Raw genomic sequence first — 110,700 nt, 5'->3', positions numbered from 1 at the left:
CCGAGAAACTCAACAAGAATGACACATTTTTTGGCTTTGAAGAAAGAAACTAAACATAAACACGCTCGGTATTTTCGTAAAAAACTAATTTAATTTACAGTAATAATCATACTATTACAGAGCAGTGAATATATGCTTCTGAAAAGACTAAAATTATATTTAAATAAATACTGAACCATCATTGTATTGTATGTTAACCGGGGACCTAGAAACGACGGAGAGGCTCCGTCCCCGCCGCAGCCCCAGTGGTCCACAACCCCACGACGACTACTGCAGTCCACTTCACCCCCACGCCGCCACATACCGAACACAGGGTTATTGTGCGGTTTGGCCCCCAGTGGACACCCCCGCCCCCAGGGAACGTCTCACACCAGACAAGTGTAATCACTGTCTTTGCGTGATAGAGTAATAGTGGTGTACGCGTACGTGGATAACTTGTTTGCGCAATCGCCGACATAGTGTAACTGAGGCATAATAAGGGGAACCAGGTAGCATTTGCCGAGGCAGATGGGAAACCACCTAAAAACCATCCACAGACTGGCTGGTTCACCAGACCTCGACACAAATCCTCCGTGCGGATTCGTGCCGGGGACCAGGCGCTCCTTCCTGCCCGGAAAGCCGTGCGTTACACCGCACGGCCAACCGGGCGGGCCAAACCATCATTACACGCTGTTATTATTACCAACAACAGAAGCAGAAATAGAAAAAAATTATTCGTACAAAAATCAAGGAAAAAATCCTCTGCAGGACAAGATGAGATCCCTTACTTTCTTCTACATAACTGCAGCAATCTCATAAGTAAACACTGTCCCACATAATAAACTCTTCATTCCTCAATGGCATATTTCCTAATGAACTCAAGACCGCAAAAATCATACCCATTAATAAAGAAGGCAGTAAAGATGATATCAGCAATTACAAGATGGCTCTGAGCACTATGGGACTCAACATCTGTGGTCATAAGTCCCCTAGAACTTAGAACTACTTAAACCTAACTAACCTAAAGACATCACACACATCCATGCCCGAGGCAGGATTCGAACCTGCGACCGTAGTGGTCGCGCGGTTCCGGACTGAGCGCCTAGAACCGCTAGACCACCGCGGCCAGCTATCAGCAATTACAGGCTAATAGCAGTACTCTCAGTATCCAGCAAAATATTTGAATACACTATGGCAGACAGACTAAATTCATTTCTGAAAAAAAGAAATGCCATATCACCTGCTCAGTTTGGTTTCCAAGGAGGAAAAACCACAGCTGATGCAATACAGAAACTCCCACATTACACCTTAAAACTAGTAGACAAGAAGCTTCCAGCCATAGACATTTTTCTTGACCTAAGAAAGGCATTTGATATGGTCAATCACAATATAATGCTCCAAAAAATTTATTCCCATGGAATGAGGGCACTGGCCATGACTGGTTTAAAAGCTACCTCAAAGACAGAAATCAATATGTCCAAATGAATGTAACCAATCGACCAGGAATTGCTAATACAGTACAGTCATCTACCCAAATCACAGAACATGGAGTTCCCCAAGGCTCAGTGTTGGGACCCTTATTATTCTTACTTTATGTAAATGACCTCCCCTTAAATTTACACAATAACAGAACCTTCCTCTTTGCTAATGATACCACAACTATGATATCCGACTCAAATGAACATCTTCAAGGTGCAATAAACAGGAGCACAGCACAACTAAACTCATGGCTTAATTCAAACAGACTACTCCTAAATATAAAAAAAGACAGCTGGTATTACTTTTCATACAGTCCAAAATAAAAACCCACCAGTACCAAACATATCACTGAGTGATGATAAAATCAACTATGTAAAGGAAACTAAATTTTTGGGGGTTACCATTGTGTTATGTCATATTATGTTAACCGGGGACCTAGAAATGACGGAGAGGCTCTGTCCCCACCGCAGCCACAGAGGTCCACAACCCCACAATGACTACCGAAGTCCACTTCACCCCTCCGCTGCCCCACACCGAACTCATCGTTATTGTGCGGTCTGGCCCCCCTTGGACGCCCCTCCCCCCCCACAGGGAATGTCTCACATCAGATGAGTGTAACCCCTATGTTTCCGTGGTAGAGTAATCGTAGTGTACGCGTACATGGAGAACTTGTTTGCGCAGCAATCACAGACATAGTGTAGCTGAGGCGGAATAAGGGGAACCAGCCTGCATTTGCCGAGGCAGATGGAAAACCACCTATAAACCATCCACAGACTGGCCGACTCAGCGGACCTTGACAAAATCCACCAGGCGGATTCGTGCCAGGAACCAGCACTCCTTCCCGCCTGGAAAGCCGTGCATTAGACCGCACAGCCATCATGGTGGGCGGGGTTACCATTACTGACACACTTACATGGAAAAGCCATATTGATGATATAACCTGCGCCAAACTGAGTAAAGTATGAAACTTCCTGGCAGATTAAAACTGTGTGCCGGACCGAGACTCGAACTCGGGACCTTTGCCTTTCGCGGGCAAGTGCTCCACCAACTGAGCTACCCAAGCACGACTCTCGCCCAGTCCTCACAGCTTCACTTCTGCCAGTATCTCGTCTGCTTTCCTACGAACCCTGCAGAACTAGCACTCCTGAAAGAAAGGATACTCTACCAGGAAGTTTCATATCAGCGCACACTCCGCTGCAGAGTGAAAATCTCATTCTGAGTAAAGTATGTTTCATGATTAGACAAACAAGGAATATTGTTAATACCAGCACCCTCACATCAATGTACTATGTTCTTTTCCACTCTATATTAAGCTACGGAATTATCTTTTGGGGCCACAGTGCAGAAGCAGTGAGGCTGTTTAAACTAAAAAAAAAAAAAGTAGTTAGAATAATATTATTCAAACAGAAGAAAGAATCTTGTAAAGCACTGTTCCAGAATCTGAACATATTACCCCTCCCATGTCAGTACATACTGGACCTATTATGTTTCACTAAGAAAAGTATTAGCAACTTAGATATAAACTCAAACTGGCACCAACATGATACAAGGTCAAAGAACTCTCTACGAGTGATTCCCCATTCTACAGAACTAATCAGTAAAGGTGTCAAATATATGGGAATAAAACTCTACAACCATCTCCCAATAGCAGTGAAGAACATTACACAAGTTAAGGGTTTTAAAGTAAAATGTGGTCACTCCTAATTAAACACTGCCTCTACAGCATACCAGAATTCCTCGAAAACAAACTGCTATAAGGAACTGCTCAACAAAAACATCAGATAATGGATCCCAAACTATTGACCTTATGTAACATAACTGAATGTAACTTTTATTGGTATAAATGCTAAATCTGGTACAGAATAAATATAAGACCTAAGTACAGTACACAAATGATATAAATATGTAGTCATTTTATAGATTCATAGACATAATGGATCCCAAACTATTGACCATATATAAAATAACTGAATGTAAGTTTTATTGGTATAAATGCTAAATTCTGGTGCAGAATAAATATAAGACCTAAGTACATTACACATATGATATAAATATGTAATCATTTTATTGATTCATAGACATGTACCTCTCCTTATGAATGTATCAAATGACCTGTCCTATATCATGATGCGCATTTCTGTACAATGTATGATTCAGATGATCAAAACAAATAAATAAACAAAAAAGAATAAAACATAAAATATTGCTGAAACATATTAATAGCACTTTGTTTAATAAGTGAAATAGCTAATTTAAGTTTACTTTGAATAAGGCTCAGGGTTCATTAAATAAAAACAATATCTCAAAGTTAATGCTTTAATTCAGTTAATTCAGCGTGCCTAATATTTCAGTCAAAAAGTGTGTAAATAGCGGGTTTTAATTGGGTCTTACACCCTAACAATATTTAAGTATTTAAAAATAACTAATACAGTAATATAGTAATACAGTACTAAACTAGTACTAACATTTTGAAATTGAAAATTTAACATATGTATGTATTTAATTCTCTATTTTATAAAGAATTTTAATATTGACCAAAATGCCATTATTAGGGCTAGAGTGTCTTAAGAAAGGTGTAAATGTCGACCATCTGACTGGATTACTGAATATGAAGTCGTGGATGACTGGTCGGATATCCAATTCATCCAAAACATCTCGGTGGGGATGAAGAACACCCAAGTTGTTCAATCACTTCTGTCCCATTGCTGATCGGAGATATGACTTCATACATCTAAGGGTGCTAAATGACCATTTTGCTGTTGCTGTTGTGATTGGAACTACTTGGAGAAGCTTAATACATCACTACTTCACATAACATTTCTCTAACTTCAGGCTTTTGTGTAATATACTTTCTAACATCACACATGTTTTTTAAGACCAGTTGTTTTTTATTAGTGATATCGGCTAACATATTCAAGTGTAAGCACAATCTCTCAATGTCTGAGTCATTTTTGAAAAACTCAGTTGATTTTTCCAAATTTGTTTCACCTCTGTTTACTAAAAGCAAGCACTCTTGTTCAACTGCAGTGACCTGTGTGAGTCCAGTTGAAGCAAACTGCTCAGTAATGCAAGATTGCACCATTTCACAAACTTCAATGTAAATAGCTTTGTAGTATTCCTTTGGGATTTTGAAAGTGTGTGGTGTGCTGGCTTCTTTGCTTTCATACTTCTTTGGCGTACCTCAATTCTGAGGAAGCAAAGTATCATCAACTTGTCAAGGTTTTTCTTTTAAACACAATTCCCAAAAGTGTTCAAAACTACCACGTCTTACATTCAATATACAAATCAAGCCCTCATATGTTTTTTTTTTTCCAGATCAGCAACAGCAGCCAGATTAGATGAGGGCATTGAATTTTTTTCATTGACATCCTCTACTGGCTTCATTGCATGGCAATAAAGACATAAATAAGTCTTTAATTGTAACATTGACTTAAGACAGCCTGCACATTTGTACCTTGCCTCTGTTTTGTCCTCTGCAGAAAATGTTTCAAAAACCTCTAGAAGTTCTTCAAAGTTTTTCAATATTCTCAAGATACTAGAAGCTCGCATAGTCCATCGAGTCGTGCAAAGGGGTCGTAGGCCAACTTGGTCATTGGTGCTCTCACAGCTTATGCTTCTGAAAAGTACCATCCTTTTGTTGGATTCCCTTACGGTGTTTATTACGTCCTCGTCTAAAGCCATAATATCCCTCATAGACACAAGATGGAGGAGACCATCTACAACTGCCAAATCTAAACTGTGACCAGTGCAGTGCACATGACGTGCTTTTGGTTATATATCCAAAACTAACTTTTTTAGTCCTTTGAACTTACCTCTCATATTTGAGGCACCATCATAGCACTGTCCCCTTAAGTTATCCATTGACAAATCAAGACGAGCAAAAACGTATTTTAAAATACTAAACAGAGTTTGTGATTCAGTGTTGGGGGTCTCATATAAGCCAACAAAGTCTTTGTTGATGATTAAGGAATCATTGACAGTACGAATACAAAATGACACTTGTTCGTGGATGGAAGAATCATTTGCTTCATCAACAATAATAGAAAAATGTTCAGTCTTCTTGATTAAAGCCAATACTTTTCTCAACATAGACTTTCCTAGTAGATCAATGATCTCGTTTTGAACATTGTGGGACATCCACTTATACCCCAAACTCAGGTATGTCATTCTTTCGGAGTTCCAACAACTGAAAAATAATTGAGTTTACACCTTTGTGCCCTCTAATTGCTAGACCTTGTCGGCACAGAAATTGCACGGTAGAAAAATTGTCTCAAGAGCTAAACGGCCTTTCTTCATATCACTATCTAACTGTTCATTCAATCGGGAGGCCACACTTTGGTTAGTGACAGAATTTAGTTTCAGAACACCTTCTTTATACGTAAACATATTTTTACGAAGACAGAAATTTTCCAGAGCCTTTTTCCAGCTAGAAAACCCTACAGAAGTATATGCTTCTTCTTTTTTTTTTTTTTTTTTTTTTGAAGAAAATTGTAATAGATTATTAGCATCTGCCTCTTTGCAGGTTTTGCAAAACATATGCTTCATATTCTAGCCATGTATATTTGATCAACCAAGACTTCTGAAATAACCTTTCCTTACCAGATTGTCCAGGTTTCAGCTGTCAACGGTTCTCGCCTAAAGACAATCGAGCAATTGACGACACAATAATTGTTGGAGGTTGACTTGCAGTATCATCAGCTTCCAAGCGCACCTTTTTGGTAACAAATTAACTATTGCAAACTTAATTCACAATACACTAAGAGACTAAAGTAAACGAATAAAATATACTCATATAAAATAGTACACTAGACACTAAAGTTGGAACAGTAAACACGTCTGCAGCATGCACTGAACGAGACTATCCACTCTGAATGACTGCAACAGCAGGGTGGGCTTTATATAGCCGCGGCATCGTAATGTCTCGAAGCGTCAAGGCGAAGCAAGGCGGTGGGTTCCAGGCACTTCTGCTCCAGTCCCTTTGATGTCACCATGGCCGCAGTGCTGGACACCGGCACTAGACTTTACCTGAAGTTCCGCACACCAGGACAAATTCTAAGTGTGTTTGCAGCACCGTAACTCTATCATGATTCACACCACTCATTTTCAGGTATCCTGCTTACTACCATATTAATTATTGGTTTTAACTCATTACTGAATGTATTTTAAAAGATAACTATCGTCAAACAAGGAAAAAAAAATACCAACATAATTCTGTGATTTTACAAAGCATAATGTAACTAATAATTTTCTTAAATTATTGGGGGGCTGAGGGGCTCTGCCCCCCCCCCCCCCTCCCTCCCTCCAAACGAATTTATGAGGGGGCTCAGACTCCCTCAGGTCCCATGGAGTTGTCGCCTGTGGGTATCAGTCAAAACTAGAAGGAAAATTCCAATAATAGTATGTCTGCAAACCAATGTCTGTTGAGTTATGCACTGGTTCCTCTTTTGTTTTTCTTCGTACTATAAGCAAAAAGGCTGCTACAGCCAACGCATCGTCCTCCAAGCTCAACATATAACTGGTACAAAATGATGCTTGATAGGTTTTGGTTGGAAGTTATTTCTAGTTGATTAAATGTATATTCAGCTATGTTTGTGACGGTGACTGACGTTTCAGAAAAGAATTGGGTAAAAAATGTGTTCCGTTTTAACTCCTTGTTGACGATTCCAAAGAGTTCTGTTCGTTTCTAAGAATTTTCAGAATGTTTTATTCGACTAAAGTAATGAAAGCCATCAATCAGCCTACAAAGCCCAGAAATGTTTTGGCACTATTATCAGTCATTTTTGACATGTGTAAAGTGGGTATTACACGATGATCTGCCGCAAATGGTATTGGTCTACCATGACAGCCATCTAGCGGTAGAACGGGTGAAACTACAAAAATTAGCAGACACACATTATCCATGCACCAGAATCTCATTGCCATCCATACCCTCCCCCCCCCCCCCCCACCCTCCCCTCCAAAAAATAGTGTTTAGGTCTTTTGCTTTTGCTGAGATAGTACTATTCCCTAAAACCAAGTTGACACTTGGTGCGATGGCTGATAGAGTGAGTGTAAATGGGAAACGCCATTCAGGTCACTCCCATGAGCTATAACGCTGGGTATCAGCTTAGTTTGTGGGAATAATAATTAGTCTCGTTACTATCGCACCAACTCTTCCAAAGCCACTTGGCAATGTACTTCCATGCATTCATTTTAATTTGCACACCACTGCGAAATTACGCATCATCTACGTAGCATAATTTCAGTTAAGCCTTCTTTATACCCGAGCAAATGAGCATTCACAGGTAATTCACCTTTGTTCATGTATAGTACCTGTGAAGATGCATTTACTGTGGAGGGAAATGAAACACAAGAGAACGAGCATAGTTTACCAATAATCCGAACACTGTTTTTGTTTTGTGCTAATAATTGCCACTTAAGTTTCATTTGATACAGCACTAGTTATAGTCAAGACGCAAAACTGTGGCATTCACCACTGGCCGCTGTGGCTGAGCGGTTCTATGCACTTCAGTCCAGAACCGCGCTGCTGCTACGGTCACAGGTTCGAATCTTGCCTCAGGCATGGATGAATGTGATGTCCTTAGGTTAGTTAGGTTTAAGTAGTTTTAGGTGTAGGGGACTGATGACCTCAGATGTTAAGTCCCATAGTGCTTAGAGAAAATGTCCCTGCACATACTAAAGAAAAATTTTAATGTGGATGGGCTGTCATATCGAGTGCAGTTACTGAGGTGTGCTTAAAAGGAATCTCAAAATCTCTTGCCTACCTAATTAACTGCAGCCTTAGAGAAAACATTTATCCAACTGTCAACAAAATGAGCATAGAGAAACCAGTACCTGAAGGAAGATGTCTCCGACTGTAGACAAATATGGCTAATTCCTACCTTCAGTAAGATACTGCATTTCAATATTATTATCCTATCCCTGCCACATGCATTTGTAATAAAACTCAAACTGTGTGTAGATTCTCAGAAAAGAACAAAGTACAATAACAGCAGTCACACAGTTCTTCCGTGAAGTAAATGGCCTGTTGGACCAGAAGATGTGCCCCAGAAATTATGCACTTCGCAAACTGAAAAAAATGTAGTGTCCTAAGACTATAATATCAATGAGTCACTGTTGGAATCGGCCAATTGATACAAATACCTTGATGTAACACTTCGTAGGGATATGAAATGGAATTAGCACTTAAGCTCATTCATGGGTAAAGCAGGTGGTAGAATTCAGTTTATTGGTAGAATACCGGGAAAGTGCAGTCAGTCTACAAAGGAGATTGCTTACAAATCACTTGTGTGAGTGGTTGTATAAGATTGCTAAAGTGTGTGAGATTCACACCAAATCGGACTGATGGAGGATACTGAATGTATACAGAGAAGGGCAGCATGAATGTTTACAGGTTTGTTTCATCCATGAGAGAGTGTCACAGAGACACTGAAGGAACTGGTCTGGAAGACTCTCGAAGATAGATAAAGTATTCTAAGAAAGTCTGTTAACAAAATTTCAAGAACTGGCTTCAAATGATTACTCTATGAATATAGTACAACCCACTATGTATCACTCACATAGGGATCATGAGGATAAGATTAGAATCATTACTGCATGCACAGAGGCATTCAAACAATCATTCTTCCTGTGCTCCATATGTAAATGGAACAGCAAGAAACCCTTATAACTGGTACAATGGGACGTACCCTTTGTCATGCATTTCACGGTGGTTTGCAGAGTATAAATGCAGATGCAGACTGCAGGCAATTATATTTTTAGACCTCACAAAAGCAATTGATATAGTAAATGATAGATTACTACTAAAAAAACTGAAGTCATATCATCGTACAAAAGAGATGATAAAATTATGAACTTTCAGTCAGCAACTGAAACAGTAATACAAGGTATACATCAGGTCTCAGTCCTTGGTCCGCTTCTATTCCTCAAATATGTTAGCAACATTACACAACCCTTTAACATCCATATAATAAGCTACCAGTATGCAGATGACACCTCAACCTTATTCTGTGGTAGAGAATGTAATGTGCTGGACCCTTTTGCTACCAGTAGCATAAAGGAAGTAACGAAACATCTATTTCAAGCTCAGAACCTCAATGTGAACATCATGAAATCTCAATTACCATTTAAAACCAACAGTTCTCACCACAACAATGTAAATAGCGTACCTGACATCTTAGTAACAGAAGCAGGGAGCTGGCAATTTCTGAGTGTGTACATTGATGATAATTTGCGGCAGACAGACCATATCGAATTTGTATGCAGAGGAGTTAGTAGTACTTTCTATCTCCTTAACCAGCTCACAAAGATCATTCTTAACCAGACATTGAAAATAGTATATTATGGAACAATTTACACCTTTCTCAATTATAGGATTGAAGTACGGGGCTGTGCAGCTGACATACACTTAAAAAGAATACTGCTGTTACATAAAAGGGCCATAAGACATACTCAAGGGAAGGGCCTCAGAGATTTATGTCATGAAGTGTCTGTGCAGCACAAATACCTCAGAATATACTCTCTGTATATATTCAAAAAAGTTACATTTTCTATGAGTCAATTAATGTAAACTGTCAAGTGCAGTGATGCACATGATCACACCACCAGGATAAAATTTAACTATTTCCAGAAAAAAATAACATTAAAATTGATAGACAGAAGCTCATACATCAGTGGTTTCATTTGGTTTAACAAATTACCAAAATCTCTAAGGACACAGTATATGGCAAATTAAAATCTGTTCTGATACAAGAATGTTTATATTCATTCAAAAAATTTTGAGACGCTCATTGTAACATGAAACAGTAGCATATCAGCTGTAATATACTAAATGTTTGAAGTAGATATAACATGCAACAACTGCAGTATATAACAGTTTGCAAGCATAATTATTGCCAACATCCCAGAAATTAAAATAAACCATAAAAATCAAAATCTAGAAGAAATGGATTCTGTGACTTGTTTAAGATTATAGCTAGACAAGAATTTAAATTGGAACAAACATGTGGAATATCTGGTAAACAATGTAGCTCTTCAAACTCCAGATATATCCACTTCCAATTAACTACATTTGCCTAATTGGTTCCTTCCTACCTAACTGTCCATTCTTTGTCACTATTAACACCACCAGTTCTCATATCTTCTATCCTGGGGCAGGTGTACCCCAGGGCTCTGTCCTGTCTCTTCTCCTTTATATCCTCTATGCTGCTGATATGCCCATTTCAGCCCACATCCTTCATTACGCTGATGACATTAGTGACCTAGCCCTCTACTTGCCACTTGGAGAAATCCCAATGATTTTCCAACTCCACCTTAACCAGTTCTCCTCCTTGTGTAATCAGTGGCTTCTTAAGATACACACTTCCAAGGCACAGACAATAATTATAAGATGATACCCCTGTAACTTCCATCTCCATGACTTTTACCTAACCACTTATTACTGTCCTATTCAGTTAAGTAAAACACTAAATTATCTTGGACTAATACTCTACCACTAACTAGCATGGAAACCTCACCCACCAACTATCCAAAAGAAAAACTTTTAACCACCCGAACAAGAGGACTGCAGCCCTCCACTGTACTCCACACCTACAAAATCTTGATCCACCCTGTCCTCTCCTAAATCAATGCTGCCTTGATATTTGCTCCACACAAGCTCTATCACTTCCCATAAATACTTGAGTGCCACGCACTCACTCTTGCTTTCTGCATCTGTTTACCCTTCCATACATGGATTCTCTACCATCTCATCAAATTCCCACTCCTTGTCACTGATATTGAACATCTCTGCTTTTCGTATGCTACCGACACACTAGTTTCCAATATCCCTTATTATTTCCCCACTAATCACCAATCATGATATGCTGATGTAACTACACCAACACACCTTACCACTGCTACACCTGTCCACACTCCATACCCTGTCCCAGTGCAGCTTCAACTAACTCCCCATCCCAAACAATGAAAGCTGCCTCAAAATTTATTCATCCTATCAACTATAGCTCTTCTCCACCAGTCCCACTGCACATCAAGATACAACCTTTCGCATTCCCTTCTCCTTGGTACTATGGCACCTGTCCACATACAAAACTCCACTTTCTTTTCTGTTTCCCACAATGCATCCCAACACCTATCTTCATCTCCAAAGCTACTGTCCAACAGGGACCCATATACAGGGTGTTAACTAATATGTGGGAAACCTCTGGAGAATGAATAGTTGATTTAAAAAGAAACAAAGAAGCTCATATATATATAGTTACAATAGAGGGAAACATTCCACGTAGGAAATATATATCTAAAAACAAAGATGATGTGACTTACCAAATGAAAGTGCTGGCAGGTCGACCTGCCAGCACTTTCATTTGGTAAGCCACATCATCTTTGTTTATATATATATGTGTCTGCTTGCGTCTGTATATGTGTGGATGGATATGTGTGTGTGTGCGAGTGTATACCCGTCCCTTTTTCCCCCTAAGGTAAGTCTTTCCGCTCCCGGGATTGGAATGACTCCTTACCCTCTCCCTTAAAACCCACTTCCTTTCGTCTTTCCCTCTCCTTCCCTCTTTCCTGATGAGGCAACAGTTTGTTGCGAAAACTTGAATTATGTGTGTATGTTTGTGTTTGTTTGTGCGTCTGTCGACCTGCCAGCACTTTCATTTGGTAAGTCACATCATCTTTGTTTTTAGATATATATTTCCTACGTGGAAGTTTCCCTCTATTATAACCATATATATATATATATATATATATATATATATATATATATATATATATATATATATAGAGGGAAACATTCCACGTAGGAAATATATATCTAAAAACAAAGATATATATATATATATATATATATATATATATATATATATATATATATATATATATATATATATATATATGGCCACTTTTCTTTATTTTCTTGCTCTCAGACAATTTTTTTGTTGTTACTTGTGTGCTTAATTTCTGTCTTTCCATTTTCAAATTTCCAACTCGGTCCTACATGTATTTTTTTCTTTTCTGATGGCTAAATGAAGTGCTCAGAAGGCTACCATTAGCTCCAACACAAGCTTCTAAACACAGCATCACATATTGCCTTACTCAATCCCACGTCCCAGGTGTCTGCTGTATCTACTGAAATGCCTCTTGAACACGCTGGTGAAGATTGTAAACATCCATAGCAGAGCTTGAATACACAAAGTCCTTTAAATGGCCACAAAAATAAAAATCCATTGCATTGAGATCAGGCCACTGCACTGCTGCCCCACGACCTACCCATTTATTTGGAAAATGCTGATTTAAAATTGTGCTTGCTTGCAGAGCAAACTGGGGTGTTACTCCATCATGCATGAACCACATGTTCTGTTGTATGTGTAGTGTAACATCTTCCACCAAAATATTTAAATATTCCATTAAAAATCCACTGTATAATGTTCCAATCAGTGTTCCATGGAAAATGAAAGATCCAATTAATCTGTCTCCAATTATGCCAGCCCATACATTAATGCCAAACTGTTGTGGATATCTTGTTTCCAAAATGGCAAAAGGATTTTCATCTGCCCATACATGAATGTTCCAAAAATTCTGCACTCCATTCCTCATAAACTTTGCTTCATCAGAGAATAATATAGTAGTCAGAAAGTGTTTGTCTTGAGCACACATTCCCAGTAACCAACTACGAAAAGCTTTCCTGGATTGAAAACCTTTTTCATAAGACCTTGCACTCTCAGTAGATGGTAGGGATGAAGGAGTTATTGTGACACTTTACACTCAGTCACATGACACATTTTCGGTTTCTGCTATTTCTCTGGCACTGCTGCCATTATTGTCCTAAATAGATGAAGCATTTGATCTTCAAAATCAGGAGTTATCACATTATTTGGTCTTCCACAATGATTTGAGCCTGTCTCCACAAGATGTTCATATATTCTTTGAAAGGTCTAATTGTTTGGTAAATGTCTGTTAGTAAATCTTTCATCATATAAATATCTGGCTTCAGACACATTGTAATTTGCAAATCCATACATCAGGTACATGTCTACCTCATGCTGATTACAATATGTTTCAGCCAGAAATGTACAGCACACACTAGTCAAATAAGAATGTTGCTGAGCACGTGTCATGCCTGCGACTGGAAGACAGACACAACACGTCACTCCCCAGTTGAGGTTATTCAGTGGTTGAGGTTGTTCAGTGGCACCCCCCTCAGAAATAGCCAGTTTGATTACTGGTGGAGGAAGAATATTCAGTACACACTAAACACTAGTCCAATAAGAACTATAGAATAAGCTTTCACTACTGATTGTGGCCTCAATACCAAAAGGATATGTTTATTTGCTGGTACCATTGGAATTAAGATAAATGTAAGGAGGCTTTGACCTGCATCTGTAACTAAGAAAATGTGTAATAAAAATTGACCACATGTAGGTATGAACTTTTTTGCTTCTTTTTAAGTCCTGTACCCATTCCAGAGATGTTTCCCACAAATTAGTTAACAATTGGTATTTACACTGAGGTGACAAAAGTCATGGGATAGTGATATGCATATGTACAAATGGCACTAGTATCACATACACAGGATATAAAAGCCATAAGCACAGCTGTCATTTGCACTGATGTGATTCATGTGAAAAGGTTTCTGACAGGATGGCCACACGATGGGAATTAATGGCTTTGAATGAGGAATTGTAGTTGGAGCTACACACGAGACATTCAATTTCAGAAATTGTTAGGAATTCAATATTCCAAGATCCCCAGTGTCAAGAGTGTGCTGAGAATACCAAGTTTCAGGCATTACTGCTCATCATAAACAACACACCAGCCGACAGCCTAATTTTATGACTGAGAGCAGCTGCGTTTACATAGAGTTTGCTAACAGACAAGCAACACTGCGTGAAATAACTGCAGAAATCAGTGTAGTATCCACTAGGACTGCATGGCAAAAGTTTTAATTATTCATCTGTGGCAGCAGATGAGCAATACAAGTGCCTTTGCGAACAGCACGACATGGCCTGCAGTGCCTCTCCTAGGCTCGTGACCGTATCGGTTGGACCCCAGGCAACTGGAAAACCGTGGCATGGTCAGGTGAGTCCTGATTTCAGTTGGTTAGAGCAGATGGTAGGGTTGGAGTCCGTTGCAGACTGCCTGAAGCCATGGACCCAGATTGTCAACAAGGCACTGTGCAAGCTGTGGCTGTGGGCTGTGTTTACATCAAATGGATTGGGTTCCCTGGTCCAACTGAACTGAACACTGACTGCAAATGTTTATGTTTGGTTACTTGGAAACCATTTGCAGCCATTTATGGACTTCATGTTCCCTAACAATGATGTAAGTTTTGTGGATGACAATGCACCATGTCACCACACCACAATTTTTCGCAACTGGTTCAAAGAACATTCTGGACAAGTTGAGCAAATGATTTGGCCACCCACATCAACTGACATGAATCCCTTTGAACATTTATGGAACATAGTTGAGAGGTCTGTTCGTGCAAAATCCTGCACCAGCACTCTTTGTAATTATGGGTGGCTATAGAGGCAATATGGCTCAATATTTGTGCAGGGGACCTCCAATGACTTGCTGAATATATGTAGCAATGAGCTGCTGCACTAGGATGGGGAAAAGGACTCCAACACGATATTAAGAGGTATCCCATGACCTTTGTCATCTCAGTTTATATCCACACCTTTCAACCATACAGAACACCTAACATTTCCTCTCCCCAAATCATTTCTTCCAGTGCAGCTCCTTCAACTTGCATGCATGCATATATGTGTGTGTGTGTGTGTGTGTGTGTGTGTGTTTGTGTTTCCTTCTTCAGAAGAAGGCCTTTTGGCTGATGCGACTCAGTGTCTCCTCTATTCCTCTATATGGTGAGTAGCAATGTATCCTTATCATAATGTTGTTGTTATTCCATCCCCATCAATTAGGTTTACTTCAGGAGGAAATATTGTTCCATAGAATCACAAATGCTTCCCCAGTCAGTCTATTCAGAGACAATTTACTTTACAGGATTGTAGCCTCTCCCCGATGTTATTCAATCTGTATATCGAGCAAGCAGTAAAGGAAATGAAAGAAAAGTTCGGAGTAGGTATTAAAATCCATGGAGAAGAAATAAAAACTTTGAGGATTGCCGATGACATTGTAATTCTGTCAGAGACAGCAAAGGACTTTGAATAGCAGTTGAACAGAATGGACAGTGTCTTGAAAGGAGGATATAAGATGAACATCAACAAAAGCAAAACGATGATTATGGAATGTAGTCGAATTAAGTCGGGTGATGCTGAGGGAATTAGATTAGGAAATGAGACACTTAAAGTAGTAAAGGAATTTTGCTACTTGGGGAGCAAAATAACTGATGATGGTCGAAGTAGAGAGGATATAAAATGTAGACTGGCAATGGCAAGGAAAGCGTTTCTGAAGAAGAGAAATTTGTTAACATCAAGTATAGATTTAAGTGTCAGGAAGTCGTTTCTGAAAGTATTTGTATGGAGTGTAGCCATGTATGGAAGTGAAACATGGACGATAAATAGTTTGGACAAGAAGAGAATAGAAGCTTTCGAAATGTGGTGCTACAGAAGAATGCTGAAGATTCGATGGGTAGATCACATAACTAATGTGGAGGTACTGGATAGAATTGGGGAGAAGAGGAGTTTCTGGCACAACTTGACAAGAAGAAGGGACTGGTTGGTAGGACATGTTCTGAGGCATCAAGGGATCACAAATTTAGCATTGGAGGGCAGCGTGGAGGGTAAAAATCGTAGAGGGAGACCAAGAGAGGAATACACTAAGCAGATTCAGAAGGATGTAGGCTGCAGTAGGTACAGGGAGATGAAGAAGCTTGCACAGGATAGGGTAGCATGGAGAGCTCCATCAAACCAGTCTCAGGACTGAAGACTACAACAACAACAACATATTCCAAAATCATTTTGAGAAGGTAGCTTATAACAGCTGTTCAATTTGGCTTCTGTAAAGGCTGCTCTAAAGACAAGGAACCAAGAAATGCAGCGAGCACAGGACAATCAGCCTCATTTCACATGCAGCCAAAGTGATGTTAAGAATAATTAATAAAAGACTTGAAAAAGTAATAGAGGAGAATCTCGGTGAGGAGCAGTTTGGCTTTAGACGGAATACGGGCACCAGAGATGCAATAGGGCTCCTACGAATCTTGGGAGAAAGGTTTATTGAAAAAGGAAGAGATCTATATATGTGCTTCATCGATTTAGAAAAGGCATTTGACAATGTGGTTTGGGACAAGCTGGCGACTATTATGAGGGAAAAGAGAGTGGACTGGAAAACCAGAAGACTTATAAACTCATTATACCTTAATCAAAAAGTTTCAGTTAAAGTGAGAGGAGAAAGTACAAACTGGATCAGACTAGGGAAAGGAGTAAGACAAGGATGCTGTTTATCACCTACTCTTTTCAACCTGTACTTGGAAAATATGATTGACCAATGCTCATTAGATGGCAAAGGAGTAGAAATTGGAGGAAGAAGAGTAGGGTGCTTGAGATTTGCTGATGACATGGTCCTTCTAGCCACAGGGGAAAAAGAATTACAGGATTTGGTGGACACCATTGCAACTAACGTAAAAAAATAAGGAATGAAAATTAACACAAATAAAACAAAAGTATTGGCAATAGGAGGAAATAAGGAAATAAAAATTGTGCTGAATGGAGAAACACTAGAACAGGTGTAAAAATTTAAGTTTCTTGGAAGCGGGATAGACACCGACTGGAAGTGCACCACAGAAATTAAAACAAGGATAGCAATGGCAAAAGAGGCGTTTTATAAGAAAAGGAGAATCTTCTGCAGCGGTCTGGACAGAGAACTCGGAAAGAGACTCATAAAATGTCTTGTATGGAGTGTTCTTCTATATGGCACTGAAACATGGACTATGAGGAAAAAAGACAGAGAAAGGCTGGAGGCTTTTGAGATCTGGACATGGCGGAACATGGAAAGAATAAGTTGGATGGACAGAGTAAAAAATGAAGAGGTACTGAGAAGAGTGGGAGAGAAAAGACAGTTACTAGATGTAATAAAGAGAAGAAAAAGAAATTGGATTGGGCATATATTAAGAAGGAATGACGGACTGATAAAAACAGTTTTAGAAGGCTATGTAGAAGGGAAAAGGAAGCGAGGAAGGAAGAGATTCCAGATACTGGATGACATGATGGACAGTACAACTTACAGCAGCCTTAAGAAGGAAGCAATGGATCGCAGAAAACGGAGAGGCAAAGGACCTGCTAATATAGCAGATAACTGATGATGATGAAAGGCTGCTCTACAGAGAAAGCAAAATATTCTGCTAGAATAAAATAAGAAAAATTACCATGTTGGCATTTTCAGTGACCTGGCCAGTACCTTTGATGGTCTAGACCTTCGGCTGTGTAGATTATAAATCAGTAAACTGTGGTGGGACCAGCACCTAAATAAGAAAAGCAAATATCTCTTTTCTGTCTGCTTTGCACTTACAAATACCTCTGTTATTCTAGATCAGCAGGCAAGTTTGCTAGCATACTTTTAGCAATAATGCTCTATGGTGTAATTTTATGCGGCAGTGCAGTTAGGGCCAAAAAAACTAAATATGCTATATTGATGTTCAGTAAGAATATTGTGTGGGGTTGATAACCAAACATCTTGTAGAAGCTTCTTCAGGGATACTTTTCTGTCAATCTGCTTACTCCACAATGGTATTTGTGATTAATAATAAGAGTGAATTTAGGATGAACTATGAAATTCACGTCCACAATACTAAAAGCAAAAACAGTTTTCATACAGACTGTGTGTCCCTGTCCAGGTTTACAAAGAGCTTTAAATCTTATAATAGGTTGCTAGCAGGCAACAGGCAGGAAATTTGAAATCCACACATATTCAAAAATATTGTTAAAAATTACCTTCTCAGCCACTGCTCCTGCAATTCTCCAGAATATTCTGATTCAGGAACATAAATTACAGCCTACACTAATATTCATATGAGACAGGTTTTAACTTTTATATCATATAAAGCAATGCAGCTGAAAGATGCCACCCCAAACGTATGCAGAAGGAGTGATTTTCGCTAAATGGACAATGTGGTGATTTCATGCCATCTTCTCTTCTGGTGGTCTTCAGTCCTGAAACTGGTTTGATGCAGCTCTCCATGCTACCCTATCCTGTGCAAGCCTCTTCATCTCCCAGTACCTACTGCAGCCTACATCCTTCTGAATCTGCTTAGTGTATTCATCTCTTGGTCTCCCTCTACGATTTTTACCCTCCACGCTGCCCTCCAGTACTAAATTGGTGATCCCTTGATGTCTCAGAACATGTCCTACCAACCGATCCCTTCTTCTAGTCAAGTTGTGGCACAAACTCCTCTTCTCCCCAATTCTATTCAGTACCTCCACATTAGTTATGTGATCTACCCATCTAATCTTCAGCATTCTTCTGTAGCACCACATTTCGAAAGCTTCTATTCTCTTCTTGTCTAAACTATTTATCATCCATGTTTCACTTCCATACATAGCTACACTCCATACAAATACTTTCAGATACAACTTCCTGACACTTAAATCTATACTCGATGTTAACAAATTTCTCTTGTTCAGAAACACTTTCCTTGCCATTGCCAGTCAACATTTTATATCCTCTCTACATCGACCATCATCAGTTATTTTGCTCCCCAAATAGCAAAACTCCTTTACTACTTTAAGGGTCTCATTTCCTAATCTAATTCCCGCAGCATCACCCGATTTAATTCGACTAAATTCCATTAATGTCGTTTTGCTTTTGTTGATGTTCATCTTGTGCCCTCCTTTCAAGACACTATCCACTCCATTCAACTGATCTTCCAAGTCCTTTGCTGTCTCTGACAGAATTACAATGTCATTGGTGAACCTCAAAGTTTTTAATTTCTTCTCCATGGATTTTAATACCTACTCCAAACTTTTCTTTCATTTCCTTTACTGCTTGCTCAATATACAGATTGAATAGCATCGGGGAGAGGCTACAACCCTGTCTCAATTCCTTCCCAACCACTGCTTCCCTTTCATGTCCCTTGACTCTTATAACTGCCATCTGCATTCTGTACAAATTGTAAATAGCCTTTTGCTCCCTGTATTTTACCCCTGCCTCCTTCAGAATTTGAAAGAGAGTATTCCAGTCAACATCATCAAAAGCTTTCTGTAAGTCTACAAATGCTAGAAACGTAGGTTTGCCTTTCCTTAATCTTTCTTCTAAGATAAGTCATAGGGTCAGTATTGCCTCACATGTTCCAACATTTCTACGGGATCGAAATTGATCTTCCCCAAGGTCGGCTTCTACCAGTTTTTCCATTCGTCTGCAAAGAATTCGCATTAGAATTTTGCAGCTGTGACTTATTAAACTGATAGTTCGGTAATTTTCACATCTGTCAACACCTGCTTTCTTTGGGATTGGAATTATTATATTCTTCTTGAAGTCTGAGGCTATTTCGCCTGTCTCATACATCTTGCTCACCAGATGGTAGAGTTTTGTCAGGACTGGCTCTCCCAAGGCTTTCAGTAGTTCTAATGGAATGTTGTCTACTTCCGGGGCCTTGTTTAGACTTAGGTCTTTCAGTGCTCTGTCAAACTCTTCAAGCAGTATCATATTTCCCATTTCACCATCATCTACCTCCTCTTCCATTTCCATAATATTGTCCTCAAGTACATCGCCTTTGTATAGACCCTCTATATACTCCTTCCACCTTTCTGCTTTCGCTTCTTTGCTTAGAACTGGGTTTCCATCTGAACTCTTGATATTCATACAAGTGGTTCTCTTTTCTCCAAAGGTCTCTTTAATTTTTCTGTAGGTAGTATCTATCTTACCCTTAGTGAGATAAGCTTCTACATCCTTACATTTGTCCTCTAGCCATCCCTGCTTAGCCATTTTGCACTTCCTGTCGATCTCATTTTTGAGACGTTTGTATTCCTTTTTGCCTACTTCACTTGCTGCATTTTTGTATTTTCTCCTTTCATCAATTAAATTCAGTATCTCTTCTGTTACCCAAGGATTTCTACTAGCCCTCATCTTTTTACCTACTTGATCCTCTGCTGCCTTCACTGTTTCATTCCTCAAAGCTACCCATTCTTCTTCTACTGTATTTCTTTCCCCCCTTCCTGTCAATTGTTCCCTTATGCTCTCCCTGAAACTCTGTACAACCTCTGGTTCTTTCAGTTTATCCAGGTCCCATTTCCTTAAATTCCCATCTTTTTGCAGTTTCTTCAGTTTTAATCTACATAACCAATAGATTATGGTCAGAGTCCACATCTGCCCCTGGAAATTTCTTACAATTTAAAATCTGGTTCCGAAATCTCTGTCTTACCATTATATAATCTATCGGACACCTTTTCGTATCTCCAGGTTTCTTCCATGTATACAACCTTCATTCATGATTCTTGAACCAAGTGTTAGCTAAGATTAAGTTATGCTCTGTGCAAAATTCTACCAGGCGGCTTCCTCTTTCATTTCTTAGCCCAAATCCATATTCGCCTACTACGTTTCCTTCTCTTCCTTTTCCTACTGTCAAATTCTAGTCATCCATGACTATTAAATTTTCATCTCCTTTCACTACCTGAATAATTTCTTTTATCTCATAATACATTTCATCAACTTCTTCATCATCTGCAGAGCTAGTTGGCACATAAACTTTACTACTGTAGTAGGCATGGGCTTTGTGTCTATCTTGGCCACAATAATGCATTCACTATGCTGTTTGTAGTAGCTTACCTGCATTCCTATTTTTTTTATTCATTATTAAACATACTCCTGCATTACCCCTATTTGATTTTGTATTTATAACCCTGTATTCACCTGACCAAAAGTCTTGTTCCTCCTGCCACCGAGCTTCACTAATTCCCACTATATTTAACTTTAACCTATCCATTTCCCTTTTTAAATTTTCTAATCTACCTGCCCGATTAAGGGATCTGATATTCCATGCTCTGATCTGTAGAATGCCAGTTTTCTTTCTCCTGATAACGACACCTTCTTGAGTAGTCCCCACCCGGAGATCCGAATGGGGGACTATTTTACCTCTGGAATATTTTACCCAAGAGGACGCCATCATCATTTAATCATACAGTAAAGCTGCATGCCATACGCAAGCAATTTTTAACTTTATAGTTACTGAATTATGACTGTGTTTTTAAGTGGAACTATAAACTATTTTCTGTGGAACTGGAATGAGATTTAAAAGAGGACTTCAATGACACAACATGTCCACCACTTAATCAAATAGTAACAAGGCAATACTGCTGTGAACCACATTTCCCCATCAGAAGAAGATGTCCTAAAAATTTCTGCCATATTGTACCAAATACAGGCCGATTCTAAAAGGACTTCACAACTTCATTTACATACAAAATTTTATTGAGAAGGCTTGTACAGATAGAAGAGGTGCCATTATATAGCAAAATTCAGCATCATGTAGCAAAATTCAGTACGTTTTATCCTTTACATTCACTTTCATTTTGGCTGAATGTAACTGTCATAGGTCATACAGCAAATGTTCTATCCGAATTCAATTTCTTGCCACATTTAATTCAGCATGTCTGGCATCACTTCTGAAATTTCAGTCTGTATGACTTCATGTGCAATATTTTTTTTAAATCATTCTCCAAACAGTTGACTGATAAACTCCTAAGTTCTCGTGACATGCAGTGTGTTGATATCCTAGGAATGCGAACAAAACTCTCTCACACTTGCTCAATGACAGCCTCAAAAACTCAAAGCTGACCTGGAATTTTTTATGATAAATGCTGTGACCAGTTTAAATAAAATTTTGATTTAAATTGTAGGCCTACTAGGAGGTTACCTGTTGCTCATTGGTTTCTTCCATCCAAAAATGCAAAAGCAGATCCAGGTCCTGCAAAGTCTGCCACATTGATTTTCGACTTCCTGTCATTCATGCTGGCTGAATCCGGTACTACAACAAAAAGTGAATGAGGCTTTTGCTACAAAAAGGCTCCTTAACCACACTATTTTCAATTTTCTGTCATTTCTGGTAGTGGAGTTCAGTAGTACAACAATAAGTGAACGAAACTTGAATTATTTTGCTACAAGATGTCACCTTAACCACAAGCCTAAGTCATCTCAATAAAATTCTATATGTAAGTGAAGCTGTAAAATCCTCTTAGAATCGCACTACATAACCAAACATGTAATTCAGGTGCGCTTCATGTGTCTATTATTATGTCACGTTAAATGCTCAAAATGTTGGTCTAAAGTAGTGATACATGCTGTAAAATGATTCCAGATAGACAATACTCCACATGTGTTCTAGAGTCGTCGGAGTTTCCTTGTAGACCTCCTATTGTAACTTTCCACATGAAAGTCCAGAGGTGTCAAGTCTGGTAAGAATTCAGGCATTTTGAGTTTCCTGAATGACCACTCCAGCAACCTCCAAATTTTCTGTTAAGAACTTCCTTTAATAAAAGAGGGATCAATAATGCATTTCTTAAAAAGCCCACACCACTCATTGATAGACCAAGGTCATCATTATCTGCTTCTCTCAACAGCGTAGATTTTCAACTGACCAGCAGTACATATTACAAAAATTGATATAATTGTGATTTATGAGCAATATTTCATTTGCAAACCAAAAGTCTTGCATAGAACATGGCATCACTTCTCAGTTTTCGTAGACACGATTCAGAGATCTGTAAATGAATTTAAAAATTGGGGTGATATGTGTAAATGAAGAAATATATTGGTACATAGTATTTGCAGAACACTCTTTTGGCTGATTGCCCTCACACATTTAAGCTGTATTGCAGTGACTTGTGGATTGTGTGTTACTGTTGCCAAAATGTTACTTGTATTTCTTTCATCAGTTGTTCTTCTTTTCTGTTAGTTAATTTATTCTTCACATTTCCAGATTCTTGAGGTATAATGTTTGCAAAGGTAGATCATGAGGGTTTGGCACAATAAGGATACCTTTCACTGTACAGCTCCATCACACCTATAACAGTTGACTGACATTGGACATTGACATAAGCCATATCCACCCCATTGACTGTTATGTGGGTTGTAGAACTCTGAACAGGTTCATCATGAGATGGTTGTCTGATTGCTATAACAGCAGAGCGCAGACTAATGAGTTTCAAGACAGGTAAACACATGAACCATACCTGAGCTACATGTTTTTTTTTTTTTTTTTTTTTTTTTTTAAATCCTCTTCATAAACTCTTTCCAATGCCACAGAAAAAGTATACAATACCATTTACCATTTATAGAAAATAAAATTACAGAACCCAGTCTCATGATGCAGCAACTACAAAGGTAAAAAATTACTAGCTTGGTCAGATAACACACTAATTTCCTGTATCTTCACAAAAGCTACACCTCAATATACACTGCCTGACAAAAAGAGTGAAGCACTCAGGACACATTATTGCATGTCAGTGTAATTTCGTAGATGTACATACTACTGACAGTTTGTCAATGATTAGTCTTACAATTCTCGGTGACAGATGGTGTGGCCTGGAGGGTATTAGTGTTGTTGTGAGGTCTGCTAGGGTATATAAGAGGTGTGAACAACAACAAATGTTGAGTGATCACAGTCAAGTACAAGGAGATGCTGTGTACTCATTTGAGACAGCATTATCAGCACCTAACAGAGTTTGAAAAGGGACTGATTCTAGCTCTCCATTGGCCTGGTTGGTTGAATTGTTTAATATGAAGATTTGCCAGGCATTCAGATGTGACAGTGGTCTGATGGACTTCATGGGAATGTGAGGGCAAGAATACTCATCATCAAGCATCTAGTTGACCGTGTCTGACCACCACTAGGAAGGATTGCTGTATTGTGCACTAAGAACATACACTGAGGTGACAAAAGTCACGAGAGATCTCCTCATATAATGTTAGATGTCCCTTTGCCTGGCGTAGTGCAACAACTTGACATGGCATGGACTCAACAAGTTGTTGGAAGTCCCCTGCAGAAATATTGAGCCACGCTTTCTCCATAGCCGTCCATAATTGGAAAAGTGTTGCTGATGCAGGATTTTGTGGACTAACTGGCCTCTCGATTATGTCCCATAAATGTTTGATGTGATTCATGTCGGCCAATCTGCTTGGCCAAATCATTCACTTGAATTGTCCAGAATGTTCTTCAAACTAATTGTGAAGAACTGTGGCCAGTGGCATGACACATTGTCAAACAAAAAAAATCCATTGTTGTTGGTCTGCAAGTAGCCAAACATAACCATTTCCAGTCAATGATTGCTTAAGTTGGACTGGAGGACCCAGTCCATTCCATGTAAACACGGCCTACACCATCGTGAAGCCACCAACAGCTTGTACAGTGCCTTGTTGACAACTTGGGTCCATGGCTTTGTGGGGTCTACACTGCACTCAAACCCTACCCTCAGCTCTCACCAATTGAAAACGGAACTCATCTGACCTGGCTACAGTTTTCCAGTCATCTAGGGTCCTAACAATATGGTCACAAGCCCAGGAGAGATGCTGCAGGTGAGGGCGTGCTGTTAGCAAAGGCACTATCAGTCGCCAACTGCCATAGCCCATTAAAGCCAAATTTCATCGCACTATGCTACCGGATACGTTTGTCATATGTCTCACAGCGATTTCTGCTGTTATTTCACACAATGTTGCTTGTCTGTTAGCACTGACAACTCTATGTAAATGCTACGATCAGTCATTAAGTGAAAGCCATCAGTTACTGCATTTTCTGTGGTGAGAGGCGATGCCTGAAATTTGGTATTCTCGGCACACTCTTGACACTGTGGCTCATGGAATATTGAATTCCCTAATGATTTCTGAAATGGAATGTCCCAGGTGTCTATCTCCACCTACCATTCCGTGTTCAGAGTCTGTTAATTCGCTTTGTCTGGTCAGAATCACGTCGGAGACTTTTCACACGAATTGCATGAATACATGTGACAGCTCTGCCAATGCACTTCCTTTTGATACCTTGTGTATGTAATACCACCACCATCTATATATGAGCATATCACTGTCCCATGACTTTTGTGATCTCAATGTAGTAACCCTTTGACATCTGTGCTTACATCTGAGAACAAGTAATAGACTCCCTCCAATATTCTTTGTCATCCTGTGCTGTTGGTCAGAGAACAACAGCGACCAGACTGGGGAATTACTGTCCTATGCATAGGCTGCCAGCAAGACCACAACACAAATGGGTGCATATGGAATGGTTCCGTGACTGTGAAATATGGACTGTTGATGAATAGCTTCACACTGTATTCAGCGACTAACCACAGGTCTGCAATATGTCACATAACCATTCTCGTGAGTATAGCGGGGAGCTGAGGAGAGGTTCCATACTTTCAATGTTTTGGAGAGGCACACTGGTGTTACACCTGGCATCACGATTTGACGATACATCAAGTATGACTTCAGGAACTGTGACGGCATAATGGCTGAGTCCTCATCCGTTCTCTCTCTCTGTATGATGTTAAGCTACTCTTGTGGCCAGCAAGATCCCCTGATCTGTCAATGATAGAACATGCGTGGGACCAGCTTGGATGTCAACTCTCTCCTAGAGCCAGAATACAGGATAATTTAAACAGTTGTGGGCCAGCTTGCCTCGGGTGAGGATACAATGGCTCTATGACACCCTCTCCAGCTGAAACAGTTGGTACACCAGGCCAGAGGATGTGCAATGTCATACTAATAAGTGCGGTGCTACCCCCCAAGTTCTTTGTACAGTAAATTTAACTCAGTCCATTGCAATAATGTCACATACCTTCCCAACCCATGGAGCTTCGTTTCCTCCTCCCCTTCAGGGTGTTTCACTTTTTTTGTCAGGCAGTGTATTTGCTCATTCTAAGCATATTTGCGGTGGTCTGTCTTAGCCGTCTCTAAAATGAATGAAGTCACATAAATGGGTAATATAACGGGTTAGGTGATATCAGCAGCTGACAAGTGAAACAGGAAGGGCACTGGCTTTTCCTAAGTAGCTCCTATTTTCCTCTATTTTGCACAATTGCATGAACTACCCTACTACACCTACCTCCTCTATCCAAATTCCCATTCATGCCTTAGCCCACTCAGTATTCCCTCTAAACCTGAACAGCATTGCACAGGCTCTCCAGCTGTATTGGAATAGCACCTCAGCATCTAACAAAAAGGGGAATCCTGCCTGAAATCCAGCAGCTGAGGTTCTATTCCAAGACAGTTGGAACACCTCTGCAATGCTGTTCAAGTTTAGGGGGAATACTAAGTCAGCTGAGGTGTGAATGGGAGTTTATATTGTGGAGAGAGACGTGCTAGGGTAATCTGTGCAGTTGTGCAAAGCCACTCCAGGGTGGTGTAGTGGCTAGTGCATCTGCCTGGTGAGTGGAGACTAGAGTTTGAATCCCAGCCTCAGTGAAAATTTTCATTTGTCACTTCAGTCTGTATATATACATCATAGATGTTTGAGTCAGGATAAGATCTCTGGAACCATATACACTACTGGCCATTAAAATCGCTACACCAAGAAGAAATGCAGATGATAAATGGGTCTTCATTGGACAAATATATTATATTATAACTGACATGTGATTATATTTCCCCGCAATTTGGGTGCATAGATCCTGAGAAATCAGTACCCAGAATAACCACCTCTGGCCATAATAACGGCCTTGATATGCCACGGCATTGAGTCAAACAGAGCTTGGATGGCGTGTACAGGTACAGCTGCCCATGCAGATTCAACACGATACCACAGTTCGTCAAGAGTAGTGACTGGCGTATTGTGACGAGCCAGTTGCTCAGCCACCATTGAGCAGACGTTTTCTATTGGTGAGAGATATGAGAATGTGCTGGCCAGGGCAGCAGTCGAACATTTTCTGTATCCAGAAAGGCCCGTACAGGACCTGCAACATGCGGCCGTGCATTATCCTGCTGAAATGTAGGGTTTCGCAGGGATCGAATGAAGGGTAGGGCCACAGGTCATAACACATCTGAAATGTAATGTCCACTGTTCAAAGTGCCGTCAATGCGAACAAGAGGTGACCGAGACGTGTACCCCATGGCACCCCATACCATCATGTCGGGTGATACGCCAGTATGACGATGACGAATACACGCTTCCGATGTGCGTTCACTGCGATGTCACCAAACACGGATGTGACCATAATGACGCTGTAAACAGAACCTGGATTCATCTGAAAAAATGACATTTTGCCATCCATGCACACAGGTTCATCGTTGAGGACACCATCACAGGCGCTCCTGTCTGTGATGCAGTGTCAAGGGTAACCGCAACCATGGTCTCCAAGCTGATAATCCATGCTGCTGCAAACGTCATCGAACTGTTCGTGCAGATGGTTGTTGTCTTGCAAATGTCCCCATCTGTTGACTCAGGGATCGAGATGTGGCTGCACAATCCGTTACAGCCATGCAGATAAGATGCCTGTCATCTCGACTGCTGGTGATGTGAGGCCGTTGGGTCCAGCATGGCGTTCCGTATTACCCTCCTGAACCCACCGATCCCATATTCCGCTAACAGTCATTGGACCTCGAGCAACGCGAGCAGCAATGTCACAATACGATAAACCACAATCGCGATAGGCTACAATCCGAATTTTATCAACGTCAGGAACGTGATGGCACGCATTTCTCCTCCCTACACGAGGCATTACAACAACGTTTCACCAGGCAATGCTGGTCAACTGCTGTTTGTGTAGATTAGATTAGATTAGATTAATACTAGTTCCATGGATCATGAATACGATATTTTGTAATGATGTGGAACGAGTCGAATTTTCCAATACATGACATAATTAGGTTAATTTAACAACATACTTAAGTTAATATAACAACTTTATTTTTTTGTGTTTTTTTGTTTTTCTTTATTTTTTATTTTTATTTTTATTTTTTTATTTTTTTTAATATTTTTTTTTCTTTTTTTTTCTTAATTTATATCTAAAAATTCCTCTATGGAGTACAAGGAGTTGTAATTCAGAAATTCTTTTAATTTCTTCTTAAATACTTGTTGGTTATCTGGCAGACTTTTGATACTATTTGGTAAGTGACCAAAGACTTTAGTGCCAGTATAATTCACCCCTTTCTGTGCCAAAGTTAGATTTAATCTTGAATAGTGAAGATCGTCCTTTCTCCTAGCATTGTAGTTATGCACACTGCTATTACTTTTGAATTGGGTTTGGTTGTTAATAACAAATTTCATAAGAGAGTATATATACTGAGAAGCTACTGTGAATATCCCTAGATCCTTAAATAAATGTCTGCAGGATGATCTTGGGTGGACTCCAGCTATTATTCTGATTACACGCTTTTGTGCAATAAATACTTTATTCCTCAGTGATGAATTACCCCAAAATATGATGCCATATGAAAGCGATGAGTGAAAATAGGCGTAGTAAGCTAATTTACTAAGATGTTTATCACCAAAATTTGCAATGACCCTTATTGCATAAGTAGCTGAACTCAAACGTTTCAGCGGATCATCAATGTGTTTCTTCCAATTTAATTTCTCATCAATGGACATCCCTAAAAATTTGGAATATTCTACCTTAGCTATATGCTTCTGATTAAGGTCTATATTTATTAATGGCGTCATACCATTCACTGTACGGAACTGTATGTACTGTGTCTTATCAAAATTCAGTGAGAGTCCGTTTACAAGGAACCACTTAGTAATTTTCTGAAAGACAGTATTGACAATTTCATCAATTAATTCTTGTTTCTCAGGTGTGATTACTATACTTGTATCATCAGCAAAGAGAACTAACTTTGCCTCTTCATGAATATAGAATGGGAAGTCATTAATATATAATAAGAACAACAAAGGACCCAAGACTGACCCTTGTGGAACCCCATTCTTGATTAGTTCCCAGTTTGAGGAATGTGCTGATCTTTGCATGTTACAAGAACTACTTATTTCAACTTTCTGCGCTCTTCCAGTTAGGTACGAATTAAACCATTTGTGCACTGTCCCACTCATGCCACAATACTTGAGCTTGTCTAGCAGAATTTCATGATTTACACAATCAAAAGCCTTTGAGAGATCACAAAAAATCCCAATGGGTGGTGTTCGGTTATTCAGATCATTCAAAATTTTGACTGGTGAAAGCACATATGGCATTTTCTGTTGAAAAACCTTTCTGGAAACCAAACTGACATTTTGTTAGTACTTCATTTTTACAGATATGTGAAGCTACTCTTGAATACATTACTTTCTCAAAAATTTTGGATAAAGCTGTTAGAAGGGAGATTGGACGATAATTGTTGACATCAGATCTATCCCCCTTTTTATGCAAAGGTATAACAATAGCATATTTCAGTCTATCAGGGAAAATACCCTGTTCCAGAGAGCTATTACACAGGTGGCTGAGAATCTTACTTATCTGTTGAGAACAAGCTTTTAGTATTTTGCTGGAAATGCCATCAATTCCATGTGAGTTTTTGCTTTTAAGCAAGTTTATTATTTTCCTAATTTCAGAGGGAGAAGTGGGTGAGATTTCGATTGTATCAAATTGCATAGGTATGGCCTCTTCCATTAACAGCCTAGCATCTTCTAATGAACACCTGGATCCTACTATATCCACAACATTTAGAAAATGATTATTAAAAATATTTTCAACTTCTGACTTTTTGTTCGTAAAGCTTTCATTCAATTTGATGGTAATACTGTCTTCCTCTGCTCTTGGTTGACCTGTTTCTCTTTTAATAATATTCCAAATTGTTTTAATTTTATTATCAGAGTTGCTGATTTCAGACATGATACACATACTCCTGGATTTTTTAATAACTTTTCTTAATATAACACAGTAGTTTTTATAATTTTTGATAGTTTCTGGGTCACTACTCTTTCTTGCTGTCAGATACATTTCCCTTTTCCGGTTACAAGATATTTTTATACCCTTAGTAAGCCATGGTTTGTTACAAGGTTTCTTACGAGTATATTTAACTATTTTCTTGGGGAAGCAGTTTTCAAATGCATTTACAAAAATGTCATGAAATAAATTATATTTTAAATTGGCATCAGGTTCACGGTACACCTCATCCCAGTCTAACTGCTGTAGGCTTTCCCTGAAATTTGCAATTGTTAAATTGTTGACTGAACGTACTACTTTGGAGGACTGTTTAGTATTGCTGAATGGAGCTATGTCATATATTGTAACTAGCTGTGCACCATGATCAGAAAGACCATTCTCAACAGGCTGAGCATTTTTCTGGTTAAACTTATCTTGGTCTATAAAGAAGTTATCTATCAGTGAGCTGCTATCCTTTACCACCCGAGTAGGAAAATCAATAACGGGTGTCAAATTGAAAGAACCGAGTAATACTTCAAGGTCATTTTTCCTATTACCCTCTTTCAGAGAATCTACATTGAAGTCCCCACAAATAATAATTTGCTTCCCCCTGTCTGACAGATAGCACAACAAGGAGTCCAAATTTTTCAGAAATAGATGAAAATTTCCTGATGGGGACCTATATACAGTTACAATTATAAATGTGCCTTTATTTAATTTAAGCTCACAGGCACGTGCTTCTATATGTTTCTCTACACAAAACTTTTTTGTTTCTATACTTTTTGCACAATGATAACTTTTGACATATATGGCAACTCCTCCTTTCTCCATATTTTCTCTCATTACATGTGCAGAGAGCTTATAACCACTTACATTTACCTTATCCATATCAGTAACAATGTGATGCTATGACAGGCATAGTATATCTATTTCATTCTCAGCTTCTAAGTCTTCTAAACAAACCAGAAGCTCATCTACTTTATTCTTTAAACTCCCAATATTTTGATGAAATATACTTACATTATTTTTAATTATACTTTTATGAGAACCTTTCCTTATTCTAACATTTGCAGTACTCTTCTGTCTGAGTTTCTCATTGTGCTTAGGCCTAGTTCCTATACCAGTGGTCACATGGTGTTCAGAGAAATCGGGTGTATGAGAAATCGGTTGGAAACTTTCCTCATGTCAGCATGTTGGAGGTGTCACCACTGGTGCCAACCTTGTGTGAATGCTCTGAAAAGCTTATCATTTGCATATCACAGCATCTTCTTTCTGTCAGTTAAATTCGTGTCTGTAGCATGTCATCTTCGAGGTATAGCAATTTTAATGGCCAGTAGTGTAGTTACATTTGATTGAGATACTTTTAGCTTTGTTTCTTGGCAATGATTTTTGAATGTGAGGCTACACTCCAACTTCATTCCCAGGTATTTGGAGTATTGTAGTATGAGTAGATTATGGCAATGCTTGTCCACCCTGTTAGCTGAATGGCCAGCATGACGGACTGCTGTCCTAAGGGGCCCGAGTTCGATTCCCGGCTGGCTCGGGGATTTTATCCGCTCAGGGACTGGGTGTTGTGTTGTCTTCATCATCATTTCATCCCTATCTGGCACACAGGCCATCCAATGCGGCATGGAATGTAATAAGACCTGCACCAAGACGGCCGGACATGCTCCGTAAGGGGCCTCCCGGCCAATGAAGCCAAACGCTCATTTCCATTTTCCGTGGCAATGCTAGGCATAATTTGTTAGTAATATACTATATAGATATTCCTTTCTGCTTCTAAATGCATTCCCATAGGTTCTCCTTCATGAACTTATGGAACACAGTGCATGAATGAATGGATCAGAATTGAAAAAAGCTATTAAATGTTAATTTGTACAGCACAAATCAGTTATTTACAGCAATGCAGGCAATACTCCCCATATTGCCCGAGAAGAATCTTACCATTATGTAGCCAATTGTCAGGAAAAATTTGAAGAAATTAGGAAGAATTGCTGCCAAGTTAAAAAAAAAATTGAAGAAATTAGGAAGAATTGCTGCCAAGTTAACCTGTGGATACAACTCCTGTTATTCTAGCTCCCGTGAGAACAGTTACGAATTGCACTAGCTGATTAACAACATACAGACCCTCTATGTAATGTGTAACTAACATCTAGACATCACAAGAAGTGGGCCTGTAGTATAAAACAAGGTGTGGAGTATTGTGTTGGGACTATTGTGTTGCCAGTAGAGAAGCAGTAACAGCAGAATGGGTGTCAGGAGGGCATGGAGTGGTCACCAGGTGTCACTTGAGTACCAAATCCACCAATCAAAACAGAAATGTTTTCTGGCATTCCCCAAGGCAGTGCTATAGGCCGTTTGCTGTTCCTTACCTATATAAATGGTTGGGAGACAATGTGAGCAACTGTCTTATGTTGTTTGCAGATGATGCTGTCGTTTACTGGCTAGTGGTCATTAGAAGGTCAAAACAAATTGGAAAACGACTTAGAAAAGATATGCATGGTGCGAAAATTAGCAATTGACCCTAAATAATGAAAAGCTTGAGGTCATCCACACAAGTGCTATAAGGAATCTGTTAAACTTCGGTTACATGATAAATCAGTCAAATCTAAAGGCCGTAAATTCATCTAAATACCTAGGAATTACAACTACGAACAACTTAAATTGGAAGGAACACACAAAAAATGTTGTGGGGAAGACTAACCAATCACTGTGTTTTATTGGAAGGACACTTAGAAAATGTAACAGATCTACTACAGAGACTGCCTACACTACACTTGTCCATCCTCTTTTAGAATACCGTTCCGCAGTGTGGAATCCTTACTAGATAGGATTGACGGAGTACGTCAAAATACTTCAAAGAAGGGCAGCACGTTTTGTGTTGTGGGAAAGAGGGGAGGGAGTATCGCTGAAATGATACAGGATTTGAGAACAACGTAATTAAAATAAAGGGATTTTTCTCTGCAGAGGAATCTTCTTGTGAAATTCCAACCACCAAGTTTCTCCTCTGAATGCAAAAATATTTTGTTGACGCTGTCCTACATAGGGAGAAATGATCACCATAATAAAATAAGGGAAACACATACGCGAGTTGGGGTGTCAGTCACTGAAACAAAGGCAGTTTTCTTTGCAGCGAGATCTATTTACGAAATTCCAGTCACTAACTTTCTCTTCCGAATGAAAAAATATTTTGTTGACATCCACCTACGTAGAGAGACACTCAGTGACACTCTTGCCCCTACTGCGCCCTTCTTTGCACTTTTTCGATGTCCTCCGTCAATCTTACCTGGTAAGGATCCCACACCGCGCAGCAATATTCCAGCAGAGGACAGACAAGTGTAATGTAGGCTGTCTCTTTAGTGGGTTTGTCGCATCTTCTAAGTGTTCTGCCAACAAAGTGCAGTCTTTGTTTCGCCTTCCCCACAATATTATCTATGTGGTCTTTCCATTTTAAGCTGCTTGTAATTGTAATTCCTAGGTATTTACAACCCTTAGATTTGTGCGATTTATCGTATACCCAAAATTTATCACATTTTTTTTAGTACCCATGTAGATGACCTCGCACTTTTCTTTGTTTAGTGCCAATTGCCACTTTTTGCACCATACAGAAATTCTCTCTAGATCGTTTTGTAATTGGAATTGATCATCTGATGATTTTATTAGACGGTAAATTACGGCGTCATCTGCAAACAATCTAAGTGGGCTGCTCAGATTATCGCCTAGATCATTTATGCAAATCCGGAACAGCAGAGGGCCTATGACACTACCTTGCTGAACGCCAGATATCACTTCTGTTCTACTTGATGATTTACTGTCTATCACTACAAACTGTGACCTGTTTGAGAGGAAATCATGAATCCAGTCACACAACTCAAACGATATTCCATATGCACACAATGTGATTAATAGTCGCTTGTAAGGAACGGTATCAAAAGCCTTCTGGAAATCTAGGAATATGGAATTGATCTGAGATCCCTTGTTTACAGCACTCATTACTTCATGGGAATAAAGAGCTAGCTGTGTTGCACAAGAACGATATTTTCTGGATCCGTGTTGGTTATGTATCAATAAGTCATTATCGTCAAGGTGATTCATAATGTTCGAGTACAGTATATGCTCCAAAATGCTACTGCAAATTGAGGTCAGTGATATGGGTCTGTAATTCAATGGGTTACTCCTATTTCCTTTCTTGAATATTGGTGTGACCTGTGCTACTTTCCAGTCTTTAGGAACAGACCTGTCGTCAAGTGAGCGGTTGTGTATGATTGCTAAGAAAGGAGCTATTGCGTCTGCATACTCTGAAAGGAACCTAATTGGTATACCATCTGGATCGGAAGACTTGCCTTTCTTAGGTGATTTGAGTTGTTTCGCAGCACCTAAGATATCTACTTACTCATGCCAACAACTGTTCTCATTTCGAATTCTGGAATATTTACTTCATCTTCTTTCATGAAGGAATTACGGAAAACTGTATTTAGTAACTCTGCTTTAGTGGCACCATCATCGCTAACATTTCCATCGCTATCGCACAGTGACAGAATTGACTGTTTTCTGCCACTGGTGTACTTTACATATGACCAGAATCTCTCTGGGTATTCTACCATATTTGGAGACAATGTTTCATTGTGGAAACTATTAAAAGCATCTCGCATTGATGCCCACACTAAATTTCGAGCTTCCATGAAACTTAGCCAGTCTTGGGGATTTTGCGTTCTTCCGAATTTGGCATGCTTTTTTTCGTTGCTTCTGCAACAGTGTTCTGACGTGTTTTGTGTACCATGGTGGATCAGTCCCATTTCTTATAAACTTATGCGGTATGAATCTATCTATTGCTGTCGATATGGTATCTTTGAATTTGAGGAATGGAGACTCTCTGTTAGGAAGGCATCAAGTGAATTTTTATTTGCTGTTTTAAAGACACATATTTTTAGCGGTTTTGGTTAATATGGTTTTGAGCCTCGCTACAATGACCATGTGTTCACTAATCCCTGTATCCGTCATAACGCTCTCTATTAGATCAGGATTATTTGTGGTTAAGAGGTCAAGTGTGTTTTCGCAATCATTTACAATTCGTATGGGCTCATGAACTTATTGTTCAAAGTAATTCTCAGAGAAAGCATTTAGTACAATTTCGGAAAATGTTTTCTGTCTACCACCGGCTTTGAACATGTATTGTCGCCAACAAATCAAGGGTAGATTGAAGTCTCCACCAATTATACCTATATGAGTGGTGTACTTATTTGTAATGAGATAAAAGTTTTCTTTGAACCGTTCAGCTATTGTATCATGTGAGTCGGGGGGTCGGCAGAAGGAGCCAATTATTATTTTGGTACAGCTGTTGAGTATAACCTCTACCCATAGTAATTCGCAGGAACTACCTATTTTAACTTCACTATAAGATAAAATACTACCAACAGACACAAACACACCACCACCAACTTTATTTAATCAATCCTTTCTGAACACGGTTTGCGCCTCTGTAAAAATTTCGGCAGAATTTATATCTGGCTTTAGCCAGCTTTCTGTTCCTGTAACGATTTCAGCTTCAGTGCTTTCTATCAGCATTTAAGCTCTGGTACTTTTCCAACACAGCTACGACAATTTACAACTACAATACCAACTGTTGCTTGGTCGATTCTTGTCCTTTCTTTGCCCTGTACCCTTTGAGACTGGAGCTCTTTATGATCTTTCCCGAGACTGTCTAACCTAAAAAACCGCCCAGTCCATGCCACACAGCCCCTGCTACCCGTGCAGCTGCCTCCTGTGTCTAGTGGGCACCTGACCTATTTAGTGGAACCTGAAACCCCACCACCCTATGGCGCAAGTCAAGGAATCTGCAGCCTACACGGTCGCAGAACTGTCTGAGCCTCTGATTCAGACCCTCCACTCAGCTCTGTATCAAAGGTCCACAATCGGTCCTGTCGACGATTCTACAGATGGTGAGCTGTGCCTTCATCTCGCTAGCAAGACTGGCATTCTTCACCAACTCTGATAGCCGCCGGAAACCAGAGAGAATTTCTTCCAAACCATAGTGACACATGTCATTAGTGCTGACATGAGCCACCAACTGCAGCTGGCTGCACCCTGTACCATGCGGAAGTTCCCTTTCCACATCTTGGATGACTGCCCCCTGTATGCACATTGGCTTTCTTCCTGTTCTTAGCTGCCATATCCCTAAGGGGCTCCATCACCCGCCTAACATTGGAGCTCCCAATGACAAGCAATCCCACCCTCTCCACTTGTCCGGACCTCTCAGGAATACTGGCCCTCAACAGGTGAGGCCGCCCTATTTGGCTCAAAAGTACTTTCAGCAGTGGGCAGTACCTCAAACCTGTTACGGAGGCATAAGGGTACAGCCTTGCAGCCAGCACCAACTTTTGTCTTCCGCCCAGGGATTCGTGACCCCACCAAGGTTTGCCAATCACCGTCAGGCAAGTGTCGACTAGCAGTGACGTCCGAATCCTAGAGCGCATTGGACTCAGAGATCCCAGGTGATGCTACAGGTTCCAGAGGCACCAAAGTGCTCGCCTCGGGTGTCCCAATGTCACCGCGACCCAGGGCAACAGCCTGGAGCCTGTCGACAACGGCCAACACAGCTCCCAACTGTTTATGGACGGTGGCCAATTCCCCTTGAATCCGTACACAACAGACACAGTCCCTATCCATCCCTAACAATCTTTTCCTCTCGTTTATCTCACAACCTGTTCAAAACAAACAGATGACTGATGACTATGCGAATTTACACTATACCAGTTACTATAACACGATGCTACGACTCTCAAATACTATAATATGCCCAAAATTTGTGAATTAAACTATGCAAGTACCCAAAAACACGAAAAGAAATTAAGAATTAAACTATGAAACAAATAAGTGAGCTAAGAGTGTATGACATACTGCTGGCTGCTGCTTATCCAACAGCGGCAAGGAGCTCACTGGCTGTGACCAACTGACACTGGCCGTTCAAAAGATGGGTCGCGAGGTGATAGCTCTATTGGTAGAGCACTGGGCCAGGAAAGGCAAAGATCTCAGGCTCGAGACTCGGTCCAGAACACAGTTTTAATTTGTCGAAGTTTCAGAGAGTGACGTTTGGCGTTCCAGCATGTAATACTAAGCCACTTATTTCATAGTCGTGATACTGATTGACACAATCTACAGTGATATCAGAAAAAAGTGACATAAATCCACCTACATTGGATTCGTCGAGTTACAGGCCAGAAAGCAAGTAGCCAAAATAAAAATCAGTCCATGTCTCAATTTCAGATTGCAGACACTAAAATGGTGAAAGCCTTGCCTACAGGCAATGTGGGTAGCAGTCAAGTATACATCACAAGCTGCAAAAAGAGACATTTCAATCTAACTCGTAAAATCATACAAATTCTTATTTCCCAATACTTCAAGTAGTTAAGACTAATTGTATCAAAAGGAAAATTTACTAGAAAAAACTATATAATTATGAGACAGGACTGCTTGTCAGTGTCTACTTCCACAGGACATTTTCAGCACTGCAGACGTTCGTGGAAGTACACACTGTCTGAGTATTCTGAACTAACTGTTACTTCCCCAGAGAAAAGAAAGGGATAGGCTGGGGAAGGTAAAAAAGTGCAGGACACTTAGACCTTAAGATGAGAGGGACCACCTGTTGTGAGGATGAAGGGAAACAGAGATTTCCCCACTATTGAAATTTATGCATTGTCAAAGGCATTAACTATAGAAATATCAATGCATTTCTCATAATGTAGCTTATAATCATCCTAAAAAAGTTTTAGAAAAATTGTTGATTGTTGTTGACTTGTATCAGCTGCATTCTTCTTAAAGAGGTACTTATGTGTAAGTAGGGTCCAGGAACTGCAAATATCCTTTAGAACGTACTTGGCAATATAATACATTTTTAATAACGTGTACTACCAAGCTGCGGATACTTTTATTACCACCATAAAAATATATTCAAAGACTGCAAATTTCATTAATTGCTGCTGACTTTACTCACAACATGCTTTTTAAAGAGACTGATGATAAGTAGGCTCATAAACCTGAAAAATATTCGTCGTGAAATTCACTTTGGAAAGCAATGTCAGTACTAATACTTTGTCTGAAAAATTTTACACATATATGGTACGTTTATTTTTATCGATTAAAACAAAAAATTAAAATATAAAGTAACTGACTAAATTAAAATATTTTCAAAAGGTGGGCATAAAGTAACGCCTCCACCATTCAGCTTTAAGCTCTCAGAGTTTCAAATCTCATCCAGTGCAGTCACCAACAATGTCTCCCCATTCTGTCCGGTGAGTCTCCCTGACACAGGGTTCTGAGTGACTATTCCAATCCCTCCCTATTTCATGTACCTCACCAGTCCTTTTCCTTCCCATTGGACTTTTCTGCCAGAAGAAGCAACCAATGGCTCCAAAAGTTTTCAATATATTTTTATATGTATGTTCTGTCACCACTTCGTGAGTAGATTCTTGATCTATCCAATTACATTACATATTAAGAAATACAATTTAATGTACAGTACTGCACTATATATTGTACTAAACATAGAGGAGTGTGTGAACATTTGCAGGTGTATGGTGTCAGGCATGAACCTCTGCTGTACCAAGAGGTGGCTTCATGGCGACCAATGTGTTAAAATCATATTGTTGAGTGTTACGAAGATCTGTGATTGGGCGTTGTTTTTCCCAACCACAGATCTCACTGGAGAATCGATAACTACTACTGAATGAAGTGTAGTGCACCATTATGATGAATGCTGGAATCACTGCATGTCGTACCGAGGCAGAGGGGTTTGCCTGTATCAACACCCTCATCTGACTGCAATTACCATGTCAATTGGTTAAAGCCCTGGTTTGAGTAACTCAATTTCACATCCCTATACATTAAGAAAAGTTTAATTATTTAGTGTATGTGAATGTCAACTGTGTGAGGTGTTAATGGAATTGAGAAGGAAAATGTGAAACACAGTCCACTTCTTTCAAATAGCACAGAGTGAAAAGCTGACACTGTGCTCAACTGATGAACAGATCACGATCACCTGTTTCAAATTCCATAACTTTGTAGGACACTGCAGAGGGGTTTGGTGTTTACCCAAGGTCAGTGGCACAAGGTGTGATAAGGAAAGTCTCTCCCCAACCCAAATACTAGTGGTGAAAGTTTCTTCCAGCACTCAGATGTGAATCTTGATACCTCGGACTTGAGTGTCACCATACAAGAGAGCATTAGCATCTTACAATACGGAAGCCGTGAGTGGAAATAAATACAGCATACTACAATGAAAATTTTTACCACATGCGTAGAATCTCTTTGGCATCTTTATGTATGTACAGTAAAGGATCAGACAGTAATGAAACATTCACTTACTTTCATATTTTTTTATTAAAAATAGGAATGTTTGGTCATTTTAAAGTGACATGAATTGAAGAGGTATACATTAAAAAATAATGTATGTACAAACACTCTTGCTTAAAAGCCACATGATTATAAATCACAAAAATTAAAAGGAATGTACACTAATACATGAATTATACAGTCCTGTATTTTCTGTTCGACAGCAGGTACATATTAACTCTAAATGTAACGGACGAGTGCTTGCTAAGTAACTCAACTCCAGCAGAAAATGTTTGGGCACAGCATTGCCCCAGACATTGGAGAAACACAAAATGCAATTTCTTGCTTTCCAATCTTTGTTTGGATTTTGCAGGATGAGAAAACGGGTGGAAGACCCGATTTTGTTACCACGCCCTTCTCTACACGAAGAAAAACTACAAGAAAAGGCACTGGATTTTATGCTCCTCATTTCTCAGTTTGTGACAGCTCTTCTCCAACTGTAACTGTCTATGCAATTATTATTAAGTAGACACTCCTCATTTTGCAGGTTAATTTTCATCTTAAATCTTAATATTTTCAATTTAGCTCAATGATTTCATTTTTGGCACACATTATTAAAAAAGTATTGCAAAGACTATAGCATCAGTCAATTGCAGGACTTTATAGTAAAAGATAAATTACAGGAATAAAGTAAGATCAAATGTGACATAGTGAGGTTATCAGAAGTACTGAAAAAGTGAAGATCAGATAAAAGAGTTATAAAGATAAGAACATTTTTATTACAGAGAAATGCAGCTGGGTGGAAATTAAAATGACTGCTTTATTGTGAACAAGAAAAAGTAAAGGTAATGATATAGCTATTAAGGAAATCTCTACACAGCTAGTTCTAAAAATAAACAAAATATTTCAGAGTAGAATCAGATTAAGTGAGCTATCAGGAAGGGAATTAGAAATTTAGATCATGAGAGTTTAGAAATATGGAGGCATACCAGGTTACACTGAATGAAGACCTTGTCTTGAAAAACAAAAATATGGACACAGGTGAAAGCGACAATTTACATAAGGTATGTACACAAACAGGAAAATTCATTCAAGTGTACACACTAACATGTTTACATTGAGGAGGCAAAAAATGTGATGAATGGCAGCAAGTCCCACAACAAAATAATATTAGGGCATTTTAAAGCTTAAGGTAAGACAAGTACTATTCAATGATTTTTTTCAACTACGGATATGATACCTCAACAAATTCTTTCAGAAGAAATCAAATAGAAAGTAGACTAAAACAATGATCAACATACTGCAAATAAAATAAAACTAATTCACAATACTACCACAAAAACAGCAGAAATTTTTTAAGGACAGACGAGGATGATAAATCGACAGGTAACAACAGAAATAACCTTATAAAGTACAAAAGGCCTGGAGTGCCAGTGGTAATTTAAACCACAAGGAACATGCCAAATGTGTGTGTTCCACATCTGGCACGTATTACAAGTTTTGGAAACTACTAAATGACAAACGGATCAAGATACAAACCAGGAGACGTAATAACAACTATGAATGAGAATGATGTAGAAATGGGGAGCATATGTAGCAAAGACCACAATATAGTACATGGACCAAGGAAATGCCTCACTGGATTCCAAGAAATAAATTATGCAAGAGCAACATGGATTCAAATAGTTGAATACTGGAATGCATGGAAAAGATCTGAATCCAGCAAATGGCTGATAATCAAGAATGTTCACCAGGTGCAGATTACTGCTGCAAAACTATTCATACATTTCAACCCATGAAGTGGAATACAGGAACAACAAAAATAAATGAAAAAGAAATAAAAAATAAAACCTTGTGACTCTTTTCACGTGGTATTTATCTAAAATCCTGAATTTCTCTGTTATAAAATATGTGCACCAAATAACTCTTAAGATACTAAAATACCAAGTATAAAATACAATTGTTCTTGTCATTTAACACAACACATTCTAAAGCTAATGAATTACACAAATGGCTGCATATTATAAATAAAGCAAAGCATAAAAATGATTTAATATCTTTTTAATAGGACCATATATGAAGAGCTTTGGATGCAATGGGAGCGATGAAGTACAGTTGATGCTACTTCAATTGTCTCTTATCCAGTCAACAAGCCAAATTTGGCAAAAAAAAAAAATTGCAATATTGTTGTTGTCAATCAAATGGGCAAATCTTTACAGTATGAAATAAATACTATACTGCTCATATTTGTAAAAATACACTGGGAGAAAAGATTTTGCATTTCCACAATCTCAGTTTCTGAGATAATCAAGAGAAAGCAAAAGAAAAAAATGAATGTAAAATAGGAGATGAATTACAAGTGTTGTCTGTTATTCGAAAACAGCCACGTCATCTTCACATGTGACGAAAAGATAAATTAAATCAAACAATGGAAAATCCAGGAGGGAATGTAACAATACCAGAGAAGAAAATTTGCTACTCACCATATAGCGGAGATGCTGAGTCGCGATAGGCACAATAAAAAGATTCACACAATCATAGCTTTCGGTCATTAAGGCCTTTGTCAGCAGTACACACACACATACACACACGCATGCAAATGCAACTTGCACACACATCTGCAGTCTCAGAGAGCTGAAACTACACTGTGTAGTTTCAGCTCTCAGAGTGCAGACGTGTACGTGTGTGTGTGTGTGTGTGTGTGTGTGTGTGTGTGTGTGTGTGTGTGTGTGCTGCTGCTGACAAAGGCCTCAATGGCTGAAAGCTATGATTGTGTGAATCTTTTTATTGTGCCTATTGTAAAAAGATAAATTTCTATTTACGGTACAGCAAGAAAAATGACTTGGCAGAGACAGATGAGAGTGCTTGAGTCCGAGTCACAGTTAACAAAACTCCATCATGTAGTACCCAAGTAAAAGGCTGATCCACTATTGTGGAGAAGACATATATAACAACATAAGCATAAACAGTAACAATGGAAATCTTCATTCTTATCCCTAAGTAAAATTTTGATCAACTCCAAAATTAAAAGTCTGAAAGTTTTAAACAACAGAATATATACCGAAATCTTTCACAGTTCCAAAGAATTTGAGCCATTACAACAATCTGAATTGAAGAATAACTGTTATTCAAACAATTACAATTAAAATGTATAAATTTAATAAAGAATCACCAACAAAGGAATAAAGCATGGTCCAAACAGGATATTAACCACAGAATAGACACTATTCTATATGTAACTAACAATAAAATAAGTCTGCACAGGAGTACAGCTGTGCTAAGCAAAGATTAACAGCTACAGCCTTAACATGTGTCACAAAACCAACCATAAAACAAAAAAGTGGGGTACTGGTAACAAGAGATAATGTTCTGCACAGGCAGCTACAGCAGAGCCATTGCAGAGTAAAGCATGAAATTTTAATATGCACACAGGTCAGCCATAGCTAAGCTGCACAGCAGACAGTTATGTACTTGCCAATAAAATTTATGGCATAGGCTACATGGCATAAAAATCCATTAAAAACTACTAAAACTGAGGTTGCATCATTAGAAATACTAGAAGTTAAAAATCTCTGTAACAACAATATAGAAACACAAGAAAGAAATATTTTGCACTTGGTAAATGTTTAATACACCTAGCTTGACAGATCTGTAAAAATTCATTATCAAAAACACAGATCACAGGCAAATAATGTTCTAAGCCTATTTGATCAGAAAAAAATCATAAAGTCTGTATAATCTACAATGACTTTTTAAATTTGATTTTTTGCACTGCTCACGGCCCCTTGACAATTATACTTGAACACTTAAAACAATACAAGATTGTAATAAAAATTGTAAAAAGATGCACGAATTGGATGCATGATATTAGTATTAAGTATAATACAAGTCTTTCTTACATTTGAGTAAATATCTTTACAAACAATATATCTGGGCTAAAATTCACACTGTGGAGAGAGTATTTTACAGCGATTTATTTGCGGCCCTCTTCGTAGCCAGGAAAGAATGCCTTCAGGACTCCAAATAAATGTTCGTTCACAACAAACTGGAATTTTTTGGTCAAGTCTTCCCTGCATGTAGGGCAAGTATAGACTTCTGCCTTGAAAGCTCTCTGCATACAATCCTGCAAGGAGAAGAAATAAAGGCATAATTACTTTGAAACCAGAATTATACAGGATAGCTTTAATACCCTGATTTGTGCAATTCAACAACGAATTTGCTGTTATTTTGCCACTTACCAAACAGAAATTGTGATTACAAGGCGTGGTAATGGGTCGATACAACAATTCTTGGCAACAAATGCAAGAAAAATTTTCCATAACAGCATCGAGATATTTCTGCAAAAAATAAATAAATACCAAAAACTATTGAGAAATAGAAAAAGAAGCATATACTGCTGAGTCAATAAATAGTAGGATGAGGTGGCACTGGAACTTCGCCTCCTTGGAGCTGTGGGTTAGTTTTTAGAGAGTAGAAGAAGAAAACGTAGTAGTAGTAGTAGTAGTAGAAGAAGAAGAAGAAGAAGAAGAAGAAGGAGAGAGAGAGAGAGAGAGAGAGAGAGAGAATTAAGTTACACAAAAACAGACAGAAACAAAATGTGCACACAATGTTACCAAAAAGCAAACACATGGCACATACATGACCTATTTAACTAACATAAATCTATCTGATGTTTGAGGTTTAAAGCTTCTAAATGCATACCGAAAATAAATAAAATGTGACTGGTTGCAAGAAACCTGTAGGTAACTGATATTCATAACAAACATAGTAAAGCATAACCTAAAATGTTTGCATGTAAAATTGTGAAATAGTAAAAAATATACAAATGAAACAGTAAACAAATTCAGAGGCGGTATACAAGAAAACAACATCCAACCAACGAGAAATAGCACGTGGAGAGGTAAGAATGGTTTGGGATGTAGGATCACGCTACAATTAAATCAAAATCTGTAACTGGTGCCAACTGCCACATGAATTGCAGTTTTATATTTCATGTAAGTATACAGAATTACACTTAACTGCAGAGTAGACTTGCATATGATGAAACAACAGAATACATTGACGGCCACAATGTCATTAACTTAGAGACCAATAGATGACTGGAGTGGACAGTGCGGAAAGAACAGAGTGATTAGGGGTGTGAATGAAGATGAGGACAGAAGTACTTATCTGAGGTTGACCATTTGATCATTATGCGAGGACTGTTGATATAAGAGCTTCCAACATATGCAGCTTTCGGCCTTTGTTTGCCAAGGGAATGGAACTGATAGCTGCGATCTTTACTCAGTAATGTCCAGCAAATATCACAACCAAATTCTACATCTCCAGCCGCATTCATGTTCAACCAATATAGCTGCCATGTTCTTTGCTCACTGAGGATTATAAAACCTGCTAATCAAGGTAAGCAATTTCATGTACTACACTGCTGCCTCACAATTGGGTTCTACCTTTGGCACTGTCAATTCACTTCACAGTTTTCAGTTTAATACTTCTGGCAGTTCAACGTAATGTGGATGATATGAATCTTTACAGATGAATAAACATACCATGATTATACTGCCAAAATCTATTAAAAGATCAACTGCTAATATATCACGTAGTTGGTACTTGCAGTTCACACATTAGCTGCAGAAAATGGACAGGTCATTAACCAAAGAAAGCAAGAAACATTTTGTGGGAGTTAAAGAATCCTGAAAATGCTGTAACATCTGTGATGTGGAAAACTCACCGGAGAAGGCAGTCAGTTACAAATCAGAAGCTCACCAGTTTTGATAGCAGTATTGAGTGAATTTATGTCGTTACTGTCAATGTGCAACTGCTGCCACTGTCTGCCTTCTTTGAAATTATGTTCACATTGGGATTAGTTGGCTTATTTTGGCAGTAAAAGTTTTGTCTCTTTGCTAGTTTATTTGGATAGTTAACTGGTCTAGGGTAAAATTTCAACTGGTCTTCATATAACTTCATGCTAAACATTCACCTCTGACACTCGCATCATTTAGAGTTCCGTAGTTTTAATGAAGGTCCTATCACCCCTTTCACTTCATTCTTTCAGACAGAAACACACCTACACACGTCACAAAATTCACCATTTCAGAAAGAATGCCTTCTGGAAACTGAAAGGTCACGATAATCACTTTCTGTCACACTGATAAATCATTTCCTTTCGATATTAAAGTATTGAGGGAAATAAATCACAACTATAATCTTATGTGCATACTTTCACTGTGCAATGCAAGCAGCCATTACACATGACTGATGGTCTCAGTCACCTTACTGTAACATATTGTTGTAACAATTCATTAAATTCATTAATAGTATTTTTTTATCATGTGCTGTTTAATACCTATCCCCCATCTCCGAAACTTTACCCCAGGTCTCTTGCATACCTTGTAGGTCTATAATTCCCAAAAGAAAGTGCTAGTCCTTTACGGGACACAGGAAAACTTGTATCAAGTTTGGGAGTTAAAATAGGTACTGGTCGAAGTAAAAACTATGAGGATGGGTCTTGAGTCACACTTGGCTAGCTCAGTCGGTACAGTAATTGTCTGCATGTTCCAGTCCCGAACCAGTACACAATTTTAATATGTCAAGAAGATCCAAATCAGTGCAAACTCCACTACAGAGTGGAAATTCCGTCTGGATTCAGAATATCTGTTTTCCATTTTTAAATCCCAATTAGCTAGAATTGTGTGCACGGCAAAAGTAACTGAAATAATGCACTAAAAAAATCTAGGGCACTGGATTTTTTTTATTTTATTTTAACTGAAGGTTCTGATTTATGAAGTCCCTAAAAAATCCTCCTTGAAAATCATCATCCAAACACATTATAGCTATGGTATTCTGCTAGATATACTGAACTGTATGTATAGAGTCTTTCCAAAATATTTGGCTTGAATCTTTTCATGAAAATGGCAAATATTCCTGTGTCTGTATCATGTGCAAGACAGACTAAATTTACATCTTGCGACAATGAAAAGGAAAGATTAGAAAAACATAATTATATAAGAGGGTGAAGCATGTATCAACCAGAATTTTTGTTTTACACACACTTTTGCAAATGGAGAGCAGCACAGACTCTGCTCATTGCTGCTTTTCATTTCCAGCAGTTGTTCTTCACAACTAAGGTGTCATACCGTTTCTTAATCAGAATCGTAATGTCATACCAACAGCTCCAGTCATCTGTTGTGCAACAACACATTTTAATAAAGTTTCTCACAAGAGAAGTTGTAAAATCATTAAAAACTCTGGGAGACTTGTGGCACAGTTTGGTGACATCACCCTGAGAAAGACTCACGTGTACACAACGCAAGGCACAAACAGTTTTTACAAGAATGAGAAACAGTTGAGAATTCAGCTCACCGATGTTGCCCGAGGACCAGCGTGACTGAGAAGAATATTTGCACTGTCAGTCAACTTACTGAAGTTGATTGCTGAATAACAGTCGCTGAAATCACTACTGAGGTTGGCATAAGCTACTGTGGTACTCAGACAACCATTACTAACAACCTTGGATTTCAGAAAATGCCCACAAGGCAGGTGCCTAATCTTTTCACCACAGAGCACAAAATGGGCATATCGTCAGTAAAGGTTCAGATTTCCAATCAGGGATGCGACCGTGCTTCGTGACAATGCTTGATCACACACAGCTACCCAAACTTGACCAAAAATTCCGCTAGGAAAAATGTCTATTCTGTTCAGCAGACTATATAGGAAAATAATCTCCATGTGTATGAATTTTTCTGAAGCTTAAATAAACTTGTATCAACACAAGCACAAAGATGTCTCAACTGATCTACACAACTGAACTTGTGAATTTTGGATGTGTCAGTCAGTTAAAGTGTATCTGAACTTTAACTGATAGTTGAGTTTTGCAGTGCTATGACCAGGTGACAAAGATGTATATTGATTTCTGTGCCCTTGTGAGATGATTGGAGACATAGCAGTTTGGTTCTGAAATCAATAGCATCTATATCTGACATCAATAAATATGGCTGAGTGGAAAAAAAAACTGACTTTTCCTCAGTGAATTCTATCAACTGAGATCATAATCTTGCATCACTACTGAAGCTCCAGGGTTTACTAATAACTGGTAACTACAATATTTACAAGCTCTATTTTTTGACTGATTAATTAATTAATTAACTACTTGTGACAACTTCGTCTGTGGAGTCATAAAGAAGGGAATTTCTACCTAACACATGAAAACAAAGGTTGGTACAGGTTCCAACCTCATCACATATTACACCTGCCACAGGAAATAACTGTATTATCAAGTTAAAAATAATCACAATTTCAACACATAATTATATTAGCAGATTAGCGAAACATTAGAAGTTTTAATGTCAAGTATTTTGGATAAACAAACATTGTGCCTGCTTAGTACACTGGACTTTACCTTTTTGCCATCTTGAAGTGAAGAACTGCAGGTTTCCCACAGCTTTGTGTTTTGCTTGTCTTTGACGATAATTTTTTGGATTTTTGCATCAATCACATACGGCTCAGCTTTCACTTTTTTTGTGAAAAAGTTTATTTCATTTCCATTGCTTAATTTACGTTTGGCTGCTTTCTTTGGCTTATCTCCAGATTTCTTTGCGAGCGCTACATCGTAGTTTTCTGGCACCTGTAAGAATATAAATTCAAATAAAACACCGGACACTGGTTTTCAGAAAGGTAACCATGGAAATGACAATGAAAGTTAACTTTCACAACTGTATCAGCACTGCATAAAACGGTGACATGTAAACCCAAAATGCTAGAGTCCCACACATTAACACAACCAGTCGCATCTGGAGTGATGGTATGACTGGGAAGCATGGACTGCCAACCAATTGAGTCGCATTGTGTTCAGCAATGACTTTTAGCTCTGCACAGCCCTTTACGACTATCACTACCTGAGGAGAGGTCCCATTCTTCGAATGTTTCGGTGAGGCACAGCACTGTAAAGCCTGGTGTCATAACATGGGCAGTCATTGGGTGTAACTTCAGATCCTGGCTGATAGTGACTGAAAGAACTCTGAGGGCATAATGGTTCTTCACAGACATCTCATGTCCTCACGTTACCTCTGATGTGACAGTATTGTGGTGCCATTATCCAACAGAACTTTCTGAATGATGTTGAGGTAGTCCTGTTGCTAGCAAGATCACACGAACTGTCTCCGGTAGAACATTTCTGGGACCAGTTACGACATCAACTCATTCCTAGAGCCAGTATCCAAGATACCAAGGATCAGTTACAGTACCATATTTACTCGAATCTAAGCCGCACTTTTTTCCAGCTTTTGTAATCCAAAAATCGAGTGCAAAGTAAGCGGAAGTTCTGAAAAATGTTGATAGGTGCCGCCACAAATCTGCCGTCAAATATATGTAGTGCTAAACAGGCATGCTTTGTAGGCACAAAGATGAATACTGGCGCCAAACTCTCTGCGTGAAAAAAATAGTTTCGCATTTTCATACATTATCCAACGAAGTAAATACAAATTCCGTATTGTTCATCTTCGAATGTAGCAGCATTTCAATGTACTACAGAAATCCAACTGGCAAGACTGTTTGGGATGTTTGTCAATATGGCCAACTCTATGTTCTGAATTTTTTCCTACCTGTGAGAAGAGATGGTTGCTAATAGGAACTTTTATGTATTGTGAATCACATGCAGGATTGGAGGAGGAGGAGATTAGTGTTTAACGTCCCATCGACAACGAGGTCATTAGAGACGGAGCGCAAGCTCGGGTGAGGGAAGGATGGGGAAGGAAATCGGCCGTGCCCTTTCAAAGGAACCATCCCGGCATTTGCCTGAAGCGATTTAGGGAAATCACGAAAAACCTAAATCAGGATGGCCGGAGACGGGATTGAACCGTCGTCCTCCCGAATGAGAGTCCAGTGTACTAACCACTGCGCCACCTCGCTCCGTCACATGCAGGATTCTCTTCACCATAAGAATAATACACATATAAACATTTTGCCATGTATTCTTTCGTGTTTGCTGCTACTTCATTCAAATTCTGTATGCCTAATAAACTACGACACTAGAGTGAGACAACAGCTAACATGGAAGAATATATATATCATGTCATGTTTATATTCGTATTACTCTTATGCCTAATAATGATACAATCAGAAATGAAGCATGGCAATTGACTAGATTTTTAAATCTAAGATGACTGTAATTTCTGTGCAGAATGTAATGTACTAAAGAGGCGTGTGCAAAGATTTTCAAATGGAGAAAAATTTTCACTAAACTCTCGTTCAGAACATTTTACTATCATACGCAGTCTATTATTTGGTGCTTGTTGATCATTATCAAAGAAAGCAGTAGTGTACATAACAACAAATGGCAGTCTCTTGCCATTGTGTTGCTAATGAGACGATTCCTCTTATATATATAATTCAAGCTTTCGCAACAAACTGTTGCCTCATCAGGAAAGAGGGAAGGAGAGGGAAAGACGAAAGGATGTGGGTTTTAAGGGAGAGGGTAAGGAGTCATTCCAATTGCGGGAGCGGAAAGACTTACCTCAGGGGGAAAAATGGACAGGTATATAAAAAAACAAAGATGATGTGACTTACCAAATGAAAGTGCTGGCAGGTCGACAGACACACAAACAAACACAAACATACACACAAAATTCAAGCTTTCGCAACAAACTGTCGCCACATCAGGAAAGAGTGAAGGAGAGGGAAAGACGAAAGGATGTCGGTTTTAAGGGAGAGGGTAAGGAGTCATTCCAATCCCGGGAGCGGAAAGACTTACCTTAGGGGGAAAAAAGGACGGGTATACACTCGCACACAAACACATATCCATCCACACATATACAGACACAAGCAGACATATTTAAAGACAAATAGTTTGGGCAGAGATGTCAGTCGAGGCGGAAGTGAAGAGGCAAAGACGATGTTGAATGACAGGTGAGGTATGAGTGGCGGCAACTTGAAATTAGCGGAGATCGAGGCCTGGTGGGTAACGGGAAGAGAGGATATATTGAAGAGCAAGTTCCCATCTCCGGAGTTCGGATAGGTTGGTGTTAGTGGGAAGTATCCAGATAACGTGGACGGTGTAACACTGTGCCAAGATGTGCTGGCCGTGCACCAAGGCATGTTTAGCCACAGGGTGATTCTCATTACCAACAAACACTGTCTGCCTGTGTCCGTTCATGCGAATGGACAGTTGGTTGCTGGTCATTCCCACATAGAAAGCTTCACAGTGTAGGCAGGTCAGTTGGTAAATCATGTGGGTGCTTTCACATGTGGCTCTGCCTTTGATCGTGTACACCTTCCGGGTTACAGGACTGGAGTAGGTGGTGGTGGAAGGGTGCATGGGACAGGTTTTACACCGGGGGCGGTTACAAGGATAGGAGCCAGAGGGTAGGGAAGGTGGTTTGGGGATTTCATAGGGATGAACTAACAGGTTACGAAGGTTAGGTGGATGGGCGGAAAGACACTCTTGGTGGAGTGGGGAGGATTTCATGGAGGATGGATCTCATTTCAGGGCAGGATTTGAGGAAGTCGTATCCCTGCTGGAGAGCCACATTCAGAGTCTGGTCCAGTCCCGGAAAGTATCCTGTCACAAGTGGGGCACTTTTGTGGTTCTTCTGTGGGGGATTCTGGGTTCGAGGGGATGAGGAAGTGGCTCTGGTTATTTGCTTCTGTACCAGGTTGGGAGGGTAGTTGCGAGATGCGAAAGCTGTTGTCAGGTTGTTGGTGTAATGGTTCGGGGATTCCGGACTGGAGCAGATTCGTTTGCCACGAAGACCTAGGCTGTAGGGAAGGGACCGTTTGATGCGGAATGGGTGGCAGCTGTCATAATGGAGGTACTGTTGCTTGTTGGTGGGTTTGATGTGGACAGACGTGTGAAGCTGGCCATTGGACAGGTGGAGGTCAACGTCAAGGAAAGTGGCATGGGATTTGGAGTAGGACCAGGTGAATCTGATGAAACCAAAGGAGTTGAGGTTGGAGAGGAAATTCTGGAGTTCTTCTTTACTGTGAGTCCAGATCATGAAGATGTCATCAATAAATCTGTACCAAACTTTGGGTTGGCAGGCCTGGGTAACCAAGAAGGCTTCCTCTAAGTGACCCATGAATAGGTTGGCGTACGAAGGGGCCATCCTGGTACCCATGGCTGTTCCCTTTAAGTGTTGGTATGTCTGGCCTTCACATTTCGTAATGTGATGATAGTTATTCCCATCTTTTACAAATGAAAAGCAAAACTATATGAAATTATTGTGGTAAAGCACCAAGAGATAACCTTGTCCATTTATCAAGGCAAGATTGTTTTCGTTCTCAGTATGCCTCAGAAATTGGGAACAATTGAAAACATCCTCCGGAAACAGCAGAAATTTATATCAAATTCAATATGGGGGTGGTTATAATAGACGGAAACATTCCACGTAGGAAAAATATATCTAAAAACAAAGATGATGTGACTTACCAAATGAAAGTGCTGGCAGGTCGACAGACACACAAACAAACACAAACATACACACAAAATTCAAGCTTTCGCAACAAACTGTTGCCTCATCAGGAAAGAGGGAAGGAGAGGGAAAGACAAAAGGATGTGGGTTTTAAGGGAGAGGGTAAGGAGTCATTTCAATCCCGGGAGCGGAAAGACTTACCTTAGGGGGAAAAAAGGACGGGTATACACTCGCACACACACACACATATCCATCCACACATATACAGACACAAGCAGACATATTTGAAGACAAAGAGTTTGGGCAGAGATGTCAGTCAAGGCAGGAGTGCAGGGGCAAAGATGTTGTTGAATGACAGGTGAGGTATGAGTGGCGGCAACTTGAAATTAGCGGAGATTGAGGCCTGGTGGATAACGGGAAGAGAGGATATTTTGAAGAGCAAGTTCCCATCTCCGGGGTTCGGATAGGTTGGTGTAAGTGGGAATACTGGTAAAAACAGAAAGAGAAAATAAGACGACAGGAAAGATTTCGAAAAGCAACAGCAACAATAACAAACGTGATTGTTGGGATATATATACACACACACACACACACACACACACATATAAATATATATATAACACTTATTATCAGAATGTGACAAATAATGCATGACACAGTACAGTAATGCATTTTCAGCATAGAGTGACAGAAACACCTATAACAAAGAGAACGGCACTTATCAGATCAAAGAAAAATAAGCAATCAATTCAAACAAGACAAAGCACGTGAAAAAGGAAGGTTACCCATATACATACGGACGGAGTGACTGACGCATAGCACTGGCTACCTGGTAAATCTTAACTGCTAAGCTTATGGCTCAAACTAAACTACTGTAGCTGTATCGTCATTCATTCGACCTAAATTGTGTCTCATATTACAATGGACCAACTTTGTTTAGATTTGGAGGTGCGGTGTAAAACTTTTCTCTCCCTTTGAATTTGGAGTCTCAAATTTCAGGTGTGGCTTAGATTCGGGAAATTTTTTTTCCCTTGATTTCGAGTATCATTATTCAGGTACGGCTTAGATTCGAGTAAATACAGCAGTTGCAGGCCATCTTGCCTCAGGAGAGAATACGACGGCTTTATGACACCCTTCCCAAACAAATCAGGGAATCCATCCTGGCTGGAAGGGATCCAATGTCATACTGACAAGTACGTCCATACTCCCAAGGTCTTTGTGATTTGACTCAATATTCTGATCACTGAAATAACATCACATAACACCTTGACCTTTGAAGTTTAATTTCTTCAATTTTTTTGTCTGGCGGTGTAGAAACAAATGGTCATGTTTCAACATACATCCTGTAATTAATATTGTTTTTCATGCCTGAGGACAGTCTCTTGTGCAAAATCTAGATTTTTTTTTTTAAATTTCAAAACACCATCTCCAAAATGTAATGTAGAAAACAGTTCTCTAAAAGGGTAACTCTCAGTTTATCGAGTGATGTCTTATTCACAACCATTGCATCGCTGCACCAATATCTTTTTGTCAAGTCCTATGCATGCTTCAGGATAAATCCACAACAACAAGAGGATCACATTTAAGAAATATTTGTTGGCTGCAAGACACCGTGGCCAAGTAGCATCTGCTCCCAGTTCAGCCCGCAGACAGCAGAGATGCTCTCATTTGGTGCAAAGGCAGTATGTATGATCAGTCAAAAGAACTAATCACATATACACCCCCCTGTTCACTCAACAATGCACTAGACCAATGATTTAATTGTTAAGCCACTTGTGAGACTGCATGAGACTTATTTATAGTTTAATTACTACACATCATTAACATGGAAGTATTCAATTAGCAACCATTCAAAGTAATTTCCATTTCCTCCTCTTACCCTCTTTGGATGGACGGAGGGGTTTCTGTATACTGCCTATTGCCAGCAAAGACTCAAGATTTACCCATATTATGTGCAAGTCAGCAATATTTTTGGCAGTAATCCAGTAAAGCCAAGAAAGTTTAATAAGAGAGAAATAATTTGGAACAGAGACACACAAACGGAGGCAACTGGGAGAGCGTGACATTTGATCTCATAAAAATTAATTAAAATTCATGTAACAGGCTTGTTATGGTATATAACATGTTGATGCACCGACCTCAAGCTGAAGGCCAAGAGATGCTATTAATTTCTTTCCAGCTGCCGTCCACGGGGCCGGTGTTGGGTCGTCCCGACGCAGGAAGTATCGCCATACAATGAAACCAGATTGCCCTTTTTCTGGGCGATATTCCGCGACTTTGTAGATGCCGTCGTACCTGAAACATTAAAAAACAACAAATTTTTAAAACATGTTCGAGTGACAGTGACGGCTGCCATACGAAAAGATTTACAAATTAATTTTCTACTGATTAACGGAAGACGTGAACTTAGTAAAGTACAGCTGTATTAATGTCTAAAATGACAAAAACTGTAATGACTGAACTTTCAAAGAGAGAACTGGTATGTTGCTACAATAGTTTTAGGGCCATTTTATAAATCTCAGTGAACTTTGTAGTGTGCATATTGATCAGAAGTTTAGCTCTTATAGTGCCAAATACAATCTAATCTGATCGCACAGTACACGCGAAAAGTGCCAGGTACAATCTAATCATACTGCCGTTTTTGCACACTTTTCTTTCAAACTAAGGCACAGATCGTCGTATATCGATGTCGTGAAGACGAACGAAGGTCGAAAGATAGTCATCAATTACTTCGTTTCGATCGTCGATGCCAATAATCGATATTTTTGAGTTCCAAACACAAGGTTTTTTTTTGTTCATTTCGAAGGTAATATGGTGCCGCCAAGCAAGAAGTCTTGTTTGAGTGTGATGTATACCGCGGAAAGTGGTGAAAGTGAGAACGATTTTGCAGGTTTTTCGGACAGTGGATCGATCTATGAGTGGTCTAGTGGTGATGTCTCATCATGCGAGTCATAAATAGTCGAATCTGCACCCAGCAGCGATGAAGACGATGTTGAAGAATTGACTGCAGCTAGCGACACGTTTGCTGAAATTGTAACTGATGAGTTGGACAATCCTGCTCCTCACCGCTTCACGTTTTCGGAATTACCAGGCCCCAAACATGTATCAATAAATACTACGCCAATTGATTTTTTTAACTTTTTTCCCCCCAGTGCAACTGTTGACAATAATGGCAACAGATATTCTCGGCTATTTCTCAAAGCAAACGTAAACTTATCAGTGCACTCTCGTGTGAGAAAGTGGTATACTAACCTCACTGCCAGAAATGAGTGCTTTTGGGGTAGTAATACGAAATATGGGACTCATAAAGAAACCGACACTTTTTAGTTACTGGTCCACAGACAAAAATATGGCAACTATGGTTTTCCCCAAATGTTTTCACTAAATACATTTCAGTTTCTCTTAAAATTTTTCCACTTTACAGACAATACAAAATTGCTCCCTCCTGGTCATCCAGTGTACGACCTCACTGCAAAGTTTGACATTATGCTGAACATTGCCAATAATGTGTTTCGTCACCATTATATGCTTCATCAACAGCTGAGTGTTGACAAAAGTCTTGTTGGCTCAGCCTCATTCTCAACTCACCCAGTATCTCCCTAACAAACATCACCACAGATGGGTTGTAAAGTTCTGGATGCAATGTGAAGCTGACAGAGTGGTGGTAAAAGAGCACGGATAAGGCTATGTAGTTATTACAAAATAACTTGCTCTTGGTAATTACATGAACAAGGGGTACAACATTTTCTGTGACAATTTTTTCACGTCAATTCCAGTAGTGGAAAAACTGTATTCCATGGGAACCTTCCTAACTGGCACAATACAGAGGAACAGAAAATTTCTCCCACCTAATCTTCTAGTAGAAGCCGACCTCAGGGAAGATCAGTTTGCATTCTGTAGAAATACAGGAACACGTGAGGCAATACTCACCTTACGACTTATCTTAGAAGAAAGATTAAGGAAAGGCAAACCTACGTTTCTAGCATTTGTAGACTTAGAGAAAGCTTTGACAATGTTGACTGGGATACTCTCTTTCAAATTCTAAAGGTGGCAGGGGTGAAATACAGGGAGCTATTTACAATTTGTACAGAAACCAGATGGCAGTTATAAGAGTCGAGGGACATGAAAGGGAAGCAGTTGTTGGGAAGGGAGTAAGACAGGGTAGTAGCCTCTCCCTGATGTTATTCAATCTGTATATTGAGCAAGCAGTAAAGGAAACAAAAGAAAAATTCGGAGTAGGTATTAAAATCCATGGAGAAGAAATAAAAACTTTGAGGTTCGCCGATGACATTGTAATTCTGTCAGAGACAGCAAAGGACTTGGAAGAGCAGTTGAATGGAATGGATAGCGTCTTAAGGGGAGGATAAAAGATGAACATCAACAAAAGCAAAACGAGGATAATGGAATGTAGTCGAATTAAGTCGGGTGATGCTGAGGGAATTACATTAGGAAATGAGACACTTAATGTAGTAAAGGAGTTTTGCTATTTGGGGAGCAAAATTACTGATGATGGTCGAAGTAGAGAGGATATAAAATGTAGACTGGCAATGGCAAGGAAAGCGTTTCTGAAGAAGAGAAATTTGTTAACATCCAGTATAGATTTAAGTGTCAGGAAGCACATTTCTGAAAGTATTTGTATGGAGTGTAGCCATGTATGGAAGTGAAACATGGACGATAAATAGTTTGGACAAGAAGAGAATATAAGCTTTCGAAATGTGGTGCTACAGAAGAATGCTGAAGATTAGATGGGTAGATCACATAACTAATGAGGAAGTATTGAATAGGATTGGGGAGAAGAGAAGTTTGTGGCACAACTTGACCAGAAGAAGGGATCGGTTGGTAGTACATGTTCTGAGGCAGCAAGGGATCACCAATTTAGTATTGGAGGGCAGCGTGGAGGGTAAAAATCATAGAGGGAGACCAAGAGACGAATACACTAAGCAGATTCAGAAGGATGTAGGCTGCAGTAGGTACTGGGAGATGAAGAAGCTTGTACAGGATAGAGTAGCATGGAGAGCTGCATCAAACCAGTCTCAGGACTGAAGACAACAACAACAATAACAACAATCTTCTTTCCAAATTTGACATTGGGCAGGTCAAATTCTTTAGAAAGGCCTTTGTGCTTCTCTGTGGCTTCAGGGAAAAGATGTCACAGAAAAATTCGGTTCTGTTGATCAGTTCCTCCTCTACTGCAACAGTGTCAGAGAGACGTATTCGCAAACTACAACCTTTGAAGAAACCTGATGTCACATTTCAGTATAATAAATACATGGGAGGGATTGATTCCTCAGATATGACGACGTACTTTTATCTGGATGAGAGGAAGACTGAAATTATGGAAGAAAGTGGTTTCCAGCATAACTGGCTGAATGTTTCTGAATGCTTACATTCTTTATAAAGAAAATCTATCTTTGTCCGAGAAACCACTCACACGTCTGAAATTCAACAGCAAAATCATCTGCACGTTGTCCCAGGAGTAGTTCAAGATACAAAACTTAGCACCCACTACATCAAGTGCAAATGCAGCCGAGCTACGCACAAGCTTGGTATCCAGAGTGGTAAGAATGTTAAACTAGCTGGTCTTAAGTGCCAATAAGGAAGTTTTTAAAAGCTGATTCTTACAAAAACAAAAGCAGTAACCAGCCACTGTTGATGATTATGGTTATTTACACAAACAGTTCCACTACCTGTTTCAAACTGACAGTTTTTGTTTCATCCTTAGACTACTGTTCACATTAATATTTGTTTCTGTTTACATTAGTTGTGACTGTCTCCCCAGCCCCTCCAAAAAGCCACACACAATGTAAAATAAATGTGAACATCCCTCTGAAGATGAGCCGACATTAGCAAAATAGCTAATGGCTTTATCTGTGTAAATAAACAGCTTTAATAACAGTGGCTGGTTGCTATTTTCTGCTTTGCAACAATCAACTTTCATTTTGCATATGAACACAGTCTCAAAAATGCCAGTTTTCGACAAATTAGCAGGAAGGAAAGTTTTTGTTCCAAGTGCCATAAACACTTTGACTATTAGAACTGTAGTCAACAAAATTCTCACATCTTTTAAATTTTGGAACTGCAGAGGGGAAACAGATTGGCTCAAAGACCACGAACCTCTGCCAATGAAAGACTTTCTCCATGGTTTGACTCCTGGAGGAATCCTAGGGACATGCAACAGAGTACCAAGAACAAATTAGTACTGGAAACACATTTTGTGAAAAAAATGGCACTTACAATGTTTCCCATTTCCACTCCTGATATGACATATCATCTTGAAAAATGGTGACTAGGATAGATCTTCTCAAACATTTGAGTAACATTTGCTCTATGTGTAACGGCCGAGCTTGGTGATGAAAGTGTTAGAAAATTATCTTCTTTTGCATACTTCCGTTCATTGATGTTATACAGAATAGTTTATTTGGAACAATTCCATACATACACACAAAGTATTCCTTGGGAATGCAGTAAGGATAATATCTGATGTCCATCCTATATCTGTTTAATGAAAATAATAGGAGCATTCCTAAATATGCCACCAATAAGCACAACTTGGCCTTACACTAGCACAGAAAGGAGCAAAGTACGCAGCCAAAAAATATTTGACCACATCCCTCATTAATTAAAAGTGCTGGATGATAATGACAGTTTAAAGAAATGAACTGAAGTACTTTCTGCTTGACAACTGTCCTACTTCACAGATGAATTTCTGAGTACATGATACATATGTGGTTGGGTTCAACTTGTCAAATTTTGTTTTAGATTAGCATAAAAGAAATTTTATGTATATGATTGGCATGCACACACGTTTTCACAGAAAAGTACCACCACCTTATTTGTAAATCTACTGAAATATTCAGCATCACCAGGAAATCAAACAATGGAAAATCCAGGATTGAATAATGACAATATTATGGAAACTATAAACCTGCTCACCATATTGTGGAGATGCTGAGTTGCACACAGGCACAAGAAAAAGACTGCCAAACAAGGAAGCTTTTGGCCAAAAGGCCTTCTTATGAATTACACACACACACACACACACACACACACACACACACACACACACACAATGTGGAGTTACCATGAATACAATCCACACAACGTGCACGAAAACTAGATTGTTTAGTAAGATATTTTATTTTCTTCTTATTATAGTGTAAGCTGAAAAATGTAAGGCATGAAAATAGATAGCCTATTATACAGTATTAATTTTTTGTCACATTATATGAAGGGTAAATATAAATTTGAGAATGGGAATCTGATAAGGGGAAACTTCAAATCACTGGTCTTCTTACCTGTCTTACTGCACAAGGGGCTGCCTTCGCGAAAGGTTCCTCACGGCAATTGTGGCACACATCGACACACAAAGTACTGTCGCACCAGTTGTAAAAACCTCAGTGTTGAAACTTCCTAGCAGATTAAAACTTTGCACTGAACTCAAAACTCGACAGAAATAGTATATTTTACAGAGATGGGAACACACTCACAGTGTTAAACTGAGGCTGTAACTTTATGAGCTGAATTTCTGTGAAATTGAATCTGCACATCTACAATTGGAGAAGCTGAAAGCTGTGTAGTTGTCACGTCGAAGGGTAATGGAGAGCCAAATACAGAGAAAGTTTGTGTCCTATACTAATTTTATCGACAGATACTTTTAATGAGAACAAAGCATATCTCCACCCATTTACTGATTTTATTTTTCACTAACATTTCACTTTTGTATAAAAATTGAAAACGTATTCTTAGTTTCATTCAGTGCTAACTCAACATTGACTGATTTTAAGGAAGTTGGTTAAAAATTGATTCTGTATTACTTTCATTTTTGTTTCTTTAGAAGACAAGACACATTTATACATGCCCGCCAATCCAGTGTGTTTGCAAATGTAAAACGATTTACTAATGACTGTGTCTACTGTTTGAAATGAGTGATGCATACTTGTTAGTAAAGACGATTTTCACATATGATCTAATTTCCTCATGCCAATTTTGTAAAGTTAATTCACTGCTTCACAACACACTTCAGAGTTGCTGCTGAACCCTCGCCTAAGGCTGTGATTTCACTTTTTATCTGTCATTACGAGACTGACGCAAGCATCAGTCACCGACACTGTTGCCTCTAACACACTTATCTACAGCAATAGTCTGTAGGTAAATATTTCACATTGCGGAGAGAGTCAGCACGTGGTCTGCTCTGCACAGGCCGACACCACCACCACCACTGCTATCCGCCAATTACAGTATCATTTTAATACAACAATGAATGAAATAGTACAACAAGATAAGTGGAATATTACCTCAACCCTTCCTCTGGAGCAAACTTAGAGTGCTTCCGAAATTTGTAGCTTCGAATGACGCGCACCGGTTTTCCCTTCTTCCAATCGTCAGCTTTAGCCCCCTTTTCATTCAACGGAGCTGCACAGTTAACGGCAAGAGCCCTGAAATATACAATAACAACTACCTACAGAATGACTGAGCGAATAATTCCAGCTTTAAGATATCTATAGCCAAAAGAAGCAGATAGCTCATTTAATACAGTATGCACCATGCAATTTGTGATCAATTTTTAAATGATTTAAGATGTAAGCGAAAAAGAAAGTAAGTATACACTGTCTGACAAAATAAATGAAGCACCATGAAGGCAAAGAGGAAACAAAATGAAACTAGGCCTAAATGCGCTAAGTATGCAATGTTATTTCAGTGATTACAAAATTGAGTTAAATTTACAAACAACTTGGCAATATGAGTCCTCTTATTAGTACAATGTACCGCTCCCTCTGATTCATTTGTGAAAGATGTCAAAGTCACTCCAAAGAAGTATTTTTAATACACAATATTTGTGTTTCAATTAATAAAATTAAACAAAGTGGACAATTTGAATTAATACTGCAACAGTCACTGAGGTCATTAGGACTTTATAGAACTTGGGTGTACTCAATTTAATAGTTTCTGTTCAAACACTCAAGTACGTTACATTATCGTTTTAACAATGTAGGAAAAGACACATTGCTACTTACCGTAAACAAGACACGTCATGGGCACCTGCATGGCACCCTCCTACGCCAACCTTTTTATGGGCCATTTAGAGGAGAGGAGTTGTATAGGGGGTCGGAGAGTGGAATGTATAAGATTTGCAGATGTCATGGTTGTGATGGCAGAGAGATGGAACAAATGTTAGATGATCTAAACACAAGATCACAAGAATATGGAATGAAGATTAACAAGAAAATGAAAAGCATGGTAATTGGAGAGAAGGGGAGAAAATGCCGTATGAAAATAGGGGGAGAGGAAATAGAGCAAGTCAGTAACTTCAATTACTTGGGAAGTGTAATAATGGATGATATGTATTGCTCAACAGAAATTAGGAAAGGAATTGCAATGGCAAAAGAAGGATTCAAGAGGAAACAGAAATTACTTTTTGAACCACTAAACAAAAATCTGAGGAAAAGACTTGCCAAATGCTACATCTGGAGCATTGCACTTTATGGTGCAGAGACCTGGGCAGTGGGGAAGGAAGATGAAAGAAGACTGGAGGCACTAGAGATGTGGATATGGAGAAGAATGCAAAAAGTGAAATGGCAAGACCAAGTAAGGAATGAAGAAGTATTAAGAAGAGGTGGAGAAGAAAGAAACATGCTGAAAGTCATCAGAAAGATAAAACAAAACTGGATTGGACATTCTTTGAGGAAAGACTGTTTACTGAAGGAAGGAATAGAAGGAATGGTGGAGGGAAAAAGGGAAGAGGGAAAAGAAGATATCAAATGCTGGACAATATCAAAGGAGACAAATAGTCATAAATGAAAAGACTGGCTATGAACAGACAAAAGTTGAAGAGGCTTAACCCATGACACAAGAACTGCCGTAAGGCAGAATACCATACTCATACTACTACTACTACTACTACTACTACTACAACAGAGGAGATCTTCCTAGCCTCCCATAACACCAAACCCCTAGTCTGGTTCAGGTCCATTGATCTTCTTCATCTGGGCCCAGGGCCAAGATACCCTATCTTCATTCCTTCACGACCTCAACACCTTCTCTCCCATCCACTTCACGTGGTCCTCCTCAAGCCAATGGGCCACCTTCCTAGATGCTGACTTCTCCTTTCTGATGGCTCCATTCACACCTCTGTCCATATTAAACCTACCAACAGTACCTGCCTTTTGACAGCAGTCACCCCTATGACACTATCACACCAAAAAATCCCTCCCATATAGCCTGACTATCCAGGACAGCATATCTGCAGAGACAAAAACTCCCTTGCTCAGTATACTGAGATCTCACCAAGGCCTTCACAGACAGGCACTATCCCTCGGACTTAGCCCGCAAACAGATCTCTTGTGACATTTCTCCTCACAACCCCCAAAAACCAGCCACAAAGGAGTGTCCCTTTCGTCACACAGTACCATCCCAGACTGGAGCAACTGAACCACACCCTTCGCCAGAGCTTTGATTACATACCATCGTACCCTGAAACGAGGGACATCCTTCCCAAGATACTTCCCACCCCTTCCTAAAGTGGTGTTATGTCACCCAACCAACATCTTAGTCCATCCCTACACCACTCCCAATCCCAATCACTTGCCAAAAGGATTATATCCCTGAGAAACACCCAGGTGCAAAACCTGCCCAATCCACCCACCCAGCACTTCCTATTCTCGTCCTGTCACAAGTTTATCCTATCCCATCAGGTAACGGGCCACAAGTGAAAACAGCTATGTCATTTACTAGCCCCGGTGCAACCACTGCACAGCTTTTTATATTGGTATGACTACCAACCAGCCGTCCACCAGGATGAACAGCCACCGCCAAACTATGGCCAAGAGCAAAATAGACCATCCTGTGGCACAACATGCAGCTGAACATAACGCATTTTATTTCAAAGGCTACTTCACTACCCGAGCCATCTGGATCCTTCCCCCCTGCCCCTCTCCCCTCCCACTAGCTTGCGCAGATAGGAGTTATCCTTACAACATGTGCTCCGTTCCCATAATTATCCCAGCCTCAACCTACGGTAACATACTGCCCCCCACCCTCCACCCCCCTCTGTCCTATCATCTCCCCATTCTCATCTCGCACCCTGTTATTTGCAACCCTCTCCCCCTCTTTTTCTTGTTTCTTTTACTCTCACATCCCTGTCCCATAACTTCCTGGTGCTGCACCTGTTGGCATTCTAGTCCCTGCACACTCCTCAAGACAGCGTTCGTCCTTCTCCCCTCCCATGCACTACTATTCCTTCCCCTTCCCCATCCCCTCAAGATCGCTGCTTGCATCCCACACGATATTGCAGCCCGACCCGAAATGCTGGAGTTGGTGGGCATGTGCGCATGAGGTGCGCTTTCTTGCTTGCTTTTGTGTGTATGTGTTTTTACTGACGATGGCTGTGGCTGAAAGCTCTATGTAAATGTCTTAATTATGCCTGTCACTACTTGACGTATCTTTTTTATGGTGAGTAGAAGTGCCGGCCGTGGTGGCCAAGCGGTTAAAGGCGCTACAGTCTGGAACCGCGCGACCGCTACGGTCGCAGGTTCGAATCCTGCCTCGGGCATGGATGTGTGTGATGTTCTTATGTTAGTTAGGTTTAAGTAGTTCTAAGTTCTAGGGGACTGATGACCTTAGAAGTTAAGTCCCATAGTGCTCAGAGCCATTTGAACCATTTGAGTAGAAGTGTTTTCCTACATTGTTGATATTTCTACCTGGAGTTTCCACTGTTTAACACACATCTTATTTATGAACAGGGCAGAGAGAGAGAGAGAGAGAGAGAGAGAGAGAGAGAGAGAGAGAGAGAGGAGGGGGGATGCAGCCTATAAACTACCATAATCATGTTTAGACTGAAAAGATAAAGATGCGAATATGTAGTTAATATGGTAGACGTAACAGGTGACAGGCACTGAAAAACATGAGAAAAAAGAAGTAGTAGATAGTTACAAGCTGATACAGTAGGAATCTGACTATACTGACAGTTGTTATACCTAGGGGACTGTTTTATCTTACACCTGCTTGACTGTGTACTTGTACTTAGATGCAAGAGATTTAATATAGCTACATAGTGAGTAAAGCTACTGAATTTTACGTATACGCCCTGCAAGCAAAAACATTCAGTGAGGGAGCAAACTTTCTAGTGTGGAAACATTATCAGATGAGCAAATGTTGGTTCACACACACACACACACAAACACACACACACACACACACACACAGAATAATCATGACCAAATTTGGTAGGGAGATTTTTGTATCATTATGGCATTCTGTAAAGGCGTATAGATGATGCCTTATGCAAAGTAAGGGAAGTACTAATTGGCAAACAAAGTGAGGAGACAGTTACAATTAGATAAATGTAAGTAAGTGTGTGCAGTGATTATGGCTAAGTGGGACAGGGAGACAATTTTACAATGCCACAGTAATCTGTGAGGGTGTATTTTTTAAGATCTTATAGTCATCTTTCAAATATTGGAAGACAAAGTTTTGTAGTGTAAAATTTGTTCATTGATGATTTTAAGAAGTGGCAGTGTAAATCTCTAACTGCTCAAGAATGTTCAATGTGTAGAATAGAGGGGTTATCACCAATAATAGATTAAAAACAGGAGAATGTAAATAAAAAAGCTGGTCTCTTATGTAAATGGTCATAATGTAGCAAAAAATATACTGAGAAACTGCCATTACCTTTGTAAAGCACTTCTACATTTACAGTGATACTATGCAAACCACTGAAGAGCATTGCAGAGGGCTCTTCTCATTGTACCAACTATTAGGGCTGCTTCTCATTGCAGTCAAACATATGGAGCGCAGGAAGAATGACTACTTAAATGCCTCTGTGTATGCTGTAGTTTCGTCTGGTAATTTCTTTGTTATCCCTACTGGAGTGAAACGTACGGATTTTCCAACATTCAACACTTACTGTCGGTCCTTGAAACTTTGTAAGCAGGTGCTCACAGTTTGAGTATTTTCAAGCATCTGCTCACACACCTTCTTCATCTGTGTGACACTCCCATGGGTCACACAAACCTGCGACCATGCTGGTCTTCTTTGTATATATTTAGTGTCCTCTGTTAGTCCTGTCTGGTGAGAGTCCCACAAACTTAACTAATACTCTAGGATGGACTGGAGAAGTGTTTTATCGCCAATGTCCTTCATAATCTATTTCTCTAGTATTCTACCAGTGAACTGATGTCTGCCACTTGATTTGATTTACCTACGTATGAGCTATGCAATCATTCTACTTTACCATATTTACTCGACTCTTAAGCCGCACCTGAAAAATGAGACTCGAAATAAGGAAAAAAAATTATCCTGAATCTTAAGCCGCACCTGAAATTTGAGGCTCGAAATTCAAGAGGAGAGGAAAGTTTTAGGCTGCACCTCCAAATCGAAACAAAGTTTGCCCATTTTAATATGAAACCCAATTTAGGTTGAATGAATGACGATACAGCTACAGTAGTTTGGTTCGAGTCGTAAGCTTAGCAGTTAAGGTTTACCAGGTAGCCATTGCTATGCGTCAGGCACTCTGTCCGTATTTATACGAGTACCCTTCCTTTTTCACATGCTTCGTCAGGTCTGAATCGATTGCTTATTTTTCTTTGCTCTGATAAGTGCCGTTCTCTTTGTTAGAGGTGTTTAAGTCACTATAAGCTGAAACTGAATTACTGTACTGTGGCATGCATTGTTTGTTGCATTCTGATAATGAGTGTTTACGGCCTGTCGGCGCTTGCGGCATGGCTTGCTTTTGTGTGCGCTACCGCAGCTACAAAAAAAGAGAGAGAGAGAGAGAGAGAGAGAGAGAGGAGAGAGAGAGAGAGAGAGAGAGAGAGAGGAATTGTCTCATTAGCGAAACTATAGCAAGAGACTGCTATTTGTTGTTACTTACACTGCTGCTTTCTTTGATAATGGTCAACAAGAACCAAATGATAGACGGTGTATGATAGATGATGTTCTGAACAAGAGTTTAGCGACCGTGTGAAAATCTTTGCAGACGCCTCTTTAGTACATTACATTCTGCACAGAAATTAGAGTCATCTTAGATTTAAAAATCTAGTCAATTGCCGTGCTTCATTTCTGACTGTATCACTATTAGCCATAAGAATAATACGAATATAAACATGACATGATATGTATATTCTTCCGCGTTTGCTGTTGTCTCACTCTAGTTTCGAAGTTTATTAGGCAGACAGGATTTAAATGAGATAGCAGCAAACACGAAAGAATACATTGCAAAATGTTTATATTCGTATTATTCTTATGGTGAAGAGAATACTGCATGTGATTCACAATTCATAAAAGTTCCTATTAGCAACCATCTCTTCTCACAGGTACGAAAAAATTCAGAATGTAGAGTTGGCCATATTGACAAAAACCTCAAACAGTCTTGCCAGTCGGATTTTCGTAGTACATTGAAATTCTGCTACATTCGAACATGAACGATACGGAATTTTTATTTATTTCGTTGGATAATGTATGAAAATGCAGAGCTCGAAACTCAGGGTGGAGAAAAAAGCTCGTCTTCCACCTTTTTTAAAATTTATTTACTGACGCAGATATTTTGGCACCAGTACTTATCTTTGTGCCTGCAAAGCAAGCCCATGTAGCGCTACATATATTCGATGGCAGTAGTTAGTTCTGGCAGCACCTACCAACATTTTTCAGAACTTCCGCTTACTTTGCACTCGATTCTAAGCCGCAGGCGGTTTTTTGGATTACAAAAACCAGAAAAAAAGTGTGGCTTAGATTCGAGTAAATACGGTATATCCCACAAATGGTTACTCACTCCCCTCCCCAGGTATTTGCAACTGTGACTCTTACTGTAGTCATAACTTAAAATGTTTTTTGTTCTAAGAACTGCACAATTTTACTGGTCTGTGCATTTAAAACATTGCCAATGTATGTGCCACTTTCAAATCTTACCAAGATCTGACAACGTTTGATCAGCTTTTTTCTGTCAGTACAACATAACTAATTGTTAAGTATGAGGTTGCTGCTGTTGTCCACAATGTCCTAATATGAAACATAAACAGCAAGGTCCCAACACACTTTCCTGGTACACACCCCAAGTTAATTCTATATAACAATGAGCATGTGCACCAAACTGAGGATTTAAGACGTACTGCATCTACCAGACAGCTTCAACCCATAGCTTTCAGGATGTCACGTACAAAAAGTGTGAGTTGTGTTTCACATGAGCAATGTGTTCGGAAACCGTGCCGGGCGCCATGGATGAGGTCATTTTGTTAGATATACCGCAATATGTTTGGGCTTAGAATATTCTGTAATATTTGACAAATGCACGTCAATGACGATGGATAGTAGTTTTTTGAATCACTTCTGGTACAGTTCTTGAACACCTGTGCTTTCTTCCAACCACTAGGCATAGGTTTTTTGTTCTTGGGTTCTATTATACATTATGGTTGAAAAAGGTACTAAACTCAGCTGCGAACTCAGTATAGACGGAGAGGAGTTCCACTGGGCAATCCTTTTAATATACTCTACAGAATACCATAATAATGAACTAGCAGTAGAAATGGTGTGCAGAAAATATAAGACTAACTTGTTAGTATTTGTGAGCAGCTGGTCTGATGACTGCACAGAAGTACGTTTATTGCCGGACAAATCTCTACCGCCAGCACCGGTGTACCAAAAGCTATCTCCAAAATCCTCATCATCTTCGTATCCTCCACTCAGTACAATGCTGAAGGCACCCACGTCCTCGCGTCCATGAATACCACTGACAGGCGGTCTGTGAACTCCAGCTTCAGACGCCTGCCGGACAGGTAGCAAAACTGTTAGTACAAATGAGGCAAACCCCACCAGTAAACCTACATACCAAACCAATTTATTTTATTTTTATTTATTTAATTAGCCATCTGATGTATTTAAGTTGATACATGTTGTATCATTACATATAGGCCTTGACATTTTGATTATACAACAACAATTTTCTACAACATAGTGCATTTATAGCATAGATTACAGCACAATACATTTACAACACTGTACTGTGTATTCAGCGATTTTTCCCAGTACATGAATATTTCCCTTATATTTTAAAAAAATTGCATACATACATTTTTATTGTTTGTTGAATTGGACAATGGTCACTTATCATATTTTTGAGTGTTCTTTGCAATACCAAGTAAATTCATTTACAGAATAAAATGGATTTTTCTCCAGTATTTCTCTAACTGTGTTCTTAAAGATATTAATATTATTTATTTTTTCTGATACTGTTTGGAAAGCAACTGAATTGGTACACTCCCATACATGTAATACTTCTCTAATATAACTAAACTACATACCCAACCAATTACTTCAATAATTGAAACTATATACCAAACCAATGACTTCGTATAGTTTGACAAACCTGTATCCGGAACTTCCAGCATGTTCCTACTTCCACACCCGGTATGGGTCCAAAGTGGTGAGGCGGCACTATGGTACATCTTTTGGAGAGCCCAACATTTGCCATCCCCTTGCCCCATTTAGTGTAACCACTTTTCACCCAGACCGAATTTTCCTTCTTCTTGCTAGCTTTGAGCTTATGTCCAGCTCTGACAATTTCATTTTCATCATTTTTGCAATCGGGACAGAACCTAAACCAACAACAGTTTTGCGTCCAATGACATTCATAATAACCAAATACATCACAAAGTTTACACAATACGACTACAGTCAAATGTTATGGAGTCAGGTGCCAAATTCTTAATGAAGATGTGTGATGACAAATATTATATGCTTAATTATTAAGGCATTTATCTCTCTGCATGGCCAGCCTGTAGTATTATCAAGGGCATCATGCCATTTAAAACTTTTCCCACTCCATCAGGCTGGCTGGTACAGCAACCGTATGAAGATTTTGAAGCAAAGCAGTCTCGGTTGCTATGATTATTGTTTAATAATTTTAGAGTATCAGTAGTTTTGTTTGCTGTTATGCATATTTTACAGCATAACAGCAAACTAAATCCGATAGTTGACTAAAAGGTGAAATATTTCCTTAAACAATAATTATTGCAATAAAGTCTGCAGTTCGTCAAAATAATCGGAAAATTGGTTTCTACTTTCAAATGATTACATAAAAATTGCGGTGCATACATAGCATCTGCACTTAAAAACTACCCCCTTCCACTTTTTCAGGAAATCTTGCGTGGCATAACAATGCATAACCAGCAAGATCTGAGAGTACTACGGAACAAAGTAATCAAAGATGTCCGTATGTAGATTTTGCTTCCTTGGTAATCCACAGCCTCCAAAGTCTTTAATAAAAGAATATGCTGTCCATTGTAGGCTGTGTTGTGCTTTATTAAAATCGTGCTATTAGCTGATTTTGGCAGTGAGCCATTATCAAGCATATTTGCTATGTCATGCATTACATATTGTGCTCATCACATACATAAAATGAGAAGTCACACTACATCATAACATACTCTTAAGTGCTGCAGCCTGATTATGTGATGTCCCGTGGGGCCATAGAAGGGAGATACATTTATTTTGTAGGGAGCACATTGTGCTGATGTGGAAGCGCTCTAGATGGTTGTAAAACAATAAACTGGTAGTCAAGATTGCAGGAATTCTTTTTATTCCATGATTACCGGTTTTGGCAAAACTAAAGCCGCCATCATCAGATCTTAGGACACATATAGGTTACAACTTCAAGGCAGACAATGGTGATATTAATATTTGCCTATAACATGCAGGCCTTACAAAATTGTCAAATGTAGCACATAGGCGTCCAAGGGAGATGACATAAATTTTAAGTGTCTCCATCACACACAAAAACGCAAGCTTTAGTTTCACCGAAACCGGTAATCATGGAATAAAAAGAATTCCTGCGATCTTGGCTACCAGTTTATTGTTTTACAGAGGTACATTTAGCTGCAAACAATGAAAATAACAAGAGCAACAACATGAAAAGGACATAGCCAAAGTAATCCTAGACTGTAGCTGAGCGATCCTACACAGTTGCCAAGTGTGTGTGTGTGTGTGTGTGTGTGTGTGTGTGTGTGTGTGTGTGTGTGTGTGTGTTTTTAGTGTTTCTGAAGGACTTTCTGTCCAAAAGCTAAAAGTTTGGCAGTCATTGTGTCTGTCTGCAACTCAACACCACATCATGTGACGAATAGTAATCTATCCTTTTCACATTGCCATAATAACAAAAATGGCTTTATTCACCAGGGTGAGATATGCAAATGCCTGCTAATTTTGTACCCCTGTATTTCTGGGAGGAGGCAGCATAAGCTGACTGATACACAGTCAATACCTACCACTAAAAGGTGTAATGATAATGAAATACTTCAAGTGGAAGATGAGAGATTGCTACAAGAGTCTAGCCAACTGTAACAGTGTGCAGTTGTATGGGTTGAGGGATTGACCACAGAGAACATTTGTCATGAAATGTGTTTGTACATGGTGAGAACTGTATTCCACAAAAAGCCGTATTTAACTTTATGCTGGAATTCAACAAAGGATGAAGAAGGGTGAGCACAAAGTGTTGTTCACACAGATCCCCACGAAACATTACTCGTAAGAGGTCGAATTTTTGTACAGTTTGTGCAAATTGTGCGTGCCCCTGCCCCTACCCCCTCCCCCTCCGGTTGACCCCAGAACACAAATGAAACAGAATAATATGCCTACTCATGCATTTTGTTTAACTCTTACCAATCAAAATATTTAAGCAAGTATGGTTTTTTCTTTAATTAAATGATGTACTTTTTAACAACATTTGCATGCCACTGAAAATTTGATTACAGTCATATAAGACTTGTTACTGTAGGTATTGATACTTTTAGTAATAATTAGCTATTGGGGAGCAAACATGTCTAAGTGGGGCACATATTCGGTCATGTCAAGATCTTCAATTATACCCTTGTTTTCACGGAAGGTGTTGACTCAAACATGAGAAAGTATACATTTTGCAATAATTTTCTTAAACTTCATCACACACTATATCTACACTTCACTACATCCTATATGTATCTCATATACAGTAGGGCCGAGAGAAAATATGTTTTACATTGTAGTCCAAATCACAAATGACTGTTCATGCGGCGAGGCACAGATGGGGATGGCATTGTTGAAGATTCCAAGCAACAGTTGCGGTACGTGCATGTGCATACTTTCCAGTTGAAGTAAGCGTATATCCTGCAGATTGTGTCTCTTGCTTATGCAGAATTTATTACTTATCACCACCATTATCGATAACAGCTCACAACAAATGAAACAGAAATCCACTAAACAACTTGATATAATCACGTTTAGTGCTTGCATTAGCTACAGCATTCAGAGCAGAGAGCTCACATTACCAAACGCTCATTGGTTATTGGAGTATGCATGACGTAGGTGCGCAGAACAAGCCAAAACTCTACCGCCATCGTTCACAGCTCCAATTATAGCAGTGTAACGGAAAGCACTCGGCCGAGTTTACTGCGAAACAGCTAGTTCCGGCCATCTTGCCTTTCAATTTGGCCATATTTCTTTGATACTTTTCAAGAGCTTCTGAATTCAGTTTCTTTTTTAAAAAAAGTACATCAAGGCCATTTAAAAATTGATAATTGCTTGATTGTCTCCACTGATAAAAGAGTCAGTTGGATTAAATGTACATCAAAATTACATGTCCCACCATATACTAGCATTCGCTAAAAACAAGGTTTCAGAACCTTGAGAAGTTTGTGAAATATGAAGTCTTACAAGTCACCTCAGTAATGACCACTATGTTTAGTGCACAAATTGTACCCACACCGAAGTTGTGATTCATAATTGCTTTTCCACATTTAATTATTTCATAGCCATGACTGGTGCAAGCAAGTCTATCTCTGACTATATGGAAGTCTTATAAATGAGGCTTCCAAGCAGTGGCATAACTACAGTATGGCAGCTGGTGCACTTGCCCTGGGCACCATTTACAGAGGCGGTGGGGAGGGGGGAATCAGTTTATGTGAAAAACATGAGGAAGGGCAGAAGAAAAATGGAAGCAGTAGCAGGGAGAAGATGAAAGAGACATAGGGAAAAGATTGGAGGGCACTTATAGGCAAAGGAGTCAGAGAAGTACAAAAAGAAATCGAGAAAAGATTCAGGCTGGACTGTGCTGAGTAAGACATACCTCTCACTGCTACAGAGACAGCTGTCTCATTTTCAAGTGACAGATGGTGTCATACCTGTTATGCCAATTGAAATGACACAAAGTGCAAAGGTTATATTCTGCCCCCCTTCCCCCTCTTCTTTCATGTCTGTCAAAGTAAAGCTGTCATCAATGTGAAGATTGTTTTGACCACAACAGGGCTTTTCAAGGCATGGTCCTGTTCGAGATTGTAGGCTGTTGCCTTCCTCCAATCTTTAAACTGACTGACACAGTTATATAGTGACCTACAGTTTAATTGAATTCTGAATCACAGTGTTAGTCGTTGCTTTTTGCATCAACAAACACCGCCAGAGGAGCACCAAAGTTATGAAGCGAATACAGGGAGCCTGGGAGAGATGCCCACCTTCATGTATATACATTTTCCCACTTGCTGCATCAATGATCTCAAACACTGCATGATGTACTAGTGAACCATTGCCTAGAAACAATATTTCTTCACACATGTTCAGTAAAACTTTTTCCTGGGATTCAACCAGTTAACTTTTGAGCAAGATCAAGTATCTCAGAGTCTGTAGCACGAAAGAGGAATGCACATCCCAAACAAACCACCCATCAGAGATTTATTTTTATTTATATATCTTTATTCATCTAGGATCATCTCTCAATGATATAGGAATTGTCACGGTTACACAATGCAAATCAACGAAATATACAACGGACAGAATACATAATATGCTTTATGAGGACAGGACTGGTGATCTATGAGGAAAGCACTTCCAGTGGTATAGGTGATAATATCAAGTATGCAATCTATGTGGGCTGCCTACTGCTCTTAACATAAGAGTTAAACACAAGATGGATTTTCTTCCATGAAAAATTTAAGCACAACACTCTTGTTTCCATTTGTATTGCGACGGGTCAGCTGATACAATCTACAGCAGAGAAGATGGAGAAAAGAATCTAGATTAGCCATGGGAACTGTCTGCCATTAGTGCTACAGCTGCCATCTCTTGGGCAGCTTTCAGTACCCAGAAAGACTATTATGAACATACTTTGGGAATGGGCAATTATGTAAAAGACCATAACAACTGTTACACATATTGAATATCTTCACTCTTAGTGGCAAGAATGGCTAAACTTACTGGATTTTTTTCCCCCAGTTGGATTACCAAAAAAGAAGAAAAATCTCTCTTACCATTCATCCACATCTGGGATTTCTTCCAGAGGAGGTGTAAGGCACCATATGTGATACGGTGAATCACATTCATCACACATGATTTGCTTGGACGGCTCATTTTTCTTGCCACATACTTGACAACTGCACGATTTACACCTCTTGAGAGGATTGTCATTGCACTCATCACAGAGTGCAGGAACAGGCCCTTGAAAGAAACCGTACTATTAACACCGAGTGGGTATAAATAAGAACAGCAGGGCAGAACTCCAGTCATATCTGAAAATAACTACAGCAAAATATATTGAAGTTAAGCATGTTACTGCACTCTAGTAACACAAAGCTACCACATGCAACTCATTAGTGCTGTAATGGACTAACACCATTCACATGGGGGGGACAAATTAACTTTTGACACTGACCAGCCAAATTGCAGGAAGGCTATTAGCTATTCACAGATGAGAGAGCACATGATAAATGTTTCCCTCTGTTGTTCACAAGCTGTGGCAACAATTTCTAATGAAAGTTTTCACATCCAGATGATTCATCCATACATGCAAGAGTTTGAAAAGCCAATATTAAAGGTTGGATTTTCCCAATTATGCTTCATGTATTAGACTACTTCATTATACAACTAGTTCCTGTTTCTTAAGCCATTGCTGAGTGTTTCACAGTATAAAAAAGCGTACTATATTACTGCCATGAAATAGAAACAATGGTGTGAATGCACATTAACAGAAAAAGATGCCATAAGAATGAAAATGACAGCATATTCACACATTCATTTTGCTTTACAAATTTTACTGTTCTTCAATTGAAAAGTAAAGAATGAAAGTGAGAAATAACTAACAATTTCAGAGATCTACGAAGGTATATATGCGGGTGTATACAAAGAAAAAAGCTAATAAAATTAATAAAAAATGAAATTACCAGAAGATAAGGTGTAAGAAAACAACAAAACTGAAAAAAAAATTAATAATTTTCACTCACATTATACACAATATAAATAACCTTAATCATCAAAATGGAATTGCTACTTTGGTACATAGCCTCTAAAACTTTTAGTCCATCCTTAGTTTTATTCATTGGTCAGTGATTTTCTGTTACGTCACATTCATACCACTGTGTTTGCATTTTATGGTGGTGACATCGTGTGCTTCTTTTTATACAGCTTAATAATGACTTAAAATGCTTTGTCTAGTTGTTGAAGTAAGAACATTTCTAAAGAAATACTTCCTTAGTAGAAAAATACCACATTGATTCAATACATTTAGGGCTGTAGTGCCTGCTATGTAAAAGATACATGCTGCACGAAGTGTATCTCCTAAGAGGTCTGGTGCACTTTCTATTGTGTTTCAAGGAACATCAATGTAAACAAATGTTTTTGTGTGTGCAGCTGATAAAATGGTTCTAAATTATTCTTGCGTGGTATTTGGTTTAATGATATATTATGTCAAGAATGAAGGAAAAAGCACGAAAAAATGCCACCAGCAATTGCACAGCGTAACAGGTAAGACAGCACAGCTTGGGCTGGTCCACTAGAAAGGGAAGGAAAGGCAGATGGAAGCTGAAACACCAGGCTGTCCATGAAATGATACAGAAAGTGATAGTGTACTGGGCTGTATTAGTGCTTTGAAAAACAGACAGCAAAGGGCATCACGGAGATGTTAAATGTCAGAGGCTTTGTGTATCACAGAGAGATTTACTGTATAAACTCTCAGAGAATCTGCCCCATGACGTTTGGCAACACATTATTTCATCCGACACCGACACACATTTTGTTAAATGACCATATGGTAGACTTTGCACCAGACATCCTTCTTGTGTACAATTTGCAACAGGAAAGGTAATGGGCAGCAACTGCAGTTGCCCACAGTTGCCGCCGAAATGATGAGTAAAGACACGAGCCTAGGCAGATGGACTCTGTACAGTGAAGCAGGTTACTTGTGGCAATATGGGTTCATCGCGCATTGCCGCCTGCCTGTCAAGGCAATTACCTAAACCGTGAGGCATTAAGACATGTAGCATAGATGACTTTCACAGCTGCAACACTGTAACAGGTGCATACAAATACTGGCTGCCTGGCTAGGCTGGAGATCGATTGCATTGGCGAGTCACCGAGTTGTCAACTGTCATCGAGTTGTCGACAGTCGTCGTGCCAGCCTCCGCCACGAGGTCCGTGTCGTCTGCCATTAATTTGACCGAACTGCCTGGGAATGGGGTCCGGCCACTGCCCGACGGACCAGTCTATGAGGCGACTGGTGCTTGCCAGCACTAGCCAGATGCAGGTCCAGGTTTTGTATCGGGTGCATCGTGTCATCTCAGAACAGGTCGACGGCCAGCAAGCGCCACCTGCTGTCCAGCTTTGCTTAGCCTGCAGCCGAGCCAGCATCACTGGCTGCCTTGCTGGCACCGTAACACCACAAGTAGGCTGCAGAAACCCCTCCGTGCAACACACCGCCGTCAAGAATGCCTTGGGATGTGAGGTCACTCTGCGACTGGGATGTGCTGAGCATAACAGCTACTGACAACACTCATCACCGAGGGCAGAGAGATCGACACTTGACCACGCAGCACAACCCGGATGCTGTGGATCGAGACCAGGCTGCGCCCTGCGGCAAGAGCATGCACCTGCAGCTCGTTTGAACAGTAAGAGTTTTCACGTGCATCTTGCTGCAGTCACCTAACTTCCCTAACTGCCTCCTGTTGTCCTCGCCAATCTGCCAAACTCAAAATGCCCAGATGGGCTACCCAAACACCATCATGACAACTACAAGAATGGCTCTTCCACCTATCCACAGTGGTCACTGCACACCATGCCATTAAAATTACTTGTACCCTAATAATGTGTATTAATATTTTATGTAAGTGCAGTACTACTTCACAGATTTATCATGCTCCAAATAAATATTATTGTGTAGCAATAAACTATTATTCTTTGTTCTGAACCTCAAATGTTATCTATGTTTGGGTGTTTTCTTTGTTTAGAACCGTAGTTTCGTGTTTCATTTACACCTTGTAATATATTCTACACTATTAACTTTCACCATATTTCATAACATTATAGATTTGATATTTCTGATTTTATCTTTTTCCTCCCAGATTTATGAAATATATTTTTCTCTTATCTAGTTGAAGAGTTGCTTACACTGTAAATGGCAAAGGAAACACAAATCAAGGACTGTAAACACTAACACAACAAGCTGCGAAAAGCATTTACATTTGGTAATCTGTAGCAAAGCAAATAAAATAAAAAAAGATAGGAAAAACAGCATCAAAGATGGAAATACCTCAGACACGAGGATCCAGGTAGCACATCCTGATACAAGCGAGAAAGAAAGAAATTCAGTATGTAAATGAACTTCACTTTAGCAGATCGATATATGGTTTGTTTTTGACTCACCAACAAAACGTAACTGTTAAGTGCATATTATTTTTATATTACATGCAATGTATTTGTAATAAAGTACACACAGTGCAAGTAAGAAGTTAGTTTTAGTTGCGCAGACAGTACAGGAATTGAAAAACTAGTCACCCAGTAACGAGGATTGCAATGGTTGTGCTTATGAATAACTATGTCGTTAGATTAAAATATTACGAAAAGGACATATTACTACTCACCGTATAGCAGGGGTGCTGAGTCGCAGATAGGCAAAATCTAGTCACATCTGCTGTGCCTATGTGCAACTCAGCATCTCTGCAATATGGGGAATATTATACTGTTGTTGTTGTGGTCTTCAGTCCAGAGACTGGTTTGATGCAGCTCTCCATGCTACTCTATCCTGTGCAAGCTTCTTCATCTCCCAGTACCTACTGCAACCTACATCCTTCTGAATCTGCTTAGTGTATTCATATCTTGATCTCCCTCTACAATTTTTAGCCTCCACACTGCCCTCCACTACTAAATTGGTGATCCCTTGATGCCTCAGAACATGTCCTACCAACCGATCCCTTCTTCTAGTCAAATTGTGACACAAACTCTTCTCCCCAATTCTATTCAATACTTCCTCATTAGTTGTGTGATCTATCCATCAAATCTTCAGCATTCCTCTGTAGAACCACATTTTGAAAGCTTCTATTCTCTTCTTGTCTAAACTAGTTATCGCCCACGTTTCACTTCCATACATGGCTACACTCCACACAAATACTTTCAGAAAAGACTTCCTGACATTTAAATCTATACTCGATGTTAACAAATTTCTCTTCTTCCGAAACGCTTTCCTCGCCATTGCCAGTCTACATTTTATATCCTCTCTACTTCGACCATCATCAGTCATTTTGCTCCCCAAATAGCAAAACTCCTTTACTACTTTAAGTGTCTCATTTCCTAATCTAATTCCCTCAGCATCACCCGATTTAATTCGACTACATTCCATTAGCCTCGTTTTGCTTTTGTTGATGTTCATGTTATATCCTCCTTTCAAGACACTGTCCATTCAGTTCAGCTGCTCTTCCAGGTCCTTTGCTGTCTCTGACAGAATTACAATGTCATCGGAGAACCTCAAAGTTTCTATTTCTTCTCCATAGATTTTAATTCCTACTCTGAATTTTTCTTTTGTTTCCTTTACTGCTTGCTCAATATACAGATTGAATAACATTGGGGATAGGCTACAACCCTGTCTCACTCCCTTTCCAACCACTGCTTCCTTTCATGCCCGTCGACTCTTATAACATAACTGCCATCTGGTTTCTGTGCAAATTGTAAATAGCCTTTCCCTCCCTATATTTCACCCCTGCCACCTTCAGAATTTGAAAGTGAGTATTCCAGTCAACATTGTCAAAAGGTTTCTCTAAGTCTACAAATGCTAGAAACATAGGTTTGCCATTCCTTAATCCGTCTTCTAAGATAAGTTGCAGGGTCAGTAATAGTAAACTATACTTTTCATAATAAACTATACTTTTCATAATATTATTCCATCCTGGGTCATGGTCATTAGACTGGTGCATTAAGTACGTAGCAACCTTGTTTTGCATATTACAAACCAGCTGCTGCAAGTGTATGTGTTAAATGGAATTTTTTATTTATATTGCTATCATTCAGTTGGAGCTTCTGTAATGAATTTTACATGTTTGGGAATAGGGAGTGGTGCTATAGGTGATAAAAAAATGGTGTATCAATTTGAGATGTTTATCATTTCCAACATATGAGGATGTTACCAACAAGATGTAGGGTGAAACTACAACGATAATTATGAGGGGGATAGATTTTCTACTTACCATATAGATGAGATGTTGAATCACAGATAGGAACAATGGAAAGACTGGTATACATTTAATCTTTCAGACAAAAGGCCTTCTTCCGAAGCAGAAAAAACACACATGACCACTACCTCCAGCTTCTGTCACTGGATTGCAACTGCAGATGGTGGAGCAGCAACCTGGTGTGGGTTATGGGGGTAAGGAGGCAGCATGGGGTGAGGAATAGCGGGTTAGGGGTGGGGGAAGGTGACGCAATGCTTGTGGGAGTGTGTGGGGCATTGTGGACCTCGGGTAGGGTTTGGGGGAAGGGGGGGGGGAGGAGATAAGTAACCAAAGGGAATAAGACGAGTAGTGGGCGTATTAGCAGCAGGGATGGGGATAGGTAGGTGGGAAACAGACTATTAAACACTGAGATCAGGGGCTGGTTATGAAACATGGGACATACCGCAGAAAGTTCCCATCTGCACAATTCACGGAAGCTGGTGGGGGCAAAATAGTCACTGATGTAATACACGTTGTTGGGCAGCATGTGTAATTGGTCCAGCTCTCTCTTGGCCACAGTTTGCCCACTGCCATTCATGCCGACAAACCGCTTGTTAGTTGTCATGTCCATGTAGAAAGCAGCACAGTGGTTGCCGCATTGTTTGTAGATCACGAGACTGCTTTCACAGGTAGCCCTGCCTTTGATGGGATAGGAGACAATCATGAACCTTTTCTCCAAAAGCCTAAGTCTCACAGACGTTATCAATCATTTCCAAAGACCTTACATTTTGTCCCTCACCCAAATTCAGTCATGCTGTACTTGTTGAAGACCTCTTCTTCCCCCAGCCCCTACCAATCAGACTCAACCAAAAGCTAATGTTGAACACTGCCCAACTAAGCTCACTCCCCATACAACTGTGATCCACTACCAATGCCCCAAGATCATCTCATCCCATTAGTATTCCAAAATTTCTTAGGCTCTAAACTTGCCTCACCATAATTCCAAAATCCCCCAAACAATTTTACATCCGTAGAAAGAACCATAATCCATCACCTACAAGCTGATCCCAAACTTATAATCCAACCTATCAACAGAGGCTCCACCACTCTGATTTTGAACTGTCCGAGGGATTATATGGCACAGACTCCTCCCACAGTGACTCCAACCCACATATCCAACAGTACCTCCAGTCCATCCTCAAATCCTCAGATCCATCCCAGAACCTCTCCCCTGAGTATATTTCTCTCCTCACCCCTACCATTCTCCACACTCCTCCCTCCTACATGCTTCTAAAATCCCACTGTGGGCAGTTAATGTGCCTTTACTGAGAGAATCTCTGCTCTCATGGACCAATACCTTCAGCTTATTACCCATAACCTACCATTCTGTACAAACGATATCAACCATTTCCTCCTCTGACTCTCCACAGTTTCTGTTCTTCTACCACTTGGTACCCTGCTCATCACTTTTGATACCACCTCCCTCTACACTAACAACATCAATGCCCATGTCCTTGCCACTAATGAACACTACCTTTACCAACAGCCAACTGACTCCAAACCTACAACCTCCTTCCTGGTCACCCTAACTATATCCTCACCCACAATCACTTCTCCTTCCAAGGCATTACCTACAAACAAATCTGCAGTACAGCAATGGGCACCAACATGGTACTATCTTATATCAACCTATTCACGAGCCACTTAGAGGAATCCTTTCTAACCACCCAGAATCACAAACCCCACATCTGATTCAGATTCACTGACAACATCTTTGTGATATGGACCAAGGGTGAGGATATCCCATCCCATTCCTCCAGAACCTCAATGACAACTCCCCCATATTCACTTCATCTGGTCCTCCTCAACCCAACAAGCCACCTTCCTTCATGCTGAACTCTTCCTCAACAATGGCTACATCAGTATCTAGATTCATATCAAACCAACTAAGCACCAGTAATTCCTCCACTTCAACAGCTGCCACTCACTCAATTCCAAGAAGTGTCTTCCATACAGCCTACCACCCGCGTCTGTAGTGACGAGCAGATATATGAGAGGCAGTCAAATGAAAACCAAACACCCACCACAATGAGACCATGGAATGGTTCCAATGAAAAGTAATCATCACACATGTTAAGATATTCATGTCACTGGGAGACAAGACAATCAATTCCTGTTTTGTAGGATGCGGTTGACCATTAACAGATTTACAATCGCATCCAATCTTGCACTTCTTTGTCCAACAAACTGGCGTCCACACGTCTTCCTTCAGGTCACCAAAGATGTGAAAATCACATGGTGAAAGATCCAGGCTCTAAGAAGGATGCTGTAATATCTGCCAACCAAATCGCTGAAGCACAGCCTTTATCCAATTGGCAGTGTGGAGGCAGACTTATTGTGCAACACGATGATTCCTCAAACGGTATTCTGAAAGCCCGAGGGCAAACAGCAAAGCCAACAGTGAAAACACCCCACATCTCCCCCACCAAAGAAATACAAGGCTGTTCACACCAAGTTCCAGAAACATCATTATGACGACCTTATACTGCAGGGGCTCTCTGCTTGTTGAGTTCCTCGAGCATGGAACCACAATCAACATGCTGCATTATGAAGACACTTTGCAGAAACAGCAACATGCCATAAATTCAACATCCCCAAGAATGCTGCCTGACGGAATCATTCAGTTACATGACAACACCCGCACCCACACTACCAATCAGATGAAGGCTATAAGTTCTACAATTTGGTTGGGAAACACTGCAACATCCTCCGTGCAACCCAGATCTTTCAGTGTGCGATTTTCACAACTTTGGTGACCTGAAGCAAGACTTGTGGACGTAAGTTTCAATCGGATAAGGACATGCACGAGTGGGTGCAATTGTGGATCCGTCAAGTGTCCAACCATGTTCTACGAAACAGGAATTGATTGTCACATCTTCAAGTGGGAAATGTGTCTTAATGCGTGTAATGATTACTTTTTAATGGAACAATTCCCTGATCCCATTGTCGCATGTGTTTGATTTTCATTTGACAGCCCCTTATACCAAGGGTCCCACTGAGCCCTTCACAGACCAAAATTACCTTCCCAACCTTGTCCTTCACCACCGCCACTACTGCCTCCACCACCTACTCCAGTTCGGTCATAGGCATCTCCTATCTCATCAGAGGCAGGGCTACCTTTGACAGCAGATATGTGACCTGAAACTAAACTGCAATCACTGTGCTGCTTTCTACATGAGCATGACAACTGAAAAGCTGTCTGCAGCATGAATGGCCACTGGCCAATAAACCGTTAGACCACCCAGATGCCGAACATGTGTTTCACTTCAATGACTGCTTCGAAGCCTGAACCATCTGGATCCTTCCTACCAACACCAGCTTTTCTGTATGTTGCAGGTGGGCACCCTCCTTGCAGAATATCCTATGTTCCCTCAGCCCCCTGGCCTCAGCCTTGGCTAATCCCTGTCCACTACCTATTATCCCCTATCACGCTTCCACCCCATCACTACACAGACTCCTATTGGAATAGGACAGCAACACTACATGTTCCCCCACCCCAACCTACTATCACTTACCCTCCCACCCTGCCTCTTTACCCCTACTGCCCATCAGGAAAAGTAGCAGTCAACAGTGGTCTCGTGTGTGTGTGTGTGTGTGTGTGTGTGTGTGTGTGTGTGTCTTCTACTTTTGTCTGAAAGCTTAAATGTATAGCAGTCTTTTTGTCATGCCTGTCTGGGACTCAATGTTTCCTCTGTATGGCTAGTAGTCTTATCTTTTTCATAATATGAGGCTGTAACATCTTCACACATATTCTTTAGAATAAACATCACCCTGCAAAACTAGATCTGAAGATGATCAGTCCAACAAATCAAAACTGGCTAGCAAAAAAATAGTGATACAGATGGGATTTTCAGGCTGACGTAACTGATGGATCTCTAGCCTAGCCACAGCTTTACGTACATGCCAAAATAACCCTTTCACTGCTACAGGCGAGCTCTTCGCATTCCGAACTGAGGCAGCTTTTGTTATGGCTGTACTGCTTGCCAGATGCTGGCACTTGCGCTGAGATAACTCACTAAAGAACTGAATTTCTTTCCATTATTTATCATACTTACTGCGGTATAGCAAATTAAGTTAAATGTCGCACATTTTTAGAGGGTAAAAACCCATTGCATAAGCTTTCCATACTGTTAATTTTAGCTCAAACACTACAGTGAATGAAATCTTGACAAGATACCAAAATTTTAAATATATTGAGAACAGGAGACTACTTCATTTAGTTCCCAAATTATTGAGTTTTACTACTGAAGGATGGTCGTGCAAAACAAGCCCATTCACATCCTTACATAATCGTCATAGCTCAAATGAGTCAAGGTATCAAAACAAGGTTTTCTGCAAATGACAGCATGCAATGAGGCACACATGTTGCACGATAAATACTCAAAACTTTTTTATTCACCAAGATATGAAAGCAACTCGTTCACAGGAGTGAGAGGTCGGTGGTTCACGGCGCATTCAGATGTCTGTAGCACTGTAGGAAAATCCAACTGCCACACGTATACACATCCACAACACCTGCAGAATGGTGTAGCAGGACATATATACACGCACACAGTAGCAAATCGGTTAATGCACTTTGCCATATACAACACACTTTTTGTTACAAATCTAAAACAACAAGGTAAATCCAGAATGCCTACATTATGTAGCAGACAAGCCTCCTGCAAGTTTTCTGATGCATATATTGTACATAGCGTACGAAAAATGATTGAAATGATTGGGGGTAGGTCCACTATGCACTATGTCACTTTTACCAACGTTCTTTTATTATGCCAACAGTGGTCAGTACTTTTAAAGACACTGAAACTTCAGTTTGAAGTTACAGCAAAATTTTGAGCAAACCATAAAATACGACAGCAGACAATTTGACACTGTTGTGATGAGATGAAGTGATGGATCTTTATTGACAAAAAGCTATACATACGGGATTGTGGTGACTTAACTGAGCATGTAATGAGTGAAGGAACATCGAATACCTAACAGCTGCAGGTACTTACGTTTCTGTATAGACTCCAGATCAGAAAAATCTTTTCTGTCTTTCAGCAGTTCCAGTTTTTCAATAACCCATATTTTTTCGACATTACTAATCTTCACATTATTCAGCTGACATCCACTCCGACTATGTATGCGAAGTTCACCTTCAAGCCACTTCTTCATTCTGCCATTTGTAACCTTTGAGACTTTGAGGTCAAACCAGTGACCTAGTTTATCTGGCTCACTATCATTGTAGTTAACCAGAACTGTCTGTCCCACTTTAACATCTGCAAATTTCAAAAGTTTTTGCGACATCGGGCGAATTTCTGAGAGCTTGCTCAACATTTCTGCTTCATCGACGTGACTGTAAATGGAATAGTGAGTAGTTTAATAATGTATAATCTTTTACAAATTTATTCAAATACTAAGTCTTACTGTGATGTGAGGTACTTTACAAAACAAAATAAATAATACATGAGGCTAGTGTACTGAAGAGGTATTACAGAAAGTGAAAAAACAAAGTGGGAACATAGATGAAATTATTTCACAGCTCGAACACCTGCTTCTCCCAAGTGAGTGTACAGATACTTATTGTCACATTAAAATAGGGGGTAGAAAGTATGTTCCTCATTCTATTTATGCCCTTATACGTGCAAACACGGTTTTCAGAGCTGATGCTAAAAATGAAGTTGACACCCATATAAGAGTGTAAATAATATAAAGAATATACTTTATTTTACATGGAACAAAAACCAGCAAAAACTTCAGATGTACACATTTACAAAAATCAGCAAGTGCATTCTATTGTAATTTTGTGCGTAAAGTAAGGGAGAAGCAATCCTTCACCTGCAGCAGCCAATGTGTGACACACAGAAACACACAACAGAAAACAGTGCTCACACTATCTTTCAGGCTTTTGCTCTTTCTCTAGTAAAAGTACACACAACTACACAGACACCCAAATGTACACTCAAATGATACATCCAAACGTACACTCAAATGCTTGCAGTGAGACTAGTTAGTGGAGGTTTGGGACGGGGGGATTGCGAGAGCACAGGATATGCTGGAGAGCAAAATCCCACCAGCAAAGGTCAGAGAAACTGATGCTGGAAGTGAGTATCCAAGTTGATCAACTGGTGAAGCAGCTGTTTAAGTAATTTGTGTTGCAGTGCACAGTGTGTTCACCAACTGGCTGGTCGAGTTTGCAGTTTGTTACAGTTTGGCAAAGGCCAGTCATGTGAATAGAGTTGGTTACCTGTTGTGCCCACACAGAACGCTGTACAGTAATTGCAGCATACACAACGCAGAACGTGGATATTTTCATGAGTGGCCCTGCGTCATTTTGGGTAGAAGATTCCTGTGACTGAATTGCAGTAGGAGATGAGTGGGTGCTTACACCTGGGCCAATCACAAGGGAGTGCAGGTTGGGGAGAAAGACTGCAATAGTGATGGACAAGAATATTCTGTAGGTTGGGTGGATGGTGGAACAGTAATTTGGGCGACGTGGGTAGAATATCCCCCCACCCATCCCGGGGACCGACGGCAGGTATTCCAGGCCCTGGTGAAGGATGTTGTTGAGCTCCTTGAGACCAAGGTGACACTAGGTGATCAGAAGAGTGCTGCTCCATGCTGGCTGAAAGGTTTACTGGCTTCAGGGTAGAAAACAGCACAGGAGATCTTTTATGAGTAAGTTGGCTAGGGTAATGTCTATCAATAAAGGCTCTGGTGACATCAGTATGTTTTGGCAAGTCGTCCTCTCCACTGCATGTGTGGCATGCCACGGTGGCAAAGCTGTAAGGAAGAGAATTTTTGACAGGTGTCAAAATGGAGGTAGGGTGAAGTGGGCTAAGTGTAACCACATTTTGGCATAGTTCAACTTTGACACCAAATTGCTAACTTGTTATTGAAGATATGATTTTGAAATTTCTCATGCTTAAAGTCTGACTTATTGACTTTTAAACAATATACATTTTGTTTTTGAAAGAAAAAATTATATGGTCAAATAATTGTTTTCAAAATTTTGTGTTGTGAGGTTACACTTGCCCCATGGTTCGGGGCAAGTGTAACCCCGCATTGTTGTACCCATAAAGAGCATTGTAAAAGAGACTTGGGGTAAGTGACCTGATTACCCAATTTTTACTGAATTTGAGGATTTTTAAATCATTAAAATATCTTAAATTTTACTCAAGGTATGAATGTTTTTGCGCACGCCTCTTTGTATATTATGAAATACACAGAAAATGTTAGCTAAACTAAAAAATAAGTGTTAGCCTAAACCCTAAAGCACTGAAACAGAACACATCATAGACGATTTATTATTGTTTTAGACCATTAATTTATTAGTTTAAATTCTACAAAAGTAATATGTTTTTCTTTAGTGGGCAATTTAACAAAAATAATAAAATATCTAGTCTCAAGAGAAAAGAAAAGATCACTTTATAAGTCACTTTCTATTATTTTTCACGGTAATTGAACTAAAGTTGATGGCAATTTGTGTTTAATGCTAAACTGCCCTAATTCAACTTATTATATTCACACTTAGGCCCTAACTATTATTTAGTCACTGAATGTTGTATGAATCAAATGTAACACCAAATGTCAGGTCTCCCTTGTGACCCAAATTAGGCTCAGGCAGCACTGAAATGACATCAGAGGAGGGAACTTACATCTCATCTCTTCTATCAGGCCAATAGAATGTGGTGCCATGCTTTGTCTTATTTTTGCATCTGAGGAAAATCACTTCTGGATCTCCCAAGTCAATAATTTTGGTAACTTGGCCAATAAAATGAACTTTCTTACATTTTGTTGCAAAAGCTACCAGAACATACTTTCCAACTGTAATTTTATCTTTGGCTTCAAAAAAGTTTGCCTCTTTCTTCTTCTTCTTCTTCACAGCTTATCATTTCTTTCCTGAGATCATCCATTGTTATCATCTTCATCACTACATATTAAAGATAGGCCTCCTTCAGTTTCACTTTCTTCACTTGTTGATTGAACTTCCAGTCTTTTTTTCTTGTTACCCACATGAGCAATCAGGGATTTTTTTTCCACAACATTCTGAGATGCCATTTCAGATAAAGTAACAGCACTTTGTTTGGAAGATTTACTTTTCATTACCAAACCCTTTTCATGCAGATAATGCTTTGTTGTTTTGCTTTCTCCTTATTATTCTTGTTTCCTTTAAAATCTTTTTCTTTATAGGTGGCATCTTGAAAAGTGATAACTTCAGCTCCTGGTGCACTCCTTTTCTCCTTTGTTTTACCTGTGGGACTACACTGTTGGACTGTTTCCAATAATAACCTTTCAAATGACAAATCAGAAGTTCCAGAACATAATGAAACATTGGTTAGCTTGGGAGTGGTTGAGAAAGAACTCTGGTACTGGGAGAACTACAGGGCTCAGAGATGTAGGCCTATAAAATTCTGGAGGTTGTTCAGCAAAATCTGAGTACTTTCTGTTAGAGACGTAGCTTCCACACAGTCTATGGCTGCATTATCGTGAGCTGGCAATGGATTTGTTTCTGCCAAAGATTTGGTATGAGCTACATATCTTTTATATGCCTCCGGATCATATTTAGTTTTATCAATTACTTCTCTACTGTAAGGGAATATTCCTGCTTTTTGAAAACCACTTTTCAACAATTCAGGTGGTGTTTCATTCCATACAGCAGTGAGGAGATTGGAAAAGTCACGTTTGCTAATTTTTAGCCCTTGATGATGTCTCTGGTGATGAGTTAACTTTTGGTCCCAAGTAGATTTCACACACAGGAAGGCCAGTTTAGTTGATCTAGTGTGATGGCAAAAACAGGGTTACGGCTTAAATAAATAAATATGTTCCGGTAAGTTCCTGGTTACACTTGCCCCAGCCGATTGGTTACACTTGCCCCACATGGGAAAAAGTTGGGGTAAGTGTAACCATGCCTGGCATATCAAAAGCTTTATCAGTAGAGTAAAATGAATCTCATATTTGAAATTATAATGCAAAAGTTAGTTTGCAACCAAAAAATTGTGCAGTATCTTTAAAACTGCAAAAATGACAGACCACCAAATTCTTAGCATGTCACTCTCTCGCAGAGTGAAAATGTAGACGTCAATTCAAGTCCAAAAATTAATTTCCAATTTATGCCAGATTTGACAACTTATAGTTAAATATAACAAGGAAAGGAGTAAATTAACATGTGTGATAGGTCAGAGGTAAAAATACAGATTCTTCAAGGCACTATAAGCCGTGGTTACACTAACCCCGTGGTTACACTAACCCCATGGTTACACTAACCCCACTTCACCCTACTGTTGCTGGCTGGTGTACTTGAGATGAACACACACATTTATGAGACCACATTTGGTGGAGACTGACATCTAGGAAGGTGACAAAATGAGTTGAGGAGGACTAGGTGAAGCAGAATTGGGAGTACATGTCAAGGTTATGGAGAAAACATCAAAGATCATCCCTGATATAAGTCCAAGTCATGAAAATGGTTCGAATGGCTCTGAGTACTATGGGACTTAACATCTGTGGTCATCAGTCCCCTAGAACTTAGAACTACTTAAACCTAACTAACCTAAGGACATCACACACATCCATGCCCGAGGCAGGATTCGAACCTGCGACCGTAGCAGTCGCGCGGTTCCGGACTGAGCGCATAGAACCGCTAGACCACCGCGGTCGGTGTCATGAAAATGTCATCAATGAATCTGAACCAGACAAGGGGTTTTAGGTGTTAACGTGATAAGAAACAATGGTTCAAATGGCTCTAAGCACTGTGGGACTTAACATCTGGGTCATCAGTCCCCTAGAACTTAGAACTACTTAAACATAACTAACCTACGGATAACACACGCATCCATGTCCGAGGCAGGATTCGAACCTGTGACCATAGCGGCCGCGCAGTTCCAGACTGAAGCGCCTAGACCCGCTTGGCCACACCAGTCGGCACAGGATAAGAAGAGTTCCTATACATGACCCCTAATTAAGTTGCCGCAGATGGTCCATGTGAGTACCTGTGTCAGTACCACAGATTTGTTTATGGATTTTCCCTTCACAAGTGGAATAATTGAGGGTCAGGATGCAATTGGATAGGAGAGTTAGGAAAGAAAGGGTGGGTTTGGTATCAAGAGGATGTTGGGATAGGTTGGTGGTGACGGTTAACCGGACAGGAAGACTGGAGAGGCAGGGAAGAAAGTGAGCAATGTCTTGAATGTAGGATGGGAGGTTATGGACAATAGTTTGGAGGTGTTGGTCAATTAAGGCAGAGGTTCGTTCTGTGAAAGCATTGTGCTCAGCCGCAATGGGATGACTGGTACGGAGACGTGGGGTTGAGATTGTAAAATTTGGGGAGTAAGTAAACAGTAGGCCGGTAAGGGAGATAGATTCAGGTGCCAGGCTTTGGGATGGAACTAAGGCCTTAAGGAGTTGCTGGACATCCTGTTGGACTTTTGGGATGGGATCACAGTGGTAAGACTAATGCAACGGTGTCAGAAAGATGGCAGAGACCCTCAGTGACATAGTGACTACAATCCGTAACCACTGTGGTGGCCCCTTTGTGTGCAGAAGGATAAGGTCTACACTGGTTTCCATGTTAAGGACAGCTGTGTCCCATAAGTGACATGTTGTACCACGTTATGGACAGCTGTGTATTCCATAAGAGTCATGTTGTAATCACTGGGGGAGGATTTAGGAAAGGAATGTGACATCAGGTCATAAGTGAGGAACTCTTGAAAGATAGATAGGGGAAGACTGGGTGGAAGGGCAGAGGATCACTGTTTGAAGGGATGCTGGAATTGTTGCAAGCAAAGTCCTATGTGGGGTTTTGGTAGGCGTTTGTCTGTGGTGTGTGTTGTGAAGAAATGCTTTTCACAACATCCTATTCAGCTCATCAATAAACCATCTCCCATGCCATTGTCTCCCCTGACACCAGTAAACATGTTGAACCAAACACTGAACAGCACTCCTCTGATCACCCAAGGCTTGAAAAGCTCAATCACAACCTCTCTTCATGCCCAGAGATGAGGGAGATCCTATCCAAAATCCTACCCACATCACCCAAAGAAGCATCCTGCCACCCACCTGTGGAATATTCTCATCCATCTTTGTTCCAATCTGGCACTCCACAGGTCAATCCCTTATAGTCTACACAGGTGCAAAACCTGTCCCACACACCCATCCAACATATCCAATCACAGTGCAATGACAAGTACCTGCTACCATATAAATGGCAGCACCACATGCTAAAACAGCCACGTTATACTGGGCGTTTCAAAATGAATATCAGGGTATTGAGGATTTTTAGTATTTATTACTTTCAACAGCTAAAACATCTTAAAACTCCAATCTTAATTTTGAAACATCCAGCGTATCTGTTATGCTGCAATTACTGTGTAAAGTTCTATGTGGGCACGACAAGTAACCAACTGTCTATTTGCATCAATGGCCATGGCTAAACTGCTGCAAACCACTACCTTGACCATCCAGTTGCCGAACATGCAGCACACCACAACCCAATGACTTCACCACTCAGGTCATTTGGATACTCCCAGCTCAAGTGTGTCTGATCTATACAGACGGGATTCTCCCTCCAGCATATTCCTGCACTTTCACAATCTGCCTGGCATTAACACCCGCCAAGCTATTTCCCAACTGCCTTGCCTTACATTTTTCATTCTGTCATTGTCCAAACTACTTCCTTGTCCACATCGCGCACTATCTTCTCCCACCACACTCCCCACCCCTACACAGGCATTCTCTTCCCGCCCCCATTTTCTACTCTTCTCCCTTTATCTCCTCTACATCTCTACCTTTCTGCCCCCCCCCTTTCTCTTTTATGCTCTACCCCCGAACTCCTTTTGTCTAGTTCTGCAGCCACTGAGTCATCTGTTGAAAGACTTGACTCTCTCACTATGTTTAAAAATATATTGGTATGATTCATTTTCAATGGGATCTGGACAGCAACAGGCAGAACTTTCATCCCCTTCCTTGATAATACATTACTCTGGATTTATAACATCTACACAATGACATTTTATGTCAACACTGAAAAAATTCTAGGTAAACCAATATTACAAATTATATTGATTTATACAAGCTAGTTTAATTATTACAAAAATTTGCCTACAAGATGGCTTTTGAATGCACATTGAGGTTTCAGTGCCAGTGTCTGGAGTATCATGGATGTAATACCACTCTCAAACTATGGCAGTATTCTCTCAATACCTGTAGAAATATGTTATGCCTCCCAACTTGTAATTTGGAGTATAAGTAGGGAAAAATTATTATTATCTCATTCATATCCAAACTAAAAGATGTAAGGCATAACATATTTCTATGGATGTTGGGAGAAGCTTGCCATAGTTTGAGTGATGTTATATGCATGATACCCCAGATGGCACCAAAAATTTAATGTACATTCAAAATTCATCTTGTGGTGAAGTCATAATAACTGAAGTAACACATATAAATAAATACGATTCTAAATACTGGTTGACCAGGTGTTATGGAATTTTAACATAAAACACCATCTTCCAGGTGTTATAAACAAGGTTAGTGTGTTCTCAAAATACATGGTGAAAATGCTATCTGTTCATGTATTAAAACTGCTTCAGTTATTTGCAATAACTCATTATGTTGCTAACTACCAGACTTCAAATGCATTAAAGTGAACCAAGCTACAACTAAGGCAATAAATCACCTCTGCAAGCATTCATACTAACTTGAGGTTGGTTATCTCGTATACACAGCCATCATCCAGCTTAGTTTCATCACTGGGAGCTCCCTTGGACATGGTGTCTCCATTCCTTTGTGATGGTTTCTTAACTGGCGTATGAGAGGAATGTCCACTGTCCCCACTTTCAGAATGTTCAGTGTCACTCGCCGCATTTGTTTTCTCAGGGGGGGCATCGGGAGCACTATCCTGCAACTCTCCTTGCACCGTTCCTTTCAACTCACATGTATTCCCTGCGGCTTCATTAGCTTTCGTTCCATTCTCTTCCATCCCAAGGCTACTACAACGACCACTATCTGTTTCGTATATCTCTTCATCCGACGTTTCCTCTTTAGAATCCTTCTTAAATGTATCTGAGCCTTTGTCGGCAGTACTTTTATCTTTGAAAATACCATTTTTGTGAGTGGGAGGGTCTATTTCATTCCTGAAAGCGTCAAAATGTGCCTGGTTCTCCACATAGATATTTTTAATCTTGCCTTGGAACCATGCTCCAATCAAAGTATCCACGAAGTCAACATATTCGCCAACCTGCAAATGATAAATTCACCATTCTCAAAATAAAAGATTACAATACAATAAGAGTATTTCACTTTTTTTAAAAAAAATTGGTGTGATTATCACCTTAACAATATAGTAGTAAAAAATGACAACTTGTTCTACCTGAAAAGATGAGCGCAGCTCATCAAATTTTGTTCAATGTGCCCATTTTGATGCAATATTGCCATCAGTTTTATCAATAGAATCATAAATTACAATTCAATATTGCGCATAAATTTGACTCAAGAACTTAAAATTAACACATCATGAATTTGTATACAATATGCTAACATATAACAATTATTGACTTTACAGAGCGGAGAAACAAACATGCTTTTCATTTAATATGCAAGGAAAGAACAACAGCTTTTACCTCTCATTTTGAACTGAATGTGCAAAACTGAAGTGTACACTATCATGAGTGAATACCAGACACACAACAGCTAATAGCAATGGGTATAATAGCAAATACCAAATTAAGCAACTGGGAACAGAAGCAACAATCCATGCAGACTATAACCCATACAATACCTAAAAAACTTAGGCCATTAGACATGCCTGCCCCAGATAAGTCTATAGGTAGACTAACCAAAGTGTCTGCTAGAAATAATAAAGCGTTTTCAAAGGACTTACTGTAAAAGGAGATCATCAAATGAGAGTATGTTCTTTAACACTTTTTTTCCAGAAGGAAGGGACAATCTTATTGATTTGATCAGTGTTAACATGATCCATTATAATAAACAATAATGGAACAAAGGAAAACATATTCTAGTCAAAATAATTGTCCACACAAATTCCTCTTGTTGCCTAATGGATCACTAATAATGCACATGCTACATAATGGTGTAGGGGCATGAAAGAAACAGAATGATATCAAACTGCATACGCCTACAGAAACAAGACTAAAAAACAACACATAGCGGATACTTGCATCATCAAAACATCTACATCTACATGGTTACTCTGCAATTCACACTTAAGTGCCTGGCAGATGGTTCATCGAACAATTTTCATACTACTTCTCTACCATTCCAATCTCGAATGGCACCTGGGAACAAGGAACATCTACATCTCTCTGTTCGAGTTCTGATTTCTCTTACTTTATTATGATGATCGTTTCCCCCTACGTAGGTGGTTGTCAACAAAATATTTTCGCATTCAGACGAGAAAGTTGGTGATTGAAATTTCGTAAACAGATCTCGCTGCAAAGAAAACCGCCTTTGTTTCAGTGACTGCTACCCCAACTCAGGTATTATATCAGTGACACTCTCACCCCTACTACACGATAACACGAAACGAGCTGCCCTTCTTTGCAATTTTTCGATGTCCTCCGTCAATCCTACCTGGTAAGGATCCCATACCGCACAGCAACATTCCAGCAGAGGATAGACAAGTGTAATGTAGGTTGTCTCTTTAGTGGGTCTGTCGCATCTTCTAAGTGTTGTTTCGCCTTCCCCACAATATTGTCATCATACTATCAACATACTGCACTTAAAACTAGCAACATTCACATAATACAATGGGTCAAAGAAACCTATCTAAACATACAAAGCGCAACTGAACTAAAAGTATTTTGAGACACGCATGTTACTCACCTTAAAATGCTTTGTCTCTGATACTTTGGGCAGATTCTTCAGCTGCAACAGAAGAAAAAGTCAAGGATTTATAATATGTAGCAATGTTCATAACTCACACAAAAACTTTTAACAATGGAGGGTCAAGAGTGTAATTTTAGTTTTACATTACAGGCACACTCATGCTAATGATGCCGTTGAAACTTTTCACTTGCCCTAACAGTGCACCGCACCAAGTGTTCATCATATCTGTTCATAACACGAGCAGGTGCATGGCGTGCTTTGTAAACGTGTAAAGAATAGCTGCCTATATGTTATGAAAGCAAAGATGTATGAGTAAAAACATAGTTTAATTTCACTTTAATTAAACAATGATAAAATAAACTTACATTATATGAGATAATGAAACTTTATTTTATTGTTGTTTAATTAAACAGTGAATTATCTCACCCTCTTGCCGCTTACAAGTGTTACTCCACAGCAATGCCCCCTAGAAACATTAAATAGTACAGTTATGTCAGATCTATGCCAACCACTTACTTCATTACTAATCATCTCATAGATAACTGCCTCATTGTGGGATTGTGCTGGGTCATTTTCTTGTGCAGACTGTACATTTTTTCTCACCTAGAATGCCGTCTTTTTTATATTACTGGTGCTCACTTGGATACATGAGAACACAACTTATCACTGTGTTCGCCGAAGCAATAGTGAAGGAACAGGTACCGACTCTTAATTGTAAAACAAGAATGGAATGTTATTCATGATTTGCGCACTTTATACACAGGCATGCTAGCCCGAGGATTAGAAGTAAGACAAATTTAACCAACGTGAGTGTGTACACATAGGCACATAATTTCACTGACATGCTGCATGAATTGGCATGTTTGACTTTGTTGGTGGTATTTTAAATCCATCTTTGCTAGTTTTGGCTTTGTCTTGCTCCAAAATACTCTGTGACTTGTCATATGTCTACTGTGTTGCTTCGATGTTACTATGTAACCATTCAATGTATATATGAAATAAAGTAGTAATGATGGAGTTGAAAATCAAGGGTCAACAGGTGGGGGAGCCAAAGATGGGTGAACAGCTGATGTAAAGAAGAGAAATGGGGAGTGATTTGGTAATGAGTCAGGGAAAAGGTGTGTGTGTGTGTGTGTGTGTGTGTGTGTGTGTGTGTGTGTGTGTGTGTGTGTGAGAGAGAGAGAGAGAGAGAGAGAGAGAGAGGAGGAAGGGGGGGGGGGGATTTTTCAGTGATTTTATATTGTCTTGTTTTAAATATTTTCTTGGTCATTAAGTAACTGTTTACAGTGTGTCAATGCTTTGTGTATGAGAAAGTTTTCTTGAAAAGTAACGAGAAACCTGTTTTCTTTCTGGTGTTTTTCTATTATGTATGGCTTATGATATTTCTGTTCAAGGTAGTCTGCAAATGTTGAGTGGTTTGCACTGTATTTCAATGCTCTGTTGTGCTCTTTGTATTTTGTTTCAAATGTTCTGTCAGTCTTCCCAATGTAGATTTTGTCAGAGTCCCTGCAACTGAGTTGGTATATACTAGATTGTTGGTATCTGTCTGGTTTGGTTTTCAACTTCGTCACTATTTCTTTGTTTCACTTACACACTGAATAAATACATAGTAGTGTAATTAAACAACATAACACACGTTTGACAATTCTCAGCAGAAGAGAACATTTTTAGAGCAGGGGAAAACCAAAACTCGCACTTAAGCTGGCAACACACCACGATCAAAACCTATATAGCATGTTTATCAAGAAGTACGCAAACAAAAACTATTGGTGATACGTAAGGTCATGTTTCACATTCAGAAATGTATAGCTCTGCAAAACAATGTGGGTTAGTTGGAAAAGAGCAGTGCCAAATGGGGGAATACCTTCAAAACATACAAGTGTATCGCTTTTCCTGATCTGAGAGAAAGTTAAACAAAAAATAGCATAGGCAAAATCAACATCTTTTGTATTGAACTGTTTTTAGATTTAGAAAGCAAGCCAAATCATAGACATTTTTCATTATAGAACAATGATGATGTTTTATGTCGATAGAACTAAATGTGTTTGATGGCAAAAACATGTATTTTTTCATGTAGTAGCAGACAGATTTAAAATACCTTCAACAATAATGATGCAACTACAAACAATATGGCGAAACAAATGAAGAATTTAAGACCTCACTATCCACATAAATAAGTGGAAAGACTCATGACTGTATGATTACACAATTGTTGAACAGTCACTGGAGTCAGTCACATCTACTTAAACATCTGGAAGCTCGCATACAGAGTGATTTAAAGTGGAAGGATCACATAACAACAACCATACAAAACGCGATGCTCAACAGATTCATTGGGAGAAACCTCAGGATGTATACTCCACATCGAAGGCAGTAGCTTACAAAACTTGCATTCAACAGATCCTTGAATACTGCTAATCAGTCTGGGATCCTTACCACATAGAACTGACAGAGAGAATAGAGAAGATCCAAAGAAGAGTTGGTGTTTTTCATCACAGGTTTGTTTGGTAGGCAGGAAAGCTTCATGGAGATATTCACCCAACTTCAGTGGCAGACTCTACCAGAAAGGAGACAATGTGACTTGGTGCTAAAATACTGAGAGCATCAACTAAAGTATGATCTTACAAAAAGATCATGTAGGAAAAATCAGAGACTCAAGCTCACACAGAGGTGTACCGAGAATCTATCTTCATGGGCACAAATTCGTGACTGGAACAGGAAACGGGGAACTGTAAATGGACAACTCTAAGTATGGGAACATCAAGAACACAAGACTATACCATGCCCAATAGAGTGTAAGAACATTATTAGCATTAAAAACAGCTTTCAGTCATCTCATGGTGGATAAATGCAGACACGTATAGTTTTCAAGGGAATCTTATACAGGTCTTCCCGCAAAATAGTGGCAAGTTAAGGTAACGATGATGGGTGGATGAGATCTGGCACACTTCTAAGTATATCACAAACACTCAATAATACTGAAATCTGGACACAGTGGTGACCAGGGGAAATGTGACAATTTGTCTTCATGCTCACAAAACCAGTCACAGATGATGTAAGCCATATGAATTGGGGTCCGTGTCTTCCTGGAACACATCACCACCATTAGGGAACAAATATTGAACCACGAGATGCACCTTATCAGCCAAAAAGATCACATAATCCTCCGAAGTACTGCAACCTTGCAGAGTAACTGTGGAGCCTGAGGGAATATCACATCTGGCTGCCCACATCATCACCAAACCCTCACGATGTTTCATTCTTGGCAGTAAGCAGTCTGTGTCACAGTCTCGGGTCAGCGTAAATGAGATAAACTCGACTACAAGTTGGAAACAGTGTGAAACAAGACTCACCTGACCAAATGGCTTTCTTCCATTGCCCCACAGTCCAGGTTTTATGGTTTCAGCACCACATTTTCACCTACACATCAACTAATAATTTGCTGCTGACATGGTTATCGAGAGCGACATTCAGTTCTGGGGTGACTTTTGCAGCTTTCGTCATTTTTCATCACAATTCTCTTCAATGACCATCTGTTACTGTCATTCACTACACACTTTCGTCCGTCTTGTGACTTAGCGAATCACGTTTTTCCAATTTCCCTGTATGTGCTTCAAATCTTCGTTATGGTGCCTCCTGAAACACCAAACCCTTTGGCTACGTCAGTTACAGAAGCTCCACCCATACGAGCATCAACAAATCACCCACATTCGATTTCACTGAGCTCAGACAGGATGCACTCACAGCTACACAGAACAGTGTTCTGAGCACAACTGACACTTGCAATGTATTGAAGTCCACTACACAGGGCCTGTTCGTGGTCACACACAACAGCAATACCTGCTACTATCAGCATGTGTGTTCAAGCATGCATTTCTTGCTGTGTTTCTGTATTTTTTGTCTGGCCTCTGTATAGATGATGTTTCCTCATAAAACTTTGAAATTTTGTGACTTTTTAGTCAGTGTAGAAATTATAGCTTAGTAGCTGTATTTACTGATTTTTATCTCTTACTGTACAAAAAGCAGCCACCACTTTGGCCATGTAACGTTTCTTTACACATATATGTTATCAGCGTACCAGAGCTACTCAATAGCCCTTCTTGTGACTGCCACATGATGCTACAGGGTATTCCGAGGCTCCTGAGCTCAATAAACTTTAAAAATTCGGTTGAAAATTGCTCGCAAGGGAAAATTTACATCAGTACAGTACTTCAAAGTAAGAGTTCAAAGTTAGCGAAATTGAAAAACAAGTAGAAACTAGTAGTGATGATTATACACCAGGTAATGTTAGGTAATGTTAATCTCATGAAAGCAGTGTGATATGTCTAGAGAAATTACACCAATGACTATTACAGCAGGAAGGGAAAATCCTCGATTAAAATTGGCATATCATTCAGAAACACCTGAGATTGAAAACAACTGTGGAAGAGATCGGTCATGTTTTTGTGGGCCATTAATGACTTTGAAAAGACTTGGCAGGATGGGAGATGGACCATTAGTTTGAAAGAGCGTGGAAGAGTATAAAAACAAAAAATTTGTTTTTGTACAGGAAGTTGCATAAATACCACCTGTGAAGCTAAAGATCAACATTCAAAGCACTGCTAGTTCATGGCAACTGTTTGTATACGACAATAACAACGCATATGAAACTGGGCGCACACAGAAAGGCCAAGTGAAAATTGGAAACAACATGTGGTGTATATATCTTTCTAATCTAGAGTATTCCTGTAACTTGTTTTTCTTCCTTCACCGAGGAAATCTAAAGAGAGTGTTTGGTCAGAAAACTGAGGGACCAAAATTATTAGACAATGCATGCACAAGAGACTGATTAAGAGACATTATGAAAATTTTATGCTTTGAAATCAGGGAACTTAGATGGTTCAAACTGCAATTGATAAGCAGCTCTTCCCCACTAAGCCCAAATCTTGACTTAACAGTACACGGCTAATATGTCAGATAAATTTCGCATCCAATTTTGATTAGCAGCAGATATTCACACCAAATATATGTTCAACAGGTTTTCATATCTGGGAAAGAATGAACACCAGCCACAGAACTGAACCCTTTCACAATATACTGTCAAAGCTTATGGCACCATTTCGTAATGTGATGATAGTTATTCCCATCTTTGTACAAATGAAAAGCAAAACTATATGAAATTATTGTGGTAAAGCACCAAGAGATAACCTTGTCCATTTATCAAGGCAAGATTGTTTTCGTTCTCAGTATGCCTCAGAAATTGGGAACAATTGAAAACATCCTCCGGAAACAGCAGAAATTTATATCAAATTCAATATGGGGGTGGTTATAATAGACGGAAACATTCCACGTAGGAAAAATATATCTAAAAACAAAGATGATGTGACGTACCAAATGAAAGTGCTGGCAGGTCGACAGACACACAAACAAACACAAACATACACACAAAATTCAAGCTTTCGCAACAAACTGTTGCCTCATCAGGAAAGAGGGAAGGAGGGGGAAAGACGAAAGGATGTGGGTTTTGAGGGAGAGGGTAAGGAGTCATTCCAATCCCGGGAGCGGAAAGACTTACCTTAGGGGGAAAAAAGGACGGGTATACACTCGGGCACACACACACACACATATCCATCCACACATATACAGACACAAGCAGACATATTTAAAGACAAAGAGTTTGGGCAGAGATGTCAGTCGAGGCAAAGATGTTGTTGGATGACAGGTGAGGTATGAGTGGCGGCAACTTGAAATTAGCGGAGATTGAGGCCTGGTGGATAACGGGAAGAGAGGATATATTGAAGAGCAAGTTCCCATCTCCGGAGTTCGGATAGGTTGGTGTTAGTGGGAAGTATCCAGATACCCCGGACGGTGTAACACTGTGCCAAGATGTGCTGGCCGTGCGTCACAGTGTAGGCAGGTCAGTTGGTAGATCACGTGGGTGCTTTCACACGTGGCTCTGCCTTTGATCGTGTACACCCTCTGGGTTACAGGACTGGAGCAGGTGGTGGTGGTGGTGGTGGTGGTGGTGGTGGTGGTGGTGGTGGTGGTGGTGGGAGGGTGCATGGGACTGGTTTTACACTGGGGGCGGTTACAAGGGTAGGAGCCAGAGGGCAGGGAAGGTGGTACCCATGGCTGTTCCCTTTAATTGTTGGTATGTCTGGCCTTCAAAAGTGAAGAAGTTGTGGGTCAGGATGAAGCTGGCTAAGGTAATGAGGAAAGAGGTTTTAGGTAGGGTGGCAGGTGATCGGCGTGAAAGGAAGTGCTCCATCGCAGCGAGGCCCTGGACGTGCGGGATATTTGTGTATAAGGAAGTGGCATCAATGGTTACAAGGACGGTTTCGGGGGGTAACGGATTGGGTAAGGATTCCAGGCGTTCAAGAAAGTGGCTGGTGTCTTTGATGAAGGATCTACCAACTGACCTGCCTACACTGTGACGCATTCTATGTGGGAATGACCAGCAACAAACTGTCCATTCGCATGAATGGACACAGGCAGACAGTGTTTGTTGGTAATGAGGATCACCCTGTGGCTAAACATCCTTGGTGCACGGCCAGCACATCTTGGCACAGTGTTACACCGTCCACGTTATCTGGATACTTCCCACCAACACCAACCTATCCGAACTCCGGAGATGGGAACTTGCTCTTCAATATATCCTCTCTTCCCGTTACCCACCAGGCCTCGATCTCCGCTACTTTCAAGTTGCCGCCACTCATACCTCACCTGTCATTCAACATCGTCTTTGCCTCTTCACTTCCGCCTCGACTGACATCTCTGCCCAAACTATTTGTCTTTAAATATGTCTGCTTGTGTCTGTATATGTGTGGATGGATATGTGTGTGTGCGAGTGTATACCCGTCCTTTTTTCCCCCTAAGGTAAGTCTTTCCGCTCCCGGGATTGGAATGACTCCTTACCCTCTCCCTTAAAACCCACATCCTTTCGTCTTTCCCTCTCCTTCCCTCTTTCCTGATGAGGCAACAGTTTGTTGCGAAAGCTTGAATTTTGTGTGTATGTTTGTGTGTCTGTCGACCTGCCAGCACTTTCATTTGGTAAGTCACATCGTCTTTGTTTTTAGATATATTTTTCCTACGTGGAATGTTTCCCTCTATTATAACCATATCATTAATTTGAACCCAACAATTACGTTTGTTATTGTCACTGTTGCATTTCGAAATCTTTCCTGTCGTCTTATTTTCTCTTTCTGTTTTTACCAGTAGTCTCACTTTGTATTCACCTTCCCCTTTTTACCGTAATACAATTTTATCCCGCCTATATATACTCAATAATACGTAACCCACTTCCAAACCACAACCAAAAAAAATTTTTATTTTCCGTTTTCAACACTACCGCTGCTATAAAATCCACCGTTTCTAGTTCAATAACAGCTGCTTTCACGTATTAAACAACCATTTCGGCTAGTTCTAATAACTTTCACTTTATTTCCACTTCCATTTTTCGCACATCACTGATCATTTTTAGCCGCTCCCCACAGGTTTTAATGTCATTATTTCTTCGTCAGACAATTGTTAGCCCCATTTTCGTAATCTTTCACCACAACACCACTCCTTTTAATACATTTACACATTTTTTCGAAATTTTCCCGAATTTCTCCACCCTTTAACGTGTTTTAGCGGCAACACAACCACCTCACCTTCATGCACATCGCTGTCTACCAACCCAAGTTCACCACAGGATCAACTTAACCAACACTTTTTCGCCTTTTTTCATACCAGATCTCCAGTTACTTTCTAGTTCACCCTTATCTCTCCCCAAATATTTTTATCTTTCATTTTCATTTCAACCTCATGTTACACTTTCCACCTTCTAATACCATGTCACCCTCACAACACCCCCACAACGACCCCATTAAGTTTTATTTACATTCCCTTCGCAAACATGCCTTCGCCCTAGCAAGATTACGCTCCCATATTCTATTTTCTCAGGCTTGTCTGACATTTGGCATTACCCCCAAAGGCCTCACACTTAAAGTTCCCATCTCTGGCTGCAACCCTTCCTTCCATCAGTCCCTATACCAGTTCCAAACTGAACAATCCATTGCCCTCACCCACCTAATCCTTCACCTACACATCAACTCAGCCAATGAACGCACCCGTCAACTCCTATCCTTAATAAAAGTCCTCAATCTTTCCTCTCCCACATCCACACCGGCTATTCAGAGCATCCTCCTACAGGCCAACCGCAAATTAGAACAACATGCCACCCTTCACCTCAAAAAACTATCCAATCTCCTGGTTTCCCAGCTCCGGAAAGGCAACTCACTCACCCTTCAAAATTTTTCCAGCAAACCTCTCATTGCACACAAACCCAGTCTCTCCCATCTACTCAGTCTCCCACTTCCAGCTCCACTCCCTCCAAAACCTCAAAATTCTAATCAACACAATCTGGCACCACAACACCCTAATTCAGTAGTTAACCTTTCCTCCAAACCTCTCTCCCAATCCGAAACCTCTGTCCTATCCAAAGGCCTCACCTTCAGCCCCACTCCCAGATTCAACCAAACAGCCCTCGTCAAAGATTTACTGTCCTACACTCGTACTCTCTGCTGGAAGTATCACTTTGCCACGAAGAAAAATGATCCTAATCCTACCCCTAATGATCCAACTCCCCAAGACACTATCCAAATTGAACCCTGCCTGGAACAGTTCCGTCCTCTGTCACAGCGTGACCCACCTCCTCTTCCACAAAATCACCCTCTCCAAACCTTCCAGGAATTTCTGACTTCCAGCCTTGCCTCTCAATCCTTCTTAAAAAACCTTAATCCTACTCCCAACATCACCACTGCTGAAGCCCAGGCTATCCGTGATCTGAAGGCTGACCGGTCCATCGTCATTCTTCCGGCGGACAAGGATTCCACGACCGTGGTCCTTGATCGTCGGGAGTTTGTGGCTGAGGGACTACGTCCGCTTTCAGACAACACCACATACAAAGTTTGCCAAGGTAATCCCATTCCTGATGTCCAGGCGGAGCTTCAAGGAATCCTCAGAACCTTAGGCCCCCCACAAAACCTTTCACCTGACTCCATCAACCTCCTGACCCCACCGACACCCCGCACCCCTACCTTCTTCCTAAAATTCACAAACCCAATCATCCCGGCCGCCCCATTGTAGCTGGTTACCAAGCCCCCACAGAACGTATCTCTGCCTACGTAGATCAACACCTTCAACCCATTACATGCAGTCTCCCATCCTTCATCAAAGACACCAACCACTTTCTCGAACGCCTGGAATCCTTACCCAATCCGTTACCCCCAGAAACCATCCTTGTAACCATTGATGCCACTTCCTTATACACAAATATCCCGCATGTCCAGGGCCTCGCTGCGATGGAGCACTTCCGTTCACGCCGATCACCTGCCACCCTACCTAAAACCTCTTTCCTCATCACCTTAGCCAGCTTCATCCTGACCCACAACTTCTTCACTTTTGAAGGCCAGACATACCAACACTTAAAGGGAACAGCCATGGGTACCAGGATGGCCCCTTCGTATGCCAACCTATTCATGGGTCACTTAGAGGAAGCCTTCTTGGTTACCCAGGCCTGCCAACCCAAAGTTTGGTACAGATTTATTGATGACATCTTCATGATCTGGACTCACAGTGAAGGAGAACTCCAGAATTTCCTCTCCAACCTCAACTCCTTTGGTTCCATCAGATTCACCTGGTCCTACTCTAAATCCCATGCCACTTTCCTTGATGTTGACCTCCACCTGTCCAATGGCCAGCTTCACACATCCGTCCACATCAAACCCACCAACAAGCTGCAGTACCTCCATTACGACAGCTGCCACCCATTTCACATCAAATGGTCCCTTCCCTACAGCCTAGGTCTTCGTGGCAAACGAATCTGCTCCAGTCCGGAATCCCTGAAGCATTACACCAACAACCTGACAACATCTTTCGCATCCCGCAACTACCCTCCCAACCTGGTACAGAAGCAAATAACCAGAGCCACTTCCTCATCCTCTCAAACCCAGAACCTCCCACAGAAGAACCACAAAAGTGCCCCACTTGTGACAGGATACTTTCCGGGACTGGGTCAGATTCTGAATGTGACTCTCCAGCAGGGATACGACTTCCTCAAATCCTGCCCTGAAATGAGATCCATCCTTCATGAAATCCTCCCCACTCCACCAAGAGTGTCTTTCCGCCGTCCACCTAACCTTCGTAACCTCTTAGCTCATCCCTATGAAATCCCCAAACCACCTTCCCTACCCTCTGGCTCCTACCATTGTAACCGCCCCCGGTGTAAAACCTGTCCCATGCACCCTCCCACCACCACCTACTCCAGTCCTGTAACCCGGAGGGTGTACACGATCAAAGGCAGAGCCACGTGTGAAAGCACCCACGTGATCTACCAACTGACCTGCCTACACTGTGACGCATTCTATGTGGGAATGACCAGCAACAAACTGTCCATTCGCATGAATGGACACAGGCAGACAGTGTTTGTTGGTAATGAGGATCACCCTGTGGCTAAACATGCCTTGGTGCACGGCCAGCACATCTTGGCACAGTGTTACACCGTCCACGTTATCTGGATACTTCCCACTAACACCAACCTATCCGAACTCCGGAGATGGGAACTTGCTCTTCAATATATCCTCTCTTCCCGTTACCCACCAGGCCTCGATCTCCGCTACTTTCAAGTTGCCGCCACTCATACCTCACCTGTCATTCAACATCGTCTTTGCCTCTTCACTTCCGCCTCGACTGACATCTCTGCCCAAACTATTTGTCTTTAAATATGTCTGCTTGTGTCTGTATATGTGTGGATGGATATGTGTGTGTGCGAGTGTATACCCGTCCTTTTTTCCCCCTAAGGTAAGCCTTTCCGCTCCCGGGATTGGAATGACTCCTTACCCTCTCCCTTAAAACCCACATCCTTTCGTCTTTCCCTCTCCTTCCCTCTTTCCTGATGAGGCAACAGTTTGTTGCGAAAGCTTGAATTTTGTGTGTATGTTTGTGTTTGTTTGTGTGTCTGTCGACCTGCCAGCTATATGGGGGTGGATATACTGGAGCAGATGGTCAGAAACTAATCAAATAAAGCAGCCTCACAGAGGTTGTCATTCAGATAGAGTTATCAGCCATAAGCATTTCTGCGGCATCTCAGCAAATAACTAAGATATGACCATGTGAAAACTAAGTGATAGTATTTCCAGTAACCAGCAGAAGAGCACACAATGAAGACGAACCAGTGAGAAAGAAACTAAAACATCAGTGCAGGATGTCAAACTACAAGAACACGTTTAATGAATTACACAACACCTGCAAGGAACTTTTGAGTGAACAATGTACGAAACTAACTACAAGGCAGCCTGTAACCTCCACGCCCCCTCACTTCTGGTTCTTTAAAGAACTTAACTCCCACCTGTAAAACATCCGTTTCATGACACTCAATATTTTTGACAGTATAATGTAATTGGACAGATAGAATCCAGTCACCAAGCTTTCTGAGTCAGTAGCTCCTCCTCCTGGCGGAAGGGTTGGCAACGAATAAAGAGAAATGGAAGAAAAGGAATCTTGAGTTTTCAGAAATGGGGAGAGTTTGGAAATGTCACAGAGAGATCCGGGTTAGAGGAGACTTACTGGACAGAATAAGGAGACTTCATTGGGGACTGCACCAGATGAGATTTGAAAAACAGAGCGTAAAGGTGGAAGGAGATTACTGACAAAACACTATGCAAGAGTTAAGAGTGGAAAGAGAAATGCACTGCACATGATAGAGGTGGAGCAGGAGGCTGAGGTGAAAATGGTGCTGTATTGCCATAAATTATTTGCATCTGAAGTCACAAAATAAAATACAGAAAGTAAAAGGGAGGGAAGAAAGGAAAAGCTACAGAAAAGAAATACTGAGAACTTAAATTAAGGCCAGGTGGATGGCAAGAACCAAGTGTACTTTGTCTATTATGTCCATTCAGCCCGACTGATGACTTTGTGGTAGGTATACGGATGTAAAAGGTCAAAAGGTCAAACAGTGTTTACATAATAGCCAGTAATGACGTGAGATTTCACAGGTGGTTCCACCTTTGATAGTATATGCTTTGCGAGTTAGATGGCTGGTATGGTAGCAGAAGGGTGCATAGGGCAAGTCTTACACCAGGGACCTTCACAGGGGAAAGAGCCACAGAGTAGGGAAGTGGGTGCAGTGGAGCATAGGGGCTGAGCAGGATACTGCGGAGATTGGAAGGGGGGGGGTGGAGCAAAAGCTACTCCAGGTATGGTGAGCAAAATGCACCACATTTCATGGCACTTTTCTTTTACGGAAGTTAAAGCCTCGCCGAAGCAGCTGATAAACACATTCAAGGTTGGATAACACCGAGTGACAAGAGATGCACTCTTAAGCTGCTTCTCTCTCTCTCTTTTGAAGGATCAGTAGTACCAGGATTGGATGTGATGGTCCAGGAAGTCTTCTTTTGTGCTAGGCTGGTGAGGTGATTACATCCAATGAAGGCTGAGGTGAGAATGATGGTGTATTGCTGTAAAGTGTCTGCATCTGAACAAATACATTTGCCTCAAATGCCAAGGCTGTATGGCGGAAACGTTTGACATTGAAAGGATGGCACCTATCGATTTGTAAGTCCTATTGTTTGTTAATAGGTTTAACATGAACAAAAGTGTGTAGCTGGCCCTCTGAGAGGACAAGATAAACATCAAGGAAAGTGGCACGAGATTCAGGTTAGGACTATGTGAAATATAGTTGGGGGGAATTTTTGTCGAGATAAGGCAAAGATGTCACTCATGTAACTAAACTAAATCAGCGGCTGAATGCTTGTGGATCCCTGGAAAGCCCCTCATGCAACCCATGAAAAGGTTAGCATAGGAAGGAGACATGCTGGTTCTCGTCACCATGCCCCTAGTCTGTATGTATGCCCCTAAAAGGTAGGGTATATGATGTCATATCTCCTGAATTATTGCTTACACAATGACACAATTTTCGAAGTATATTGAGTAGTATCTGCAAAATGTGCTGCTACAAATAGAGTTAGTAGTACAGCAGTAAGAAATTAAAATGACTTGTCTGACAAGTTTTATTGCTTTAGCAGTGATAAACTATTCTCCTTTCATTATTTTGTGGGGTATTGCTGAGAAAAAGGTTTTGAAACTGTGTGTAAATTTTGTCAGAAATCTAAGTGCTCTCCTCCTCAAATACTGGATGAATTTTTTGCACAGCGTGAGTTACACTGCCTCAAAACACGTACACAGTTTTCCAACTTGAATACTTGACTTTCGGTGTCAAACTTTTAATCCAAGATTACATCCCTTAATGAATAGATTACAACAGCATTTTAAATTCAATCAAAATGTTGTTGTCCCAGGAACCTATAAGATAGGAAAGGGCACCATACACAGTTTTAGCTGTTTAGTAATTTAAGACTCCTTGTTAGCATTAATTAAAATACAAAAAGGATAGCCATGAAACTAATACCAATTTGACAAGTGCTGCTGTTTTAAGTGTATAAACAATCCCTTGGTTCTTGTGCAAACCTAGCTGAATGGCCTGCACATATCAGGAAGGGAACAACCATATTTAATCCTATGCTTCTGTAAGAATCCTGTCAACAATGATAGCGACACTACACACACAATGCAGGATAAGCAATTTTCTTTTTGTGGCGTGTTTTAAAGATGTTGGCTAAAATACATCTCAAATATGTGGTTCAGATAACATATTCTCACAAATAATAGTGAGCAAATGACAGAGTTGTTCTGGTAAGTGTTCCAGATTGAAATGGTGCACATTTTGTGCATTCATCCTTTCAGTATCCTGCTTCACAGAAACGAATGAGGAACAAAGACAGATAGGTCAGCATTAGTTCGTTATTGTTTGCAATTCCATGTTCATAATTGTGACCTCTCACAATGAAATAGAATGAATTGTTGAACTCTCTCTCTCTAAAAAAAAAGCCAGCCATTCTTATAGAGCAGATGGAATTGTCAAGTAGACATGATTTTCACTGTAATGTGTGTTTGAAGTCAACTTAATTGCCTTTCAGATTCCTCACATTACTGGGAAAAGGGTCAAAAATTTTTATGGCTCAATACCTCGCTCACAACGAAAGTGATTTCTCCTTTATTGATATTCATAGAAGTTACTGTTTTTGAATTACAATTTATTACTGATAACAAATTTCATACAGAAGTAAATGTTCTGTGAGGCTGTCAGCACACAAATGTTAAAAGAGCCAGCTGCAATAGGTTATAGATACGACATCGCATATTATCCTCATTTGACATCTACCAGTATTCAACAAACACTTTATTCCTCAATGGAGAGCTATACCAGTATATGATGTCATTTTTAGAGAATGAATATAGAAAGCCTGTCAACTTCGACATCACCAAAAATCTGCTGTTATTCGCACTGCAAAAGCTGCACATTTTAGATCTATAATACATGACTTATACTTCTGGTTCTAATCAATAGGAACATCCCAGAATTTTCAATATTCTGTTTCTTTTACTGATCTTACCTCTCACTTTTTTTTATGTGCTAAAGTCAATGTAAGGACCATAGCTCAGAGTCGGTTTTCTATAGCCAATGGAATGAGTTTCATGTAAGCAATGGGAGATGCAAAAAGAGGCACTGCATTTCTAGTGCCGAACTTTAAACCATTCTCTCTACTTTCACATTTCAATGTCATTTTAATTCGTACTCTGAATGAAGGTTGTGGTGACATTGAATGGCAGTATAGCCTAAGGTGTAGGTTTGAAAGAAGATGGTGATTTGATGAAGCCAACAAATACAACAATATTCTCTCTTCTCTTTCTACGGAAGATTGTCTGCCTGCTGCTTTCATTGCCTATATAGAACCAGCAGCTGACACACCCTCTCATACCTCATGGCATGTATTCTACTTTATGAGATCTAATGAAAGTATATTTAAAGACACTCCGTTAACAATTGTTCAAACATTTTTATTTACATTTTCAAGATTTGAGTTTCTACATTAGGTTTGAGAAACAGCACAGTGGTGTGGAAATTAATTAGCAAACACTCTAACAGAGTAAAATCATAAAAAGTAAATACAAATGCTAAAATGGAGGATATATAAAAATGGCATGAATTTTGTAAACAAGAAATACTAATTGCTAACAAATTACAGCCAGGCTAATGCTTCCAGCAGATGAAGACTATTGACAGTTTTCACATTACTGATCACAACAGGAGGCACCCAAGTCTCAGGGTAAGTCTGTTGAAAAACCACACTCAGCAGTACAACAGTGTATTCAACAAAAATGTGACTTACTGACAGTCATACATTACCCACACTGAACACTTGCTAGTTCTTACTATAGCAAAAATTTCTGCATCCAAGAGCAGTGTACAGTGTGAAATCTGACGAGAATAATCGTGGCTGAAGAGTGATTGAATGTGTTTAGCACACCATAGATCTGGAAAAATAACTTCCTAGTGGACTGGTTAAATGCTGCAGGCTAGGCCTCTGAAAACATTCCTGTTATCAACCATTAAGTGTGTAAGTCGGCTACATTAACAATCTGACACTTCTGCTGCAGACTAAACAACACATTTTCCTGTGAAAATAACAGCTTATTGTGACACTTTTTAACATTTATTCTTAACATACACACATCAAACAATACTGCTGAGAAGGCACACATCATATCATATCTCACTTGAATTCAAATCAAGATATAAGAGGAATGTGTCTTACACCAGGGCTATGTGGACTCATTCATTCACACACCAAACAATAAGGAGAGCCTTCTGGACTGATCAGTACTCACCTTCTAAATGGAAATTCCAATACTGCTGTCAGACATTTAAAACTTGGAAAAAAATATACCTAGCTTTCCAAACTCTTAGTTCCTTCCCCAGAGAGGGAAGAGAGAAGGTCAGTAAGAGCAAAGGCACAAACATTTTAAATTCTACAAGAGTGACAAGCTATCAGCAGAGTCCTCCATTCTTAGGATATAGTAGGGTTGGACTACTTTGTGTTTCACATGGAGCCCAGAAATTATCAGTATTTTTCTCTATAAACAAGTAACTCACCAGTAAAAGAAAAACACTGAGCTGGGTCTTTCAAAAATTATACCTTCATGATTTATAATTTCTCAATATTATGTTTCTGACACCCAAATAAACAAAACAATTGTTTGGCAAAAGCTCATAAACAAAACAAAAATAAGATTCCTCATTCCAGCATTTTATCCTATAAACGCAAAGGACTTCACAATTTACTTATTACGTAGATTGTGCAGCACTATAGCTGTCTCGTATACACAAAACAATAATGCTTGAGATTGTTTTCGAACTCATCATTCTACTAGAAATATCGAGCAGTCTATCACACATTATAAAAGTGTTGCCATTACCAAGAAGTTTTGAGCTGAATCTATTTTCGTATGTCGCTAACATTTGGGGAGTTCAGTATTTCATTTCCATGTATAGACCAGTTGGGCGCCAAACGTTCTGACCTACCCATAACAAACTAATGACTTCTCCTTCGTACGAAACATCTACAGCTGCACCCTTAGGCTTATGTATTACCACAGTCTAGTACAGGAACTGAACACAAAGTTCTATCATGATGAACATACATACACATGCATACTTACACGTTTTTCTGTACTGAGCGGTGGCTCCTGAATTTCTTTAACCTCTTCCTTCTGAGTCACATTTTGTTTTACAATTAATTGCAGCACTTCATTCATTTGCACGCCATAATCGAACAGTTTGTATTCGTCCTCCAACTAAAGTGAATTAAAACAACTAAAGTTAGGTAAAACCACCACGAAATGGATAAATGATAAAGCAAACAAAATAACTTACTTGCTTCCCGCGATAGATAAGACGCTGTTTTGCTGGCTCCACGTCAAAGAGTTTGCCGACTTTTTCTTTCAATTCTTTGACAGGCATCAACAATGTGATGGTTATTATTTCAATTCTTTGACAATCAGGGCCTCTAACTTTCACAAACATTTTTACTGTTCTCCTACTACACGTGCACGGTACCAACACGTCAAAACGCCTTCAACAAACAACGCTTGAAATGAATGCTAAAAAGCGCGGCAACACAGAGTATACAGTCCTGCCAACATCAACCGGAGACTCCTATGGAGCCAGACAATGATCTCCATAAAGATATTCAAAGCAATGAGGCAGCCTCTGTCTTTGGAAAGTGCATCTCGTGGGCCCCGAGGAATTACTTCATGACGTCATCAGAAGCGCCGAAAGCGTGACAGCGCTGCCTGGAGACCAAACCTGTAAGCAGCTCTATTGACAATTTGACATAAGTGACGCCAGTAACCTGATGACGGTCGCAGACGAAAAAGTCTTCTCGTATGTTGACTGAAGCGTTTATACAGACGTGCCCACAGCTGTTATTTTGGAACGTCAAGTCGATATAGATTGCTTGAATGAAGCTTTCGTTATGAGAATTAAATGTAGAAACAAGGTTCGAATGCGAATAATCTCGAGTATGGTGTCATGGTGACATACTAACCCGCAGTGTAGTC

General features: G+C 40.0%; 1 protein-coding gene across 1 annotated transcript; it reads right to left on the bottom strand.

Moving 5' to 3' along the window:
- Positions 1-42,213: 42,213 nt before the first annotated feature.
- On the bottom strand, positions 42,214-110,238 carry LOC124717067 (E3 ubiquitin-protein ligase UHRF1-like). The gene is made up of 13 exons (XM_047243750.1): positions 110,015-110,238; positions 109,801-109,935; positions 93,220-93,261; positions 91,077-91,615; positions 83,394-83,734; positions 73,177-73,363; positions 68,274-68,502; positions 67,461-67,672; positions 60,214-60,354; positions 54,058-54,214; positions 47,914-48,138; positions 43,757-43,855; positions 42,214-43,641 (listed from the first exon to the last, which is right to left on the bottom strand). The coding sequence occupies exons 1-13, from the start codon at positions 110,162-110,164 to the stop codon at positions 43,492-43,494; spliced, it is 2,607 nt and encodes an 868-aa protein (XP_047099706.1). The 5' UTR covers positions 110,165-110,238; the 3' UTR covers positions 42,214-43,491.
- Positions 110,239-110,700: the final 462 nt, after the last annotated feature.

Source organism: Schistocerca piceifrons, chromosome 9 (genome assembly GCF_021461385.2).
Source record: "Schistocerca piceifrons isolate TAMUIC-IGC-003096 chromosome 9, iqSchPice1.1, whole genome shotgun sequence".
Classification (NCBI taxonomy): domain Eukaryota; kingdom Metazoa; phylum Arthropoda; class Insecta; order Orthoptera; family Acrididae; genus Schistocerca; species Schistocerca piceifrons.
The sequence above is the reverse complement of the archived record's forward strand: the minus strand, read 5'-3'. Positions and strand labels throughout refer to the sequence as shown.

Coding starts and splice junctions, on each gene's coding strand:
- LOC124717067 (XM_047243750.1), bottom strand. CDS start 110,164: ATGTTTGTGAAAGTTAGAGGCCCTGATTGTCAAAGAATTGAAATAATA. Junction 93,262..109,800: donor CGCTCAGTACAGAAAAACGT/GTAAGTATGCAT, acceptor CTTCTGTTGCAG/CTGAAGAATCTGCCCAAAGT. Junction 73,364..83,393: donor TCTGGAGTCTATACAGAAAC/GTAAGTACCTGC, acceptor GTTTCTTTCAAG/GGCCTGTTCCTGCACTCTGT.